Here is a 140,426-nt window from a genome sequence, read left to right as displayed (position 1 = left end):
GTTAGGCACCTGAGAGCTCTCTTAGCTGGTCCCAAAGACCAGCAGCGGCACACAGATGATGCAAAACCCACCTATGCTCTTTGCTGCTTGGGTGCTGAGCCCCACATGGAGTGGGGTCCTGACCAACCCCATCCAGTGCCCTGCAGGTACAACCCAGGGCCTCCAGCAGCTGGAGATCAGGCACAGGGGGGCTGTGTTTAATATTTGAGGCTTCAATCAGAGATTGAGCCCCGAATTTCCTAGTGACAATCCAAAAGCTTTCCAGGGAAAAAACACTGCTCAGCTGATTTCTTCACCTGCTGGGACTGGGAGCCAGACTCCTTTGCTATTGCCTCAGTTCTCTGTTGGCTGGGTTCTCTTTCTTATCAGGAGTCATCCTAGTTTCTCTCTTTGAATGTTTCTCACCTGGTATTACCAGGTCAGTTTTACTTCATAGAGTCAGTCTTAGTATATCCAGACATCTGGACTATTTGGTCCTACACAATAATCTTTGCCAAAGAGTGTGCAGTCAGGACTTTTCACAGTTCAGGAACTGCCTTATAATTTCTGGTGACAGGGCAGAATGCTGGAGAACAACTGAGTGTCCTGTGAGTCAGATGAGTAATAGAAAATGTGTTCCCGTACAGGGGTGAGGGAAGAATGCTGAAGGCCTTTAGAAATGCCCTCCTCCAGAACAGAGGTGGCACCTCCATTTTCCCCCTCCATAGCCGACTATGTCCACCCCTAAGAAAGGCAACAAATCCATGACTCGTTTAGGGGTCCAGTGATCTAGAAAGGAGACAGTAGAGAAAAAAAGGCATTTTAATCACACTCAAGGCTCAGAGGTTTCAAGCCATTATAAGCATGAGGAAAGGCATGAACCTCTCATGCAGTGGGTACAAAGCTCATGTTATTGGAAAGGTGGAGGGAATTTCCACACTACAGCTTGTGTGCCTGCTGCTGTCCACCTTTTTTTCACGAAGGGGGACCAGTGGGGAAAGGGGAGGAAAGAGTGTGAGTGCAGTTCCAAAGTGGAGCTGCTTCTGACTTTCCCTGCAGTGGTGCAGGAGGCAATTCTGTTTGGGGCTTGGTTTGTTTGCAGCTTGGGGCAGGATTGCTGCTTGCTGGGTCCTGTTTTTTAGCAGAGACTGTAACGTGAGTGTAAGGGACAGTAAGGCTGCCTGAGGCAGCTGGGCTAGGGGAGAATATTTTGCACCTTTCCCATGCATAACAGCCTAAGACAGGCATGTGGAGGAGAAGAAGGGAGAAGAGAAATAGAAATGAAATCTCTCTCAGGATATACATGGCCAACGCAACTCTATCGCTTCATTTTCTGATACTGTATAGTGCTGTCACTCAGGGACCTTTAGGAACTAGGACCTTGGGACTGTAATCCTACCTGTCCCCCTCCTATCCCCCCTTCACCTTGAGTATTAAGAACTGAAGAGAGAATGAGAGAAAGAGCAAAAGAGGAAAATAAGAGCCCTGGTAGCAAACCCCTGCTATTCCATGGGTGAAAGTAAAGCTTTGGTTACTAAGGTAAGAGGAAAATGTATACCTTTATATTCATGTGTTCAAGCATAAACCAGCCCGTAGTGTATATAGGATAAGTTCACGGTGCATGAAACAAACAGGACTGTAGGTCTTAACTGGCATCCAGCTTTCTTGCATGCACATCTGACACCGCGCCAGCAGCTTATGTCTTGCAAATAAGTAGGGAACCTGCCAAGGCTTGGCACTTCCTCTGTCCAATGGACAGCACATCCACTTCCCAGAAACAGAGCCATGCAGAGAACTGATCTGGCCAGTCTGTTTGACCAGATCTGCTCCAGAGGCTCTGGCAGGAGGAGATAAGGGGTGGGGGAGGGAGTTGGTTTTGTTTTCTTTTTTGTGGGGAGGAGGAAGGGGTTTTAAATCTCTGAGCTGTTATCAGGCAGACAAAAAACCTCTGGAGCTGCAGACCAAAGGACAGTGGCTTTAGGGAAGATGATTACTGAAATTCTAATGGAGAGGATGGGATGAGGAAGAGGTTGTTGTTGGGAGAGAGCTGTAACTTCAGAAGCAGAGCAAATAAGAGAGTGGTAGTGCAAATATATGTGCAATAGATTTGAAGGGACTAGAGCACTGAAAACCGGGGACCTCCACTGAGTCAGACAGGCTGGGTGCAGCTGCAGGCAGCACTCAAGGAAACCCAGCTATGGCAGCAGTCCCCGGCAGGCAGAGACTGCAGTCTCTGGGAGATGGTGAGGTCAGGAACAGGGAAAATAGAGGGAGACTCATGGTGCTCTGCCATCAGTATGAGCTCAGTCCCCTTAGGCAGGGACAATCATTTGTATCTGGACAATGTTGCAGGAACTGGGCTGGGATGCGCAGGTGAGTGACCGCCGTGCCAAGCTGGGGCAACGGCTGAGCTCTACCCTGGTGTCAGACATCAGAGCCAACTGGGCAAGAAATGCCATGCGGGTTACCAAATGCTTTCTTGGAGATGAGACTGGGCTTACCAAGCAGGGTGGGATGTCTTTACAGTAGACATAGAAATTGGGTCAGGGGCATGGGTCGGGTGAGTGATGTGAAACCTATGTGTTGGAAGCAGGACCTAACGCAGATGCTGGGAGGGAGGGAGGAGGGGGTGGAGGGAGGGAGGGGAGCGGAGACTGGGGAGGAGAAGATGTATATAGTGTTGGGGCTTGGGTTTTATTTTTCATTTGGTTTTTGTTTGGTTTTGTTCTTTTTTTTTGGGAAAAAAAAAAAAGATGTTTGATTTCTAATGTCTTGATGTAAACCAAATAAAAATGGTTCTGTACATTCAGAAGTAAAGAACAGCTGAAAGGTGACAAGTGTAATAAAGAAGCACGGTCCTCCAGGCTGATACTATAATGCATTTCCCCAGACTTTTCCCACAGGGGTTGGAGGGCAGACCTGTGCCTGTGCCTGTACCTGCACAGAGGTGCAGCCTGCCGGGATGGTGACCTTAGGGCTGGCTCCCTGATCCACCTCCAAGTGTAGTAAAGAAGAGGTGGGCAGTAGAGGTGGAAGTGATGGTATGTAAGTAACTTTTCAGTGTTTGATCCCACCATCCCTGAGGCCAATGGGAGGAGGCTGTGTATTAGACCCTAATATCTTGCACATGTGGTCTCTTCCTGGAGAGCTAACCTGCACTATGCCTTACTGTATCTTGGGATGTACTGAAGGGGATGAAGATGGTATCAGGTATCACTTGCATAAATGAAATACTGCAGATGGAGTAAAGGCAGTATGAGCCTGAACTTTCTTTGAGAAGCTGTTGTTGCTGCTGCTGCTTTCCACCCTGTGACTTAGTCTAGGATGGCAACTGCTAGGAAATGTCCAGCTGCTCAGAAGAGGTACAAAGAAAGCCCTCCATGTGAAAAGATTTATCTTAAGACCCTTTGAAATTCAATAGAACCTTGCCTGTGGGTTTCTGGCTGTTTGTGAAGGATGGGTTTGGAAGAGAGTGCAAAGCAGGGACCTTGTGTTAAGCTTAGTTATCTGGTTTAGTGGCCATTGGCCTTGCAGAGACAAATTCTTCAGCAGAAGTACAGAAGGGCAGAGGTACGAATGAGTGGGCTCAAGTGTAGGACATTGAATTTGGACTGAGGGACAGCTGGTTCCTGTGCAGCTTCCAGTTAGCAGAAATGAGTAATGGGGAATGCCAAGGATAATGATGGTAGTAGGTCAGAGACATATGGGTAACTCTCTGTGTTACAATCCATCTTTGGACTGGTAGGAGTGTCAAGGGTAAAAAGCAATATGAGAAATTGCCTGCCTGTCTTATCTTATGTTTAGTGCTTTGGAAAAGCAGAGGACAGTCTTGCCTCCATGGGGCAGAAGTGTGGCTTCTTTCTGCAACTGGGTCAATGAATATTGTATTGTTTGTGTTACTGCAGTGAGGCTAAAAGAAAAAAAACTTTACATGGAAGGCAGACCAGAGGGAAGTCTCAATCCTGTTAGGAAAGGCCATTCTTCAGCAGTAAGGCTTCTCTCCACTGCAGCTGCCACTCCAGCTAGAGTGCATCAGTATGGTGCAGCCACACAGTCCTGACTCAGCCATTTCTGCTGATGAGCAGGACAAGCAGGACTGGTGGGTAAGCAAGGACAGGTGTTTTGCAGAGACAAAACAAGGACGAGTTGTGTGAACATGAGCGCCTGCACCCCATTGTGCCCTAGACTAGAAAACCCTGGAACAAAATGCGGTCCCTTGCTCCAAGAAGCTTATGCTGTCATCATCCCACTCTGGAGACAATGGACCCAAACCATCCCAAACCTCCTGTTCTCAGCTCCATGCTGTGGGGCTGCCTGCTCCCATCTAAGATAGCCAGAACTTGCCTGTGCCACAGGCAAAAAGCACTTACAGAGTAATGTTGAATATGTGTATGACATATTACAAGTGGGGAGATGAGAGGTGGTAGACCCATTTATGATACAGGGATGCACGTTTTATCATTTGCACAGGCTGAGCTTGGCATTTATACCAGCAGACTTTTCCCCCAGAAAGGATGAGATAGCACAGTGGTGAGTAACATTATTTTTTTGAAGAGGGTGGTAATTTCTCCTCCAGTATGTGTTTTAAACAGTAGATCAATATTGGTTTGCCTTCTGTAAAGACTAATGCCTTCCAGGTCCCAGTGCTATGCCAGCTGAATGTTGTGGGGCAGTTCCAGGGTTAATCGCCATATTCAGTTAGATGCTGGGTCCAGGTCTTATTTGGGGACCTTGCTGGGCATCCAGTAGACAGAGTGTCTGGGCAGGATGGTCAAAGATCTTGTCCCTGACTTTCCCACCCATCTGGGCATGTCTTTGACCACAGTGTGCTTCACTGAGTATGCCATTATGTGGCTCACGCTGCCCAGCTACACAGATAGCCTTGGTGCTGCTGAGCCTGGTGGGGAGGGCTTGGGGGCCAACAGGCTGGGAGAAGCCAGGCCAGCAAGGAAAGAAACCGTGATTGCCTTTGTTGTGATGCCGATGCTTGGGGACTGATACAAGGGTCAATGGCCTGTTTTTCAGCATCAGGAACGTCCTGTCTCAGGTTAGCAGACGCATTACTCTGTGTGGCTGATCTCAACTTTCCTCTGCAGAGAAAGGAACTGGCACTGCATCTTCGCTGACAAATGCTCTGCCCCACACTGGGACAGACTTGCTTGACCCCACTCAGTCCTTGAGCAGGTCCTCTTTATTTTTACCTGTAGGGGATGGTGCATTTTGTTGGTCTCTTCTTTCTCATCACCATCCCCTGACTGAGGCCAGGGCCATGGAGCCTGTGCTGCTGCAGCACCAAGCCTTGCCGAGGCAATGGCCATTCCTGACAAGACCAGAGGGTCTCAGTGGCGAGTGCAGGAGGCGAGCAGATAACTCCTCACTGCAACAGTGGCTGTTGCACAATATCATGACATGTCAGGTGGGAGGCCAAAGAGGAGGCACACCTCCTGAGAGAGCTGGTGCTGCCATAGCTGGCAATGCTTAACCTTGTTTCTCCAGAGACAGTGGCCCACAGGACCTGAAGTTCTGGGGACCGCTGTGCCACCTGCCTCAGGGACATCTGGGGACCCATCAGGGATGTTTTGAATGGGAATATGTCTTTTGCTAGTGCAGCTTCCAGGCTGTTGTTAGAGATCTCACCAGCCTCGTGCTCCATGAGTTTGGAGGCAGAGAGAAGGGAGATGCATCCCAGAGCCTCTCACAGACACGAACTGGCAGAAATCCCTGAGTTTCAGCCCCTGCCAAGGCTAGGTGATGATGAAGGAAGAGGTTAGCAAGGGAGGTGAGGTTGCCCCAACTTTCTCCTCTCCCACTTCAATCGCACTGAAGCAAGAAGGGAATGGGCAAAGCAGAGAAACGCAGTGGGATTAAACCAACACAATGCCCCAGTCCAGCAAAACCTCATCCCTTGCTGAACTCTGAGCACTGGAGCAGTCCTGATGACTGTGCATCTGCTTAAAATGATGCCTGAATCTGACAGCTTTACTGGGTTGGGGCCAATATGCTTGGCAGACCAAAAGGGAAGATTCTTAGTGAGTAACCCCCTAGAAAGGCTCAGCAGTTGTCACGGAGAAGAGTTTCTAACATCTGATAAGATGAATAGCTAGGTGCTGGAGAAGAAAGCGGAAAAACTGAGAATAAAGGAGAGCCTCAAGAGTTACCTAGAAAAATCCCATCCATTGGCACATGACCCTGGTGGCAGGGCCATTGTCCAGTCTGCGGTATTTTTCTTTCTGTTGCCTGGCATGTCATAATATTGTGTCTTTGTGTGAAATCACGTCCCCTTTCAGAAGGGAAACTGGTTTCTGAAGGACAAATGCCCACTCATGATGTGCTTACCACAGGGATGTTATGCCAAGAGGTACGAAAGCAAACAAGATTAGACCTCTAAGGGTGGGGCATCCTTCCCAGGAAAATCTAGACCATTTATGCCAATATGTATCATCTTCTCAAACTGCACTCATCCATCTTCCTCTCAAAGACGAAGAAGCGGCAATGTCTTTGCTAACGGAGGACATCTTATGTGGCCTGAAATTCAGACAAACACTAACTGAACAACAATGACAACAGGACAGGGAGATCAATGGCAATGTCAATGTATACTATCAAAGGGACTGCTGTGAACCATCTTAACATACTCTGAGTGGCTGCGTTGCATCCTGTACAGCGTTACAAAAAAAAAAGAAACAAAAAACAACAAAAAACCAGAACAAAATACCCATTTTTATGATCTTTAATTTGCATTTTCTGCATGAAATAAGACCTTGATCCTTGTCTTTTTTCACGAAAGCAGATTCTGCTTTAACTAATGTAAAAAAAAAGGAAAGAAAAATAATGTTTCTAGCAAAGTGATTTAGATGTAGAAATTTTTGTAAAAAAAAAAGGGAAAAAGAAAAAAAAAGGGAAAAACAACAAAGAATAAAATAAAATTACCTAAGGAGCCATCTTTGTCTACTCTAGAAGTGGGAAGGTGTGATTGGTGGGTGGCACTTTCTGCTCTCAGAGCCATCCTGTGTCAGTTGGAGAGGTGCTGGAGCACATGCCATGCCACGGGAGGGCTCCCAGGAAGGGTGTGCTCACCAATTACTGCTGGGTGCTTTCAAAAACTGTCTCATTCATCTTTTACGGAGAGTGGGCAGGAGGGCAGGGGGAAGGGTGGGAAGGGGCAAGTGGAGTTGCCTTGATTTTATTTTGGGGTTTTGTTTGGGGTATTTTTTTTCCTGCAGTGACAGTTTTTGAAAGGTGATGATGAACAAAAGTAAAAACAAACTTGAAAATAGTTTACAATTTTGTACAAACCGTTATAAATACTAACAACAAATGTTTTTAAAAATGGTCCATACCAGTGCCAAAATAATGTAATGTGAACATTAACTTCTCTTTTTTTTTTTTGAAAAAAGGTGTTAAAACACAAAAAATATTTCTTTTTTAAGAAATGCTGTATGTGAACATAAATGTACTTGAACACTGTTAATTATTAATTGGTTAGGAATCTTTCCTGGGCTTTTTGGGTTTGCTTTTTTTTTCCTACCCAGAACAAAAGTAACACTTATAAAATACAGCCTTTAAAGGAGAAACAGTCAACTTTTTCTCTGCTGGTATATGTTTCCATTTTCAAGGCACTGTCTTTAGGCCAAATTTGTATTACTGGCCTCTGAAAAGCAAATCAACCTTACCATCCAGAGGACTGACACTTGTCCTTAACTTTAAACATAACTGTAGTGATGCCATTTGAAATGTGTGTCCAGAGGACTTTGCTAAGGCTTAAGCAAAGTTTTCTGCATGTCCAAGTGTTCTGCTGGGTTGAACCAAGAGCTGGGATACACACAAGCTCTATGACACTGCCGAGAGCAGAGGGGAAAATTAGAATAAATCCCCAGTCTTATTTTTCCACCATAAGGTGAGTGACTTACCCTAACTTTCAGGAACAAAGATCAGAAATTACATTTTCAAAGGCTTTTGAGTACTATTTCCACAAGCAAATAAAGTACTCAAGCACTTCTAGACTTTGCCATGCTAACCAAAAGTGGATTAGACAGGACCATTTTCAGAAATTACTGATGCACTTAGAGTAAGGCATTGAGGTATTTCATGTTAATAGGCTGAGTCTTAAGCTCCCACATTTCTTCTTAGAAGTTTAAAAGGCTTAGCCTTTTGAGGTCATTTAGAAGTTTTTTGGATGTGCAATTAAGGCTGTCTGGACAGTCATTGAAGAGTGGGCGAGCGTGTTGAGTGGCTGGGGTGCTGCAACATGTCAGCATCACTAAGCGCAGGGCTGCTGGGGACAGAGTGGGATGCTGTTAGGGAGGTGGGACACATGGTCAGCTGTGACTGCAGGTAAAAGGAGGGAGCTGGCTTTGAACCCCCACTTCCCTGTGGTGCAAAGAGATGCTACCACCCCAAAGTCTCTCACCACAGCTTCACTGGGTGCCTATGCTCCATCCAGGCTGCGTTCTTCACAGCTTGGTCTGCTCCACACCTCTGTGGTTTTGTGCTGTAAGCATACATCTGAGGATTAAAAACACAGGTGATGGGGAGGAAGGTTTCTTTTTTGCCTTTGGATTTTTTTTCACTGAAGTCTATATATAAAATGAAACCAATACCTTGCTTTCTTCAAATATGACAATTGAACTTTTAGTTCTCCTTACCAGCCATTAGGACAGTTCTTGTCTTTAAGAACTCCAAAGCCCTGCTGAACTGAGAGGCTGCCCTTTCCTGGCACAGCCGCAGCAGTGGGAAGGCCCTGGGAGCATTGCTGCCCTCTCCTCTTGGATTTCCTTCCCACTGACCCCATATTTGCTTAAAGCTGAAGCTTTTCGAAACCTAATGGGTGAGCCAGACGTTGGTCCTCAGTCTTGGATGTCCAAACTCTTGAGGGTCTCAGCCTCACCAAAATCATAGATGAAAGCTAAAGAGGCTTTGCCTCCCCAACAGAAACAGTAGAAGCCAATTATCTGGTAGCTTTAAAAGAGAAATAGCAAGTGGATAGTGTCTTCTGTGTTTATGCTTAAATAATGGGAGAATAGGGCAGAGGACAGCAGCACAACGGAAATATTTTCAAGCTGTGATGGTGAGTTATAGTTCTTGCTAACCTGCCACTTCGGAGAGCTTCTGTGATGCTCTTTTTCCTCATGCCTTCATTTTATTAAAGACATAACTGTGTGTATGTTTAGCTGCTGGAAGAATGCCTCATCTTGCTGTCTCATTTAATTTAAAATGAGATTTTAGCCCTGTTAATCTCACCTTACCTTCCTGTTCTCTTCTGTTTAATGTATTGCCCCCTGGGTTTCCATGGCAAGATCTCATACTGCAACAGGGAAAAAGCTTTAACGATTTCTTCTTAGTTCTAGTTCAGGACAAGGTGCTAATAACCGCTTCACATGCATAGGCAGTCTTCAGGGTTCACACCTGCCCAAGATAACTACCCTCTGTCCTTTTATGAAGAATATTTTGTCTAGATTAGAATTTCAGCTATTTTGCTATATTAATCCCTATCCTTAGTATGCGGCACCAGTAGATACCCAAATATCCTGGAAGCCCAGGTAGGATAGGTCTACACTGTTTGCAGCAACAAACACCCCATTAAATTCAATACCTGCCCACCTCTGTTATGGGGTACTGAAAGGATTTTTTGTTAATAACAGCAGGGATAATGTTATCATTAATGGTGCTAGTAAACATTGATTTCAAAGGCCCTTAATTGAGTAAAGCATCCAAGTTCCTCTGACTTTTCAATGGCTTGGGCATTTAAGTTGCATAATAGTAATATCCAAAGTGCAAAGTTTGTAAAAACATTAATAGCATGTTCAGGTTGATTTATTCTGGAAATTCTCTTGCTGTTGGAAAGAAGAAATTCTCAAAATGAGTTTGTATAACAGCATACAAGAATATCAATACGCTCCCTCTTAACTCTATTTGCAGGAAATACCACTGCAGATCAACCTCCAAAAGTTTGGAAGGCAGAGTTTAGTGCATTGCTCTGCCAACTATCATGCATTAAAGTGAATATATAGCATCTTAAATTTGAGAAAGAACAGAGATTCTAAAAAAAGAGTTGTTTTAGAAATTTCAAACTAATGTCTTTAATGCATGTGAAATCTTCAGTGTCAAAAAGGTTTCATTTTTTGTTGATATATCTTTGGAGCATTTCGTGTCCAAGAATAAATTATGTTTTGACCTGTATCAACACAAATTTCATTGACTAATTTCAGGCAGGCAGAGGCAGAAGGAGGGAAATTCAGAAAAAGAAAAATTGAGAGCAAAACGGATACTAAAACTTAAATGAAATAAAGTATTTTATTTCAAAGCAGCTGAAAAGCATTTCATTCGAATCACCATGATTTCACTTTTTTTTTTACAGTTTTTTGAAAAAATGCAGATTTTTGAAGGAAAAAATATGAACAACAAACATTTTCCAGCCAGTTGTCTTGTGAAGTCTCATCTAATAGACCCTGTGCTGAAAAGCCCTCTGCCTGGAGAGTAGAAGGAGCCAAGCCGACTCAGCTGCAACCCGAACACGTGGTTTGAGGGAGCCTAGACATTTTGTGCTTGCTGTTTAGATCATGTGGCTTTCCCCCAGACAATACACTTCTCCAAATGAGGGTGACGCTGAAGCAGCTGTCTAAATCGGGCACTGTGTCAACAGTTTAAATATTAACTGTTCCATGTGTTCTCACCAGCCCGTGGGAAATGCAATATCAGCCAGAGGATTCAACCTTGAATCCCGCTCATGGACTTTTCCCCCCAGATAGATCTGTTCAGTCACGAAAAGCCTGGAGATAGCCCACGTTCCCTTCCAACAGCCAGCTCTGTCACTCTGTTTCTTACACCAAAAGGACTATGTAGGAAGACAGGGCTTTTCCATGACTGCAGGGTCTGTTTGGGTAGGCTGCTGCAAACACAAGGCAAAAGTAACTCAACATCCCAGGACATGTCTGCTGAAGGGATGAAGGCTCCTTTTCCATGAAACTGAGGACCTATTACCTCCAAAACAGGTAGGTTTGAGGCCTTTGGCAACTTGGCCAAAGAAAAACAAACCGTAAAACCTGCTTCCTACAAACCATCAGGAAGGTAGTGTGCTTGGGGTCAAACAACCCAGCAACAGATATTTCTGACCAGCATCATGTCAGGGTCTGCACTAGCTTTGGTTGATGGGTTCACTTAAGTTTTGACATCATACTAAGCACAGTGCAGGAGGCTGGCCTTGCAATAATGCAGGCACAAAATATGACAGCAAGGTCTGTAGCTGGAAAAATAGTCTCCAGAGGAGTTCCTGGTTAAAAATGTCATTTATATAAGCTGTTACGGACAGTCATTTTGTATGATCATCTCAGTTTTAGGACTGAAAATTCACCTCTGATTGATAGCATGTATGTTAAACATCACTCTCATTTGTGTTGTGTATTTACAGGTCAGGTCCTAAATCAGGATTTAGAAGAACTCACTAAAGCCCATTACACTGTGTCAAGCAAGGGTCTGACTGCAGCGTGTATCCACTATATGAAAAAAAATCTACCCATCTCTTTCCCCTGTAATTGCACTTATGTGACAACAGAAGAGTTCAGCTTTAGCACTCACACCGCTCTCTTAGGAGATGTTGTCAGGTAAACATGCAAGACCAATTAGAAAGTATAAGTCATTGAAATAAGAAGCAGTATCACCAGATATGGCAGATACAAAGCTGTGCTCTTCATGTTCCATGTCTAAAAATCTCTGCTGTACAAGGCCTCAGGAAAGAACTCTCCCCGTGCAGAAAAAGCCAGCATTTTGGTGGCATGATACAGAACTCACAGCGGTACTGTTTTGAGATGGCCCATCTACCATGTACCCGATCCCACAGGGTAGATCCATCCTCACCCACCCACATCCTCACACTGTATATTCTTTCACTCTGTGGGTTTATTGGTGAATGATGAGTACATTTTCAACTGGATTCATGTTTCATTTGCTATGTGGAGATGCACCCTCCTCAGGGAGCTGTGAAGATCACAACAGGAGCTGCTGCCCAGTTTGTTAAAATATTGATGGGTGCTGCAGGTACAGATGGAGCCTCTTTTTAGGAGAGGGGCGGAAAGTCAGCACTCTGCTGAGCACCACCGGTCGCACTCCTGCTGGAGCAGAAACTGCTGCAGCATCTCAGTTCTGCACCTGGACATCATCGTCATCTGACAAAGACATCCCTCCCCTGCCGTGCACCTGCAGGCAGAGCTTCTGGCAAGCTGGTTCTTCTGCTTAACATTGGATGACTGAGGATACACAAATACTATTACTATTTCATATTTCTATTTCTAGCCTCTGTTCCTTTTCCCAAAGGCAAGCTCTTTTTTTTTTTCCTAAAGTTTGAGCAAAATCCATTCTGCCATTTTGAAGTCAGATGGGTGAAAATGAGCCAACTTTAAATCAGAGTTGCCAACTGGTTTAATTTAATTTGGTGAATTAATCATGAGCCTAGCTCTAAGTCCTTCTTCAAAAAAGCAACAACATGTTCTTCGATTCATGGGAATACATCCAGGGCTGTATTTGCATTTAAAAACAAAAAGTAAGTTTCTGTCATGGAGACAAGCTCTCATAAATGTGACTACTGGAGCCTATTATCAGAAGATAAATTAAAGGAATCTGCCATCAAATGTTTATTAATCAGGTAATAGGTTTCAAGTCAAAATCAAGATTTTGGAGAAGTGAAAAAGTAAATAATGATTATTGAATATTTGTGTCTAATGGTATTTCTGTACCTGGTCCAAAATCTCCTGAGCTCCCTTCCCCTGCAACATACATATACATATACACCACCCACACCTCCACAGAAGAATTTAACTTTCTCATCTGGGACTCTCTTGCAACAGTGCTTCTGATCAGCTTTGCTGGACAAAGAAATAACCATAAATTATTCAGTGGAAGCAAGGGTGGCATAGAAGTACATGACTGCTCATTTTTACATTTTTGTTGAATAAAGTTTCCACCTGGCTTCATATTATGAAACAGCAATGATGATTCACACTAAAGGAACATGTGAATGCCCCAGGAGGTAAGAGCAGAGCAAGAGGGAGCACCCAAGAATGGTATAAACAAGAAAAACAGAAACGTAGAGTTCAGGTCTCCAGATCCCCTGGTGTGGTACCCTATCCACTGGAGCATGGCAGAATCAGAGAACATTTGTGGTCTTGATGGGGAATTTACAAGGATTCCTGCTGCAGAGAAGAGCTTGCTCCCCCCCTCCAGTGATGGTTCAGAAAGAGGAGACAGGACTGTCATGCCAATCAGCTGATGTTATTTACTGGTAGACCTGTCCAACTGAAGTGGGGGCAAGCATTGCACTGTCGTTGGAGGCAAGATAAGGTATCTGCTGTGCAATTTAGGGAGAAGTTCCTACAACCTATTCTGACAATGTGAGTGCTGCATTGGTGGAAGCTGTTGTGCACCCTGGGTCACCCTAATTGCATGAAAAGGTTGTCCACAGAAGGGTGTCAAGAAGGATAAAACAAAAGAGGATGTTCCACCCATCTTCTCACCACCCTACATATTCGCACACATATTGACCTACTTGCCACTATGCATAGTTCCTAGACAAAGTCATATTGAGGTATCGGGATAGTGAAAAGCATCTTCTTCACAGACCTTAGAGGTGAGCGGACAGTGTTTTACAGAAGAGAATCCCTTCCCTGAAAGTGTCTTCAGATCACCACTTTGTCATCATTCCTTATGGCAGGGAGGGGGTTGATGTGTAGACAGGCAAAAGGAAGATGAAACTGCTCACCACCGCGGGAGTCTTTTGCAATTTACCCTCAAATATGTGCTTAGTAACTTTTCTTAAAGAAGGTCATTCACAGGAAAATCCTCTTCCATATGCAGCGCTCTGGAGCTTGCTAGATGCTCCTATATGGCTTGTAAATCATAGAGGCAGCTGTTACCATCAGCATTTTCCTTCTCCGTTGAAGTACTAGCAGCTGCAGCAGCTGCTGAGTCTGAAGTTAATTTCACAAATTAACCTGAGAGTACCTCACAGTCCCAGGACAGCAACCCTACCTGCTCCATGCATCTTCCTGGGAGGGACAAAGCTTGCAGCCTCAGCACTTCTGTAAGCTTTCCAGGGGAAGGGGAAGATCTTAGGATGGGGGGAATATCTGCTGGTTAAGTGTTTCAGCCAGAAGGCAAATGGAGAAGACAGGATGCATTATACGAAGGCAAAACACAAAGCAGAAATAAAAATGAGAGAGGAGAAATGCTCCTAAGAGTATGAATGAAACAAAGAAGGAGATGCGTAGTTGTCAGTTATACTTAGAAAAGAAAGAAATAAGAAGTAAGATTGGGGCTGGAAGAACTTGGTACCAGTGACAGCTAACCAGGTCACAAGGGCCAGAGTACCTTGGCAGGTTGAATATTTTTATTTAACATGCTGTGAATTTTTCAATACCATGGTGGACTCACACACACCCACACCAAGTTTGCCGATGGAGATTTGTCTTTGTTCTCTTCTGTGTCTCTGGGGTGTGGAAGCCTCTTGTGAACCCAGTCCTACATCTCCCCATTTCAACTGTAGGGACTAAGCCACACAGCTCACTGTTGTGCTTTACCTTTTCTCCACTCCTTTTACCAACACACCTTCATTCCCACCAGACCTTGGCATATGGAACATTAAAGACAAAGAGAGAAAGGAAGAAGGGTGGCTTTTCTGTCTTTCCTTGGCAGGTATTTGAAGCTGCTGTGCTACCCCAGTGAGCTGCAGAAAGCACAGGGCCTCCCTCCTGCAGAAGGCTGTGTGCTGGGGGCCAGCAGGCAAACCCACTAAAGCAAACCTGAGTCATGCCATTTACTATCCCATATCAGGGCCCTGCCTGCACTAACAGGCTTTAATTAGCCTGAACAACCTCACCTGGGACCTAGTCCTGGTATAAGCTGTGCTGCTTGCAGGTCTGTGCTCAGTTTTGTCCTGGCTTGTTGGTGAGATTGGCATTAGATTTGCCTCTTTACCTCATGTTTGTCTCACAGTTATTCAGCTGTTAATTGATCTCATAGCCATCCCTGTTCTCTTTGGGTACTGTGGGACTGTGATTGCTATTGTCACAACTCATAGACCAGCTCCGCTTTTGCTGCTTCCCATCATCACAGAAGATCTAGTGGCATTTGGCAGCAGAACTGCTGGGACAACTCCTCACTTTAAAAAGGTAAAATCTGAGACAGCCAAAATGCATCTGATGAAAGCCCTGCCCTTTAAGGCTGGGATACAACAGGCCCTGAGCTCTAGGAGAAGGAGTAGGGTGGCAGAAGTTCTCTAAGGAAGTCTTGAAGTGTTCAAGGGACTTCCTGGGATGTGTTAAATGTCCTCCATGGTGTCCAGTACTTCAGAGTTCTGATTTGCACAGGGTGTTTGTTGATATTGAAACTGTTAAAATCCATTGTCTTCTTGCTCTTGAAGTGGTAGAAAATGTGAAGGCAGTGGACATTGTTAAATGCCATGCATAACTTCTGCAGGCACTGCACCTGCGTGGTCAGGGCCTTGAATGGCAGGCAAATGCACTTGCTAATGTACACAAATGCATGGTGAGCTCCAGTAATTGATTTGGGTTTCTGTCCCTAGAAACACAGCTAGTGTTAAAATCCATTACCTACATGGGGTTTGTATTTCTCCTTTAAGGCTGATTAATTAAATGATTTATTTTTGTAAGTATGTAGCAAGAGGGAAGGAAGGTGGCTGAGAGAGACTGGAGCAAACAGAGCAGGCTCCCTTTGATCACTGAAGGATGCCCGATTTCCTCACCCCAGCCCTGCTCTCAGGGGAGTCCTGTCCTCCTGTCTAACTGGGACGTGAGGGACCAATATTGTCAAGTGTCTGGGTAGCTCCTCAGTTCTTTGTAGACCAAATAGCTCTTTTTGGGGACCTTGGCAGGAAGGCTTGAGGAGTTGTCTCCTGGATGTGGTTACTTTGTAGGGTGTGTCATGGAAGCCCGCATGACTTGCTGGTCTGGGTCCAGCTGGTCTGTTGAGTGACAAGTCTGGGTAGTAAATGTGGCCTTTTCCTGAGCATCTTGGGATTTACCCTGCTAAGTCTCTCACTCCATGTAGGGGGGAGGGGGTGTGTGTGCAGGTGCTTTTCTTCTTGGTCAGCAAGCTCTTTTGGCGAGGATGTTTTCTATATCGTGCATGGGGCGATCTCATGATATTCCCTCAGGTGAGGAATTTCCCTGAACACACAGCAAAAAAGGCCTTAAAGGCAGCCAATGGAATAGCAGAGGGGGCATTGAGCCTGCCTACTTCCTACCATTTTCTGATCTTTTCCTAGGTGCAAGGTCAAACCTACTCTCTACCTGCTGTTGGAGAACATGCTCTGGGGATGCAGTCCATGGCCTCTACCTCCTGTGACGGTGAACATTTTGTTACTCATGTAAACTGGAAAGCTATCAAAATAGGAAGGGTGGAGCAGCCTGGTATGCCCTCCCCACCCCAGAGATGTGGGACCTGCTGCTTCAGACTCCTTTGGGCAGAGGAGGGAGCTGAGTCTGCCCACATCCTGACTGTAACAACTGAGCGTATGTTGGGATCAGGATTTTTCCTCCTGCCCCAGTTCTGTGAGACTACTTAGTTTCTTTATTATTTCTTTTCTTCCTATGGGGCTAAGAAAAAGAATTAAGCCTTTTGTATGAAATGTCTGATTCAGTGTAAAGCCATACACTCTTCATCTCCCACCCTTCTGTGAGAATTGCTTCTTTGACTAACAAAAAATTGTTTATTTGTGTGAGCACAGCCCTACTTACAGGAGGAAATGAAAGTTCAGCATTGTCCACAGTTTTGGGCTTTGATATTCTTGAACACAATGTACTAAAGAGTCCAAGCCATCCCTTCTGCAGAAAGGGGACATGTTTGAAGTGCGTTTGACTATGCAAGGCCTAATCCTGGGTGCGGTTGAGCACCTGCAGAATTGAAAGTTGCAGAGCTGATGCGACACTGCATCCCTTGTCCTGTGGAGTGGTGATGACCAGGAACCTGCTTTTCCCTTGCTCATTGGTGTGAGCCGTGCTGCACCAGCCCTTCTGTACCCAGCTGCAGGACCTGAGAGGGATGTGTGCTAGAGAGCTGAGCCCTCACATCTACTTACGCTTTTGCTTCCAAGAATTGCTCTTAGGTAAAGAACACTTTGATTAAAAGAACTAATTTACAAAGCAACAATAAGTGAAGAAAACCCTCCTGTGAGCTCTGTACAACAGTCGCAGCACCTCATTGCTTCTAAGCTCAAAAGACCAACTTGACATTTCATGCTGGCTCCTGTGCTGAAGCAATAGGAATAAAATGGGGACCAGAGAGGTCATGCAAACTTTCGGTCCTCTAGGTTCTTCAACAACCGGCTCCGCCTGAGCAGAGCCATGGTTACCCTAGAACAACATTTTGTCATGAAGCAGCAGGGTCCCAGTCATTCTGCCCTTCAGATTCCGCTTCAGAGGGAGTTTCCTACGTAATGTCACATTAGACTTGCACCTCCTATCTGTTCCTCTACTGTCTTCTTTAATAAATGTGTTACAGGGCTCTGTACTAGTCTCACACAGTTTTTGTAGTTCTTTTTCTTCTCGATGTCTGTCCCAGCTTCCTCAGTCAGGACCTTCAAAAAGAATTGCCAATACCACAATTGAAGGTCCACATCTTGATCCTGCTCTGATATGTGACGCCCCCTGGCATCTTTAGGATCTTATGCAAGGACAGTAATGCAAAGAGTCTGACCCAGTGTGTGCAGCTCTAGTCTTGGGTTCCTCTTCACATGTCCCCTTTTGCACTGTTCTGGTATATATGCAATCCCCTGCTGCATGTCCTTCCACACACACTGTTGTTTTGGTGATATTGATTCAACTGGTGACAAACATCGTTTTTGGTCTCCGTCCTGATTTTACCTTAGGTGTCTGTGGCTGGAAGGAGAGCACATCAGGTTCAAATAGAGTCCCTGTGGTTAAAGGGGTAACTGGTGGCACTGTGTTGTGTAGGGGGTGGGAAGAGTGGACTGACCCTCTCAGAAGACCCAACACTGTATCTAGGCTGAATACTGGAAAGAGGAGATCCTCTTGGGGAAGACTGTGGAAAGGCTGCTTCTTAAGAGTCATATCTATTGGTGTACGTAGCTACACACATCCTGATCTGGAGCTAATTTCCCAGGAAGTCTGAATCATAGAATCACAGAATACCAGGTTGGAAGGGACTTCAAGGATCATCTGGTCCAATGTTTCTTGGCAAAAACATGGTCTAGACAAGATGGCCAAGCACCCTATCCAGCTGAATCTTAAAAGTGTCCAATGTTGGGGAGTCCACCACTTCCCTAGGGAGATTATTCCAATGGCTGATTGTTCTCATTGTGAAAAATGTTCCTCTTGTATTCAATCAGAATGTTCCCAGGAGTAACTTGTACCCATTACCCCTCATCTTTTCCATGTGACTCCTTGTAAAAAGGGAGTCTCCATCTTCTTTGTAGCCACCCTTTAAATACTGGAACATGGTGGTACTGGAACACAGTGGTAAGGTCTCCCCTAAGCCTTCTTTTCTCAAGGCTAAACAAACCCAGTTCTCTCAGCATTTCCTCATATGGCAGGCTTCCTGGTCCTTTAATCATCTTTGTGGCCCTTCTCTGGACCCTCTCCAGCCTGTCCACATCTTTTTTGTACAGTGGGGACCAAAACTGAACACAGTATTCCAGGTGTGGCCTGACAAGTAAAGTGGATAATGACTCCTCTATCTCCGCTGATGATGCCCTTGTTGATGCAACCCAGCATCCTGTTGGCTTGCTTTGCCACAGCAGCAACTGTTCACTCATATTGAGCTTCCTGTCCACCCGGACTCCCAGGCCCCTTTCCATAGATCTGCTTTCTAGCTAGGTGGATCCCAGTCTGAGGTGCATGCCTGGGTTATGTTTTCCCAGGTGCAAGACCTTACATTTGTCTTTGTTGAACTACATAAGGTTCTTGTTAGCCCATTCTTCCAGCTTATCCAGGTCTTCCTGCAGGATGGCTCTCCTTTCCGAAGTGTCTACTTCCCCACTCAGTTTGGTATCATTGGCAAACTTCATCAGGGTACACTTGATTCCATTACGTAGATCACTTACGAAGATATTAAACAGCGTTGGGCCCAATATCAATCCCTGGGGGACCCCACTTGTGACAGGTTGCCAGTTTGAAAAGGAACTATTTATCACCACCCTCTGGGTGTGGCCTGTCAGCCAGTTCCCCACGCACCGCACAGACCATTTGTCTAGACTGTAAGACATCAGTTTCTCTAGGATGAGGCTGTGGGAAACTGTATCGAAAGCCTTGGAGAAATGTCCACTGCTTGCCCCACATCAAATGAGCATGTTACTTTGTCACAGAAGGCGATCAGGTTTGTCAAGAACGATTTGCCCTTGGTGAATCCATGCTGGCTTTTCCCAATGACATGCTTCGTTTGACTTGTGATAGCCCCCAGAAGCATTTGTTCCATGACTTTCCCAGGGACTGAAGTAAGATTGATGGTCCTATAATTTCCTGGATCCTCCCTTAAGCCCTTCTTGTAGATAGGGGTGACATTAGCCTTCTTCCAGTCTTCTGGCACGTCCCCTAATCTCCACAAATTCTCAAAGATTATGGAGAGCGACCTTGCAATGTCAGCCAGCTCTCTTAACACCTTTGGGTGGATATTGTCAGGGCCCATCAATTTGTAGGGGTCAAGCTCCTGTAATAGTTCACATACCAACTCTTCCTTCACTGACAGTGGGTCTGTGTTTGCATCAACCTGGATTTTTGTTCCCAAGGCCTGGAGCCCAACCTGGAGCCTGGTGAAGAAAGTGTTGAGAACCTCTGCCTTTTCAGCGTTGCTGGTTACTAATTCACATCTCCTGTTTAACAGCAGGCCAATATTTTCCTTCTGTTTCTGCTTGTTGTTTACATACCTGAAGAACCCTTTCTCGTACTTTTTGACGTCTCTGGCCAATTTCAATTTGAGCTCAGCTTTTGCTTTCCTAACTGCATCTCTGCATGCCCTGGCAATGCCCTTGCGGTTCTCACCAGGTATTCATCTGCTTTTCCATCTCTAGTATGCTTCTCTTTTGGTTTTGAGCAGACTCAGAAGCTCGTGGTTAAGCCAAGGAGGTCTCTTGCTCCACCTACTTCCCTTACCTATAAAGGGGAAGAACTGGTTTTTTTGCTTCCAGGAGAGTGTTCTTGAAAAATTCCCAGCACTCACTGGCTCCTTTATCCTCCATAGAAACTTCCCACAGAATCTCTTCCAATTGAGCTCTGAGCAAGCTGAAGTTTGCTCTTCTAAAATCTAAAACTGTTGTCTTAATACTAACCTTCAGCATGTTCAGCAGCACCCCAAACTCCACAATATTGTGATCACTGCAGCCAAGGCTATCACTAACCAAAGTATTACAAAGCAGGTTTTCTTGGTTTGTGAGTAACAAGCCCAGCAGTGCCTCATTCCTGGTTGGTACATCTAACATTTGTATGAGGAAGCAGTCCTCTATGCATTCCAGGAACTTGATGGATGATGTGCGAGCTGCTATATTGTTCTTCCAACAAATGTCTGGGTAGTTGAAGTCACCCATAAGAACCAGGTTCTGTTGACCCAAAGCTTGCTTAAGTGACACAAATATTGCTTTGTTGGCCTTATTGTCTTGGTTTGGAGGTTGGTAGCAGGTGCCTACTGAATCTGCGGCTTGGTTTGAGTCTGCTGTGCTCAAAGCTGAGGCTGTGCTGTGCACCCTGTTTTTCACAGAGGACTGAGAGCTCTTCTTGGGTCTGTGTACTCCCTTTCTGATTTAATTTGATCCTAATTAATTTTCACAGTAATAGGATCAGAGCCAGAATTGCAACAGGGGAAATTCTATTAGATAAAAGGAAAAAATTTCCATGGGGAAGGCAGTTAGTCATAAAAACACAGGCCCAGGTAGGCTGTGGGATCTTTGTACTTAGAGATACTCATTATTTGACTGGACAGACGTGAGGACCTAAGTTAACTTCGAAGGTGGCCCTGCTTTGGTTGGGGGTTAGACCAGAGACCTGCAGATCTCCCTTCCCACCTGAATGATTCTGGGATGTTGTGAACCCTGTGTTAGCTCTTGCCTTGCTTTCACCTGCTCCTCACCCCACATCACCAGCCTTCAGTGCTGGGGATGTCCCTGGCACCACAAGACCCAAGGGCATGGTCCAGACCAGGGGAAAGAGCTCGGGTGTGCAGATATGACTCTGGAATAACATTCAGTGAAGCAAACTGATTTGCGTGGAGAAGAGTAAAAATAAAGCACTGCCTTTATCAGCGTGCTGTGTCCAGAGGCCAAGGAATTAAACCAGAAATGTACACAAGCGTTGGGATGGGGGGGTGACTTAATCAGCCGGAATTAGCTGTGGGGTTTGTCGCTTCAGCTTATTGTGTTTGGAGTGATTACAATTAAAATGCAAATATCTGACTGCTGAAGTGCTCCGTGCTAATTGGGGGATCAGTGTGCTTCCTTTTCCCTTTCTTCTCTAATTTATTTTAAGGCTTTGTTTCTGGTGAAGAAGCTGTGGCTGGCCCAAGAATTTGAAATGAGGGAGAGAGGTGGGAGATACCAAATCAAAACTATGCAGGCAATTCCTCCACAGCTGAGGAGGGAGGGAAGCATGGGGCTTTCCCTGCATAGGGAACAAATCTTTCCAAAGGGATGGAATAATTCTGCTTTCCTCTCCCCTGATTACTTCTTAAGCTCTGCTCCAACAGATCTGGGATTTAATTGAATGAAATGGGTTGGTCAAGAGTTTGCATGTTTTTGCAGCTAGTGTGTGGGCTGGGGCAAAGTACTGTTCCTCAGAGCAGCCAGGGGCCTTTTCTTCACCAATGGGTGCTTCTCAAGGGTGAGGTCCCTGGTTTTTGGAGAGGGCAGCTGAAGAGCTATCACACTGGTCTTTTCATATACTCTCATACAAGCAACTAGTAGCCCATGGCTTGCGTTCATGGGGTAGATGTGGGCAGCAATTAGCACACCAACATAGCTGCCCCAAATCAGCATGGTTCTTCTTGTGCCTGGAAGGGAGAAATCCCACTTGGGTTACCTGAGCAAACAGTGAAAGGGAATAATCTAAGGTCTCCAACATGCAAGAGAGCACAGAGTGGAGCTTCTTCGTGCACAAGTCTGGGGAAGAGTCTTGAACATAGTGTCACTGCAGTTAATGATAGGGCCATTCCACAAGTCCAGCCAGTGCACTTCTGCTCCTCGTGCCATCTCTACTTTGGGCCACACTTAAGCACCCAGTGGGGACCAGCTCTGTAGTGGGGTTAAGATTCAGGGGCACTGAGACGCTGGCGTCACAAAAAGAAGAGCATCAAGTGCCATTATGGGCAAATGCAGCCAATCCCACCCAAAATTTGCATTGTCGGCTCTGCTTCGTAGTGATGGGGAGCTGGGCAGAATCACTGCCATCTACTGAATTCATCTTTTAGGCAGCTGAATGCTCCTTGGTAGCCTTTCGCTTGTACCCGTCACAGCCTGTTGACATGGTGATATGTTACTCCCTCCTTTTTGATGGAGAGCTGAGGCCCAGAGCACACCTGAAATCCAACAAGGTAACTCCAGCACATCAGAGAGCAGAGCTAGCAAGAGCCTTGATAACCATCATGTCAGAGGTAAGGGGTTTATTTGCAGAGTGCAGCGAGGACCAGCAGAGCAAGAGCCAGAGATGCAGCGAGTAGCAGGCTGTTCCATCAGCCGCTTGGGAGGGCAAACAGTCCTGGAGAGTCCCTCCTCAGAGGAGGGTTATACCGATCCTCTACAAACTTCATGACAGGCTCTAGAGGAGGGCAGGCATTTCACATGCTCAGTATCTCCTTACTGGGAAGTAGCTGCAGCACTTAACAAATTAAATAAAAATCCAGGTTCCCCATCCCTTTCCCTGGACAGGCTACCTGCATGCTGCAGGGCTGGGGTGGATGACGAGGAAGTGTCTGTCTCCAGCTGGAGACCAGGGGTGGCTCTGAGAGGGCTGAGAGGAAGTGGATCCTCCTCAGAGATGTGCAGAGGAGAGCACGCAAGGGGTGCACTGGGGCTGCACTGCCTGCACCATGGCCAGGGCCTGCGGGAGTCCTCTGTCCCTAGCGAGCCCTTCTCATGCCCAGCCAAGCACGTCAGCAGAGCAGCCCCATCCCCAGGGAAGGGGAGGATGGGTCCCGGGGGCTCTGCCGCAGAGTACCCAGCAATGCAGCTCCTGCTCTCGCTCCAGTGGTCTCTGGAGATGGGCAGCTGTGTGTGAAACATGTTCATCTTTTTTTCATTAATTCAGCAAGAATTACCACCGGCAAGGGAGGAAGGAGAAAGGAAAATATCTTTTGATCCAGAGGTTGGGCAGGGGAGAAGCAGAGTTGTGAAGAGGAGAGGGAGGGGGTAATTGAGGAAGCCTGTAGCTGCTAGAGCAGGGGCACTGTGAACACACTGTCTGTGGTCTATGATGGTTTTTCCTCCTCCATTGCCCATGCTTCTCCCTGTTTCCCCACAGGCAGAGCTTGCCTCACACATGGGATACAGGAGCTTACCACCCCGAATCCTGAGCTGAGTGTCAGCTGCGGCAGGGGATGGCTGTGTGCGTGAAGCTCCCCTGGGTGGGCTGTGGTGTGTGTGCGTGGCCTGGCTGAGCCACACATACACCCAGTTCAGAACCAAATCCAGCTGTGTCTCTACCCATTAATCCTTCTTCGCTGGGTTTCTGCCTGTCAGCACATCCGTGTCCTGCCCACATGCTGTGAGCTGGAGGCAGCCACCACTGAACACAGAGTGTTAATGTACCTCATGCTGAAAGGAGGAGCCTCTGAGTCACATCATCATATTCCTGTTATTTTCCTTGCTTGGGGATGGTGGGGAACAAGTACTTTCATGTTCAGGAAGCAAGATGGTGGATGCTGGCATCAGCCTTCCTGTATTTTTTTATTGGTTAGTAGCTGGCACCCTGGCATCTGAGGTACTCAAGGAAGGGGCCATGCCACTCCAGCAGGGAGGGCAGGACCAGCGTTGAGTCTCTTCCTGTTGGTGGGGAGGACGGCCAAAACCCAGCTGTAGAAACTGGCTCTGGCACGTGCACACGGAGGACTGGTAGTTGGTTTCAGATCTGGAGGTGTTCTCCATCCCTCATGGTACCTGAGCACTCAGGGAGCAGTGCAACAGTGAATCAGGTCCTAGCTTCTTCCTTACTGCTGCTACTCAGCAGATCCTGTCCTACTTCAAACTTGGAGGCAGGCTGTGTGAGGCCAGGAAGAGGTTTTCTTCTCTCCCTACGTAAGCTTCCCAAAGAGCTGAGAATTTGGCTTGAAACAAGAGGCAAAGTTTGAAATCCAAGTCCTGGGAGCAGGCTGCTGTCATTGAGAAGTCCACAAGGTACCTCCTGTGCTTTCTCTTGCACTGAAGGTGTGACCCAAGCTGCAGGGTTGGCTGGTGGACCTCAGATGCTTCTGGGAACAGCTGCCCTGCAATACCGTCACTGCTTTCGTCCCAGGATCTGCCAGGCCCCTGCTGGCAGGCCCATAGTCAAACAGGCATGCAGCAACTGCAAGTAGCATCCATATTTCCACTTGGGTGGGTGTCTCAGCTGGCTGTGCCCAGGACTGGCTCCCTTTGGGGTGCAGGTGTATTTGGGGTGGCGTTGCCAAACAGCCAGGTAGAGCAAGCGGGCAGGACTGGAGCAAGAACCACATGCAACATGGTAGTGGGGGGAGAGATGACTTTACACACAGCTGTCATTTTCCTATGGCCTTCAAAGCAGGAGGGAGATATTTAATGGAAATGTGCTGGACTGGCAGGGAAGGATTTTTTTTTTTTTTAAACATTTCAAGTCAAACTGCTGCAAAACCAGGTGTTACTGAAGCAAGCTCTAAAGGGCATCAGGATTTTCCACCTGTCCTCCTGAAGGGAAACTAGAGGCAAAGAGAAGCAAACCCTTCTTGCCTAGAAGCCCCGTATTTTTCTTTTTCCCCCTGTATTGGGTCTGGCTGAGATGGAGTTTTCCCCATAGCAGTCCTCATAGCGCTGTGCTTTTTATTGGTAGCTCAAAAGGTGTTGATAACACACCAGTGTGTTGGCTACTGCTGAGCAGTGCTCACACAGCATCAAGGCTGTCTTGCCAACAATCCCTCCCCTCCCCCCCCACCAGTAGTCTGGGGGTTGGCAAGATCTTGGGAGGCGACAGCTGACCAGCCAGGACAACTGACTGAAACTAACCATAGGGAGATTCCATACCATATGATGTCCCCTCAGCAATACAAGCTAAGAGAGAGGAGAAGGAAGTGGGGGCATTCATTATTTACTACGTTCATCTTCTGGAGCAACTGCTATACATAATAAAGCCCTGCTTGCCTGGAAGTGGCTGGACATTGCCTGCTGATGGGAAGTAGAGAATAAATATTTTGTTTGCCTTTTGTTTCTGTGCATGGCCTTTGCTTTTGTTTTTATTAAACTGCCTTTACCTTGACCCATAAGGTTGTTTTTTTCCATGTCATTTTCTCCTTCCACTGTCCTGCTGAGGAGAGGAGTGATAGAGTGGCTTGGTGGCACCTGGCTTCCAGCCAAGATCAACCCACCACACCCCCTTCAAACACCGAAGTGGAAGCACAAAAGGACCTGTCAGCAGCATTACCAAGTCATCTGCTTGGGAACAGCCTTGGGTGATGAAGGGACTTTCCAGAAACCACAGGGAGACTAGGCAACCAACCCAGTGCTAGGATCACACTGGGCTCTGTAGAGATGTGTTCCTTTCAGAAGGAGCAAGAAAAATTGAACCACTTCCTCAGAGGCTTATTTGTATTGAGGCTCCTCGTACTGATGCTAGTCCCATTTTTTTGAGCAGCAAGGGAAGGGAGGGAAATAGTCTCCTTGCAGTAATATAATGTGGGAAGGCAGGAGGGCAGAGCTGGGATGAGGAGGAGACACTGGGGCCACTCTCATGGGCTAGACCAATGTACAACTGGGATGTTCTACTGGATGTCCCCAGGCTCTGGAGCACCAAGTACCTAAATGTTCTTGTAAGGGAAAGCTAATGTGCTAGCTCCTAAAGACCAATCTGAGAACATCCCAGCCTGCAGAAATGCAGAGAGAACTGCATTCAGAGATTATACTTTTTGCAAAGTGGAAAGTGCCATTAATGGCTGTTTTCCTAATTGCAACCGAGTGGAAGAGAGAGGGAGCCGTCTTGCCCCAAAATGAAGGTGAAACTGGAACTCCAGTTCCTGGCTCAGAGAATATCTTCTGACCACAGCAGGCCCATGGGACTTCTCCTTGTGTGGGCTTGTTCCTTACCTCAAAAGTAATTGGATCAGTAGGATGGGGTTGGCCTCTTTTCTCACTTGTGTCCAGTGGGACATGCAACTTGAGCCACCAGCACTTAGTTGTGTTTGGAAAGAATTTGGGAGCATCCTCCGGAGCCAAATGGTGCCTCCATTGTGAGACCTTGGACACTGCTGTTCCTGGCACTGAGATGCTTCTGGAGCCAGGAGGGAGAACAGGCGCTCAAAGAAAAAGTCAGTTTTCTTGCTCTCCTGACAAATGAATTTAAATTGAACCAGAATTTTGAGTGAAGCTGATAATAGCTGTGCTATTTTAATCCATCCGTGTCTCCCTTGCCTCAGCATCAGAGCCGACGTCAAAGGCTCCTCAGCCAGGAAAGACCCTGGTCGGATCTCCTAGAAGCTGGCGCTCTCAGCAGCAGCATAGGAGGTTTGCAATGCGCAGATGGCTGCAGCCCTGTCTCTGCTAATTGGCTCTGTTCCTCTGGATGTAGCACTGAATCCTCTGCAACTGAGGATAAAAAATGTGAGGAAGTTTCCTCCTGCAACAACAAATCTCAAACCCATATAGCCTTAATAAATAAATAAGGTTCCATGTTCTGCTCCCAGATGCCACTGTGGAAATCTGGAATAAATTCAATGGATATATTCCAAAGGAACCAGTGTAAGGGAGAGCTGAATTTAGCCTGAATGGTAGAGGAGGGAAATGGGATGCTTTTGCTCACTGCATTGAAGCGTAAACATAATTTCCCTTGTGAAGTTTTATAGTGATTCTCTGAAATAAAACAAAAGGAAGCTGCAGCTCCTCAGCATCGTTTCTTTCTTTAGCTGCCCTTTGCTGATTGTACAAGAAGCAATATGTTACCTGCATTTCTGAGATGCAGTGCCACAGAGGAGTATGTCTTTGGGATTGTTAAGCCAAGTGTGTCCCAGATGGGCTCCCTGACGTCAGTGGTGCTTGTCATGGCACAGGGAACAGAAGCTGAAAGGCCTACCATGACCCTGGTTGCAGTCCCTTCTGCCTAAATTTGAACCCCATCTCTGATGATACTCGAGAAAATCTCTTCTTTGCCATGAATTAGGGCAAAGCCCTCCTTGGTCTTTGCACGAGGCAGATAGCTGAGCACATGAAAATTGTAGGAAAGGCAGAGGTAATGTGGTTTTACTTATTAAGTCTTTTTTTTTCTTGTAACTTGCCTTGTTCCAGCTCCAAGTCGATTTTTTTGAGCTCGATTATATTTTCCCTTGTCCACCCCAAAATTTAGCAGGCAGTTGTGTAAAAGAAAATAAATAAAATTAAGTGAAAGCCTGAAAACAACATAAAATAAAATAAAATAAAATAAAATAAAATAAAATAAAATAAAATAAAATAAAATAAAAAAACAATGCAAAAGAGTTTCTTTGTAACCTACTTGATGTCAGCATCTGTGGAAATGAAATATTTAGCCCAGGATTCAGTGTTTATCCTTCTGGTGTCAGCTCTAATCTGAGCTGCCACTTAAGAAAATGAACAAACAAACAAAAAATAGTCTAACCTTTTCCCTTATGATGATAGTTTCAAAGATGTAAATTCGGGACTTGGAATTCATCATAATGAGTTTCTCTGCATATAGCAGATTGTTCGGGGGAACTTGTGATGTCCCACCATGGCTTCTGTGGCTCATCTGCACTGTTGCATCTTTTCCCTTCCTACCCCCAGCTCCCTCTCCATCATCTTGTTCCCAAATGCCAGTGCTGACATGCACGCCGGGGGAGCAGCAGCTTCAGGCCCTGTGGGGCACCAAGATTTTTGACTTAGTTATTTTGTTTTTGCTGTCACTGCTGCTCTAGCCCAGTGATGGACGGCTCTTGGCTCTGGTGGGCAGCAGGGCAAGGGAGCATGCCTGTAGAGAGGAGGGGGACTTGCACCTCTCAAGACCCATGCCAAGCTTCTGGCCAGGTTGCACTAACACAAACTTAATAATCCATCTTGTAGAGACTCTTTAAATTGACCTTTAAACAACCACTAATGAGATTCTATTTGGGGATTTGGTTTTGATTTATTTTTGGCAGCAGTAACAACCAAAAGCCAAATAATATTTTTAGCTTTGGACACCCCAGGAGCCTTAATAAATCCAAAAATATTCCTGAAAAGCAAGACAGTGGTGGTCTGCTTTTCCCATAAATACCACAAAAATACTAACCCCAAGAGAAACTTTTTTTAATGCTAAAAGCAAATACATTTTCAGCCAAAATATAAGTTGATGTAATAGATTTGACCTTTCTTGCTTGATCTTGCATGGTGCTGGTGCTTTTTTGCTAACACACTGCTAATCTGGGGACTTTACCACACCACGGTTTAACCTTGCTGTATCTCTGACATAACATATCCTCTGCCATGAACATGCGAGCTAAGCTGGGGATGCAGAAGAGCCCACCAGCTCCAGGATTTGCCCAGCTTGAGGGAACCTTCTGTGTCTCTGCTGTTAGCAACGCTGAGGACGCCTGGCCAGTCTTGCTGGGATCTGGCTAGGGGTCCCCTTCAGGTGGTCCCCAGGTTTCCATGCCTTAGGCACTGGATGTGGGGGCCATCCAGGCCAACCTCAACATAGGGCTCCCATCATCACCAGACCAGGTCAGTGTGGCTTTGTCTTGTGAAAAACTGATGAAACAGCAGCGGTGATGGGAAGCCAAGGGAATAACGTGCGTTTATTCCAGCTGAGGATCTTGCACTGATTATTTGTGTCTTGGGGATAGATGGTTTGGTCTTTCCCCCATTCTCCAGGGGATGGCTGGTTTCCTTATCTGTAGGCTGGTCTGGAGAGTGTCTTCATCTTGGTCAAAAAGGCCAGTTGACCCCACCTCAGAAAAGTCATGGGCTGCCTGGAGGGCCTGCCAGCTCTCACCTTGTCCCTCTGCGGTGGTTTTGATGCTGGGAGTCAGAGTGCTGTTTGCTTTTAATGACTGCAGCAATGTTCTCATTGCAGATGAGCCTGCATGTGTTTAAAGCAGCAAAATGAAATTCCCCCTGACCCCGCTCCCCAGCCAAAAAAAAAAAAAGTATAGCAAGGTTGGAGGGGAAACGGCACAGCTGGGTGTCCTGCGTGCTTGTCCTCACTGGAGGCATGAGCTGTCCGTCTCTCATGGAGTTTCTCTGAAAAGTGTTCCTCCCCAATCAGCAGAGCCCCGTCCCCCAGAGCTGGGGAGGGAAGGGGTGCTGGCAGGTTGGGGGGGGGGGGGGACTGGCAGCAGGGCAGTAGCAAGGACACAGAGGAAGGAGTACAAGAAGAGGGCTGAGAGGCTGCATGAGAGCGATAGCGAGGAAAGGCACAAGAGCAATAGCCATAAAGCATCTCCATAAATACATAGCAAAAAGCTCTCAGTCCCCCAGCTTGCAAGAGGCACCTAGTGCTAAGGCTGGGCACCGCTCTGCAAAGCAGAAAAGGCTTTTTCTCCCCAAACACCAGTGTGGCACAGCTCATGGTGCCTGCCCTGCTCCTGCTGTCCCCACCAGGAGTGAGAGATGACTGCCACCATGTTGAGGTTGGACCAGGGTGTCCCCAGGAGGGCAGCCCAGCACAGCAGTGGCTGCTGCAGTGGGTGATGGGCAGCTGAAAGGCTTTTGGAGCAAAGCAGTCTCTCTCCTTCATATTTGAGCAACACCAACCATATTATGGATTTGTTTCATGGTTTCTTGGTGCTGCCCTAATGCTTGTCTTGGAGCTTCAGGTGGGCAATACTGGAAAAGTAGATTGGTTCCCTGTAGCAAATGTGCTGTCTGGTCTTCCAGCACCTTTCTCCTCTGCTATTAGAAGCGAAATCCAGGATTTGGGAGCTTTGCTTTTAACCCACTTATGGCTTTCTTTTTACCCACAAAGCAAATGATATCTGCCCTCCATCATTTTTTGTTATGAAGCTGAAATTTAGCCTTAGTTCACCAAGTACTTTTGAGCTAATCAAGGATGAGCCTCAGGTTGCAGGCCTCCAACTTTTTCATTTCCTCCGGAAGTCTAGATATCGGGTCCCTTGGGTATACGAATGTAGTTATGTCCTTGCCTTACATAGTCCTTGCAGGAAGCCAGAGAGTGGTTGTGAGTGTCTTGGTGAATTCTTTTCTTTTTTAGTAATCAAAGAATAATTCTGTAAAGCCAAAAGTAGATGTGGGACAGGAAAGGTCTCAATAAATTATACATTTTCAAAAAAATTCCAAAGAAACCTACATAAACACGCTCTAAACAAAAAGGTCAGTCTTTTTTCCATAAATTTATATCCACTCATAGCTCAAAATACATGGCATTTAAAAGATCAACAGGGAAATGAAACACAAAAATTACCTGGACAATGTTTCAGCAGCTCAAATGTGCTTATTTGGGTCATTTTGGAACTTACTTTTCCATTTGAAATTTTCATCTTCATTTAGGCTGAAAAGATGCATATGAAACATCAAAACCACACCTGAACTGGAAAAATTATTTCCCTCTGCTTTTGAATGGCTCCTTTCCCAGGCTGTCAGCCACCCACCCAGCTCTTTACAAAGTCCCTTTGGGCACAAGCAGTTTGCCAGCAGCCCATTTCTGCAGTCCCAGGCCTGCAAAATGCTGCTGCTGTTCCCACAAAGGCCTGATCTCTCAGTGGGATGCCCCAGGAAGCATCTTGCTGATAAGCCACTGTTGGCTGCTCCATGCACATTGCTCCCCTCCCCTGGTCTGCCTGCACCTGCCCGTGGTGCTGAGCTCCAGCCAGCCAAAGGCATGTGGTGCCGGCAGTTGGCTTTGTGCCTTGCTCTCTGCATCCTTCTCTAGCTATTAACGTACTGTCACAGCTGTGGCCATGATAGGAGCTTGCACAGCCCCTTGCAAGGCCAGCAGCACTGCTTTAGCCACCCAGCAGAGGCCACTGGGAGATGCTCCTGACACCCTTCTCCTGAGCCTGAAAGGAAATGGGGCCAGTCGATACCAGAGTCTTGCTGACCAAGGGAGGTAGGAGTGCAAAAGAGAGGTATAGAGTGGCTGTTCCCTTTCTTGGGGCTGGCTATGAAGCCCTGAGACTAGCAATGCTGTCACTGAGGAGCAGGAGGAGATGTTTTTGGCACTGAAAGCTTGCACAAGGGGTGCCAAGAAGAAGGTTTGTGCAGGTGTCTTTCTTGGCTTCAACTCCATGTTACGTAAAACTGATGTAACTTTTCTGTGCAGATGAAGCGTCTCCTGGGTAGAAAGGGTATATGAGAGATGCAGGTTTGGGAGAGCACAACAGAAGGCAGAGGGTGGGGATCTCTGATTCAGCCCTCATCACTCTGGGAATCTGAGCAGCTGCAAAAAAGCTCTTGCATCTTGGGGAAAAGTGACTTGTAACTCCCCATAGGACCTGACTATGACAAAAATCCAGCTGTAGTTGCAGCAGACAAATGTGCAATTCTGAGCCTTGGACCTCTCTCTCTCCCTTGGGATGTGTTACTCTTAATGCAAACCTCAGCTGCTCCTTCCCAGCCTCCTTGAGGAAAGCAAACCATTTTCTCACCCCCAGCTTTACTTACAGAGCAGAAGGGAAAGCCCACATTAGATAGACTGAGTGCTGTTTAAACTGGACACCAGGAAAACAGTCCAGGATAAGCCCCGTCCCTGTATTTCTGCTTCCTGTAAACAGCTGACAATCTCTGTTGCAAGAACATGGGCCAGATGAAATACCTAAATGGGTCATTGCTCTCTGTGTGGAGAGAAAACCATCACCACATAGCTCAGGTTCTGCCTGCACCGGTTATCTGAACTGGTAGCCGCTTCAGGTGAACAAGGTCAGTTTGGGTGCTCTCAGTTTGGGTTAAAAAGTGTTTATTTTGGAGGCAGGGGAGTTAATTGTAATGTTTTCCTGATAGGCCCAGGCTAAATTGCAATACGAAATTAGGGCATCCTCATAGCATTTGCATAGGTCTAATGAAATGCACTTAAAAGCCTAGGTTTAAAGCTCACCTAGGCAGTTGTTGATTTTCTTTTTGGAGCTGGTTTAATTATATTGGTTTAAAAAAAATGGTCTTCAGCATGTTGAATGCTCCTGTGAAGAAGTTACTCTTTGTCTAGTTATTTCACTAAAATTATGCTGGTGCAAACACTTCACTGAGAATATAGAAAAAAAAGAACTGGAAAAGACCAAGAGAAGTAATCTAGAATCAACCAAGCAGTCGTCTACCAAAATCCCTCCAGAAGGTTTACATGAATGTACTTGTCCTGCTGGGCTCAGCCTATTGCAGTCAGCTCAAAACAGCACAGAGACAAGATGTCTTCAAGCTGCATTGGGTAGGTGACTCCAGTGTGTTACTCATCTGAGTTTGTTGGTCACTCCCCAGCTTGGGTGCAGCCTACAGGGAACACCACGGAGAAGTCCCACTGGTCTTTGCCTCTGCTGAGATTTTTGGACTCTGGTTTCAGCACTGACCAAAGCTCAGAAGCAGACAGCCATGAACATATTAAGTAGTGGGCATGTGAAGAAAGCAAGTTAATTCAATTATATTACAGCTGAGGTAAATTTAGATCTCTACAAAGTCTGGCACTGATTCCTATTTTTCACCCAAAGTGTTCTCTTCAATCTTAGAAATGGCTTTGATATGTGCTAAGTACCAGAGGGGCTGTGATCAATTTGTTAGAATGAGTTTATTAAAGAAGAGAATTCCCGGAAGAAGAAATTGGGAATGTGGCACTTGTAATTATCTCCATCAATGGAGATGGATTCTGAAAACCTGAGCTTCCCCTTTCCGGCTTTGCTGCAGCTCTGGTGTTTCGCACAAACTGCATCTCTGAGCCATGCTGGTTGATCTGCTTTTCTCCTCTGAGCACTGGGTGATTCCTTCCTCTTCTCTCCCCACCATGCCATGAATAATCAAAACAAATATGCCAAACTGGTGATAAATTTCCTTTTTGAAGTAGACCCAACCTACATGCAAATTTGGGTCAAATTCCACAGTTTCAGCCAAAAGCATGCAGGACGTCTTGAAACATTTTTGTTTTGACATCAAACGGAAATGTTTTGAAATGGCTTTTTTTTTAAATTTCAAAACTGATGCAAATTTTGTTTAGCCTAACATTAAAAACCAGACTAGACAATAAAGGAAATCTTTCTCTTCCTGTTGAAGGAACTACCTAGGCTTGACTTTAATGATCTCTAGGGTCTTACGTTGTTTTGCCAAAACAGTTGACCCAAATTTCCTCTCATTGCTTTAGGTTCAGCCACTTGCATGAAAAATAGTCAGTTCAACCAGCTGTATTTCATACGTCTCTTCCAGTTTCTTGCCTTCTGCCCTAGCTTTCCTCCTGCATGGTCTGTTTGCCTCCTTCCCCCATCCATTTTGATGCCAGCCCTCACTAAACCCCCTCTGTTTGTGATACAGTCCCTCTTCTCAAGGCTGTTTCTCAGTGGAGGGCCATTTAGTTGTTTAGCATAATTCCCTTATTATGCAGTGCCACACATGTATGTACACGTAATAGGAATGAATAATGGATGCTAATAATGCATAATTAATTCATGATAACTGTCTGTTACAAAGTCAGCACCAGAAGTGGGATCACTGCAGGGAAATTTCCCATCCCCCTCTCAGGCTCCCAATGAGGGGTTTGAGAAGACCTAAGCTCAGTGTGCACCACGGTGCCTCTCTGAATTACGGAGCAGGGGTCTGGAGGGAGGAGGAGACATTGTCCCCATGCACTCAGAGCAGAGGGAAGGGCTGAAAACTGCAGTGACAGGAGCTGAGTTACTCCCACATAGCACTGTGTGAAACTGGGCTGGGGACCAGTTCCTCCCCTACCTGCTGCTCATCCTTCCCAACCCAGGACAGGACATCAGATCAACACCAGCTGCTCTCCAAACTCCCACCACTGTCAGGGAAGACCTAGGAAGAGCCTTATCCCTCCTGCTTAATCGTATTTGTTCCCCCATGTCACCATCAGCCATGTTGGCACTCATGCATGACAGCTTTGATCTTCCCAACTGTGCTGCAGGAAGCCTGGCAGGGCCAAGGTTGCCTGCTGGGGACCATTAAAGCCTACTTGTTAATGTACCTGATGTCTGAGGCTTGTTGCACTGAGTCCAAGAGCCAGGGCTAGGATTGGAAATGAGCACGAATGAGTTCCTACAGCCCCCAACGCCTGTGCTGCTGTCCAGGGAGCACCCATGCCTCCTCCACCTCTTCTGCTTTCAACTGAGCATTAGCAAAGCCACAGACGGTCTCTGGCTGGAACCAACAAGAAGGATGTGTATGTGATGGGGAAGGAGTCTCCAGCACAAAGGTATTCCATCTTCCTGAGTGCCACTGCCTGTCCCCAGTTAACAATTCCTGTCCATGTGAATACAGCCAATATCTCTCTGTAGTTCACAGGGTCTGCTTGTGTGGTAAGTATGGATCCCATGTGTGTTCAGAAGAGTCCTCGACTAGGACAAGGACAAGTTCCCGGACAAGAAGGCAGAGCACTGTTTTGTCCAAGCAGACTGTAGGCATGGCTGAGATCGTAATTTCATGTCCCATCAGCCTATACCTCCTTGTCACACCTGTGAGGACAAGAGATACAATGCAACATAGATGGTCTTAGTTAAGGCCCGTAAAGGAGTTCAGTCAGACCCTAACCTCAGTCACAGGCATGGGGGACCCCAGCACCAGCCACCACCAACTTCTGAAGGCAGCAGTCAGAGGCTCTGACTCATGTCTTGGAGAAAACCCTGCTTCCACCCCGTTTCCACTACTGCAGTCAGGCTTGGAGGATCACGGACTAATAACATCTTGAAATATCCTCACAACAGCACCAGTGGTGCTAGGGCTGAGCAACCATACAAAGTCTTGGCTGAGATGTTCAGCAACCTCTCTGCTGTTCACTTTCCCCTGACCCTGCTTCCCACATGTCCCTGTTTCCAGTTTGGCTGATGCCAAAACTAACAAGCCACTGCAATGCCACTGCTCTCCATTACTGTTCCTTCTGCTCCTCCTTCATGTTCGACTCCACACTCCTCTCCACTTGTCATCACCAATAGTGGAGCAGCTGCTGTCAGCCAAAGCCTTACTTGAGGGAAAAAAAGTTTAAATTGCTCCAAGAGGGACTCTTCTGAAGACTGGCTGAAAGAAAGTGAGTTTCTTCAACCAAGTCAGCAAATACAGCAGTAACCAGGGAGCCCTTGCATGCTGCAAAAGGAGAGGCAGAAAGCGCAAGAAATCCTCTGCAAGAGGGATCTGACCCTGAGTTATGCTGAGGACCTGCTCTGTGCAGGGTCACCTTCACCAGCAGGGATGGGGAGGGCTAGGGACAGAGCTGGGCTGTGAAGAGCCCTAACTAATGGACCCAGGGGACCACCATCTCACCCATGGAACTGCAAATGCATCTCCTCCCGACCCAGCATGCATCCAACTTTGCAGGAGCATTTGTATCTTGCAGAGCATGGCTGCTCTCCTTTCCCTCACCCACAGGACAATTAGTAAGATCTGATGCTTCCCTTCCCATATCTTCTGGGACACTTACCCTCTCTTCAGACTCTGAGACCACCTGTTAGAGCAAGACACATTTATCCTTACTGTGTGCAGGCAGCCATCTCCTTGCCATGGTCTGCCCCTGCTGCCCTTTGCATGGGCCCCAAGCCAACTGCCAAGGGATGGGAACACTCTTCCTGTGGATCCTGCAAACCCAGTGCAAGGGAGCTCTGCTGATCCCAGGGACACGCTCCCATCCTCCCAAAGCCAGCAATACTGCCATACAGCTCACATCCCACTTTTCCAAGTCAAGACTCATACACATATTACAGTCCCATCATGGCAAACTGCTCTCTTGCTAACCTTGGCACTGGCTGCCTCCAAACTCCCTGCCTCAACGTGATGTGGTACGGCACCAGCACGCAAAAGGTCAGCTTTCCATTATAAGCAATTCAAGGCATTTAAGCTGTATCAAATGCAGAAAAAGCTCATGATTCTGCACCACATATAAACCTGGTAAAATTGCAAAAATGTGTTTGACAAATCCATCAAGTTACATCAACAGAGCTCCTGGTGTTTCTGGATTTCTCCATGCATGCTATTCAAAGCAGTAGGAGTTTGCCAGAGGCTTTCGCCAGAGCTGAGCTGCACCCTGGAAATGCAGTTTTCCACAACATAATTGTATGCTCACAGTCAAGCATATGAGCTGTGGGGTCTTATCCCCCCCACCTTTCTGAGGTCAGTAAAAGGGCTCTGCGTGGAACACTAGAAAGTGTAGTTCGTTGTATTCCCCACCCACCAGGTCACTTATTTCTTTAATTTCTAGATTTGCCTGCTGCAAACAACCATCACATCCTGGCTCAGCCTTTGCTGTTTATCCAGTGACAGTCTGAGCATGGGGGCAGGTTTTTCTCCTTCCATCCTCCCTTTCCCATCTTGTCTACCCATGAAATCTAGTAGGAAAGGAAAGCCAAGGAAAGGAAAACCAAGCTGGGGGCAGAGGGTGACCACAGTGCCAGCAGTACCCTCACCAGCCAGGTCGCAACCTCACCACATTGAACAAGGCAGACTGGTGACAGTGAGAGTCTCTGGTGAGCCTGTGGTCACCATCAGGCAAGGGAAGATATTGCCCATGCAGCAGTTCACTCAGGAGTAGTTGAAGACAAAGCTAGAAACTGTGCCAGAGCTTAAATATAGCTCTTAGACCCATGGGTGATGGGTGGGGGTCCCAGATGAGACTGGTCCAGTCAACTAAAGCCTATCAATGCACACAGAGGCCTGAAAAAAAGCTTTCATTTCCCTTTCTGGTGTAATATGTGTAATTTTTCCTTTATCAGACTGTCTGATCATCATGTACACTTTTCCCAAGCGAGATAAGTGCTACAATAAAGACACAGTACCAAGGGAAAAGCAAGGATGCTGACAGTGCCCCAGGTGGGGAAAGCCATGCAGGCATTTGGGTGAAGCAAGTCCTACCCTTCCCCACAAAACACTCCAGGAACCACTCACTAAGGGGAAGGCTTGGTGAAATGGCTGGGAAGGAGGTAAAATGAGGTGCCAGTGTCAGCCCTCAGCCAGAACATGACCCTTATGCCAGGAAGAAACAGACCAAAGTTGTCAGTGGTCACTTGGCTGCCACCATGCCATCGTTCCCCTTTGCATGGAGGTTATACCTCCCCCGGCCCTAGCAACTGTGCAGTTTCTGCAGCGGCTCTTCTTGCTCTGACAGTGAAATGAAACTAAGTATGAAGGGTGAAAGGCTAGCATCCAAGAACAAGGCACATGAGCTGGATGTTAGACATCATGGTATGACAGCTCTTCAAAAGCCTGCCTGGGGAGAGAGATGCTGCCTTCAGATAGAGCTGGGCTCGGGTAGCACAGTCAGCTTTGCTGGATACAGAAACCTCAGAGTTTCTCTTTCCAGCTCCCAGGATAAACTCAGGAACCGTTTTCAAATAAATATTTAGGAAAAGGTAGCCTATTATACGGAGCTGAGTGAGAAGGAGATGTGAAGGCCTGACTGAACATAAAAATAAGACTCGATGCTTGTTGCTTCTCCTCCCTGCCTGGTGTCCAAATCTCTCCTTGGACAAAGCTGGTTGTGCCATCAGTCCTTCACTGGCCTCACTGGAAACACTCCACTAGAGTCTCCCCTGGAGTCGCTGTAATCCAGGATGTGTGGGAACAAAATTTGCCCTATGATGCTCACTTAGAGAAACATTGAGAGGCTTGTGGCCATCTGGCCATGGATGATAGCAGGGCACATTTATATGGGAAGTGTATGCAGGGAGAGGGCTAGTATCAGAACCTTACTGTTGATGCTTTTGACAAGAAAACACATTATTTTTCTTTAAGCAGTGGATTGCATATGATTCCCTTGATTGAATCACTTGAGTATCGTGTTGGATCATATTGTGCCCAAACTAATCTATTGCATCTATCAATCCATCTGTTTGTGTTGAAGAATTCCCAGAATGGGAACGTCTCTTCAAATGTTTATTTAAAGTCTTTGGCCTGGTTAAAGACTTCATATAATCTTCTAGGAAATTAAGAATGTTGCCCTTGGTGCAGCTGTGCCGCAGATTGCAACAGTAAGTGAAGGGATGTGTGCTGTTCTGAGCCATAAAATGGCCAAATTGGCTGGAGTGAAATGGAGGGTGGATTGCTTCTTAAGGATAGGAGATGGCAGATAGATAGCTTTGACATGTCACGAATTAGGAACTGTAAGGAGAAGGATCTTCTTTGCTAGGAGAACTATGTCCCAGTCCCCAAATGATTTTAATCCTGGGAGCAAGCAGCAGTAGGAACTTTTTTTTTATGATACCTGCAGATACTTTGTAGAGGAGTATCAAGGCCTGTCATGCTGCTACATGAACAATGCTTTCTAAACAGGAGGTATACTTCTCCCTGACTTCCTGAAATCTTAAATTTGGAGAGGAAAAAGAGGTGTTATTTGATTGTCCACCCTCCATGCTTATGGAGTGCCTCATTTCAGAAGAACTGATGTTCATGTACAACAGGTCTGCCTATCACCCGGCTGTTCACCAGCCCTGTTCAGTCAGCCCTGCCTGCCACAGCTGTACTGAGGTAGAGCCAAAAGAGGCAAAGCCCAGCAGGAGAGGGCTGCTTTAGGAGGGTTGGGCTGGTGATGGAGTTTGGAGAGTACTTTTTTGATGTAAACTTTTAGGTAAGCACTGGGGTGTGCTGTGTTGCATTATTGGCTAGGGACTGGGGTAAAGCAGGAGGGTTCAGTGTGAAGATGAGGGTTAGCTCAGAGTATGAATAAGGATGTCTGGTAATGATGTGGAGGGGCTGTTTTCTCATAGTAAAAGGCTGTGTGGGGCAGTGGGGAACCTACAGAAATACTAGAACAAAAGCATCATCTTTTAGGAATGAAAGCAAAAGAAAAGTGAGAAAAGAAATCAGAGTTGTTGATTTTTTAATTTTTTTTTTTTTTTGCTGGCTGTGTCACTTGCAAGACCACATTTTAGCTGTGATACAGTCAGGGTGCTAGATAGCATGCTCTTGAATTTTTCTGCCTTTAATGAGGTATTCCTGGAACACTGTTTTATGGTGTTAAAGACTAAGCTGAGATTCAACAGGAGGAAAGACTGAGGCCTGCAGTGTGGTGGGCAGTGGATTAGTAGGAGAGAGGCTTCTAATCATAGAAAAATGTTCCCATTTCTTTGGAGAGTGGCATATCTGGAATAGCTACAGTATTGGACTGTCACCTCTGAAGGGAGGCTCCTAGAAAGGAAGCAGCACAGGTTAAGAGAAGGGAGGAGAGAGACAGTGCAAGCTCTTCTGAGGAGAGAGTTGCAGACTCTTGCAGAGCAAGAAACAACGGTGCAGTCCTAAGGGGATGCATTTGTGCCAGTGCTGAACTTGGGGAGATGAGTTTTGTAGATGTGAACAGACAAAAGTTTGGGAGCACAGACTGTACTTTCTTAACCAAAATGCAACAGCAATCAGCATTTTAACTCTGATTTGCTCACGTATTTTTTTGCTTTACCCTCACACACACTTGAATGACTTACTGGTGAGGTTAGACCTCCACTGGTTTGTGTGCTCCGTGTGGCCTTAAAGCCAGGTCCCTGTTCCTAGCAAATGCTGGTCACCTGCCTCTGCGGTACAGCAGCAGCCAGCCTGGGTGCAGCTTTGCAAGATGTGCAACTACAGTCTCTTGTTTCAATGGCCTGCCCGTGCATTGATCGCCTTTGCATGTCTTGTGATGCAGCTGGCTGAAAGTTCACCCAAGGCTGGGGGATACTTGGATTTTGTGAGCAGCTGGAGGCCCCCTGTTACCCTTAAACCAGCCATTGGGGTCCTTCAAGATGGCAAAGCATCTGGGAGGGAAGCTGGGAATAGCTGCTAGTCCCATTCCACATCTGGGATCATTGGAGGAGTGAATTATAAGGGCCTTGACACCACAACTGCTTATGGTAAGAGTAGGAGATTGAAGTTGGCCTTTAAGGAAAAACTACAGGGAAAGCTGCACAAGCTGAAATATGGAGTCTTTATTTGCCCACCAACAATTACTCCTAGACTTCTACACCTTTTCTCCTCCAGTAAAAACTAAGATATGTCTCTCCTCTCACTGTGGCTCTGTCTAATTCTAATGTGGTCCCACCTATGTTTAATTTGGCTTTCTATTACCCAGGCCCTCTTTTTAAAAGAAAGAAATGTTTTCCTAGATTTAGTAACATCAGTGATTTCTTTTTCTAAAGACACAGCTTGAGGAATTGAGGCAAATTTTCTGATTAACTTCAGCTGAGAAAAGGAAACAAAAAGTTGAAACACTTCCCTTGGAAAGCAACGGATCTAAACACCTGGACACTTCAGTGTGAAGTGGCATTTTTAATTTTACAATTGGCTTTTTTTTTTTTTAAGTGGTTAAGTAACTCAAAGAAAAATTGAGTTATCAGGTGGGAATACTACCTTGACTGAGCACCATTACTGCACACTGCCTGTCCTGATACTGGGAAGATGCCCAGCTTTCTCCCTTTGTGATGAATGCAGGTGGCTCCTGGCTTTTAATTTTTATAGCCTTCACAGTGGACAGGCTTTTGGAAAGCCTCTGCCACTTTCCTTTGACAACTGAGCTCCTGTAGTTGCGGCTGCTTTTAACATTATTCTGTGTAATGAAGCAGAGCAAGAGAGGGGCTTCTGCAGCCACAGAGATGTTCCCTTGAATGTGGAGTACACTCAAAACAGGATTAGCCAGCAAGCTGATTTAGGGGATGGAGTCAGACAATGCAATCCTCCCAAATCTGGCTTTGCATATGAAAAAGGAGCTTGAGGAAGAAGGGGCTGAAGGCAGAGCTGCTGCCTGGCTGGTAACATGAGGCCAGCCCTCCCCTGCTATCCTGGGCTCACCTGAAGGAAAAACACGCAGGTTGAATGGGGAGGCACAAGCCTAGAAATCTGGGAGGTTCCTTTTGCAAGGAGCAAAAAGAGAGAAGGACTTGGTGAGGCCCATGGGATGAGTGAGCAAATGCAGGTGGGGCTGTGGATTGCGGGTGGGGAATCTTAGTGGAGGAGGACTTTGAACAGACATTGTAATGCAGCACACCAATGCCTGGTCACCCTGCTGCTGCAACTTGGAGTCACTTGCTGTCTTGCCAAGGGAGATTTGTGTGTGCAGCATTTTAAAGAGGTGTATCCCATCTCTCTGGATGTGCTGTGGCATTCCCCAATAGGGGAAAATCATGTTCCCTTGTCCCTGAGACAGCAGACCTCATGCTCCTGAGACCTCATGCTTGTCACCTACCCAACATAACATGGAGATGAAACGAGGCCTTTCCTGGAAAGAAGAGCTTTCAGACAGGTGGGATAAAAGGAAACTGTGTTTATCCACAAATCAGATTATAATTCCAGGAGGCTAGAGGGAGGTGGGAGGGAGGAGGGAGGCAGTACTTGGAATTTGAAATGAGATTTAAAAGGATAATTAAGGGTTCTGCCACTGAACAATGCCAATGAACTGGCTGGGAATAAATCAGATTGCACTTGAAGGAAGTGACCTGGAAATATATTACTGACTGTTCCTTAGCCAAACCTCATCACCATAGGGTGTCATTGAATGGAGGGTGAGGTAACCCTGGTCGGAGCTGGGGAGGGCTCAGTCGGGGAGTGAAACCTGACAGGCAGGGGCTTGGGAGCCTGTAAGGTGGCCTTTGTTCCAGACTATGGAAATCTATGCTCTGAGTCGACCAGCCCTTGTTGGTACGATTTTGCTTCTTGAAAATGCACACAAAATCTTTTATTAAAAACCTTGCAGATGAGTTAACAGCTGGGAGAAGCTGGAATATGATTAATGTCTCGTGAATTAGCCCTGGAGGTACTTTATGGAAATAAGATTTACAACACTATTACATGCAGTCCTGAATGCGTTTTACATTTTTAAATGAGGAGAATGAATGTTTCTCTCTGCTCTGCTCCCTTCCCCCTTGGGCCCTTGCAGAGGTACAGAAAGACAATCCTGGCTGTTTTGGGATGAGAGGTTTTGGTGCTGGGGGAGGTATTGGACTGTGCAGTTAATTGAATGATCTTACTGGCCCTAGTGCTTTATCAAGCAAGGAATCAAAATGTGTCCTGACATGTAGGACACAATTACAACTCATTAACAGAGAAATTATAGATGCTAGGATGGAAAGAAGGGATCTATCAGGCTGCTTTGTCCATCCTCTCTCTGCCAACGCAGGATTGCTCCTGACAGCATATGGTTCAATGCTTCTGGAATAATTTAACTCCTGACACCTTCCAAGCAGTGCAGTGCTTCGAGCAGTCCAATTTATTTCAGTGTTTTAAATGTTCTACTTAAGATTTTCCTTCCAGACTACTCAAGTTTTGCTAGAGGGAGACTAATCTCTGTGGAAGCAGCAGTAGATGGAGCCCCTACCTGGGTAGTGTGCGGTACTGAGGGGGGATGCTCTGTGGAGACCTTCTATAAGAGGAAAGGCAAGTGTCCCCTCCTGGGAGCCCTCTGCAGCCTGGACCATGGTACCCTGGGTTTGCCTCACTACAAGAAATGTAATGAATGACCCTATTTGGCAATAGCAAAACTCTCCCATTCCTTATGCATGTCATCTTGCATCTGAAGAGAAGCTGGGCTCCTGAAGCTGTGTGACCACTTTGTACAATACAGATCAAGTGTGCTCTCTCCTAGTGTATGCAGGGAAGATTAGAAATGGGCAGCTGAAACTCTGTCTGGTGGTTCTGCCAAAGTCAGGCCAAAAGGTATGTCAAGGAAGGAAAAATCCCAGGAATGGGCTACAGGGGATAGCTGAAGAGCAAAGAACCCCACACTTCTATCACCGGAACTGACCACAGGAGATGAGACCAAACTAGTTCAGGTAACCACAGGGTAATAAACCTGATGAAAATATAAGACATGGTCTTGGGGGGAAGGTGACAAAGCAGGTGCATCCACCTGGGTGTCTCCATTAAAGCATTGGTTTTATTGGTGACTAGATGATGAAAGAAGAGCTCTGAACTGGCTTTGAGCTCATACTGGTTTTGAGGCTGGTTTTGTACCCAAAATCCAGTAATTTTCCATGAGTACTTAGTGATTCAAAAAGTTGTGTTTAGGTGGGGACTGTTTTGCTAGAACACCCTGCCATCCATAGGCATCCTCAAGCTTGGCAGTGAGCCCTTCTGCTGAAAGCTTGGCTCTGTCCCAGACTATCTTAGATGATCTTGGACCCCAAAATGATGCCACCCTATTAAAGGGTCCAATCAGACGTGCTTCGATGGCTGGTATGATATCTGCTCCAGGCAAGCTGAAGGCTACAATTATTCACTGGTTTGCTGAATACTTTTCAGTTGATTAAGCAATCTGAGAGAAATTGGGATCTTTGTGAGCAGAAAGTGGAGGTGGCATATCTCCCCTTTACCCTAAATGCAGTGGAGGAGTGGGATATCTGAGCCACAACCAGGCTAGAAGGGACTAATGTGACACAAAGCCTAGCAGTCCCTCCCAGTCACTTCTGTGACATGTCCAGGAAAAACTTGTTTTCCTCTCTGAACTGCAGGTTGGGAAGCCCAGCTCAGTTGTGAATAGTGCGTAGAGCATAGGTAGCTTCTGGGAAAGTGGGTGTCTGCATGAATGTGGAGCAAAGACTTGCCTAAAGTTCCTGCGTGGCGTGTAGCCGGGGCCCTACAGGGAACTATAACATGGGTTGGCTCTACCTTGTGCCCACATCATCTGGCCCCACTGACAGATGCCACTGTGCCATGTGCTTTTCTAGCACAGCTGAAGAGCCCAACTGCTGCAAGTTGTTGTGGTTAGGAGGTGATATCAATCTGCTGGACTTTGAAGGGACAAGTGTCTTTCTTCTGGGCTCACAGGCATAGAGGGGCTGTGGTGTAGTGTTGGGAAACTCCTGCGACTGCAGCTGGCAGAGATGTTAATGCCAAGTCAGTTTTATTATTTTAGTTTTTATTACCATCTAGTGGCAGGCCTTGGGAACTGAAGTCTTAAATTAGACTTAAAACTATCCCAGAAGATTGCATGATATAATCTCATAGCCCCTTGTTCTCGCTTTATTTTTTGCCCTCACTAATTTTATCTTTCAGTTGGAATTATGTTTCCATGAATTGCTGGCTTCCCACAAATTCAGCCCTGAATCTCCATGCAAAAAGGATTACATACAATTGTTTGACGACCCATGGCTCCCTTGGTGTTTCAAGTCTCTTGCAGAGCATAGCTTGAAGGCAGCAAACAAATCCTAGAAGGTGAATACCCTGTAAATGAACTGGAAACTAATCTAGGATAGATTGATGAGAGGGAGATGATCAGGGGCTCTGAATATGCTAAACCATCAAGGTCTTGACATCAGGTTTTAGGGTCAACTTGCTCAGCACTGGAGGGCTGCTGAGACAAATCAGGAGGACTTGTAATGGTGTTGTCATGTCTGGACTACCAGGTGTTTTGAGTGAACAGGCCTCATCCTTGAAGGGATTCCCTGGTAGAGAGATGAAAACCTGCCAGGGATGAGCAGGAGTTTCACAGGGCACAGGAATGCTCCATCTTTGACCTTACTGCAGGCTCTGTACTGCTTTAAGTTAAAGAACACTGAATCTGCAGTTAGCAAAACTAATATTAAAGTGTAACAGATAAGTAAATGTACTGAACTTTGATTTTTAACCTGGCTGCCAATCTAGGTATGTATCTAAGCATTTCTAAGGTGTGAGTCTCCTCTATTTTCTTTTTTTTTAAAAACCAAACCAAATCAAACCAAACCAAACCCTACCCTCTGGATTAAAATAGTTCTGCCCTCAAATACTGTATGCCCTTGGACAGATCACCTGCAAACTTGCTAAACTGTCACTAACATGAAGTTCATAAATCTTTAATCTGAAATTGAAATCTTCCAAGAATCCCTATCTGAAACAACATGAATGTCACCAGGTGGAGATCTGCACTTCTACCACAGAGACAAATAATCCTAGAGATGTACTTTTATAAACTCTGCACTATCTTCTGTAGCTCACTGCAGTTCTCTTGAAAAAATTATTCTGGGCAGAAGGACTGTGTCCTTGCTACTTGTCCTACAGTAATGGAAAGGAGTGGTTATGAATGTGTTTTCAAAATAATTATAATCCCATTCTTTAATTGTTTGGGATCAAAGACTGTCAGCTTCAGAAATGTTCACTGGAGACCATTTGTTCCCCTTGTTCTGGAGATCTTTTTCTCATGGCTATGTGGATCCCATTTGGGGATTTCCTGGTTTACAAGCAAGGGGGCCTTCTGGGCCTGAACACTCTTCTCATCAGCACAGGACCCCATACAGCTAACCATGCCATAGCTGACTCAGTTGTCCACCAAAAAAAAAAAGTGGTGATTGGTGCAATGTAGTTTGATTTATCTGTCAGGCTATTTTGTTTATGGCTAATTGCATCATAGCAACTAGAAGCAAGTAAGTGTGCAATAGGTGGCTGGTCTATGACTTTGTGCTCTTACAAAAGGTTCCCAGGGAAACAAGGCTGGAAAAGGAGTCAGAGATACCTTGGTAACCTTTACCATTTAAAAAAAAATTTTAAAAAAAGGGGGTGGAATATGACGATATGATGATCAGACAGTGAAAGACATACATAGTCTTGTTGCTAAAGACACTGGTAGAATAGTAAATCTGTCCTTAACCATAGACATGAAAGGGTGAAAATTCCAACTCAAAAGCAAAAAGAAGTGGAAATGACTGATACCAGCTGTTGACAAACCGGTTTTACAAGAAAAAAAAAAAAATCCTATCTTAGATACCAGCCCCCATCTGACTCTCACCTTTGCTGTTTCTTGTGATGCAGCACAGCTCTCTGACTCTCTGCTGAGGAAATATGCTTGCTGTGTGCAGGAGTTTTCCCATGAGATGCGTCAAGGTTTGCTCCTTAGCTCCATTTTTTTCACATTTCTGTAATGCTTTGGTTGGCTCAGGGTTATCAGGTGTAATGGATGATCTGGAATTGCATAACTTGAATTTCAGAAAAAGTAAGGAAGTGAATGAAGGGGGGCTGAGGCAGGCAGGGGGAAGTCCTTGCACATCTCTTTAAGGAGAAGCATTTAGTAAAGAAATCGGAGGAAGCCTTCTGTCCTGCATAATTTGGGATTTATAAGGCTTTATGTGCAGTCACACATGAAGAAGCAGTCTTTCTGTTTTCCAAAATTCACCATTTAATGGTTTCTTTCTGAGTATTTAAGCAAAGCTGCCATTTCTGAACTGGGGAAACAGGAGGAAGTGAATGGGGATAGAAAAGATAAGGTGCTTCAATGTTAGTTGAGGGGGGCTGGAAGTTTCTGTCATGTTTCTCTGCCCCCCTTAAGTTTTGGCCTTTCTCCTCCACAGGATTTGACACTGCAAAGCAAGCTTTTATCATCTGCCAGAACAATAGGTGATCCCTGGGTGTGCTCACAAGCTCCTTAAGAAGTGGATGCACGTGAGTGTATCTGGAGGCGTTGTGTCATTGCATGTTCTTGCTTTGTGGTAAACTAGGAAGAAAGAACAGCAAATGCTTCCGGCTTAAAAGTACAACATCTCTACCAATGTGTTAGCCAGATTCCTGTTGCTGTTTGGACTCCGTGATGTTTTTGATTCACTGGTTGTGGCAGAGATGTTCAATGCTTTGACTGAATAGATGTTTAGAAGTAAGGTGGGTTTTAACCTGTCTGGGAAGATTCATGGTCAGTGCCCTGCCAATTGGCACAACTTCAGAAGGTCCCAGAGGGTTTTAGGAGTGAGGGAGATGCACTCTGGATTCACCCTGCTGGGCCCCCAGCTGCTTGCAGCTCATGCTGAGGACCCCAGCTGCTGGGGAGTTTCACTGGTGGAGCTGTGGGCACTCACAGGTAGGCAGACTCTAATTCCTTGTTTCACTTCTGATATGTATGGTTCAGATGTCCTGACAAGAAGCTTTCACCCAAAGCTGCATTTATAGTCCACTTCTTGGACATGATTCCTTCCAGTCACTGCCGGGAGAGACGAATCGTGCTCTGGAAGTGGAGTACAAGTCCGTCTGTCCGTCTGTCTGTCCCTTCTTCGCAGCCTTTGATTTTGTTAGGCCAAGCAAAAACATTTATCTACTAGGTGCCTTAAGTCTTTCATGAAAATAGATATAAAATATGTTGGAAGAGCTTCCCTGCATTATGATGAATTATTGTGTACTTCCATCACATTTTCATGCCTTTCATCATGCCATGAGGTTAAGGCAATAAAAGCCATGTGAGAGATTCTGGCTCCTTCTTAATGATCTTTAACTTCTTCAAATGATTTTGTGAATCTTAGCCTACATTAACTGCTAGCCTCTATTTATGGCTCAGCAACCACGAGCAAGTTATAGATGATAGATGAGGCAAAAGCTAAAAAGGGAAGTTTTCTGACATCACAACAGATTTAAAAAAAATCATGTGCATCTATTCTGGGAACTCAGCTGCCAGGTTGGCACTACATGGGGTGTCACTGTGGCTTGAAGAGCAGTCATAACAGTATGTGGAGGATTCAGACAAGCAGGTTCCAGTTGTGTCTCTAATGTCCCATTTCCTGCAATAGAGCATGCCTGAAAATTGGAAAGCAGCAAAGTCCAGCCAGATGTCTGTGATGAGGGAAGTCCTTCCAGCAGGCTTTGCAGTTTCACACTGGCATATCCACAGCTTAAGGCTACTTCTCCATTGCAATGCCCACCTCTGATCGACATCCTCACCTCACAGGGCAGCCCAGCTCTGCCAAACAGCAATGCTGGTTGATGGTGCTGATGTGCAAAGAAGTGTAAGAAAACTGTGGCCACCTCCTTTTCAGTTCCTCTGGCAGCAGGATTGGACAGATGGGTCACTTGGAGTGTGCCCCGTGTCTCTGGGCTGATTCTGGAGATATGGGTTTAACACAGAGGGTCACCATCTCACCTCATGCACACACAAGTGGAAGGTGTCATTCTGGCACCATCAGTGGCCAGTGGTGCTCACAGCCAGCACTGGAAAATCATAACATGATGAGCAATGAAAAAATACAAAATTGGCTTTTAAAACTGAGACATGAAAAATAATAATCAAGGGTGCTTCATGCTTCTCTTTCAATAGCTTTCTTGCTACAGACATGATGAGAAAAACATCTTCCTCCCACCCGGTGCTGTACAGAAACGTAGCATGCAGGCATTTCAGGCCCTGCAGAAGCTTCAGATGCTTACAGTTTGCTGGTTATACTAATGTTTTGCCTTGCCTGACCTATCTCCTCAGGGCAGCATAAAAATAACCAGCTTTAGTCCACTACTTGGCTGCTAATTGTCCACTTGTAGCTCTTAGTCCCAGCTGGGCCTGCTTCTGCCCAAAGGCAGTTGTGTTCAGTAAAGTGGCTGTTTGCATTTGCAAGCAGCCTCACAATAGAAGCAGGTGGCTGCCATTTTCCATGCAAGAAAGCTCTCTGGAGAAAAGGAAAAGGGGCAAATGAGGAGAGGAAAAAAAAGAAAACCAAAACCAAAACCAAACAATGCAAAGCATCTATGAGAGGAAAGCCTTTGCACTGCTTTGGTTAAAATGGATAGAGACCAAAAGTGTGCATAGATTAAAAGAGAAGAGAAGCAATACTTCAAGACATAGGAGGGAGAAGAAGAAATGCTGTTTCTATCATTTGTCTGCTAACCACTGCATCCAGGGCTGCCCGCTCTGTTTTCAATTTCAATCAGTATGCAACATCGAAGTATTTTCCAGTGAAGATACAGCCCCCCATACAGCCAGTTTAAGCCTCCTGATTATGACTTCCGTCAGTGAGTTACCTTGTCTCGACAGCTTACAAGTAGTATGTATCTTCCTTGGGGTGCTGTAGACCAGAGGTGGAAACCTGCAGCTAAACACAAAGAGAGAAAATGGCAAGAAATCACTTCACCACTGCAAGCTTCAGAGCTCTCCTTTCTTGAGTAGGTGAAAAAGGAAACTTCTAAACTGCCTGTCACATCCTCTCACTGATAACAGATGTCACCTGCAAAGGGGACAGCATGGAGCTTGCCTCTGGAAAGAAACAATAGAGGAAAAGCACCTCAGAATGTGCTTGTTCAACAGCACTGCTTAGCAGAAGCAAGATTTTTTTAATCAAAGGAAATTCTGCTATTTTAAAATTGTTTTTCAGGCAGAAATGTTGAAAATGAAGCCTTTGAAATTTCTTGCCTTGTCACAACTTGGGGGGGGGGGACTTACCAGTCTATCAAAAGACTTTATATTATTATATTATTATACTGAATTCCAATATCTATTCTGTTATACTACCCAAGATCTACTTCAATATCTCATCTATATGTCCACAGCATGTAATAAGCAGAATAGAGAGAGTGGTTGGGCACTGACTGTTGACCTCTCTTTCACTACAAACATCTGGAGGTACCAAATAAAACTGATAGGACCAGTTTGGAAGCAAGCAAAAGGCTGTGATTCTTCACTTGTCCAGTAGCTGAACTGTAGATCTTCCTGCAAAGAGACATCACGGATGGCAAAGGTTTACATGGGATCAAGGGGAAAATGGTCAATTAATGAAAGACATTCCTACTAGGGCTGCTAAAGACAGAGGAATCACATCTACCTCAGAGTCAGAGGAGCTGAAAGGGTTTTAAGGTATTAGAGAGTATTAGTATCTCATGGTCTTGCCTTGCTCTCTACCTTCCTTTCTTTTGCTTTCAGCTCCTGTTAGAACTGACATACTAGGACTCGTGGACAGTTGTGTGACTCATTATGATGCTCTCTCAAACTTAGGATTTTATGTCCTCTTATGATTTTTATTCTATATAAACTTTTTTTAACTCTAAAAAGTGTTTATATTTGGAAAATAAAAGATTAATTCTTACAAAATGCTTAAACTGATATTTTAGAGTATTGCTAACAGTTTTTCATTCATTTTTTGGAATAAAATGTCAGTTTTGCATGTTAATATTGTTCCATATTTTCATAAGATGTTTCACTTTCAGGCACACATTATTGTTGAACCGCAACCAGTATTAGGTCAGGAATTTCCCAGAACAATGTTTGACAATGTTAAAAATGTGAAAAACTATCCTGGATGCAGATAAAGTATGAATGAGTTGTAGGAGCTATTTGTTCTGATGTGCAGGTCATCTCATTCCAAAATAACTCCAAGAAGTGCACGTTTCAGAGGCTGGGGGGCTCAGTACTTGAGCTGCCGTAGTAGGAATTTTTCTTTTTAGTTATGAATATCTTGTGACTGGTAGCCTGAAGATATAGAGGCTTCACCTGTCTTCAAAGGGCTGAAGCTATGGCTGACTCTTGGATATTCTTGCTGTGGATTTCATAGCTGCACAGTGTATTTCAGCTTGTTCATCGTTTCTGGACAGATGTGTTTAACACCACTGGTTATGGTGCTCACACAACAGATAGCTGCGGTCTGGTCCTTGTTTCTTAGCAAGAACTGGCTGGGTTGAACATTGAGGGCTACAATTTACAAACTTGGATGTGTACTGAGCAAATGAAGGTCTCTGTGCAAACTCTCCAGTGATTCTGTCTTCATGGACAGGTTCACCTTACAAGGAGTCCAAAAATCTATGGAGAAGTCAGAAACTGGCTGGAGAACACATGAAGCAGTGGAAAAGAGGTTGAAAACCTCTGGGATCTGATAACTTTCTAAATCATGGATGATAATTTCATAATTATTCATGCAGAATCATCTGTAGATATCCAAGCAGTAGGTTTCTTCTTTACTCTTCTAATTGGGATAAAGAAAAAGCAGATTTTTCTTTGCTTGGATTCAATGAGGTTTACAGAGATGAGACGGTGGTTCACCTGTTACTCTAGGTTATACCCTAATATGCAGCCTGTTCACTTCTAGGGAGCCATGAGCAACCTCCTGCCTGGCCTGGGCTGAGCTATAGTTGGGGCATATGCAGTTCTTCAGGAGCACAATTTTACTGTGCAGGCACCCAGAGCATGAGCACAGGGCAATGACAGGCCCTTCAGACCTTCCCTTCTCAGTAAATCTAGACCAGCTTGGTATAGGACAGATTGAGAAAGCACAGCAAGCAGTCATGAGCGATCCCACTTTTTGAGAGCTGGGAGAACAGTGTTTCTGGAACAGCCTCATGAAAGCAACACTAAGCATCATCTCTGCCATTCTGGCCATACCCAGTTGCTGCTTGCTTACACAGAGAGAAAAGAAATTGTTCCTTGATTCATTAGATTTTTCTCAGCTTTTTTTCTCCCAGCTCAGATCTGCTGAAGGCAGTGACAAGTTTCTGTCCTTCAAAAAATTCAGTATAACTTGAAAACGATGAGACTCGGGGATCAGCACTAATTGTATTAACATTTGCTCAGCAGATTAGCTCTGAGGAGCTGTTAATTCATGAGCTCTTTGTTCACTGTGGTTTAGTGCCCATGGATTCCCTCTCTGGAAGTGTCTTGCTGCAGCATTTCTGTCTTTTGAGGTCAGTGTGATGAGCTGCGTGGGTGTTTTTAGACATGAATCACATGCAAAAGGCTGATTCTCTTTTTCTTTTCTTCTTTTTTCCCCTGACATACTAGGCAGCTTTTAAAAAACCAGCCTTCCAAATGCCTCAACTTCTTTTTCAACTGAAAAACAACACAAAGTTTTATACTCATTAATTGTTCTCTCTCATCCACAGTGGGTTTATGCATCACAATGGTAACATGGTTTATGCAGACATGTCCCATATGGCAGGGTTAAGGCCAAATGACTGTAGCAATGGGGGACCTACCACGTTAGGTACTTTAGCAAATGCACTTTGAAATCCAAGCTGCTGCAATTTCTTGAAATCAACTGAGTTTAGGAACAGCCAGACAAGCTGAAGTCAGACCGCTGCCACTCCAGCAGTAACCTCTATGTATGTGAATTGTTCCCTGACGACCAGTTTTTGTGGCATTGGTGTTGCTTGGTTTCCCAGGTCTGCGTTCTGGCAGAGCGTGAGGTTTTCCTGATGCCTGCTATGTGGCTGTCCCAGATATGGGCAGGAGTGGCATGCCATCATCCTGGCAGTTATGGCATCATTGCTCTGGCTCTAAACATGCCTGCTGAAATTCAGGTGGCTAGCTCTAGTATCAGCATCTTTAAGTCAAAATCTGTGTAAATTTTTCTTCATTACATAGAGAGGGTTTGTGCTGTGTGGTTCAGAAAAGAGTTATCATCCAATTCTTCTAGGAAAGGGAACCTTTTTGGGTTTTGGATTATCTCCCACCTGCCAGCAGTGGTGACTTGGTTGAGAAGTGGACCAGCCTCCCCAAGCATCTGGGCCCTTCCTGTTAAATTGCACCAGTGTAGACTGTTGTCTTAGTATTGTTATGACTTTATTCTGGGTCCAAACTAGCAATTTTTTTTCACTTTTTCTGTGCTGTTTGTGCTTTGATTATTTAAACTGGAGTCCTCTGACTTAAATTTAGGTCTGTGTGCTGAAGTATAGTGACCCTGGGGCCATGAAAGCTAGTCCTGAAAGCTACCTGTATTTGTGGGTAAAAGAAATGTGATGATTTCTGAAGTGAAGATAGTGCTAGCTGAACATAAACCCCATCCTAAATTTTATTGCTGTCCTTCCATGGGCATAAGCTTCTTCAGACCTACACTTCTGATCTAGCAAGACTTTTGATTGTGCCAGAGAATGTGTGTTAGGAGCTGGAAGGAAAGCCAGTAAATCCTGTATCATGAAGAACATGTCTCCAGACAGAGAAGGTGAGAGTTGAGGTGCCACGTGAATGTCATTTCTGCTAATTTGTGTCACACCTTTTAAAATATATAACAACTGCATGGTCCATTTTTAGAGTAGTAAAGTATCCTATGCATGGTCTGTGACCATACTTTATTAAAAATGCAAAAAATAATCTCAATTGGAAACAATCTGATCTGAACCTACCTGTCCTTGACTTGAACCTACCTGAGCCATTAACTGAAATCGGGGCCAATACCCTGGGAATGAACTGCTGGGAAAAGCAAAAAAGGGAATGAAGAGCCACCTGCCAGCCAAGCACAGTCCCACTGTGGCACATAAACCCTCTTGGACTTCTGAGGGGCCAGGTCCATGCTCATCAGACAAAGCAGTCATTCACTGTGCAAATTCAAGATACCAAGCAAAATTCCTTTTTGTCAATCACTCCAGCCTGGTGCATTTTCTTTGCAGTGGCAGGAAGCTTTCTGTATGTGGCGAGTAATTATGCCTCAGCCGACAAGTGCCAACTCAGTCACTTGATAGTGTGAACCTGTGCTCCTAGACTAGTGCTGCAATGTAAAAGGAATAGCTGCTAGAAATCAGGTGAGTTCCCACAAAAAAGATAGAACTGCAAAGTCCTCAGATATCTGCACTTCTCTGTTTCAGCTTCCTGTGTTACTAAGCAGCTCTCCATAGGGAGCCCTGGAAAAGGGGACAAGAAAAAAACTTTGGAAGAAGAGAAGATCAGCAGCAAAGAACACGTGGAAAAGGTTTGTTGAGTTTTTCAGACGTACTTGATTTGTACTTTTGGCACTGAGCTGAGTAAGTCTAGATCAAACCTGAGCTTTGGTTCTTCATTCCACTTGCATTTACATCCTCTGGTAAAGAGGGAATTGCTGGCAATGTCCTAAGAAACACCCCTCCTCCTTTTTGGTGCTCTCAACTCCCCTGCCTGGGTGACTTACTAATGCTGCTGAAGCTTAGTAGCATTTGCATTTGGAGCACAAGTCCCCATTAGGCCCCCAGAAGGAGCTTAGGAGTCTCTGGAAGGGTTTTTTTGGTCCAGGCCACTTTCTTTTTCAAGAACTTCAAATCACTCTGCTGAGTGACTGTTAAGAAAGCAAGTGAGAGACACACACACACACCCTTTCATATTTGACTTCAGTGCAGATACCCATCTGTTATGCTGGCTTTGGGAACAGGACATGTTCAGTAGCACTAAGGGAGCTGTGCACTTTGGAAAGAGCAGGTTTGCTTTTCTATTTTTAGCATGCTCTTTAAGGATGTGTTGTTTGATCTGAAGCATTTCAGTGCCTAGTGTCTCTTCCCTATTGATGAGCTGCCAGTCTCATGGCTTGGAGCAATGCTGGGATAAACCTCCGCTGTCTCATTATCTGCTTTTATAGCTGATAACCTTGGGGCGCTTGCAAAATTCATGTCATAAAGTATAACTCATCAGCACAAGGCATCAAATGTGCTGTTGCAAGACAAGGGGTTCTCTTGGCCATAAGGCTAGAGGCAGGTATTCAGAAGCAACGCAGTTACTGATTGCAGCTGAGCTTGCATAAGAGATGGGGAACTTCCATTTGTGTGTGTCTGCTTGGTTTCCCATTAGAGACAGTGGGCATTTTGGGGACACAGGGCCATACAGCAGAGAGGAAAGGTGAAATTGAAGACTTGCAGGATGCAAATGTCATCTTGAATGATGGCCCTGATGGTTGTACCTTCTGCCCTCCCACATGGAATAGGGCTTAGCCCACCAGAAGCAGAGAGTAAAGCCATTGAAGGCAATTATCACAGAGAGGTGGAAAAGCTCTACTTTCCTTTAGCCAAGCCTATGACATTGACCCCTCTTGCTTTGAGCAGCTGAATTACAACATGCTTTGTGGTGTGTTGTGAGTTGGCTGCTGGGAAACTCAGAGTGAACCCTTAGCTCTGCTCTGTGTCCTTCAGCATGTCACAGGAGTGGATTATTATGTCTCATTTTGAGTAGCTGAATTACTGAGCACTGCTGACTTCACAAGGATGCTGGGGGGGGGGGGGGGGCAGGCAACATCGCTGGCTTTTGTACCTCGAGTACCTGAACTTAAGCATGGATATTCAAAGGTTCTCAGTTAATTCAAGTTGATACAGTCTTTGGGATTTTATAGTGGGTAAAATGACAATTGCAGGAATGGAAAACATAGGTACTTGAAAAAGAGACATCATAAGGTATCAAATTCTCATTTGAAAGGTATAAATCTTTGGGCAAATAACATAACTTTTATTAAAGGAACGATATCAAGCATCATCCTGATACTATATTTAGCTTTTAAATTAAGTGCATTCTGAGATCTTCATTTACTGCGTGATCTGAGCCTCTTGTCTGCGGCACAGTGGCAGCAAGTGCTCTGTGAAGAGCTCCAGGATCTGTGGACTGATGTCTGTATAATGCTGGGGAGGGGCTCTGGAGCTGCAGTGCCCTTGGGGTGAAATGTTTCGCTGCTTTTCAGCTAAGTCATGGTCTGCAACCTCTCTTCCATCCTTCACCTTCTGGAGTGGAGAAGTTATGAAGAAACTTTCAGTGCTTGTATGTGTGAATACTTAAATGATCGGGCATAGAGACTTATGGTTCTTTGTGTGGTTTGGAGCACTGAGTATCTTCCTTTCTGTTTCAGGAAAAAGAGGCTGTCAGGAAAATGGACATATTCAGTCTACTGAGTCTACTGGGAATAGGTGTATGGAGGACATGCATCTTCTTTATACCTTGCAATTGTGGCTGTCAGGCAGGGGAATGAGCTTTTTCATAGTTCTGCAGTGACTGTTGTGTACTCAGAGCAGGTCTGCATATATACAGACCATGCACTGAGTGGTGGCAGAGGGGTGGGAATAAGGTGAAAGCCTCTTGGCACAAGGGTACCCGTAGCCAGTTGTGAATCACTGCACAGCTGTTGAGATGTACTGCTCCATGCCCTGCATGGCACTGTCAGCAGGACAGCTTTTTCAGAAAAAAGGAGGCACCTGTTAAACAGGCACATTTCTGAAACTGTAGGGGATAATCTCATAATCTCCCTGTATATTTTACCTTGTGAGTCGAGGGTATAACCTGGGCTCACAGGTGCACCCCACTGGGTATGAGAGGCGTACCGTCACACTGGACATGGTGCATCACTGACTGAAGTAAAGGAAACGGGTCTGAGGTATTTCAGCTGGAGCATAGTCACAGTTTTCCTTTTCTGACAAGAAAGTATCAGGGCAGAGAATAGTGTGAAGAGGAAACTTTTGGACCCCTTCTAACATGCAGAGAACTTCTTAAGCTGCCATCAAGCCACTAGGTATAAAAGCTTGTATTTCTTAGGCTACATCTCAGTTCTGACCAGGGCAAAGGAAGCATGAGCTGTCCTTGTATTTTGCCGTGAACCCCGTTGCTTCTGTCCAGCTTGGCTGTTGCAGGCTGTAGCACTAGTGGCTGGCTGAGTACTGCCAGAGCAAGACTGTGAAGCTTTATGTAGGATTGTCCTGTACCCTGGGTGTAAACAGAAGTTGCATGGTGCAGAAAGGACCAACACATGGCACCAAGTCAGCCTCTGTCCTTAGGGGATCATGGATGCCATCTGTTTAAAGACTTATCATGATGCTGTCCTGGATGAAACAGCCTTGTGTTGTAAGCAAAAAATTGATATGTATAGGCAAGGGAGCAGTTTTGCTCTTTTTTCCTTACAAGAGTCTTGTACCAACACAGATGATGATGTGTCGTTACAATAAAGACAGAAAGAGCTTTAAGCCTCATTGAGGAGCACAAGCCCACTCCAGACAAGGAGTATAAGAACATACAGAAGTGCCGTGAACCAGTGAGTGAATAAATCTAAACCCTAGTCTACCTTTGGGCACCCAACCACTGACTTCCCAGAGGCTGAAATGAGGGGTCCCAGCAGTCTCTGAGGTGGCGCCCCTAAGGCCCAGTGACTAGGGCTGGTAGGTGGGTGGCTGTGACATGCAGTGGAGTGAGTTAGAGCAGCTTGGCAAATACAAAGTTCTTCTTGGGAAGGTCTGTAACTAACATTTAAGGACTGGTTGCTCTGGTTAGTTAGTGCTTTGGGAAAAGTCTCATGGGCAGGAGACAAGCTGACATGGACTCGTCAGCAGCTGACCCAGTCTTGACTCAATCAGTGTTGGTGTTGTGCTAGGCAAAGCACAGGGAGGCTACCTCACCCCTTACTCCTAGCACTGCTCCTTGTTGTCGTGCACTTCTCGGCATCCACTTTACTCAATAGCCTACTAAAAATAATTTGTTTACTCTAGCTTCTGCATCCAGTAGTGTAGCTCTTCTTCTTGTAAATCTTGCTTTCCTGGCTTGTTACCCTGTTATGGTGCTTATGTTAGGGCAAGGTAATAGAAAACTGCGTTGAGTTCTCCTCTCTGCATTTGTTTGTGTAGAGCAGGGAAAATAAAACCTTTTCGGGGAGGTGAGGCAGGACTTGTACAAGGCATCTAAAAATCTCTGTAGGGAAGAGTTGTCAACAGGCAGGGCAGGGAGGAGATGCATACACGGCAGAAGAAATGTTTCTTTTTCCCTGTGCAGAGGCAGAAGAGTCTTAGGAAAGCTAAGGATCACCTGTTCTATTGGGAACGGCCGGTACAGACCCTGTGGCACCACTTCTGGGCCAGATACCAGCATGTCAACTTGTACACAGTGCTGGGCAAAGCATGCTCAAGCAGCAGGTGGGTGCTGTGTCCTAGCTATTCTCCCCAGATGAATTAACTCTCCTCCCCAGGACTAGCAGACAGGTTTTTCGCCTTACTTCAAAAAGCAGTTGGTGCTTAGCTGCTGTGAGCAATTGGAGCCTTTCCTCCCAACCAAGGAAAGGCTGTGGCATAGCTTTGCTCACCAAATCACCAATGACTAGCATAGTCAAGCTGGGATGTAGATTCCCTTTGCTCCAAAATGCCCAAGTGCATTTTTGGACTCACAGGTACTTGCTGTTGAAGAACCCATAATTCATCTTTGCCCGTGTTCTGACCTGCTGTTTGGGACTATCTGTAGCTACTGCAGCTGGAGCACCAAAAAGTGAGCTTGTTTTCCAGATAACCCTTCAGAAGAAGCTGTCACTGGAGTCTGCATTCATTACCCATCAATAAAAGGCTTCAGAAGGAAAGAAGCAGGCCTAAAGCACTTAATTCTCACAGCACATTTGGACGCACCCTCGTGCTCTGCCTCCAGCAGCCTGTGCTCCCCTCACTGTGGAGCTGTTCCCCAAGGAACAGCTGAGCATGAATTCCACATTAGACTCATAGAATCGTTAAGGTTGGAGGAGACCCTTAAGATCATTGAGTCCAACCGTTAACCTATCACTGCTAAGTCCATCACTATACCATGTCCTCGAGCACCACGTCTATCCGTCCTTTAAATACCTCCAGGGAGGGAGACTCAACCACTTCCCTGGGTAGCCTGTTCCAATGCTTGACTACCCTTTCAGTGAAGAAGATTTTACTAATATCTAACCTAAACTTCCCCTGGCGCAGCTTGAGGCCATTTCCTCTTGTCCTATCACTTGTTACTAGGGAGAAGAGACTGACCCCCACCTCACTACACCCTCCTTTCAGGTAGTTGTAGAGAGCAATAAGGTCTCCCCTCAGCCTCCTCTTCTCCAGGCTAAACAACCCCAGCTCCTTCAGCCGCTCCTCATAAGACTTGTGCTCTAGACCCTTCACCAGCTTTGTTGCCCTTCTTTGAACACGCTCCAGCACCTCCATGTCCTTCTTGTAGTGAGGGGCCCAAAACTGAACACAGTACTCGAGGTGCGGCCTCACCAATGCTGAGTACAGGGGCACTATCACCTCCCTGGTCCTGCTTGCCACACTATTCTTGATACAGGCCAAGATGCCATTGGCCTTCTTGGCCACCTGAGCACACTGCTGGCTCATGTTCAGGCGACTGTCAACGAACACCCCCAGGTCCTTTTCTGCCAGGCAGCTCTCCAGCCACTCCTCCCCCAGCCTGTAGCATTGCCTGGGGTTGTTGTGACCCAAGTGCAGGACCCGGCACTTAGCCTTGTTGAATCTCATGCAGTTGGCCTTGGCCCATCGATCCAGCCTGTCCAGGTCCCTCTGTAGGGCCTTCCTACCCTCCAGCAGATTGACACTTCTAACCAACTTGGTGTCATCTGCAAACTTACTGAGGGTGCACTCAATCCCCTCATCCAGATCATCAATGAAGATGTTGAACAGGACCAGCCCCAACACTGAGCCCTGAGGAACACCACTCTTGACCGGCCACCAACTGGATTTGACTCCGTTAACCACCACTCTCTGGGCTCGGCCGTCCAGCCAGTTTTTAACCCAGCACAGAGCACACCCATCCAAGCCGTGTGCAGCCAGCTTCTCCAGGAGAATGCTGTGGGAGACAGTGTCAAAGGCCTTACTAAAGTCCAAGTAGACAACATCCACAGCCTTCCCCTCGACAACATCCACAGCCTTCCCCTCATCCACTAAGCAGGTCACCTTGTCATAGAAGGAGACCAGGTTAGTGAAACAGGATCTCCCTTTCATAAACCCATGCTGGCTGAGTCTGATCCCCCGGTTGTCCCGCACGTGACACATGATGGCACTCAAGATGATCTGTTCCATGACCTTACCCAGCACCAAGGTCAGGCTGACAGGCCTGTAGTTCCCGGGATCCTCCTTCCGACCCTTCTTGTAGAGGGGCGTCACCTTTGCCAACTTCCAGTCATCTGGGACCTCCCCGGTTGACCAGGACTGCTGATAAATGATGGAGAGTGGCTTGGCCAGCTCCTCTGCCAGCTCCCTCAGTATCCTTGGGTGGATCCCATCTGGCCCCGTGGACTTGTGTGCATCCAGGTAGAGAAGCAGGTCAGTGACTGCCACCTCTTCAACAACTGGGACTTCACTCTGCATCCTATCTCCATCTCCCAGCTCAGGGGCCTGAAAAACCCGAGGATGACTAGCTTGACTATTAAAAACTGAGGCAAAGAAGGCATTAAGTACCTCTGCCTTCTCCTCATCCTTCGTGGCAAGGTTACCTTCTGTATCCAACAACGGAGGGAGATTCTCCCTGGCCCTCCTTTTGTCACTGATATATTTGTAAAAACTTTTTTTGTTGTCTTTAACGGTGGTGGCCAGTTTAAGTTCCAGCTGGGCCTTTGCCTTTCTGATCTTCTCCCTGCATATCTTCACAACATCCTTGTCATCCTCCTGAGTCGCCTGCCCCTTCTTCCAAAGGCGGTAAGCTCTCCATTTTTTCCTGAGTTCCAGCCAAAGCTCTCTGTTCAGCCAGGCCGGTCTTCTCCCCCGCCTGCTCGACTTGCGGCACATGGGGACGGCCTGCTCCTGCGCCTTTGAGACTTGCTCCTTGAATAACGTCCAGCCTTCCTGGACTCCTTTGCCCTTTCAGGACTGCCTCCCAAGGGACTCTGCTAACCAGACTCCTAAACAATCCCAAGTCTGCCCTTCTAAAGTTCAGGGTAGCGGTTTTGCTGACCTCCTTCTTACTTCTCCAAGAATTGAAAACTCTATCATGTCGCGGTCGCTGAGCCCAAGACAGCCTCCGACCACCACATTGCCCACCAGGCCCTTCCTGTTCGTAAACAGCAGGTCCAGCGGGGCACCTCCCCTGGTTGGCTTGCTTACCAGCTGTGTCAGGAAGTTATCTCCCACACACTCCAGGAACCTCTGAGACTGCTTTCTCTCTGCTGTGTTGTATTTCCAGCAGATATCTGGTAAATTGAAGTCTCCCACGAGAACAAGGGCTAGGGATTGTGACACTTCAGCCAACCCCTTGTAGAAAACTTCATCTGTTTCCTCGTCCTGGTTGGGTGGTCTGTAACAGGCTCCCACCAGGATGTCTGCCTTGTTAGCCTTCCCCCTGATCTTAACCCATAAGCACTCAACCTTATCATTACTGTCATTGAGCTCTAGACAGTCAAAACACTCCCTAACATACAGGGCTACCCCTCCACCTCTCCTTCCTAGCCTGTCCCTTCTAAAGAGCTTGTAGCCATCCATTGCAGCACTCCAGTTGTGTGAGTCATCCCACCATGTTTCCGTGATGGCGACCACAACATAGCAACATGCTGCATCGTTTCTGCTCTTGGGAATGAGATTTGGAGAAAGCCACAGCTAAGACAATGCAACACTTGGTTAAATTAAGATACAACAGAAGAATCCCAGCTCTCAGCATACAAAAGGACAGCTCACATGGCTCCTCATCCCGTGGTTTTCACCCAGGTCCTTGTTGGGAAGATCACACTGCTGTGCTGCCAGTGCTGAGAGGCAGCAGCTGACAGTCACATTCATCTCCCAGCTGCATCACTCCTCTCCTTTCAGTGCATCACAGCTGGGGAAGGAAGTGTCCTCCCACTATTTCTTTCCCTCCCTCCCACACCCTTTACAAATGATGTTCTTGTACCACCTTGCGCTCTCCTTCTTTTTACAGAAGTGATGAAAGTGTAACTCCAACTACTTACACTAATATGTTCTATTTGCAAGGCCATAAAGCACTGTCATAAATCAGTATGAGTAGCACTGTTTTAATATGACTAAATATTGGAAATTGAAGGCTCCATCTGCTTTTTGTTCCTTTGTAGGAGTGGGGGGACTGGTAGCGTTTGTAGGAGTGCTATTTATTTACAGTATCTCCAAATAACATCATTTAACCCACTCTTGTACATTCTTACACAGATTTCATCCATTTGCACACACACAAGCACCAACACCAGTGCCTATGTGGTTTAACCAGGATCACTTGTGTATGACACAGATTGGGATGCCAGCGATGAGATCCCATCACACCCCTAAGGGCTTGTTCCCTGTGCTTTCACACATGCTCCTGTTCGCGCTGCAGTCTTTGCCACCTTAATATTGCTGGCAAGAACCTTGACATTGGGAATGGCTTCTGCCTTTCTCTGCTCGGCATCTTCCATGGGCTGTGCTAGCAGGCATTCACTTGACTTGGCTTGGCTTTCTAACACCCTGCTCGGTAGCAGTCCCAGTGGGGACTCAGCTCCCCTCTGCAGCAGCCATGCAGGGCACAGCTGAAGCACTGATGCATCTTCAGGGTGGCTGAAGACAGCATGTGCTCTTCCCCACCAGCCCCCCACAGCAACACCCTGCATAGCTCAGCTGCTGGAGGCTCTCAGTGCCCTGCAGCCCAGAATCTGCTGGGACAGGGATTCCAAGCTCCTCCACCCCAAGCTGAGGAGCCCTTCCCGGTACTCCCCTGCTCTGGCAGGGAGTGGAGAGCTGCCTGAGTGTCGTCAATCCCCTTTTCCCTCATAGACCTTCTCAAGGGAGAAAGCTCACAGCCAATCCTTATTAGAAGACATTTTATTCATTAAGCTGTCACTACTAAGGGTATCGAGCACAGCGGATAACCAGCCCTGCATCCTTCTGTCAGCCACACGATGGCAGAAGAAACAAAGATCATCACAAAGCGCTTTAAAATATCCGCTGTGCCTGCCTCTGGATCTGCTGGTGAAGAAGGTATCACCTCTTACATGGCTAACCCAGACCCCACCAGGAATCCAGCCGGGTCAAGAGAAAGTAGGCAGGGGGCCTGTGCTGCCTGTGACTTCTCCACAGGGAGGTCACAGCTTTATTTCGCCATTCAGGAGGTCTCACATCATGCCATCGCATAGCCCAAACATCACACAAGACCCCTATTAGTGTCCACACAGTCCAGTGACCACAAGGGCACGAAGAAAGAACTCCAACATTTCAAAACATGAGGCAGCAGCTGTAAATTCAACAGCACACAGCCCTGAGGCACCTGCCAGAACTAGACCTGCTTTGTGCAGGCAGTCGGATAGGTGACATCCAGAGGTCCCTTCCAACCTGAATTACTCCATGGACCAATCTGTTCCAGGTCAGCCTCTGCAGGCAGTTCTGCTCCAGCACCTCTGCACACTCTTTCTTTTGGCAATGGGGCCTCAAACAAGCTGCTTTTGAACTGGAGCGGTAGTAAGGGTCTCAGGCTAATCTTCTCACTACACAAGAACTGCTTTAAACACCCAAGAGCTATGCTCACAGCCTGCGATGAAAGTGTTTTTTCCCTCAATCAGCTTACCTCCTATGTAAGACTTCTTACCTCACAGGTAAGAGATTCTATAAGCACTAAACCAGCTTCAGGTGATGTCTTTACAAGAGAAGTTCGACATCAGAGCCCTACATGCTCAGAGTAACAAGCCCTACTTCCAGCTGTCATGACAAGAAAAATAAATCCATACTGCCCAATATCAGGTGGGAGAAATCCTAAGGAGTGTGAATGAATACAAGTCCACTGACTTCCTGCACCAAGAACCATCACGAAACCCAAAAAATAGCACCTTACCATGTTTTGGTTCATTCTGATTCCAAAGACAAGATATTCTTTGGGCAGCCTGTCACCAGCCACATGGCACAGAAGAAGCATAAGCATGTGTCTCTAGGACTGGGGGTGGAGCTGCTCCTCTCTTTCCTGCTATGCCACAGCCATTTCTCTTGAGGAACAGGAGCACTGTCTGTGTGAGGGACTGTTGCTAGTTGCAAAAGCCTGCGTCACTACTAGCAGTCCGAAAACAGTTGCAGGACACATACACGGTTTTGGAAAACAATCTGATGGACTCTCCTTAGTTCAGAAAAGTGCCTATCAGTGAAGGTACCCCCTGTCATAATTCTCATTTACACTCCTCTTAGCACTCTGAGTGCAATCATAGGGGAATCATGCAAGTGGACATGCAGTTTTTTGCTGCATGTGCCACATGGGTTACCTGATCAGGGGAAACTCTCTTTTTTAGGGCGAGGTGCTTTAAGACAGATGATTGCCTCCTAAAAGATGCATGAGCTAATTCAGCTACTACCAAATCCAAACTCAAAGCCTACAAGCTCTTTCACAATCTAGGAAATTCCAGATTAGTTTATTTTCCTTCCACATTTACAGCTGGATCCTGGGTGAGGCAGGAGTTTGGCTGCCTTGCCATGCATTGTGCCAGCTCTAGAAGTAAGGAAGGGTGTCAACTACCTCTGTTTCTTAGCTGAAAATAGTGGGTTTGGCTAGCACAGAAAGAAAGAAAGCAGATGCACCAATGTAAACACTTCCTCACATGGTGGTACACTGACAGTTTTACTGTGATTAAACGTGTGGAGCCTCATACTCTTCTAGCCTCATTCTGTGCAGCCTCCCTGGTTTTCTTAATTCTCTTCATAAGCCCGTCAGTGCAGCCTTTGAAAGATGATCGCGCCATGAAACATGGCAAAGCACAGTAGAAAAATACCTACTGGTAACATGGAGAGAAGCTCTGTTAAGTGTGAGCTAGAGTGAGCTAGCAGGTCATGCCCACATCCAGGTGCCCATGATGAGGCGTTCATGACCACCTCAAAGGCATTTACATGCACCAGTGATGTCACCGCACCGTGAGGCTGATGTGAGTCCTGTGGGTGCTGGATCATTTGTGCATGCAGGCTTTGGCAGTGCAGGGAAGCATGGCTGCCTGCTCAGGCTTGATGTTTCTTTTGCTTAGTGCTGCTGTGCACGGTTCCACCCCACCTGAGGCAAGAGAAGGTACATACTCTAGCTTAAAAAATCCTCACCCATTCTAACATTTTCTAATTATGACTTCCCAAGAAGACACTACGCTTCCATGAGTGCATGGAAGTGGCACCTTGCAGCAAAATGAGACTATATGAGTCCTTTAAAGCAAAGAATACTTTAGAAGGAGAGCTTCAGGAGAAACGTGGGTCTGGAAAGCGGTGTGCTCAGTCACCAATACTACTGTCACTGCAGACGGGAAATCACCTGCCAAGCGTAGCCCCAGCAATTTTGGGTTTTCCTGCTGAGAAGCAGCTCCTGTTCCACTTCTTCCTGGTGCAGGAAAGCATGGGGATGAGAAGAGACGGAACCCTTCTCAAAGCAATGGAGCACAGAATACACCAATGCAGACATTTTTTTTTTCAGTGCATTGCACTGGATGTATATGCCAGATGGCATCCCAGAGAGGCTGCAATGCCATTTCCCCATGTCAGTAATGCACACAGCGCTATGCTTGGGTTCACCATAATCCCATCCTGCTGCTCTTACATTTTTACGATCTGAGGCACTTTTTAGATAAACTAACACCTATTCATTATTTTGAAGGAGTGTCCTTGAAGAACCATGACAGGAGAATCCTGGAGTTCAGAACGCCTCTATACTCATCACAGTGATGGTCATTTTGCTTCTTGTCACTTTGCCATCTTGGTGTACCTTTACATACACAAGTGGCTCAACATGAAGGAGGGAGGAAAAAAAGTAATTTCCAGAATTCATGTGCCTTGTAAAGCAATACGTAGCAAAGCAGCACCAAGTGTTGGCATCTTCTTGTTTTTAGGCACACACAGACTGATTCATCGTCCAGCCACAGCAACTCCCTTGGCTGACCCACAATTATACAACTACATTCTGCTCAATAGTTGGGATACAAAAGATGGGCAGAGAGTGAGAGCAAAGGGCTGAGCTAAGTGTAGTGCTCTGCCCTCATTTGAGGCAGAGCTGAGCACAGCTAACCAGCACTGGTTTCTGGTTTCCTCTGCTGCAGCTGGGTTTTCATGCTGAAGACTGGTACTAGCACAACTGCAAAGAGAGTAGTTACAAAGCTGCTCAGCATATTTAGATTACTGTTACCTGCACTTCTAAAGCTTCACGGAAAGCTCACATTCTAAGGAGGGAAATGTTGACCTTTTCTAAACACAGCATTAAACCAAAGACTCAAAGGCTTGTTGTTCTCTGAGGGGACTTTGTTGGCCAATGGAACAAGTGACAGCTGCTTACCATGATATGCAAATGGGACTGCTTTCAGCCTGAGTAAAACTAGCATAGTAAAGGCCATGTAAAACATCTCTGCACAATTTTTAGGTCTCCACAGAAAGTCATTGATGCATCTGTTCCCCAGACTCTTTCCCACTTCAGTGAGGTGAGTTTTAGTTTTTCTCCAGAACAAAAAGCTCCAGCTGAGTTGAGTCCCTTCAAATGAAGTCCCCCCTGCAAAATCTGAGCAACACAGAACTTATCATCTGGTGACGCATTATCCCCAGCCTCCAGCAAATCTGCAGTGGCCCTGCTTCAGGCATTTCTCTAGGATCAACAAGCATGTGCACCTGCAGCATTTGGTGAGACCAAGAAAAAAAATCCAACACAGGAGTGCTTTTCACTTACCCCTGGGTGCTACACAGGGCATAGCTCTGCACATCAGAAGCTTTTCTGTTGCCACATAATGACAACGGCAAAAGCAGAAGAGCCGAGAGTTCTATTCGGTTATATTTAACCTCTTTCAAGGTTAAATATACGGTACTCAAATGTTCTCCTGCTCTGTCTCCTTTGGAGCTGGGCAATATTTCCTTCAGAAAGCCACTTCAGGCAACCACTGCTTCTATTTCAGTGCCACAGATTAAAGAGAACTCAAAGGACATGGAGGCATGCCAGATGCAAAGGGACTCAAACCATCAAACAGCAACAAGGCCGGAGATGTTGAGATACAGGACTTGGCATGGGTTGACATGGGACTTCCGGCTGTGCAGTAGGAGGTGGACATCAGGGCCACTGAGGTGCGAGTAGAGGGAGACTAACTCTGAAAATCACTTCTGATAGGGCCTGGCAGAGCCCCAGGGAGGCACTGGCACATTTTCCCAGCAAACCACTTACTTCCATGTCCAGGACTCCACAGGCCAACACAGATAAGAGCCCTCTGCCACTGCTCAACTCCCCCACCTCCTCTGGAGCACTGCAACAAAGCAGCACAACATCCTTCCTTCTACCCTAGTCATACTGAACTCCTCCATCTCTCTCAGGTCTGGAAGATGATCCCACACAGATACATCTGATTGAGGAGGTAGAAGGAGGAGAATTAGGGTAATAAAACTAAAGAGAAGATCTCATGCAAGGGGAAAGTGCCATTTATTTGAAATAGCTCTAAATACAGTGGTGCAACTCACTGAAATGCTTTCTTCAAGTTTAATCCCTTCATACACTCAGTACAATCCAGCCATGCTTCTGGACTACTTTTTGGCACCTTGGTAGGAAAGTCTTCTAACCTGAAATCCAAGTAGACTTCTGTAACACTAGCTACGGCCAAGAGGTGCAGCAGTTGTAAACATGCAGATTACTTGTTTTCACATGCTCTTGTCCACAAACAAAGTGTTAAAAATCTTCAGTGTCTGAGTACTTAGAGGTGTCCTTGTGACCTCCTTGCTTGGACTGAGCTTTGTAATTCGTCATTTTCTTTCCACATCACTTTTGCTCTGCAACAATGTGATTGCCCCAGCAAGTCTCCTTTTCTCCTCACACAGCCATGTTATTTCTGAAATACATCCTAACCTGCAGGCTTTGCTGGGCAGGGAAAACAACCCAGGACTGGCAGCACAACTGCTGGCTTCTTACCACAGCAGTGGTTAAATTATACCTCAGAAATACAGTTTCTTCTCCTTCTTCACCGAGATGAGTGCTACAAAAGAATGGAGAGGTATCAGCATTTATATTAAAACTGCATCATGTCAACCTGGTCTCTACTAAGATTTGGTAGCACATAGCAGCTATAAGCTAGTATCTTTTAGCTCATCTGTCCGATCATTTTCAAGCTGCAGAAAAGGCTGGCTGCTCTCCAAGGGATGGGGAGCCAGGACCCGAGGGGATAACCCAGCCATCAGGGCAGGACCTCACCAGCCAGGACCCATCCCGCCACCCCCAGTGAGGGAGCAGGGCAGGCCAGGGGGGCAGCCAGGTTCAACCGAGATTCTGGATCACGAGACAAGTCCATAGTGGCAAGGCAAGTTTAGGAAGTCAATCCACAGCTCACAGTCAAGTCCAGCAAAAATATCCAGCATCAGACACAGCCCTGGGATAGCCAGGCAGGGCCACGGTGATGAGACAGATCTAATATCTGCCTAGGACATGAGTCCACAAATCAGGGTCCAAGGACAGCCAAGGCATGGCTGTGGCTGAGCCAGAAACCAGTTTTCATGCAGAGCAGCTCAAGCAGATACTGAAAGTCCAGGGCTCAGATTAAAGCAGCTCCTGAGCCCATGGGCAGGGTGTGGAGGGGAGGCCCCAGGTGAGGCTGCTCAGGGCCATTAAGGCCTATTAGTGCCCTCAGGGCTCTGACAGTCATTGATCAAATTGGTCTTCAAGATCATATGCTTCAGAAAGAGTCCTGAGTCACAGACAAATTGTTTTTAACAGATCATTTTTTTGCCATTCACCATTTAAAACAGAAAATTCATACCCTCAGTTGGTGTAAATTAAGATTTTCTTCTGATTTACAGTGGTGATTAGCTGCTGAAATGATCCACTAAAGGCTTAGGTTACAAAATATCAGAACTGCATCTTTGGTACTCATTTTAGAGCATGCAGTTTTGAATGATGTCAGTATTATAAACATCTGAAAGTGTTCTGCTTCTCAAAAGATAAAAGATAAAGCATAACATTTTCTTTCTATTTGAAAAATCAAAACAGAAGAAGACCCATGCAACAAATTCCTTTTCCTAGACAAGCTGTAGTAACTCCATCAGCGCTTCTCCTGTAGCACCCTGGAGCATCAGTGACAGCTAGGGAGGGCATTATCTGAGCTCTAGCCTCGAGTTAAGCAGCTGACAAAAATCTGGAGGTGAGCTTAAATTAAAGTATTACCGGTAGCTCGTACCTGCCGCAGGCTCCTCTTGCTCCGTGCGGCTCCTGCGGCAGGCGGCGCTCCCTGCCTGCGCACAGGAGCGAGCCGCTCCCCGGGTGCGCGCCGGGAGCCCGGCCCCGGGCAAAAGCGTCTCCCCCTCCCCGCTGCCGCCAGGAGCCCCTCGCTGTTAAAGTCCCGCGGCAGCCACAGACCGGATCCGGCTCTCAGCTGGGAGAAATAAAGGCAGGATTAGCGGCAGGCATTGGACACCTAGCGCCTTTTGGAGAGCGAAGTGAGAAGGGTAACTTCAGGCGTTTTGTGTTCTGGAAAGTCCGGGGCTTTGGCAAACGCAGCCACACGGATCAGCTGTGCTGCCTCCTGTAAACTGAAATGCCCTCTTAATTCCCCTGAAAAGAGAAAGAAATGAATGCACTGGAGAATAAATAAGAAACGAGGCTAAACATGAGGTCATTGTGCTGACATTAGCAATTATCACCCTAAATGCTGCTGCAGACATTCAGCATCAGGAATAGGGGATCTCTGATAACAGAAACCCTTATGCTGACTTCCTCAGGTGTGGGCTGGAGTAATTTCTTTAGATGAACCACATTACAGGTAGCAACCAAAAATGTAGAGGAAATTGGGGTTCCTTTGGTGAGGGACAGGCAATTCATATGTGAAACTTGTCAAGAGAAATCACATGCAATTTTGTACAAATACATGCAGCTGATTTTCTAGCACTTTTCCAACTTTCATAGCAGTTTGAGTTCTAGGGCTATGATGGGCAGCATTAGGGTCATCTAGTCTGACCTCCTGCATATACAGGTTACAAAATTTTTCCCAGAGGTTGAATAAAATATATCTTGGAGATGTATTCCAAACAATGACGCTCTATGAGCACACCCAAGCAAGACCTTTCAGTGTACAATCCCCTTATTGGCAAGAAATGGCACCTTCGCTGAAGGTAGCAAATTTCTGCTCCTAGCTGTTAAATCTTGCTAGGCCTTTTATAAACACACATAGAAAGGCCTTCTTTCCAGATGTCCTGTTTTATAAGTAAATCAATAGTCAAAATACCTCTGCTATTTTTTAAAATAAACTAAAAAGAGGCAGTTTCTCAAATTTAACCTTAAAGACTTTAAGTTCCTTTTTTCAAGTTCTGTTGAACTCTCTCAAGATGTTCCAGATCCTCCTACAAACTTCTACACCAGAACTGGGCTCCCATTCAAATATCCAGGACCCCATTCCCGCCCTTTACTTGATATACTCCCTCCCTTTACTTCATCCCTTTACTTGGGAGAACAAACACCAGATGGACAGATGTGACTTACCGCTCCAGACCTGGGAACAGGGGCCGAAGTGCCCCCACTGCAGGGCTGAAGCTGCTGCTTGTGTCTTTGTGTCACCCGCACCATGTTTGTTCCTCAGATCACACAGGCTGCCAGCAATGGGGGTCTTCTACATCCTAAGGAAAAAGACATTCAAAGCAAAGTTATAAACAGAAATGGACATTTGTTGGCACTCAGGAAGACAGGGGAGAAGAAATGCTGTATGGGGAGGGAGCAGGCAAACTTACTCTACAACTGCTTCTGAGTGTGAACAAGACTATTTGTGCTGCTGGCACATTTCATGTTCATATCTCTGGTGCTGAGCCATTTGTGGGATCCCCCTACTATGAATTAAGAACAAGGCGTAACAAATTGTGTTCTCAGTCAGTCACGTCTGGAGAAATCCCAGCGTAGTGTCACTTACAAAAAAGCAAGTAACCTGCTTGGAGCCAGAAAATGGACCTGAGGCTGAGAACTCTCTACATTTGAAAATATTTAAGTTGGCAACACTGGGCCAAATTACCACTGTGACAAGCAGCACAGTCCTCCTAAAGTGGACATGCTTCTATCAGATCCAAAATTGCCCTTATCCACTCCTCATAATTTAAACTGTTGAGGAGACCAATAGGACAGTACTTAGTATGTGTCCTTTTCAAGCATGCACTTTTCATTAAGCAACTTTTTTTAGACAAAGAATTTTTCACAGGAAGATGAGAGGATCTGCCTGATGAAATATTGACTCTCCCAATTCCTATTAGATTCTCAAGCATCATTCGACAGCTTTGAATTGACTAATGGCCATCACAGCAAATGGATTTCCACCTTAATCTTTAGTTCTTGTCTGAATGATATTAATACACATTGTTTATCACTAATGAGCTCTAGAATACAATGTTAACAGAAGCAATTAAGGCCCAGCATAACTGTCTGCAACACTGTGCTGGAGCTGAATATATGGCTAATGAATCACTTCCATAGTTTAGTTCCAGTTTCCTTACTGCAAATTGTACTTCAGATGAGTTAAGCTCATCTTACTGTCCAGGCTGTTGCCTTTATTTTTAACTTGTGTGTGTGCAAGAGGTTGCTTATATAAGAAAGAAGCAGATAGGTCTTTTGAAGAGCTAGCCTAGGTTCGTTTTTTTTTTTTTTAATTTATTGCTCAGTGATAGCAGCTGCCTTCAAAGAGAGATGTCATATTTAGACTACTTTTTCCCTTACTGAGCATAGATTTAAACTTCCCCGAAGTAGTTTAAGTTCAGGAGAACAAAGCTTGATTCAGAGCACTGTTCAGCCAGGACTGCCAGACCCTGACTTCTTGTGCAGATAGATAACCATGACAGAGAGGTCAGGCACGTCCTTTTTTTTTTGCCTGGTTGAACCCCTGCTCAAGGCAAAAGGGTGTCTTTCTCAAATCTTTGGTGAAGTGCTGGCTTCAGGGAAACATTTGCATGTCATTTGTGGCCACAAGAATTTAAAAGCTAAGATTAAGGTCAAGAAGGAAAGCAAACTATGATGCTACCCAGATAATTTTTGTTTTGTGCTGTTGCCATGTCCCAGCAAAGGCTGGGCATCCCTGTCTAATGAACTATATTAAACACTGAATCTTCAAGGCACTTTGGAGATGACTCAGCCCTGAAAAGGAAACAAAAGCTGCTACTTGACAGCAACATTCCCAGAAGTGAATATGAGAATTTCTGTAAGCCTCCAATTTAATGACTTGGTCCTACACTTGAAGGTAGAGAATTTTTACTATTGACAGCAGTAGAAACCTGTTGTAGATAAAGCTTGGCTTGAAACAGCTGAGCTTTTCCATGTTCTGATATACTGAATAATCCACTCGTGTTCTTGAAGGCAAGTGAAGAAAACCGTAAGTATCAAACAACATGATCATTTGATCTCAGACTGTAAGAAATTGCTGAGACATGCCAATACTAGTTTGAATTTGCTTTTGTCATATGTTTTGGCAGGAGGCTCAAAATCTGCCTGAAGGTGCTCTGTCAGTCCAAACTGAGAAAAAGTTAACAGCCATGAAACTGTTTCTGTTCATATGCTCAGCTTCTTGCTTCACTGCAACAGAGCTGGCATCCTATATCTGTGATTTTTTTTCCTCAAAATAAACAGTTTTGCCACTAGGCTCACCTGGCTGGCTTGGACTGTGCTGCACTGCTGTTTCTTTCAGCCCCAGCTCTGGCTGGTGTTTTTAAAACAACCCTCTGAAATGAAAGTTGAAACATAGCTCTTTAGCTAGCAAAGTGGAACACACTTAACTGCTGCAGGAGAATCAGAAAAATTTTGCCTGTCTTCACCTACAGATGTTATCATCACACCTACAAGCAGGCTCTGCACTTTGACATTTTTGATCTCTGACTGACGCTTAGTACCAAATTAGTTGGCAGTTCCTTTTTTATTTTTAAGGAGTTATCTATCTAAGGACCAAGATCAAAGCAGCGAGAGCATCATTTCATTGTGCTGACTTGAATTGCATTGTCACTTTAATTTGCAATCACTGAAGCAAAACCTCACCAAAAGCAAAGGAAATACTTCAGCAATTAGCCTGCACTCAACTCAGTGCTGCAGGAGTCACACTGCTGTAGCAGCCATGCTACTGAGCTCTGGGATGTCCCCACCGCCCAGCAAAGCCTGCAGGTGTGTGTGCAGCTCTGAAATAATGGAGCTGTGTCACTGGTGATGAGAAAGGCAGATTTGCTGGGATGTTTTAGAACAAAATGATCTGGAAAGGAACTTAAAGAAGGCAAGCTTGTGCTGTTATTTTTTGTTTGCTTGCTTGTTTGGTTTTTTTTATATATATAAAGGGGAATTGGAAGAAGCTTATTTCACGCAGATTTTAACTTCAGTAAAGGCAAGGTTATTGAGTAACTTCTGGGCTTACAAGGCTTCTTGGTTTACTCAGGAGCAGACTATGTACTTCCACTGAAAGAAATCAGAATAGGAGATCTGTGCTGTAAGCGTTGGGAAATAACCAACCGTAATAGCCAGTTATGCACCACTTGTAACAGCATGTGCATGGATGAGCTTCCCCTTCTCCACATCCAGTTTCCTTTTGCAGTTTCCTGAGACATTAAGCTCCATGGCTATTCTCTGGATTCTCTAAACCTGACTCAATAACACAGATCTAAAGTGTGTGGGGGGAACATTCACAGTTCAGACACGGAAAGCAGCAGCAGATGAACCAGTGCCACTTTTATCACTGTGCATTAGCAGGATGTAGCACAGGATGCAAGTCTTCTTCATCGTCTACATTACCACTGCCACTAATTTGTTTTATGGCAGAAATGTCCTCCTCAGTCACACAGACACATCCTCATCTCCCCAAATTTAAAGTTTCTATCAACAAGGGAAGGAGTGGATAGAAGAGAAAAACCTTCAGTCCATTTTACATAGAGGCAACTGAGACATCAAGTGACAAAGCAGTTTACTCACAGTCTACAAAAAACCTGCGACACTATTACAGGCCAGACCTTCACTGGCCAAAGCCCAGTACCAAATGGGCAGTCAGTTCCTTTTAGAGCCACGAGCAGCACAGACTTCCAGGACCGTCCTTCAGTGCCTGGACAGCTGGGTGCCTACACTGTCCTTGTGCCGAATGGATGCAGGTCATTCAGAACAGAGACATCTCCAGGGCTTGTTTGCCTATTAAGATGATGGGAAGAGAGTCTGAGACCCTTTACAGATCACTGCGCCAGGCAGGAGCAGCCACCACCTCTGTATTTACTGATATCTTCGAAAGTACTGGCATCCATTTGCAACAGATTTTTTCAAGATGCCAGAAACTGAGCACCAAAGACCACACGCCAGCCCTTGCCACTGGTGGGTGACTAAGTTTGCCAAAGGGGGGGAAGACACTGGTCTGAAGCAGAGCTGCCCCCCCCCCCCCAAAAAAAAAGTTAAAACCCCAAGCGGCTGTGTGGCAGCCACCTCCCAGCAGTGCCCTGCCCATCTGCCCACGGCCGCGCACCCGCCTCCACCCTGCCCGGGCCCCTTTGTGCAGGGCCGGTTCTCAGGGGGGGCCGGGGGGGCAGCCATGGGTGCTATATTAGGCACCTGCGGCTCGCACAATGGGCTGTGGGTGCTCGGGGGAGAGACAGATTGATGTATTGTGTGCGGGGGAGGAGGGCTGTCACTTGAATCCATGTGAACCCAGGCTTTCGGGGCAAGGGAGATTGACAGCTTTTGTAGGTCGCAGCTCTCTTTCAAAGCTCTGCTTTATAGACAGTAGGTTAGGGGGCCCGGGCTTTCACTCCCATAATTCGAACAGGGCAATCATCAGCATTGAGAATTTCTTCTCTCTCTCTCTCTCTCTCTCTCTCTCTTTTTTTTAACCCCCCTTGTTATGCATTAAATGATTTCAGTGGAGGAATGTGCAGCATTAATTAGAATTGGTTAGCAGATACCAAGGGGAAAAGTTTCTTCACAACATCTATAGGAGGTGTCACTGCTACAAAGACGGTTTTGTTTTCGCTCTCCCCTGCATTATCAGTGCAATATGTAAGGTAGCGATTCTTTTCATTTAAATTAAGTGGAAAGCTACTAAATCTTGTTTTATTCTCCAAAAAGAAAAAGGTCCTTAACACTTATCTTTTAACTTCTTTTATTTTGTAAGGTTAGTGTTTACTTTTGCTTTCAGTCCTCCCCATTAATCGGCCTGCAAAGATGTGTATCCAGTTTTGTGTATCATTTAGCTCTTACAATTATAGGCCAGTACAACTAATATATAAGGATTGTCTCCTGATTAAAGCAACAACGTTACCATTTAAAATCAAAGGCGCTCGTCTAGAAGGACACATTGAAATTCAGAAGTGTGGCTGGCTGTTCTCTGCAGGGATTTCCTAGTTTCTTTCAACTTTTTAAATAGAAGTTAAGCTAAAAGATGGGCTTGAGCATATAAAGTAAGAGCTTAGAAGAAACGCTCATTAGTATATTTATGTACTTTTTAAATTTCATTCCTTAAAAACTTTTCCCATCGACAACATGCAAACAAATATTAGCCCAGATAGTGTTTAAATATTTTCTCCCATTGAATGTACTCAACAAGTTTATAAAAAATAATTAGAAAAATAATTTAAAAAAACCCCTGAAATTAGTTTTGACATTTAACAATAGACACAATCCTATGTACTACACCATAATATCACATCCTTTTTTTCTGTTAAGGGTTTGAAAATTGCCAAATTATTACCACCATAAAGCATCATCCCTTAAGACATATAAAGCCAACTGCTGTCTCCAGAAGTAAATTACTAAGGCTCCATGCACCGCAGATTCTCTTGCAAGAAATTCACCTGAAACGTGAATATATTTATACTTTGCCCACAGTGTCATCAAATGCCTCTAGTGTTCCTTGTACCAGGAAAAGAATAATTCTTGCTTTTTCCCCCTAAGGGAGTGCTGGAAAGCACAGCCGCAGGCAGAGCTGCCTAGGCAGGACAGAGCAGGTATTCCTAGAGAGACAGCAGTTGTTCTCCTGCAGGGCAGGTACCAGTGTGTAATTTTTTGTCTGACCCACACACAGACAGTCTGGCCTATGCATTACATAGTCAAAACCACAGCTTAAAAAATAAGCTTTGTTATTCAGTATCTATATCATAATGGGCTTCATTATATTTTCATCTTACTGATAAATCCGGAGTTACTAGTGGGAGATATGACGTTAGAGCTTTTTTTAACATAGCTCAGCATTGGCACAACAACCTTAAAAGCTGCATAAAGATGAGCTGAACAGACCTGGTGCAAAGGAAGAGTTTCTACTAAGCATGGGATGCAGTTTTCTAAGTAGAAGTTTAGCTGAGTAAAAAGCCAACTGAAATATTTCACCTCCTGGCTGGAGAATTTTCCCCACCATGAACAGGAGGAAAAATGCTACTAAACATCTGACATTGTCTTGCAAGGAAAAATCCATTGGATACGAAGAGTTATTTTCCATAGTGCAGGGGAAGGGAGAAGCAGAGTCTCTTCCTTCCACCTCCCTAAAACTATCAGTTCAGCTTCAGTGGCTGGGATTTAAGCCCTGGAGGCTGCACAGTAGCACCGAATGCTCTATCAGCAATAATTAATTAATTAATCAGGTGCCAATGTGCAGAGGATCCCTGTCAGCCGAGCTGTTTGCTGCCTGACACAGAGCAGCACTTCTCTGGGAAGCTGAGGTCACTGCAAAGATTGGTTTTGAAGTAAGCCCCGGCCCAGGGGTCAGTCGAGGCAGCCCAAAGCTTTCTCAGCAGCAGTTCATTTCCCCGCACAGTGCCGACACTGCGCAGTGGGACCAGCTCGCTCACTCAAGAGATGCAATACCACTACACGGGTTGCTCTTACCAAGTTTTCCTGTGTCTTCTGCACCCTGGCCCAAGGACTGTCTCCCCCCTTTTTTTTTTTTTTTGGACCACAGTACCTCTCTCAAAATTATGCATCCCTCATGCATGTAAATGAGAGGGGTCCAATTGCACGCGAGGGAGAAAGGGTTTAATGAATCGTGAAAAAGCAAGGGTTGCATAGAAAAAGCTCAATCCCAGTGCCCCCTCATCCCCCCACTTGGAAACGTGCGTTTCTCATTTTTGAGAGTGACGAGAGAATGCAGAGGAGTGAACGGGAGAAACCCACAGCTGAATGAATACAACACTTGTTTGCGTTTATTACAGCCTGCTCTTGAAATCTGTGATAGGCACTTTTAAAGAAAAACAGTTAAGCACAGAAGTTATGTTCTTCCACACGGCATAAACAAATGCAATACATGATTGTAGATAACTTTATGTTCAAGTTCTTCCATCTGGAATACATTCCTCTTCTTACTCTCCTTTCCTTTGTGTGTATACGTAAGGTCTTATATGAATTTAAAGGACAAAGAACAGGCAGAAGCTGGTTGTTATTTATGAGGTCCTGTAAAATACAGCCACAGGTTACACAGTCTAAGTTGTAGGACTAACTTCCACACCTGTCTGACTCTGAAATCTGTTGTTTATATCACTGGCTATTCCAGGTGAATGTGAACTAGACAGCATGGAATATGATAAGAATTTTAAGGCAAACCACATTAAAGCATTATTATTAACGTCAAGTATGATTTCATATGATTACATTTAAAACAGACATTATAGTAAATTGATTTGTAAATATTCTGGGACTCTTCAGAGGTCTTTTCCTTCCAATGTTTTTTTGTTTGTTTGTTTTCTTTAGCAGGATTAATTATTAGTCACTGAACTAATGACTTTAATATCTCAAATTACAGTGTAGGGGAAACTCCCAGTGTCCTCAATGGGGATTACGCAGCATTGTGGTCCCAAAACAGACATAAACACTTGAGCATGAAGATGGTCTCCCTTTTCCATGTCAATGAAGGAATCACAAGTACTGAGCAATTACATCTCCAACTGAAATGTAGCACAGGTATTATCTCTTCAAAATCTTTAAAATTTGGCCTCAAAGTTTTCTTCTTTATTTAGGCATGGAAATACCCGTGAAATTGCACATAGAAGTGATTTCTCCTTAAGGTAGGATGTAGCTAGAAAGAATGATCATTTCCAGAGCGACATCAATAGGATAACTCCACATGTGCACAAATTTACACAGGAGTATGAATAACTTGTGGAGTTACACCAAGCCTGGTCCAATTTTCTACTAACATGATCTAGAAGCCTGCAGGCAAAATGCATAAGAAAGCCAGTGCATAACTTCTAGCAGTTTTGAGTGAATATTTCTCATTAGAAGCATGTGGAATAAAAAGAAAAACCTACTACTTTAGTGTTGCACATTCTGCACAGGTAAAAGAGCCCTGGACCACTGCTGGTGATCCAGGATGCTGCTCTGGTTAGTTAAGCTACTGCTATGAGTAGTGGAGCTAAACTCTCTGATCTTAAAAAGAAGTTGCCACTATCCCAATTACTCCTTCAACTTTGAGGCATTGAAGTGGTTCAAGCCAACAGAACCCCCTTGATGGTGAAGAGAAAATGGAAGTGGTGCACGAGATGCCTGCCTTTGTGTCATCTACTATTTTTTCTAATCTTCTAGTGATGCCTTTATTGGAATTTCCATCTGACAGAGCTCTTCGATATGTTGTCAGCAGGGACAACATGCTGGACAGTAACCTCCATGTCCTTGACGCAAGTGCTTCATCTACGCTACTGGAGTTGGGAGAGAAGGGATGATGCCAGTACAGAGAGTAGCTGGAGCAGTCCAGCTCACTTAGGAAAGGAAATAAAAGGAACAACGTGGAAATACCATAGGATAGTAAGGGTTTGCCTGTCCCCATATCCACATAATCCATAAGCCTACACTCTGGGCTTTCCCAAAGAGATGTCATTGCTGAATCTTGTAACATTCACCTCCTGTCATTGTCTCAGGCTAGTTATCCTGGCCTCTTCACAGCAAGTATTCCAAAATCCTGCATTATTGGCCGGATTCACACAGAAGAGTATTATTCCCTGATCCAACTGAAAATGTATGAAAATCTATAAGAAGTCAGATAGAAAAACCAAATTGCTACTTCTGGACTTAAGAAAGCAAAATTTTTCAGTCTATTCAATGAATTTCATCCAAAGATGGTACAGAAAATATTCCAAAAAGCACACATGTCGCAGACCAAATTTTCACATATGTCACTTGTCCTTTAACTTTGTCTGGCCCACAGAATGACTCTGTCAGCCAGATAATAAAACCTTGCTTGGAAACTAACATTTATAGAAGCACAGAGGGAAGAAATACCATCTGAGATTCACAACTTTCAGAGATACCTGAGGGCCTGTGCAAATCCTGTGCTGTCTCGGGTTGCTGTCTGCTTTGGTCGCCTTTGCTGTGCCACCTTTGCTCAGTGTCATGAATATAGTGCTCCAATACATCTTGTTCTGTAGTGTTTCTGAGCATCATTCCATAATTTTTTGACTGGCTAGGAGTTTTGCTAGTTTCAGATGAGTCTCAGTGGCAGTGCAAGGCAACCAGCAAGACTACGATCCTTCTGGCAACAGACAGCTCTTAGTTTGGCTCATTTGCCTTGTCAAACCACAAACGCACTGCTCCTGTTTTGATCCACGCAGGTACCCTCCAAAGCTGTTACCTACTTCATATGATTCTGGTTGTGGCACAGGAACCTGGTGACAATGCAAAGTTTAAGCTGGGATTTCAGAATCCCTTGTTATGAATAATTCCCATGCACATCAGACTCCTTTCCCTTCGGACTAGTAACCTTTACATCCATTATTATAAAACTACATAGTATACAACTGTGCTAAGGAAAGATGCATTCTGGAGCTCATAATTGGGATACATTTCATCATGGAAGGTGGCTAAACAAAATGTTTTCAGTAACCAATTTCACCAATAGGCAGCTAACACGTTATTATCGTGTTTTCATGAAGGACCAAACATCACTTGGGGTTGAAAGACATTTTTTTACATTTGTTTTCCAACAGGCATTTTGGTTTAAGTTATTTAAGGTCAATGCTTTCTTACTGCATTTTGGGTTTATCTTCTTTTTTGCAAAGCAGTACAGAAGAACAGTTCTTTAATACAATATAAAAGTAAAAAAGAAATATCAATACAAAATACCAAGTCACTGATGAGATATCTTTTTTGTGTATTAACTTACTAAATCAAGAATAGTAAAAAGCAAAAAACCACATAAATGCTCTATTCCCATATCAATGGGACACACCACTACCAGAAGGACCATTTTCTGTATCAAATCATACACCTGCAGCCTTTCTTTCCCATCAGTTTTCTCCACATGCCGGCTTCTCTTGTGCTTTTACCGCATTACTATTTCTCCTCTGCCCATGCATGGCAGATGCTTGCAGTGTGGTCAGTTGAGTTGGGACAGCTTTCATGGATCATCAGTTTGACCTCCACCTCCTGGAAAGGTGGTGGTACCTTTCTAAGGTCTCTCCTCAGCAATGGGGTGGGAGGAGACCCAGGGGGCTAAGTTCTTGCCACTGAAGTGCACACAGCATTTTGCATGCTCCCAGATTGTCTAACCCGGCCCTTTTTGCCCCATTTACTTGCTAACTCAGTGGTAAGAGCATATACACCTTGCCTTGTTCATCAAACCTCCTGTTTGTTTCTATGCATGACTGCTACGAAGAAGAGCACAGGCAGGTGAGCCACAGGGGAATGGCACAAGGTATGGATGCCAACAAGGGAAATAGCAAAGCTCTGTCTCAGTTTTGCTCCACCAGCTCTGGCACATCTGACTTTAAGATTTAACTGCACATGAATTATGTTTTCAGTAATCAGCTCTGATTTTTACAACCCAGGATTTGACTGTCTGCACAAAAGCATTTGCTTTTCTTTCAGCAGAAAATGTATTAAAATACACATTAAAGTTGTTGTAGGTTTTTTTTTTTTTTAATGGGAAAACATTAGGTAATTAAGGAAATCATGCACCATGCCATGTGGAGGCCTCCTGACAAATACAACTTTGGTGGCCATGACCCTGGCCAGAGGAAGAAGGCTGTGATGTCACCTCATCCCCAAGTCCCAGTTTCACGGATAGTATCTCTGAAAGGAATTGTCTAAAGGAGATTGTTCCTTATGAAAAGTTCACATGATGGAGTCTGAAGGGCTTGTTTCACTTGAAGCCCAGCAGGACAGAGCTGTTTGGAAAGAAGCATTCAGTGTGTTCTGTTTTGCTGAAAGCTGTCACAGTGAACAAGTACTTAGCAAACAGCATGAACAAGGATTTGAACTAGAAAACTAGCAGGGCCCTGACAACATTGTAATAGTGGGCTTGTCTGTTCAGAGCCTGTACAATGATGCATGGGGGCATGAGAAGGAAAACAGGAGAACTAGATTTTTGTATTTTTATTTTTTTTAAAGGTGACAGTTTATCATCACTCTGAACTCGTTTGTACTATTGTGGTCACCTTTGGCATCAGTGGGAGGTGAAAGCATCCTGGCAAGAAGGGGCACAGGGCAGAGGCACAGTGCACAGCCCAAAAGGTGAACTGAGTGATTAACTAAAAAGCAGTCAGTTCTTTTCCTATTGTCCTGTTTTGTAATGTTTTTACTTCTGTTATGATGGGCTGACTGTTTAAGCTGTTGCTCTTTACATCTCTAATCCATATTTAGCAGTGAACAAAAGCTGACTGAATCCCGGTCCAGAACTGAAAGAGAACCTGACATTCCACACCGTTGAAAACAAGCCGCTTTCACCCAAGCACCTATCCGCTGACACCATGCAGGTATAGGAGACTACAACCCATTAAAGACTCCCCTCCCTCTCCCCTGTCTTACAAGAGACTATTGAAGGCAGCAGCACAACATTAAGAAACATCTAATGAGTAGAAAATTAGAATAGGATAAACAAAAATTCTCCTTTTAGTTTTACATACTGCAACCACATCCTTATTTCCAAAGCAAACCTCAAAAACACACTAACCACACCTTTTCACCATGATTATGACTATAGTTGTCTAGTTTATGACAAGAAGAATTTCAAAAACTGTAATAAATAACTTTTTATTTATCACTTCTAACATGTTTCTAACATCATAGCATTTTCCTAGATATGGAAAGTCCCTAACTGGTGTCCTTTGTTACAGAGGACTAACAGTCCCTTCTTCATTTGTCTTCTACTAAGCAATTTATACAAAACCCCTGTTTCCCTCCTTCCCTTTACAAGGACAGAAAACTTGCAATGTTTAAGTGCATCGCCCAGCAGAGCACCACCTCTTTCCTTGTAGACCTCAACAGGCTTAGGATGAAAAGCACTTTTCTAGCCTACAGGAAAACCTGTCAATTTTATCAGGTCCTGGGATATGTTGAAATGGATCAGAGACACTACTTCAATCCTGACTCTCTTACTGCATGCACTTCTTTTCTCCATTCGTGCTCAGTAATAGTATTATTGCTTCTGTCTGTAAACCAGGATCTTAATTTATAAGGCCAATATACATTGCTTTAAAACGATTATAAAGATCATTTTGTCTGGCCTCCTGTGTCAGGCCCATATGCCGTATATAGTAAATCTTGGCATCTGAGAAATATCTGCCTTTAATCTGAAGTTTCCAAACTCTTTAGCATTAAGGACTATTCAGAGCTCCAAAGACAGGAATGTTTTTTAGTAATTCTCATGGTTTCTGGGTAAGTTCTCCACTAAGCCTTTTCACAACACTGTTAAATGGCTAGGTTTAGGATAAACTGTGTTCCAGGGAATCGAGAATTGTCACCACCAAAGTGACAAGTCTGTACTGGCTTTGTCCAGATCTGAGGAACATGTTTTACCATTTTTATGATATTGCAAATGTATTATTCTCTAATAAACATGTAAACCGAGTATCAGATGTTTCCTCAGGCTCAAAAACATCTTGTGGGATTGAACTTAGTCCAATGATACTTAAAGCTAGTATCTCCCTCTGATACCCACATCCCTCAGTTCTTGGTAATTGTATTACAAGTTTCTTATCACTATGAGTATTACAGAGTTTTTTCAGAAAATCAACTCTCTTTTGCAAGGAGAGTATTCTTCTTTTTATGAGAAGACTGTTCTCCCACTAATTTTTTTCAGCTACTCCCTGGACCAGACTGCATGTTTTCATTATGAAAAAAAGAAGTGATCTTCCCCTCTTTTTCTTTGCTTTTCCAGCCCAAATCTCCTCTCATTTCAAGAATACTGCAGTGCAGAAGTTTGAAAGAGAAAGGACTAGGCTTTTTCAAAAATGCCAGCATTATTTAGGGACTTGTAAAACTTATAGCCCAAATGCCTACTCAGAATAGTTTTGTACAGAAGCAGAACAGCTACCATTTATCCAGCAGTGCCGTACTCACCAGCTCTGAGGCATAGCTCTCTCTGGTGGCATTTCTACCACAGACACACTTCAGTCTGTGAAAGATGATAGTCCTTTCTGAGCTCATTCTCTATGAAAGGGCCATGCTGATTTGGCTAGAAAGGTGAAATCCTAGTCATTAGTAACATCCCCTGGAAATTTTACCCATACTTATGCTGCACAGAAGCAGCTACCACGCCCTGTCCTTTTTGTAGCCCTTGAAGATACAGGCAGATGTCCACTCCACAGGCAGCTGTTGCCACAGTCCAGAGGTCACCACTGTCCAGCTGCCTGCTTCATTTGTGGGATGGCTTCTCTGAGTGCCCTCAGACTGCTCCAGGCAAAACCCGGATGGCTTAGTGTAAATATTTTTAACAAGATAGCTTGGGTTAGCCTGGAAAACGTAACTTTTTGTCTGAAGCAAGAAAACACTCACATTATGCCCTCACCACAGGACTGAGAGTGGACTCCCATGCAGAGATGACCTCCAGGTAGAAACGGAGACATCTCCAGCTGGCAGAGCTAGCTACGGACGATGCACACTGCACACTGATTCTGGACAGCTGCATAGCTGCAGATGGGCGGGATGCAATCATATCTCCCACTTCTGTCCCTCCACCTCTGTAAAATATCCACTGTCATTTTTATGACTAGTGACTCTGGCTTTTGTCTCTAAATTTGAAAAACTACTTTGCCCCACCTGCACTGTTTCTTGCAGCATTTGTAGCACCACAAATGGGATGGCAGCTACAGATCTGCTGCTAAAACTGTTACTGCTCCGTCTGCCTGCCTAGAAAATAACACCCGGCAGCAGGATTTTATGTCCTTGCATATTATGGGAAAAATACATTGTTTTTCCCATTCCCCACCCACATAGATAAACCATATTACTTGTCTTTAAGTTGTTCTCTTCCTTACTGTTTGAAACTCTAAAATACAGAGCCCCTTTCATGCCCGGAGGGATGTGTTCCTGCCAGGTCCCAGTGTTCTAGGGAATTTGCCAGACCCCTCAATAATCTGATCCTCTGCCTTTTGGCTCCAGTGTTCCTAGTTGGCTCTTTGGTCTGAGTTCTCCCAAAACAGGATCTCCTTCCCCTCTTGTATCATGCTTTCCCTACTGCCTGGTAACCGTCTGTAAGGTCCTTCCCCTTTAGCGTTTCCTTCCTCAGCAGAGCAGCCTGAGGAAACAGCAGGAGCAGAGTCAGTCCCTCCACCATTCAGGCATATGCAAGAATGAAGGATTTCTATATGGAGAGTCTTATTTAAGTTTTCTGGTGCTTAGAACACCGCAGTAAATGCACTAGGTTTTATTCCCACAGCACAAAATACCCTTCATAGGGCAGCAGGAAGCCAGCAGGAGTGCCAGGAACAAGTTAAGGGAAAGTCATGTAAAAGATGGCCCAAACAGGGACTGGGAGGGGACCAGGTGCAGCTGAGCTGCACTATACTGGGTCACCAGTTACTGTCAGGCACACCTTAGCTGGGGAAGTCAACTGTACATACTGGGCTTAGTGGCCAAGGATAAGAGACATCCCCTACCCTCCAGGGCTGCTGCTTGGATGAGAATTAGAATTTAGGCCAATTAATCATTGTGGACAATGCTAAGTAAAAAGTCCATGCCAGCAAGACTGCAATAGTGCCATCCTGAGAGATAATGGAGGTGTCACCCTGTTTAGCTGTTATATCATTACACAGACACAGGGGCTGGAGGATATTGCTCCTCCAGACAGTTATCGGCCATCTGACAGACTTCCCTCGCAAGCTCTTGTTCCCTCTTCTAACCAAAATGAACAGATTTTGCAGAAAAGGAATGTAATTTTAAAAGTCCCGAGTTAATCAAATGCTTTAAAAACACAGTGCCTGTGATACAATGGATCAACTTTGTCCTGGGTGTCAGCCCATTCACTCCAACAAGCTTACACCAGAGATGAATTTGCTCTGGTGCCTTTGTCAATAAAATTCTAGATTAAAAGAGACCCTATGTAGAGCTGGTCCCAGAGGTAATTGCTAGTTAATCAGCCAATTAACTGACCCAACGAGTAGGAAAAGGGGAAGGGGGAGTAAGGGGGGAAACAAATCAGTCAAGGTATGGTAGAATGTAATTCTTTAGGAGTTAATGTTAGAAACCTTTTCAAAGGGATTACAGCCTACCTTGACTCATTCCCTCTTCTTCTTTCCTTTTTCTCTTCTTCCTAATTTGTAATTGTTGGTTCCCCTAATTGGCTGATTAACTACTTATTACAGACAGACCTGGAGGTATGTGGGATCCCGTTAGCCACGGAACTTGATTTCATCTAGCGAAGCAAGGCTGAATGCAGCAGAGCATCTGTATGGGCTGTTTTTCTCCTACCCAGGCTGATAGCTTAGAGTCAAGTAGCATTTCATTTGAGAAGATTCTTTTTTAAACTAGCTTCTATTTTATTTATTTAATACTACAAAGAAAGGGAAGGATTTTTTTTAACAGTTTGTTACACAAACAGAATGATTTTTACCAATGGAGTTTGTACCCCTTAAACTAACCTATTTACTATTCACTGATGATACATTATCAACACTATCAGGATGTTTTAATGAAAGAGCTGTTACAGCTGCTTGACATTACGATAATAAGTAATGACAACAGAATTAACCTCTATTTTCCTTTCATAGTGTTACCAGGCTGCTTTCTACCAGCAGCAGTCCTGGGAGATGAGTCCTAATGGTGAAAAGGGCAAGCTGAGAAAGTTAGTTACCCTAATTTCCTCTCCTTGGGGTTCTGTGGGAGAAAAGAGCAGAGCTCACCCTTGCAGTTGTTGGCTTCATATGAGATTTATGGTAGGTCAAAAGGGAGGTACCAGTCTGTTCTGGTACATCCTGAAACCACACAACCAAGGAGGAACTCAAAGTTGCTCTCTGAAGCTCCAAAGAGGAGTTTTGCTGCTTGTTCAACATAAAGCAAATCTTACAGCATCTCATTAATGCACCTTTTCCAGCACTGGGTAGACAGAGATGGAGCTGCTACCCTGAAAACAATGACATCATAGTTAGACAGGGCACTAAGTTTGACCTCTCTAAAACAATACCTCTCCGTTCACATGGCTGCACATACACAGGTTATTTTCTAAAGCTGGTGGATTGTTTTGGTCACTCACCCTCCTGTGTAGATAGTAAATAATATTCTGTTTCTCTCCTCATTGCTTGGGCAGCAGGGCCCTGTACAAAGCAGCAACTCCTCCGAGTGCGATTGTCCAGGGAGATAGGCACAGAATGGGGTTCTCCTAATGTAGTCTCTGTTGCATAAACCTCTTCTTCTAATTACACTTCTCTCACTCAGCTTTGGAAGAGAGTTTGGGATTTTAGTTCTATTTAATATTTGTAATGATTTATTCCTCCTATCCCTCTTTCCTCCCTTAGCAAAAAAGCAGGCTGAGCCTGGGCAGCCCATCCTCAACTGCATGTAAATCACAATCTGATTAGGAAGTGATATATTCATCTCTAACTCCTGCATAAAAGTTATTCAAGTATTTTGACAAAATAAGTGCTGTTTACTTTATACGTTTTCTGCTAATTCTAAAGATTTCTGCAAACCTAAAGGATCTCATGGAATTTACAGGCTTGTGGCTTTGCTATTGAAAGTATAAAAGCATGCTAAATTAAGTTGATTTGCCTGTGAAAGAAACACGTCCATTATTCATGTCAGGGCCCTGTCACATCAAATTGAAGTAGTGAAGAAAACCCTTTTTTATCAACGTTTAGAAGCAAGGAAAAAACCAACCATTCAGGGACTGAATTTCAATTGGGAGAAAGTCAGTCTGAAAGCAAGGTTAAAAAAAAAAAAAGTTTGGGATATGTCTAATGTTGGAAATCAGCAAAGGGTGGGTTGATTTAACTTTGGCTGGAATCTTTCAAACAGAAAGCCAGGAGGAAACCTAAAGTAGCAAGTAGTACACACAGTCTCGATGTCTCTCATGTGTAAACTTGTCACAAGTAGTTAAGCTAATTCAGATTTAAGTCTTTTCAGACCCCGTTTTTCTTGGTTGCTTCAAATTAATGGTAAAAATTATTAAACAGATAGAACATTGCATTTGTGTACTACTAATATTTTTATCCACTGGTTAGTACATGATTTAATTATTAGCAGACAACATGTAGGGTTTTTTAAGTTTGATCAGCTGACAGAAAAATTGAAAAAATATTGGTTTAGATATGGCTGTTCTATGTCTGGGCATATCTGTAATAGGGAGGGCTGGCAGGATCAAAAATACTCAGGGTTGTTTCCTGCCCACTGTAAGACCCATGTTACTGCATGTAATGTAGCCAGAAAACCTTGGCTGATTTTTTTACAACATAGTGTGATGGGTACAGCCAAAATCAATGGCACATGTATACATGCCATTTTTTAAATAAAAAATTAACTTGCAGTCTAATAAACTATTCCAATATACATAGAGTTCAATGAGAAAGTGTAAGGGGAATTGTTTTTATACACTGAAATTCTTCTCATTGCCTGATTATAATTTCTCTTCTGGCTTGCTTATTTAGCAAAACAAAAAGCTTACAGTTCCTTCTCATTACAGTTGTTTTTTATAAGCTTAAAACCAGCATGTTAAGTGGCATTTCACAGTCTTCTGCTTAAAGCCTAATTGGTTTATACGGGACACCTTAGAGAGATTCTTTAAAAGAAGTCCAGTTTTTATGTCGCTGACATTATTATACTGTACGAAGGGTAATTCAGCAATTTGTTTGCCTTAAATCATGTTTCTGGGTAGCAGGCCTATACATCATTTCTGCATGAGATTTGTTTTCCTACCTTTTGTTTTTCCCTAACCTCAGAGCCTTTGGGTTAACATGTTTTCTGCTTTAAAGCTCTTATCTGAAAGACACTTTACCACCTCATCCAGGCACTCTCTCATGCTTCCCAACTTCAAAGTCTCAAGCTGGGAAAGCAAATCTAAGTCCCAAATGCTGGACTCTGAGGCTTCTATAGGACCCTCCACTAAAGTTAAGTTCTTGTCTTTAATTGAAAATTGCAGCCAGTATAAATAGGAGTTAGTCTGCAGCAAGCTTGCCACAAAAGGAATTACCTCGTGGAGTGGCCACATTGGGGTAAACAGAGGGGATAAAAAAAAGAAAGAAAAAAAGAAAGAAAAAAAGCCAGGAGTAAAAGAGAGAGGCATTGTACTGTGGAGGTAGCATCAAGACAAGGATTAATGGCTAGAGGAATTGTATTTTGTGTGCTTTCAGCAACATTACAATCTCCCAAAAGTAAGTGTTACTAATAAGTGGGCCAGTAAAGAAAGGCTAGTGTATGAAGGGAAATGGAAAAATCAGGCTCTGTAAATAACAGAAGATTTTCATTCTGTGAAGACCAAGCAAAGTGCTGATGTATTTACTTTTAGTACTTACATTTGGGTCAGCTAGTGAAGTTTGTTATTTTATAGAGTTGTCAAGTGATGGGAAGTGATACATATATACCACACAAATGACATTTTCTGCCAACTTCAGTTACTTCCATGTACCCACAATTTACTTATTTTACAGTACCTAGCTGGTAAGGAGAAACCCAGTCTGCGTTTCACTGTTGATATGTTATACTGATCTAATGGTGAAATCCAAGCAACCACACTGGAAGAGTGCCATGCCCTAACAGACCAGAACAAGGAGAGTAGTGGTGGTGGAAAGGAGGGCAGGATCCCTTTTCAATGCTCAAACCTCTGCTGCCCTGGGATTACAGTGTTGATACAGGCTCACACAACATTATCAGATCTTTGCAGTAACTCAAAAAGACACAGCAAGAGAAAGTGAGGAAAATCCAGTGGTGTTCCTCTTCTCCTTTCTCCCACTCCCAGGAGTGGGGGAAAGTTAGGTTTTTTGGTTGTTGGACTTCCTGAACTGGCTCAATGAATGGTCAGACAAGCACCAGCATTGGCAGAAGGCAGTGGGTGAGAGGAAATAAGATCCCCCTTTACAGTAGGAGCTACAGTTTTAGTAGCTCAGTTGCATTATGGAACTGCACCTTGAGACCTACTAAATTTGGGCGCAGTTCATAGTTCCTTTACCAGCTCCCTGAGTCAACCCAGATATGTCACTTGAAATCTTAATGATAGGATTCTCCACCCACAAAATGGGAAGAATAACTCCTTCTTTTCTTCCAAGTTTCTGACCTTTTCTATATAACCCCAAGCACAGTATGGACACTGTCCTCATGGGAATCCATTCAGCAACTGTGACACATTTTTGTATTAAAATTATTACTATTAAAATGATTGTTTAAGCAAACATACTGATCTCTATTCTGTCTTGAGTAAATCACTTACCCCGTGTATCACATCACTCCATAACAATGGAAATAGTTCAGCTATGGAAACTCTGGATATTCTGAAAAGTAACGGTATGGATATTCTCAGGCAATAGGACTGTTTCATTGCTATCAGTGCACCTACTGTTGGCTTTGTTGTTTGTTTGTTTTTTAATAATTCATAGTTCATCATATTCAAAATGCAGTTTTGAATGGAAGCCAATGGAACCAGAGTCTAAAAATCTACTGGAAGTATAATTGAGTCTGTTAATACATAATGCAGAATTACAGGAAAGCGTAACAGGAGTCAGTAAAATATACTCCACAATGGTTTTTTCATGTTACATAATCTATTTTTAATAAAATATAGAATCTGAGGATTTAAGAGCACTGCTGATACAAAACAGAATCACACTTAAAACAGGAAATTGCATGTGTTTCTACTCACTTTTTAGTGGCTTACAAATGGCATTGATTCAAAACTCTTTCAAAAGTTTCTGCAAGATGAATCCATTGTATGCATCTGCGAGAAACAGAACTGATTAAAAATCCAAAATATATCCTAACTATCTAAATAAACTAACTTAAAAATGGCATTATTTTTGAGAGTTCTAAAAATTACTCACTTAGCCAAGAATTCATGAAGCCCTCTTTCAGTTTTTCCTCTTGGACTTTAATACTTGCATACTTTTTAACTTTTTTTTTTTAAATAGTATTTTCCTTTTTAATTTACTGTTATGGGAAATAATTAAATTGTGCATGGTATGAGGCTCTCTCCATGTGTACACAAACACAAATGCCATGCCTTTTAAACTTGGATCAAAATGAAGTCAGAGAAAGAAAACACTTAGTTTAAGACATTGCCCATTATTATTCCGCTTACAGTACACACTTGGGAAGTTTTCATGTTCATAACTCAATGTCTCCAGTGCACCATACCTCTTAAAAATATGCAAGTTCATTTCAGCATTTATCTGCTCTTTTCTCCTCAGGAGTTCGACTGTTTTTCCGCCTGATGGTTAGAATGAATTGAATATTTTGAACTCATCCATCAGATTTGGAAATGATCCCTGAATTGATGAGAGTGTTTAACAGTTAATTGAACATTTCTGTTGTGAACTTTCATTGTTTCAAAGTGCAAAAATACTGCACCCAGGCACATGGACAAAGAGGATTCATGAAATGATCTTGCACCACAAATATTTTTATCCTCTAGAGAGCAGCAGGCATTTAAATAACGGGGGCCTCACTCTGATCTCACTCTTGGATATCACAAAGAACGGTGATCTGAAAAGGACTTTCACAGGAACTGAGGGCTCCTGTGTTCTGTAGCAGAAAATAATTTCACATTTTTCAAATCCATGTTTTATTCGTACTCATCCTACACAGACTGACTTCCCTAAACATACAATTCAGCTGCTTAACTGCTACCCATGCCCATGTGGAATAGATGTTCATAACAGCAGCCTCAAATATTGGTATGCCTAGGTGACACACACATTGGTAAATAGCTCATTATAGGCAAGTAGAGATACAACACACAAATTCTGCAGGCGGAGAAGCTTTCCAAAGGGACCTGATGATGCCAGGGAGTATTTAGTTGTTTATTAATCTTAATGTAATCTGTATACCCCACTGTCTTAGGTGACTTTGAAAATTCACACCTGCAACCAAGGAAAAAATAAAGGAATCTGGACTTTTCTCCCTCCTTGAGAGTCATGAAAAACTTCATCTTTCAAACTTTCTGCTCCATTACAGCACTTCAACTAAAGAAAAATTATTTTTCTCCATTCTGAAACTCCACCAGATTGCTTTAGTATACTTCACCTTTTTCCTTTTCACCAACTTTTGTACAATTCTTTAATAATATGACTTGAATTTCTTCATTAATATATGGCAAGCCCTTAACTCATTGTCACTGCTTCCTATCATCTCTGGCACCCAGCAGGACATTGGCAGTGTGTCCCACCTCCTAGAGCACCTTCGCCAAACTCCACTGCCTCTTAACAAGGACCTCGAGAAAGCCCTTTCCTCCTTGCGCCTCTCTCAGACTGCAATGCTTTTCCACTGCAAAGCTGCCGGCTCTGCTTCACTGACAAGGCTAATTCCCTAATTCCTCTTGACCAGCTCCCTTTATTTAGTAGCTTTGTTTTTTCAGCACCAAGATCATTCCTCTGTGCTAGATGGTTAATTAACTCTCCTCCCAGGTTTTCCAGGCTCCCGTGGTGCAAGAGGTCTGGCCTCGGTCCTGCAGCTCTGGCTAAGCAGTCACATCCCCCATCCCTGTGAGGTGGAGGTCTGGGCTCAATTTTCTTTGGAAGATTTCGAAACAAAAATATTTCTTTCTAAATTATATTTCTCTCCCACTGTGGGAAACTGCTGAACGTGGACTTTGTATTTCCAGGGAGGATAACATTTTTTTAGCATAAATTCTAAGTCAGAACAAGGTCTCCTCAGCACCAACTGTGTAAAAGGCACGTAGCACTAGTTTAAATGCACAGCAAGCCCTGGGCCAACAGCCACATCCGCCTCTCCCTTCATGTATGTGCCTATGCCATGACAGCAGAGGCATCGGTGCAGTTCTGTGATGAACCAAGCTGTGAAATTTATCCAGCTGAAAGAGGATCATTTTTTTATTTTTGCTGGGCTCCTTTTCAGCCAGCCTCAGTTGATGATGTGGCTTACAAGCACCGAAGCCAGAGAAGAAGTGGAAAACAGCAGCAGGGACACGGGGTTGCTTTTCTGCAAGTCTGCACTGAATCTCTGCTCAGCACTCACCTCCTGAAGGATCAGTGGAAAGCCAGGCATCCTTGGAGGTAATCATGCTCATTATGGCCTTCATCTGCTTTCAGATGTTGCAAACACCAGTTACAACAGATACATCACAGGAATACCACTAGCAATTTGAAATTCATACACATGCAAATCAAAACATTCCCAGCCTCTGGAGTCCCTGCTATTACATGCAGAGATCTAGCAATGTTAGTTAATATCCTGGTGCAATGCACACACATAAGTGCACAACAGCTCACCAGAAGAAATACAGCCCTAGAGAAATTAAAGTCCGTTCACTGCAGCATATTCCTACTTATGCTCAAAACACCATTTGGACAGTGTCAGAATAATTTCTAATGCATTACTAATGAGAACAGACCCATGCAGATAGGTAGGGATAGTTTGGAGGGGATTAGATTCTGTAGTACAGCAATTTTCTGTAAGTTTGAAACACAACGATTCTCTTTATTGTACTGCAGTCAGCTCTATCTGGATAACCTGTATTTCTCTCCAGGTGTTCGGCGTGTTTTAAAAGCACATAAAAAGTGTATTATTTTCTGATTTTTAGCTATTGTCCATCCCCTTTCCTCTTCCTAATCTTCGTCACAAGCAGCACTGCCCCGAAGTTACCCCTACAGTGCTGGGCTCAGACAACTTGCCAGTTACCTTGTGCTCCCTCTGCTGTACATGCAGCAGGAAAGCAAGCACGGAGGCTACCTTGTCTTGCATGAACTGTTTTCTTATCCTTCAGTACACGGGTTTGCTGGTGCCATCCTTCTAGCTATCTCATGTTTCGGTACGTATGGTTCTGCAGAGAAATATTTGGGGTATATTCAACCAGGATTTGACAAAATCACTAGAGATTTTATATCAAACATATACATGCAAGTGTCTGGTTTGAATACATATACAAGCAGCATAGAGACCTAACTGAGATTGTTGGCTAAATGTAAGTTATCAACAGGGAAAGAAGCTTTTTAACTATGTTATCATGGAAATCTACGGGAATCACATCTCCAGCTTGAGCAGGGTGAAGAGGAGGAGCACTTTGGAAAGACTTTGCCCAGTGAAGTCTGACTAACCAACTTACCCAGACTTATGTTTGCTGCTTTTTGCCCGCTCTGACTTATGCCTGAGACTGGAAACTCCTCAGACCTGTGAATGCCCTCCATCCCTCTCCACACTGGGCCTTTAAAGCTGAGCTGTGTCTTTCACAGCACTAACAGCAAATATAATGAGCCTTAAGTAAGGAGCAAAAGCAGAGATGGCAAGTTCATCAGTTGGAAGTGACAGAGAAAGGGAAAGACAGGGTGGGAGGGAGTTTCAAATCAATCACGGGCCAACAAAGATCGACTGAAGTGATGCAGCTGCAAAAAGAGACGAAGGTGAGCCCAGGAGCCAGCTGGGAAGGGTTGTTTGCTGGCTGTAGGGCAGGACACCACTGTGACCTCAGCAGATATAACCATGCCCAGTTCTCTTTAAGAAAGTGGGATCCAACCTAAATCCAGTGCAAAGAAATAATAATAATAATTAAAAAATAGCTTTATGCAAAGAGATTAAAAGAACTTCCTGAAGATTACAACTGAATTGGGGTACAAATTTTTTTTTTAAAGAGACACCGTGGGTAAAGATAAGGGAGAGCAAAGGCTACTTCAGCTGAAAGACAATCTGACACAAACCCAAATGAACTGCTTGTGAAGAGTCATGGGGCATAGGGACCCAAAGAAGCATCCCCATTACTGTGATAATTCGTTCTTTCTCTTTTTCTGGTCCTGGGAGTTTTCATTCCTTGCTGCCCCATGGCACAGATTCAGTTGAAGCACTGAAGATGACCCTTATCCAGAACACTCTCTGGGCACAATTATGTTTGAAATCTGTCAGGATGAGGACCAGTTAAACCCAGGTATTGCATTTGTGTTAAAGGTTGTGGCCATAAGACATTGCCTGTGATCATATGCAGTGACACCAATGTTTTCCAGCAGGCTTAAAACTGCGGACTGCACCGGGGAACCTAAAAACAGGGCATGGTGCCACTCAGCATTGGTGACCATCGGGGAGTCAGGAGTGCACAACATCACAAGGGAAGAGCTTCTCACACAGCGTTGCTGGGTACAGACACAGGTATCATCAGCTTCAAGTTCAATCTCAACTCATAATGAAAGAAAAGCAAAAAGCAACAATTCCTCTCCTTTTATGGTTTCACAAATAATAACTAATGAACGAATAGGTAAAGTCCAAGATGATGATTCACTTATGGCATTGTCAGTACTGACATTCAAAAATAATGAATCCCACCATAAGGCTGGCTTAAAATCAACTCTTTCAAGGACTGCTTATAGAATTTATAAAGTTTGTATTCTTTTTTGCATCCTATTATTTAAAATACCAGTGTGTATTTTGGTCACAGGACCCAGCTTCTCTCTGCAATTTTGAATTGTTTTTAAAAAAATCTCCACATTGTAGAAACACAAGGTTCATGGAAAATGCCCTGATTTCATAAGCCACTTAACTCCTATAAGTTAACAGTAATTCTTCCCCAAATTAAAACACAGTGCTTTATACTGTATTGAATTTGGATACAATTTGTGAGCTAGTGATGCTAAAAAACACATAAGAAATTCAATGCAATAATTAAAATTATGAGATTTTCATATGCAGAGAGAATTAAGTTAGATGCTTTTAATGCCAACAGCTTTTCTGCTAGCAGGTCTAGAGCAGTGTGTAGGAAGAGGGCAGGAGGTGTTTGCAAGGCTGCCTGGTAAATGCATTCCTGACACTGCTCTTCCTACCACCTAACACAGGATACTGATGGATGGTTATGACACAGTGGATGTAGGAATAAATGACTTCTGCAGGTATCCAGCAGCTCCCATAATGACATAGCTTCAAGTGCTGTAAATATTGGTCCAACCCCCAGTGTTTTAACAGGCTGTTAGCGGTACTGATTACACAACAGATTACTTCAGATACCCTTGAGATTCATATCATCTAACAAGATATGAGACGCTGAGGGGAGGAAGAGCAGGGTTTACACAGTGATGCACTGCTCTATAGGGGCTATTGAGAGATTTGATGATATAAAGACTGTGAGTGGCTTTACAGATAGTTGATAGTTCAATGAGAGCCTCAAAAGGTATTCTGTATCTTTATGCATATACAAATATTTACAGATCTTTTAAAGATCAAGACTGTCGTTATCAGTTTATGTGCTATATATTGGCATTATCCAGTGTGACCTCAGGAAAGCTGATGCTCTGCAGTGGTAATGCGATGGTATGTTCAGCTCTGCTGGATCTCCATAGAGTGGGCCTGGAATGCATTGGTGAACAATACCCAGGACTGCACAGAGCAAAGAATGAAGGGCAGCAGAGTTTGATAACCACATTAAAGCACTACCAACATCTGTTCAAGCCAAAGACAACACTATCTCCAGGAATTAACCTTCTGAACCACTTAATCATTAACCTCAGCAGAGAGAAAGTTAGACAACAAGAGCCTATTTGTCAGTAGCCCCTCAGAGAGATGCGGCAAGCAATATTTTACTGAGAACAGCGTGAGAAGGGCTTGCACAGCTTTATAAATTTTAAACACAGAATATATTTGTGTGGGAAACAAGGAGACAAATAAACAGCTGATCCTACCTTGAAGACTTCGTTCATTTATCCTGTTTAAAGTGGCTTGACTGGTTTGTCCTGCATTGTGTAACAAGATTTCCTCTAAACAAGTAGAGATGCTTCAGTTCTTACTCAGAAATACTCCTGGTTGTGGAAAGATTTACAAATGGATAGGATGTTACCATTTTCAACTTGCAACTGTATCCTCAAGTTTTCTACTGAAAAACAAATTGGGAACTATTGCTTTGCAAGAAGCAGTAAAGCTAGAGAAGCAAAGTGGTTTTGTTTAATAATTATTTGCCTATATATACTGTTTGACATGTGAGGTCATCCATTTAGTTATTCTGCTATAACCTGGCCAAATGCCCTCCCTTCACACAATTACATTTGTTGCAGATTTTGTTTCTTTTGGTTTTAATTTTGTTTTTCAAGGGAGGAAAGGCTTTGGTTTCTTCGAACTACAGTGCCCCAAATTTATAGCAAAACTGCACTATGGGGTATTGGGGCTGACAGTTTATTCCTCTGGACCTCATGTAATCATTTACCAAGGAGGTGTAAAACACTGCCACATAAGAATGATGCTGCTTAACACCCACTTTTCACCAAGCTCAGTGGCCACACAAGGTGTAGGACAATGCATAATGAGGGCCCATATGTCTGCTTAGATATTGCCACAGTTGGAGGGGAAAAAAAGAAGAAAAAAACCAAACCGTTGGGAAGATGACTGACTGAAGAGCTGCAAACAGCAATCTGCTACAAGCCAGGAGTTATATAATTACAAAATTGGGTTATCCCTGGAATGGCTCAAAGTCTCAACCCATCAGTGCAGGGAACAGGAAGCAAGTTGCAAGGGAAAAACCACTTGATTAAAGTATATTGTCCAGGGGACAGACTGGTCCCTACTGTCTACATAGGGAGCTCCTGTCTATTACTACTTGAACTGCCCTACTTAAAAGAGAATTATGATGTCTCTGGTAGGGGAAAAAGGGATGGTCTAACACCAAGGGATGAGGAAGGAAGACCTCAGCCGTCTGCTGTTTTTTCTGGGCTAGCTTTCTGTTGGTCAGCAAGCTGAACTGACTCAGTACAGAGACTCACGTATGTCAGAGCCAGCACAAGGACAGCATCACACAACCAGGGACAGAGTCCCACTCTTTCACACAGCTGCAAGACCTTAAATCAGCCCAAACCACAATGTATTACTTTACCTTTGTGTATCTGCTTACAAAGCAGACCAGTAACTTCATCAAAAAAGGTCAATAATGCTTCATTTTTCAATAAATAATAAAATATTAACACCCTTGGTAGAAAAGCCATGATTGAATGGGCATAGAAACTAAATTAGCCACTCAGATTAGGGGTCAGACTGAAGAAAGTGTGGGCTGCCCCTGGTGTGGAGGCACCATTCCCATCTGTCTTCCCTTACCTGTGCCTGTCCAGACACAAGACAGAGACACTACAGTCCAACAGTAATCTACATGTTACATTAGGCATGAATTATGTCCCCCAGCTCACCTGACCTTAATGGTTTCAGTGTGATTAGTGGTGTGTTGAAAAAAAAAAAAAAAAAAGCCTAATAATTACTTATTTTTAAATCAGTAAAAGGTAAAGAGTGCTGTCTCCCCAAAGACAGTCATATTTACAAACACACTAGGAAGATGCTCCTCTGGTCAAGACATCTTAAAGAAACGTTCCTCAGACAATTAATTTCTCCAACATGATTATTCATCATAGTCTATACTCCCAAAATTGATTTCTCAGGGTTTATCATGGTAATTTAATCCTTACTGCTGACTGTTGGTGCTCTTCAGAAGCTGAGCTGCATAACTGGTTTTGAAACCACTGTCTGCTGAGACGACTAAAGTGGAGCAGCAAACAAGGCACTCTCCTTTCACTTGCATCACTGAGCTCATTAATGTGGATAATTAATTGGAGCTTTGTAACCCTCTCTTTGTACACCAACAACAAGCAAGTCACAGTAGCTGTACTACCCCCCCCTCACCTGAGCACTCTTGCACAGACACCTGCTGCTCGTAATTAAGATCCATTGCCCAAATTTACATATCCTGATTTCTATCACTCAGCTCCTAGAGATAAAGGAAAGCATTTACTGCAGGGAAATGACAGCTCAAATTATGCTGCTCATGTATGGCTTGCCTGGGCAGCTGCTTATGCTAAAGGACCCTGACACGAAACACCAAAGTGTTTCTATTTAAAAAGTATATGTTTGGATTGAATTTAAAGAAAAGCACATGGTGATTTTCCCCTTAGGAGGATAATAGTCTTTTCATTAGATAACAAGTGTCAAAAGATGCCATAAACTTCATGGCAGGCTTTGTTAGGCACAGTGCTGCACAGAGCTCAGCAGTGAACTTGTGGAGTCCCCACTTCCCTCCCTGAACTGGCTGTTCAAGTGTGTGCCCCTGGTTTAGGAAAAGCAGATGTCTCACAAACCATGCAGTGAAGACCTTACCCTCAGCTAGCCTGTGAAGAGGAGGCTGACCCTTGCATCCACAATTCAACAAGGCTGATACGGCACAGGAGAGAGAGCTACTGTGAACTCAATTGACAGTCTTTGAAAATACAGTCAAAAATGCCAGATATTCCTATGCAGAGCAAGTGGAGTGTGCAGCTCCCACTGATACTTCAGAGGGAGGCAACTTTCCATGTGCACACCTTTACTGCACTGGTAACATCAGATATCACCTGTTCCTCAGCTTTTTGAGTGATGCTAATAGCCAGAATGAATCTCCTGGTAATCGCTCATGTTGCTCCTCACTATGTTTTTCCTCCAGGTTTATTAGGCTGCTGCAATGCCCCAGGGCAAGATTCAGCTTTCATTGGAAGCCTTTTAGAGTCTTCACTGGGTTTAAATCAGTCATCCAGATGATTAAAATTATTCTAAATCTGATTTACTCACATACCAAATGGGGGCTAACCGAGAACAGCTACCAGGGCAGAACTTCAATGTCAGCGGGATTTGGATTTATAACTTGCTTCAGTTCACTTCCAAATGTGGAATTCACATTCCAGCATGTTTTCAGCTCATATTCAAGAGAAGGAATGAACTTAAAACTATGAATGGGAAACACAGTAGAGTGAATACAGAAGGCCATAGGGTGATCTCAGTACAAATATCAATGTATAACGTTAATCCAGAGTGATCTGCAGGAAGTCCAAGTGGTAGTGGTGCAAAACCAGATCAATAGAGAGCATAATCTGGATGAGTGTCATGAAGCTCTGCCCTGATTTGCTCCTTAGCGGAGGATCAAGAAGAAAAATTGACTTTCATTCCCACTTTATTGTTTGCTCTGTGCTTTTTTTACATTTTTATATGAGCTAATCTAAAAAGTGATGGCTACACTTTTTAAAGCACTGTCTCCAAATTCTCCTAGTTCTGCTCACAAAAATGAGATGGCATTCAAGGTGGAGGACTCTTGAGAGTCTCATAAGGTATCTCTGAGGTTCTTTCCACATCTCCCTTTTGGAAGTATTTTTCCTTTCACTTTTTTCTTAATTAAAAAAAAAAATGCTAGACATAAGATGCATTTTTCTGCTTCTTGAACTTTGAAAGAGATAGTGCTTACTATTATTGGAGTTAGGATGATAAGCTAGATACACCTGAGGTCTGATACAGCTTGGCAGTTGCTGTTTTCAAGAACAAAAGCAAACATCCAGTTCATGGCATCTGAAGAGCAAAGTTCCACACTGAGTTTCTTTCTTTAAGGGAATGTAAAAAAGATCTGACATTAAAGTTACCTAAAATCATGACTGTTTCTGAAAATAATAGTGTGATGGATATTTGATTGCTTACATTTAAGAAAAACAGAAAAGAAACTAATTTCTAATGGAATTAACAGCTACCAAACTTCATTAAAAAATTAAGACACTTCAGAACTAGACATGAAAATGGTACATTATTCCTTATCTGTGACATAGCTTGAGAATACATCCATAGGAGTACCTGTTCAGCAGCCTGCGGCAAATGAAAAAGACAAAGAAAAACATTGCACTGGGAGTCATTAATTGAATTAATTAACCTAGTGACATTGTCATAAGAAGAATTTATCTGGTAACCAGCAGGAGCAGATCCCCAATCATTTCACCATGGCTTCTTCCACAGATTAACAGTCACACAAGCCTCTGCCAGCTGGCTGTTAACATTGCAAATTATCAGAAATTAATTAGCCAAATGCTGTGCACCCATGTGGATATTTTTGTTTTTAAGTAAAGATTATGAAGCAAATAGCTCATCTGATGATTTATTGAGAGAAAATGTCATTGTTTAAACAAATAGGTTGCAGCATGGCTTTCTAATGGGAGAAAGAAAAAAAGGGAGGGGGGAACTTAGAGCAAACCATAGTAACAAAAGCCAAACACTTGTAAATAGGAATTAAACAATCCACTCTGAAAATAGGGGCATACACAAATTAATTCAGAACGGTCTATTTTTTTTTTTTTTGAGAATAAAAATAATTCCATTTGCATACTTTTCAGAATAATTAAGTTTGCTGCTTCAATCTATTAAGATGGGATTCAACTATTCAGAAGTACTTCTGCAAGATAGCTTTGTTCATCCAGATAGTAATCACTATATCACACATGAAAAGCAGAATTTTAAGGAAACTGAAAGAGCAACGTGAAGCTTAGCCTTATTATTTTCTGCAACCTCTTGTCAGAGTAACAGGCAATGTAACCATAGCACTTTGGAAAGACTCCTTTTGATACTACAGTGCTTCTTAGGAGTTAGTCAAGGACTTGTCTAAAATAAAGTCTTAATCTCCATGTGATTTAAACAAAAGGAAAGCAGATTCAGTCTCACTAATGGGTTTCAACTGTCCTCTTCAAAATCTCTTTCACTTCCACCTGACAGTGCTTTATTTGTATGTTTTCTATTTAAATGGACTTGGAAAACTCCACGAAGGAGTTTTTAAACATGCAAAACTGACACTTCACAATCAATTGGGAAGTGTAACGCATTTATATTTAACAACCGACAATAATCCATGTTTTTGGAGGAGTGGGTTTTATAGAATGCAAGTAATAACAAATTTAGCCCAAGAATGCACAGATTAATCTGGACACAGAGCTGCTGTGAGGGTAAAAGAGGGACAGAGGGAAACAGAAAAGGAGAAAAAGATTAGTGGTGACTAACTTTCTTTGAGGATTTATGGAAACACAGAGGGTCAGACGGGATGTTGCTGATGCTCAATATTGAGGCTCTGAGAAGGCGATCGCAGGTTTGAAATAATATCTTGTAAGAGACCCCAAGGGAAACATGACTGGCCAGGTTATCATTCCAGGCTAATGTGATATTCTTCCCGTTGGGATCTGCAGGCTCACAGTCTCAGGTTTCCAGTCCCTGGGGGAAGATGAGGCTGTGAGGGTCTTCCTGAGGACAAGGCAACCCTGTGAGCTGGGAAGGGGCCTCCCGCAGTGGGTATGGATGCGGAGGTGTCCAAACACAGCCAGGGCAGTGCAAGGAGAAAGAATAGGTGATGCTCTCCCCTCTCTCAGTGAAAGGAAAAATATCCCAAAACTAAGGACCACTGGCCCTGCCTGGGCCAAGCTATCCCTACCAGGCGTCCTAATCACAGGTAGGGCGTGTCACAGACTCACATCAATTATTTATGCCTGGCTGAAAATAAAACTTCCATTTATGGGAAACTGGAGGTTTCCAGTGTTTCATTCTATATGGGCACAAAGTCCACGTCACAGAAAGTCCTCTAAACCAGAATGCGCTGTGCCAAGGCCTGTCCAAAAAATAGGGATGTTCAGAACCAACCCATTGGCAAAGCAGGCAGCTGCTAACTTCGCTTAGTCCCTATTTGCCCAGCTAGCTGACGGGTTACTTCCACACCAGGTACGGAGCTAGAAGATGTGCCTATGTGCAGGCAGCCAAAAAGTCTTGCCTGGAAAACACGTAATGTCTAGAAACCTGAAGTTCTCAGACATCAACAACTTCCAGTGCTACTAAAGCAGTCTTTAAAAGACTTATTTTAAAATAAAAAAAAGACTTATTTTAAAATAAAAATAAAAGCCAGCTTCTTGAAAGCTGATATCTCAGCTAGGCTCAGTTTCTCGCTTCTTAAGAAGCTGCTTTATCACAGCATGAATCTTACTGTTGCATGGCACAAAGCATCAACTCAGGGACTTACAATTAAGCTCCTAAATCCACATTTATGCAACAAAAAACCAAATAACTTGATTTTTTGAATGTTGATTTCTCATTACCTGGCGGTAGAAACCTGAACTTTATACCTTTATATCTATACATTATACCTTTATGTTTTCCTACTTATAAGCTGTTGCCTGCTTAACTCCACTGCGAAAGAATGAGGTGTTGGGAAAAGGCTACAAGGAATAAGATGGCTAAATAGCAGAACAGACAATAGAACCCAAGCACTTAATTATGAAATAATTTTCTTAGGACCTGAAAATTTCTACTCTAAGACACTTTAATTTTTTATTATTGACTACCATAAGCATTAAAATAATCAAGAGCCAACCTGCCTGAACTCTTCAGATAATTTTTACTATTATATCTTATGGTGTTTGAATTCTTATAGACCCCTTTCAAGCATTTATCTTACAGGACTGTCGCAATGTCAAAACTATGTAACTTTTATAAATCAGTTTTTAAATAAAGCTATCAAATATCATTAAAAAAAGAGAACACCATTTCAAAAAACCAAGCTGTAGCTGAAACCTTCTTAGCATAAACTTGTTGGACATTTCCAATTACTCAGCACTTCAAGAGAACTGAAAAGTGCACTTAGGATAAGCACGTGTACCAGGATTTACAGTACTTTTTGTGCAACAGTCTGTGTGCATAGATGCTTAGGCAAAGAAGCAGTGGAAGAAGGCTGCATTTAATCCTGAGAATAACTTTAGAAACCCTGTGAAAATTTTGTGTATCATATCCTGAGCATGATACTGAGCCAGAAATAAAGAGAACAACTCTACTGTAAGAGGAGCCTTTTTCCTTAGGTCTATGAAACTCCTGGTTTTATATTAGGTCAGTATTCTTGTGCCAGAACTGTCTTGGGTTAGCACTTTCAAGTAGAAGAAATATTCAGCATATATGATGTACTGCCATATAAAGTTACATAGGTGCCTAATTTCGTTTATGGATCTTGTCAAAAGCCTTTGTGCACACGTGTACACGTGTGTTTGCCCCACGTTACAAAAGCACTTGTGCTTTCTGTGAAGAGTCCACTATGAAAAGACTGCAGGAACACTTTTCGTACAAGTTTTATTGTGCCCAGATGACAATAGGTTGTATATTTTCTACATCAGAAAATCTTTTCATGTATTTTCCCTCCCCGTACCCATTATAAAACATATGTTCTTCAGTGCAACATAAAACAAAACATGGGAAAAGACAGCAGAATTTTCAGAAAAACACGGGTTTTGTTTTCTTGCACTTTCCTGAGTGACTTGTCATGTCAAATAGTGTCAGTCACATCTGATTAGGTGATTTTATGACTCCAAGACATAAAGCTACATGACTGATGCACCTCGATGCAATGCACTGCAAGATGACTCACCCTCTGGGAAACTTAAAACAATGCACTTTTCAGAAAGCTTAACCCTTAATGCTCGGAGTCAAATTCCACTAGCATGCTTCCATCACAGTCATAAGATAGAGGGTGACCATTGACTTAAAGGTGTAAAGCAGCAGCATGGCTTTTCAGAAAGTGAACTGGTAAAAGATCTGAAGAATATGCTGGTAAGTTTTTGACTTGGTATTAACATACCAGACAGTGGCTCACTACTCCTTATAAAAATTGTTTTCAGGAAAATACTTAACTTTTGATAAATCTAGAGTATTTTCACACAGAATAAATAGGACAGATCATTTCTTTGAATCATTTATCCAGTGTTCCGTTTTGCAAAATCATGTATACAGGTCATACATCACATCTCTACGTTGAAGAATTATTAGCAATGGTCTTAGGTACCTGCAAATATTAAGGCACTATAATTGAAACAACAGTAGACAATTCACAGAGTAACAATTTATAAGTCATCGTTGTTTTACCATAGCATTTTTTGTGCCTAAATGAGATGTTTTATTAAAATATTAATTGGATGATGAAAAATTTGGGGGGACTTCACATTGATTGCCACCTATGGTTATTTCCCCCTTTTATTTAAACTCAGTGATAAGACGGAGATGTTCTGAAATATGTTTTTTGAGGAGAAACATTTTTCGTGACATTTTGAAAGTAATTTGCTATTTATTTTATGCAGGAAAAAAGACACACAAAGCAATATACACATGGTATTATTCATCACAGATTTCTGCTTTTTTTAACAAAAGCTAGTCCAGCTATCTACTTAGATATAATCTAACAACACAGAAATAATTGTGCTGCATTAAAGTAATACAGGTGTTTTACCTGTAGAAAGTAACACATTTCAACATTAGCTATTACCATATCATAAAGTAATATTATTTTCTTGCATTACATGATGATTAGCTGTCAAAAAAATCACACTGTTTATCTGCAAAATCTTCATTTTAGCTATTTTACCTATTTAAAAATAATCCACCAGTAATGAAAATGGAACAGGTTGTAATGATATTATTTTGAGAATTTCACTAGCTATGTGTGGAAATATTAAACCATGTGGTATCCAAACAAACAAGTAAGAAATACTGCAGCAGCAACAAAGGAGCTGCACTTTGCCTCAGAGCTCATGGTGAGCCATGGACACCACCCATCTCCCACTTTGGACCTTTCTGTGAACTTCGGGAGGTTGAACATCTCACTTGCTAAGAGCCATCTCCCCAGGAGAGTCAAACAACACAACACCTACTAAAGACAGACAGCAGTAACAAGGAAGGCATCAGCTCAAAGTTAATCAGCATTGGTTTATCTACAACTTATGCTGTCAGATTAACTCAAAATGAAAAGTTTGTGTGCCAGCAGTTGATGCAAAGTGTTTGTATGTCTGTGTTGTTTTATGGGTGACATCTTGATTAATAAACCAGACCAATAAAACCCTAAAATTGCATATATTAAATGGATTAAAGGCTGCTTAAATAATAGGTTTCCACATGTAATTACAAATAGGAATTGTGTTTAACAGCTGTTTCGAGTACAGTCCCTAAGCATCTGTTCTCTGCTGCTTAACATTTCTGTCAATGACTTGGGGAAAAAAACAAATACAAAAACATTACTGATAAAGAATACAGACTGGGGGAATGTTAACTAAAAAGACTAGACCAATAATACAAAGTATTATTGTATTATTATATATTATTATATATTATTATATATTACAATAATAATATATATTATTATTATATATATTATTGGTCTAGTATTATTACTGGACCAATAATACAAAGTAAGCTGGATGGCTCGGTAAATTATGCACAATGAGCAAATACACAGTGGGACCACTGACTTTGAAAAAAAACTGTGGGGTTGTGGATGAAAATTCATCATCTCCTGCGCAATAAAGTAACCAAAGGGGCCAGTGTATTCTTGGGGTATACAAGCAGCAGAATAGCAAGGAGCAGCAGGCTATATTACCTTTTTACCTGGTATTGGTACTACTGTTCCTGAAATCTGTGCACAGTTCTGGCATTTACAATTCAAAAATTATACTGGAGAAACCAAGAGTCCAGAGAAGAGGCACATGAATGAGTAAAAGCCAGGAAAACATGCTTTCTGGTGAAAGACTCTAAGAGATCAATCTATTTAGCTCCTTTCAAAAAAGACCATCTGACTTGATCATAGCCCTTACCCAGTACAAAAGGAAGAGAAATCTGACAGCTGATGCTGCTGTATTTTAGACAGAAGATGCAGTGGCTGAATTTTGAAACTTGATAAATTTATATTAACTGCAAAGTTCAGATTTCACTCCAAAACTGAGCTGGTAGAAGAACAGAGTAAGTGCAAAGAATCTGTAATTTTTTTTTTTCTTTACTGTGCATGGATAGGTCTGTAAAGATGATATTCTAGTTGAAGTACAAGTACTGACCTTGCAGAAACAATTCATAGGGGAGTGCCACTGCTTAGGTCACTCAGGAAGTTAAGTAAGTTAGATGACCACACTCATCCCTGTTGACCTTCAAATCCATGACACTAGCTGAAGATTAGACTCTAAGTCTGGAAGAAAAAATAATGCTCACATTCAAGATAGCTAGCCACTAGAAACCACTCTAAGAGCCATCTTTAGTGTGCATGGTATTGACCATGAACTCCAGTTTGTCCCTTACAGTCATGAGCTGGCTAAAAAACCCTAAGAAAAAGACTGACAGAACATTTTCACTTCTACATGAGCTGCACAAAAGGCTCAAGAACATTTGTTGCCAGTGGGAAGGGGGAAACTGGAAGAAGGGAATCTTACGAATCTTGCACTATTGATTAGCTGCACTCAGCTAGGACAGGAGTAAATACTGATGGACTACTGCCTATCACTGCTAGTCAAGGTTGCTGTGTGCACTGGCGTAGAAGAGACCAGAAGCATATGACACTTCACTGAAGGGAGGAGAAGATTTATAAATCTATTTGCTGGAAAGGAGTTACATTCAGTTATTAAGATTCATTCCAATTTTTTTACAACTGCAGAATTTATTTGCCTCTGCTAGGAGGACAGGATTGAAAACCAGCCACTAGTAGCTTCTACTTGCTGTTCTAACATGAGAGGTGGCTGGGAGTTACCCCAGCATCATGCCATCTTTATTAGTAAAACCTGCTATAGCCTTATGATATTTGAAAGGAGACATTGACTGATTCAACTGTTCATTACTCCACTATATCACTGTTATTTGCTTGCATTCTTAAACTAGGAATAGGAAGACTGAGATGCTGTAAGCAGGCAGAGTCCTATGCAATTGCAGCCTGAGTGCAAAAAGACACTGCATGATAAATTCCCACCTGCATCAAACACTCTTATCTTCTTCCCATTTCTTGTGCCCTCTCCCACTCACCTGGAACTGAACACTTCCCCTTTGTTTCATCTTATCTTGAAAACAAGGAAATACCACGAGTTACATGTCAATATGACCTCTGTGAACTAGGAAAAAGCTGTCTAATGTAATGCCTTGTGGCTCCATTAAACCAATTAAAGATGCATCTTGAATTCTAGCAGTGTTGGGAAAAGAAAATATGCTTTAGGCTGTGAGTTTAAAAAAACGCAAAGAGACTAGAGATAAAGACTTGCTCTTCTGCTCACAGATCCTTTGTAAGATGGGCTTACATAGGATTTTCCCACAATTAACTTTAAACTGTGTTTTTTCAGTTTATTGAATATTTTCACTTTGTATTTCGTGGATTAAACTGAAAATGTTAGCATTTTAGGCAAGCTAAAGGTTAACTGGGGAAATAGGAAGTAATCTCTAACAAAATTATTACGAATTTTCTTTCCATAGTTTAGGAATCAATGAAACAATAAGCAAGATTAAATATTTGTATTTATGGGATTTCCTTTATCATGTATCAATGTACAAATTCCTTGTCCCATAGAAGACTGGGGACTGAGTTTTGCCTTTAGCCTTCCTCTTATACTTCCACATTAGACTATACTTTTTGAACAGAAGAAGTTAAGATACATTAAGATACATACCTACTTCTAGGTCAGCCGATCCCTATAGGTTCAATTAATGACTGGCCTTCCCACATTGACCTTACTGCAGTGTATAGCAGAGCAGATCCAATCTGGAGAAGCAAAGGCAGGATGCTGGCTCTCTCTGAGGACATCTGAAATGGTTGTACAGTCCTTGGACTGTGCAGAAAAAATTATGAAAGAGCTGTCTTGAATGTCCTGCTCTTCTGCAGTTGGTACTTACCTTCGAGTGGAATCAGCACCAGATTAATGCTGTCTGAAGCCAGCGATAGCCAAGTCTAAGGAGCACTAAGCATCCAGATGAAATCTCTAATTTAGATCCATATTTGCCAGAAAGGGCCCAAGTTTCCTAATGCTGTGGAGGTAAAAAATTACTTTTCATTATAACATTAAACTAAGCAAAGTCAAACAGAACTTAAAAACTTCTCAAGGTCTTTGGAAAATGAAGGAAGACAATGTTCCTGCATGAGTTTTGCCCTACTGATGTCCAGACTTGATCTGAAGACAGATGACGTTAGATATATGTCAACTACGTTAATACATTTTCATTGGACAAATTAATACAGAGACCTTTTCCACACACAACTGTGGCAGCAGTATACACTATTTTGGTTGGGGACGTCATCTAATTAAATAGATAAGCTGGTATGATCTTTATAGGCACCTATATAAAGATCTCTCATACATCAGACCAGTTTTTTCTCCTTCCTATAAGGGAAAGCTGTAGTGAATGCTTACAGTGATGTGTTTGGCCCCTGACTATACCAGTGTAACAATACTGGGTTTTAGGAAAGCAGTGTAATTTCTAGGTGCACTTAGTGCATCAGTGTCAGAGCAAGATTTGACAGAAAGTTACCTTTGATTACCTTCAGCTCAAGTTGCCTTTGGTTTCAGACTGACTCATATAGGAAATTCATTAGCAAAAAATGTATAATGCAACAGAGGTATTTACAGTTTACCTGAAAACATTCTGTATTTTTTTAATTTCCCCACCACTGGTGAGGTCAAGAAGCCGCTTCCCTGTGGGCCTGTCTGACTGCAGAGAGGATCTGTAGCCACTTCTCAGCTGCATCTGGAGATACCTGATCTTGGATGAAAAGAACTGGTGAACTTTTGATAAATGCTTTGCTGAGATGAAGTCTGAAGACCTGCCCTCAGGTGTGACAACAAGATGCTTCTGCAGATATCCCACAGAAATACAGATACTGCTCCATTAGATTACATTAGAATTACATTTCACTAGCTTCGGTGTCAATCCAGGGGAAAAGTAAAACATTTACTACCCTGAATCCAGAGGGACAGCACTAGCAAATTCACCACCTCATCCTGTCTGTGCGGCATAACTCTCTTCTGAGAGTGGAAGACCGTTCTGTTTCTACAGCCAGCGTGCTGCAACTGCTAGTAAGGGAAAGAAATAATTTCTCCATGAAAGACAGCAGGGCTGGAGTTCATCTGCTTGTAAATGAACTCAGATCAACATGTCACAAGTTATGATCACTGCTTCTGGACCTGGACTTCACTCCCAAACGTTGCCACATTAGAATGGGAGGGCCAGGGTCTCACATACAACCAGCTACAAAGTGTCTACCATCATAGCTTAGCTACTTTCTGAGTGTTAGCAGGAGCCATCACTGTGCCCTTCTGGCCCAGCTGGTTTGCATCCCATCTTAATTCTGTTTACTCACGGTCCTGCTGTGAGTTTTATCAGATGTGCATGGCCTAGTGGGCAACCACTGTGTATTCCTCTGTTCAGCTCTTCAGGTTTGACAAGGACAGATGTGAAAAGAAGTGGAATAGTAAGAAAATGCAGTGTACTAACAACAACAAAAACAACAGAAACTTTGGTAGCAAATGACTGCTTTTTGGCATTGCACCTAGCTTGGACATTTTCTCTGAACAATAACAAGTCAATAAATCACAATAAGCTGGTTGGAAGAGAAGTGTTTAACTAACTAAACCACTGAGCCTTATCTGTTAGCAGATAAGTGGGAACCAGATTAAGGAGATCACTAACTTTAAAGACAGGTAGCATGGATAGGAGGAGCAAAAATAGATGTCATGTTTTCTCTTTCTCTAGATTAACACAGCAGCAAGGACATAGAAACAACAAATTTGAGACAAACTTTTTACTAAAAGAAAAGGATACTCAACTCAGATTCTCAATCAAATGCTCCATTCCTTACACTTTCACCAACACTTTCAAAGACCACCTAGTTTGCACCAGAGGTGTACAAAAAAATTGACATGAAAGACTCCAGCCAGTGCAAAACACTGTGGGCAAGAAAGAATGAGTACATTACAGGATTTTCTGTATTCCCTCACTGTTTGAAGTTAAAATTTAACTATTTTTCATGCTACAGAGGTAGCTCTGAGTAATCACTATTTCTGTCCTCTAAAACAAAACACAGATTGCCTTTCATAAAACTGTATTCAATGAAGGATCATTGGTCTGGGGAAATATCTAAATGTTTCTATAAAATCAGTAGAAACAAAGCAAGACTGTAACTACCCTGTATTACAACTTTTCCTATATTCCAAAAATCTTTTGAAATGGAAGAATACATATCAGCATATATTTTAATAGGAAATTTCAGGGGAACATGAAATGCATTTAGCTGCTCTGCAGAATGAGTAATTTAAACAACATTTACTCTGAAAGAAAATGCAGGTATTACTTCCTGCTTCTCCCCCATACCACACAGGCACAAAAGGAAATGTCTTGAGAAAATTACTTTAATATTGATATTCTTCTTGTAATAGAGTCCTTGTTACTAAGGCAGGACTCAGAGCACAGTAGCACATTACTGGGGCTGGAAGGTAAAGGCAGATTGATGTTTAACTTTGCAGTACGCTTTGTAAACTGGGAGAATGGAAAAGTAAACCAAAATCAGGAAACGCTATTACTGGTCATAGAGAAAGGCACTGGAGTGCCAAGCCTCTTGCGCCGGAAGAGTTCTGAGCGAGTGATGCTGCAGGAGTTTAGCAATCCAGGCCCAGCCCCAGGGGGAGCATGAGGCGTGCAGTTCTCTGACTTGCTTCTCCCTTACAGTGGGCAGAGGGGAAAGGAGATGTCGGATATTCTTCTGTGGCAGCAGTGAAGCAGGACACCCAAACAGCAAGTTTTTTTCACTGGTCAGTGAGGAAGGCCAGGAGGGGAATAGAAGCACTTGTTCAGCTAGGAGAAGAGTAAGGTGGCAGCTACAAATCATTCTGCAACTATTATCTGAGAGTGTTTAACTAATCATCTCCACTGTTTTTCCCAGGCATGTCTGGGATTGCATTAAGTCAAAGAACTTTTCATTTGCCACATAGAGGAGCCAGTGGCAAAAAGCTGCTAATGCCTTGCCTGACCCAAGTGAGCCTATAGAGCAGTCCTTCTCTGTCAGTGCAGCAGAGCATTCAGCGGACTCTACTTATAGTGCATGTAATAATACTGAGTAACAGTTTCATGCTCTGGGGAAAACAGCCTTCTTCACATTCCCCTCACTCATTGCACACCATCTGCAATCAGGCCCCAGTTTTGCTCATTGACTCCTGCACACTGTGTTTTCAGTGGACTTTTGCAGAGGCAAAGAGAAAGAGGAGTTTAAGGATCAGAGCTTTACATTGTGAACTGTGTTTGCCTTCTGTTGTCCTAAAATACCTTTAGTGCACTTCAAGGTGTCAAGAAATGACAGTTTCTCCTGCAAGAGGTGAATCACCAGAGGTGACAACAGAGGGGAAGTTCCACAGCTCAGCAAGACTTCATATTAATCTGTTTGATGATCTCTCATCACAACCCACAGTGCCCAGACATACTAGGGAACACTGATAACTCACTCTCAGTGTGAAAACTGAATTTATCCTCAAGAAACAGGCAACACATTCCTGTGTTTTTCAGATTTCATCTTAATGTAATCAGATACAGAACCCAACAACTGTTGGATGAGGCACTCCCATAGGATTATACAAAAAGAGCATCATATTCAGGGGACTGCTTCAAACTACAGCCTCCAGTGGTCTCTGCTTCTCCCTTTATCCTCTTCTGCTTCTGAACCATGGTACTTATGTGCTCTGTGTGATGTTCAATATTACCTACACTGAAGTCTTTATTTCTGGCAACAATTAACACACGCTTCTAGCTCTTACTGCTCTGTGATAGGCCATATAAGAGAGGTAGAAGCCAATCTGACAAGTATGATGTTATTTAAAAGACCTTATTTGCAATTATAAAACAAAGATAGAAAAAAATCAATTTATATCAAGCTCAATTAATATTGGATTTTCATAATCCTATATTTTTAGAATTAGGTTTACAGCAGACTACTGTTGACTTTGTGTCTGGAAGGGTTTGGGGATGACTACTTAATGACATTGGTCTTCTAAAGCAGTGTTTTGATGTCTGCTGCCAAGGGCTATTTTTATCATCATGGCTCTGTAAATACAGAGATGTAAAACATCTAAACCATCAGAAATATTTTGTTTAGAAATACTGCATTTATGTGATCCACCATCTCATCCAGAAATCACTTCCTAGTACTTTCTTTGTAATGCAATTATTTATTTCAGTATTTCCTACACATTGGAACAATCTTGCCTGTACTGCAAGTCACAAACATCCTCTAACTTATGGTAACAGGCTCCCTAGATATTCCTGTTTCTCAGGACTCTAACAACTTGTCTGTTCAAAGACAGCCCAATAATTTATACATTTCGTTCAGTTACTTAGTAGATCTACAACTCTTGTTGTATCAGTAGATAGAGCATCCTTGCCTAGATTTGGGTGTATTCCCTCATTATATTCTCTTCTGGGGTAGCTGTTGCTTTGAATTTAAGGAAAGGGGAGAAACATATAACCTGGGACATGTTGCTTAGAAGGTTATCCCATTGGCAAGTGGCATGACAGTATGTGCCTCCAGAATGAAAACTGAGTATAGCTGACAGCCATATCATTCTATAGGTCATGAATTTTAAGACTAGCCAGAAACTCTAGACTCATTAAAAGTGTTCAGTACAACTTCGCCAATGCTTCCTTTGCTTATAAATTCTTAGCATTCATTTCACCAGGTAAAAAAATACTTAAACAGTATCTTTTTGGTCAAGACTTCATCTTGTCTCATTACTACTTGCTGCCCATACAATTAATTCAACTAAATCTTTCAGGAATATTTTAATGTATAGCTATGAGAAGAAACAAATACCCTTCCTGTATTTCATTACACAGTTTAAAAGGATCCTTTCTGGCTCATCCCATGCAAAACTCCTACTGAAATCACAGGGACAGGAATGCAAGATAGGGCACTTTGAGCTTTTTATTGTTCAAAAAAAGATCTCTGAAGCAAATACGATGTGAAGTTCCAGTAAGTGATAAACTTCCTCTTTGGCTGATGTCATTCAGTCTTTTTCTTCTTGTTGCTTAGTCAGGATTCTCTAACCACAGATTTTAAGCATCTCACCTAACATTTTCACAGATGTGGTTATTCATAAGGACACTATTCATAATGACCAGTTTAAACCAGCGTACAGAGATGTCAGGAAGTCACACAACACAATTACCATGTTTTGAGAAGCCTCTGATTTTCTGTGTGAAACCTGAAAATTCCTAAGAGGGCACCTATTTGGTAAAGTTAACTTTTATCACATTTTGAGAGCAAAATCTGCCTTGATCCATTATTCTGAAATAATTAAGGCAATAGTTGCCTATACCTAGAATCTTAAGTCGAAATATGAATGAATGAAACAACTTTTAAAATCACTGAATTCTTGTTATGATCAACAGGAGAATTCTGGCTTCTTTGAACATTAGAAAACCTGAGCATTTATTCATTTTCCCAGATCCAAACTTAGAAACCTGATTTTAAGTGATTATATTTTGTAATACCTTGTGATACAGCTCACTGATTTGGGACTCAAACCACACTTAAGTTGTTATACTTCCCCTGACTTTAAGCAGATACAGCAAAATCTTTTTATTCTGTTTAATTCTTCTATTGCTCTCATCACAATATCAGACTGGAAAGCAATAAGGAGCCTAATTTCCTACATCTATCCAGATGGAAAACACTAATATTCTGAAAATACCCCAGGCAAATTAATGCCTTAATTTTGTCCCGGTTTTAGAGGGGCTTTTGACTACTGCTGATTATATTCAGTATTAAAATATAAAGTTGTTTATTTTACAAAATGTACCCCTTGCAAGATGTACATACTGTATGCTAAGGTGCAGCGGTTACACCTGCTAGTAAGTGTTGAGGTACCTGGTTTTTGACAGACAAAACCAAGAAAGCAGCTCATGAAGCCAAGTGTCTTCATGTTTGTAATTGTCATCCAAGCTGCACAGATAAGGACAACAAACCAACTCATTACACCTATGGGGAATCTGGATCTGCAATTAGACCTACATAGATAAAAGTATTTCCTTTCTGACAAGGCACGTTACTTTAATTGGAACTTCTCAACATGTTGTGATTCACGTTGAGAAGGTGGTCTTGTATGGACCCAGCAGAGATCCTGAGTCATAAATAGGATTTCTGAGACCTAAAATAATAGTTATAAATTCTGATCACAACCACATAGCAAGATCCTAATAACCTGGCCTAGAACAAGACATCAGCATCTCAGAGAAGTAGTAATCACTATAACCTGGAAGTGTGTGCTCATTTCTGCTTTAAATCTTTCATAATTTAAAATAATTAATCATCTCACGTTGTTCATGTCAAGTATTGTTTCACTTTCTTATTTTTATCACTTCTGAAACCTATGGAGAAAACCTCCTGCCTGAAGAGGTAAAATAAACCAAAACTGGCATTCAGAAGTGAATTCTACTTCTACTAGAAAGGGCAGAGCCTGTGATATCAGGGATATCACACAAATGTATCTTCAAGATCCATTTGGCGCACAGAAAGGGAATATGTAACTTTAAAAATATTTTTACCTTAAAAAAAAAATCTACTAATCTAGGGAAAATATTTTTGTTAACGTTTACAAATCCAGCTTGCTTGCATTTACATTTTATTTGTAATGAATCACTAAAAGGATTAGGAAGGCAGTCAATCAACTAAGAGGAAAAGCAAAGTTTATGCAGACTATTTTTAGGTTTACAAGCCCCATCACGAGGAGGCTCCCAGCTCTTGGAACAGCCAGAAAGCACCATGGTTTTGCAAATAAGCCATGGTCCAGATATATTTTCAAGATGACTATTTCTCTCCAGCTTTGTAGAGAAAATCAATATCTTGTTTTCAGATGTGTAAATGTAGTCGTCTCTCTAAAGTGCCCCGGTCAGTTTACCACACGTTCAGCAGCTGCTTCTTTCCAGGCTATCCCACGATTCCCAGCCTATGAGGATTGACAAGGCAATGATAAACTAATGTGCCCCCTCAGCTCTGTGCGCAGCCCATTGTTCCGGCAGCTGAGACCCTCTGCTTCTATTTGCTTTCTCCCACATACATTATTCAACAGCCCAGGAAAAGGCCAAGAACCTCTTTCATTCAGGAATTCTGTATTAAAATAATCAATTTCAAACTGAAGCGGGGAAAGGAGGCTTGCTACAGGCGAGGCCTATTAATAAGCCACCAGTCTCTGCCATTTGCATTGGAATCATGCTATCATGAGGTAATATATTATTATATTTCTTACCCATAAAAGGAAGAAGAAACCTAAGAATACTTTCCCCTCTTTCTCAACAAAAACATTAATTATAACAACACGTTCTTGATGTCATATTTTGGCACTATTTCCAATGTAAGCACGTCATTTGTGAGGGTCTATATAATAGACTACATAGGCTTGTAGTCTATTTGATTTAGAAAGTCTTAGGGAGGGAGGGAGATTTATAGTTCTACAACAGACAGAGAACCTGGATGTTAAAAATAACTTAAAACACTTTTTCTGAATGTTTCAGAGGATCCAAAATCCATTATTCTATGCAAATGTTTTCCTAGCATTAGAACATATTTGGCTGTGCCAAAAAGATGCATCAACACTGTTAAGTCATAAACCGCATGACATTCAAGTGCGGTGTTTCTCCTTACAGTGCTACCAGAAAGGGAACACAGGAATAAAGACAGGACAAGTCATTACAGTTGCACATCATGATTTTTTTTTCTATGGCACATTTAAGGAAAATAAGACCACCACCTTCAGAAAAAGTAAAAAGTGTCACTTCTACAGCCAAAGCACAGCAATCTCTTGCAAAAAATCCTGCACAGAGGTATTGCTTTTTATGGTATTAATTGGGTCTATTTATCAGGGCCAGTTCTGCTCACTCACCAGTTAAACTATCCTACTGTGCTGTTGAGTTTTCAGCCTAACTTTTCCTCTCGCTTTTCTGGCATCAAACACATTCATGTCAGCAGCATTTTTAATTTGTCCACTCTTGACATCTTGCAGGTCAATAACATAAAAGAAACACTGAAGTCAATAGCAAGAAAGGATGGAAAACCTCAGACCCATGGCCATGGGAGTTAATGGGAGGCATCTTACCGACTTCAAATGGTATTGACCATTGTCCCCTTCTATATTTATTTTTCCCTTCTTTTCTACATGAGATATCGTGATAGCTCCTTGTTATGAATGTTCCACCCACTATTTGACATTTCTGCTAACCAAGTATTGTCAGTATTGTTTAAAAGTGATTGAAACCTGGTAAGACTTTGGTGAGGTAAACATTATATCTATTTTACCAAGCAGCATCATCAGCCTAGCAAGCACAGGGGTGCTGAGTGACTAACTAAAGCTGGTCACAGACAAGCTCTGCTCAACTTCATTAAAAGGGAAAAGCTGCACTAACAGCCCCATAGTTTCTGCTCAATATCTTGGCTGCGAAGCCAAACAAAGTGTAAAACTTCAGACACTGCTTTCAAAAAAGTCTGAACTTGCAACTCAGTAGGGAATAGCAAAATAAAGGAATTTGACCCATTCTGATAGCAGAGAGAGGATTTTTTTACCAGTCTGTTCTGATGTTGGCACAGAATCTACACATTTAGAGATTGCTATTCTGACATGAAAATCCAACAAGTGTTTGATGTTAGACAATCTAAAGTGAAAAAGGCTAAAAGTACTGGGATTTGTGCTCATGAGTCACTTCCAAAGCTCAAAACGCTCAGTGAGTGAATAAAACATTCCAGAAAGTGCTGCGTACAGCATGAAGCATCCAGCTTCAATAAGCAGATTATTTTTTTGCCAGCCGATGAGGAGTGCCATGTAACTATTCAAACTTCTGTTTTGCACTCAGGAGAGTTTCATTTCATAACTGTGCAAGAGATGTGCATGAGACTCACCTAGAGATGAGGCAGTAAAACACTTCATTGTGTCCAGATTTTCCATGGTCTGAACATACCAAATCCTCTATTTTCACTGTGCGAAACAAACCAATCCTTCTGCTTAGCATTCATAGTTTTGAGGATAAGACATTAATATGCCAGTGGTCAGCTGGTACCTGCTTGGTGGGGAATAAGAGAGCAGAACTTTGGATCTTACACCTTTGCACAAACTATTCATTTTGCAGAGATGAGACCAATTGATAAGGAGGGAGAAGAACCAAGTCAGAGCAAGATAAAGGATATTCCAGTCCCTTCCCCTAACGAGACATGACTTCAGAGAAAAGGAAACTTGGGGAGCACAAGCAAGAGGACTTGTGGCAGACTGACTGAGTCTGTGCAGCTGAAGCCTGCACCTGCTCCTGCGAGACTGCTATGCTGCCAGGTGTAGTAACGCAGATGTAGTCTACAACACTTGTACAATGTGCTTTTACCTGTATCACTCAAGACATGCTCATTTTCTCAAAGTCTGCCTTTAAAAGAAGGCTAGTATTAAATTTTACCATGGGTTTTCTCTGTCAATACACCTTTAAGAATTACAAATATATCATGATTACTCTAAAAGAGCCTCAAATCCTGGAAATGTCATACTTCTTTACAAAGCTCTATTTCTGAACCTAGTTACTCACCACCATTAAATCTCTAAAATTAATACAGATTATCTAAAATATAGAAGCAACCCCAAAATATTTCTAGCATTGAATGAACTAATTACACTTCCACAGCAAAGCTGGTCCACAGACCTGTACATAGTTTCTAAAAATAGCTGGTATACAGTTCTTCCATACAGAATTTGCTCTCTAGAACACCTCCAAATTAAACCTACTGCAGTAATAATATAACTGGGGATAGGAAAAATATTAGGAAGTGAGACTGTCTTCCTTGCACAACTAACTCAGGGTTTAAAGGAGTGAGAGATCTCTTAACATGTGCCAAAATCTTGTGGCCACTGTAAAACAAACTCTACTTTTCATTTTATTCTAATGGAGTCATTCAAAATGCATAGTGATACAAAAAAGAATAGAGTTCAAGACTCCATGCAGGCAAACTATACAGTTCTTTTTCATAGATATGTTTACCTTTTATATGTGTCTCACTAAGTTAAATGCTTTAGTAACTGTGGGCAGCTTCAGTTACTTGTTATTAGATCTTTGATGTAATTCTTCTCCAGTGTTCAGCATGTGAATTTATTCTGCAATTTGCACTCAATGGTTGCAGTAAGCCCAACATGTACAAAGACAAAATGCTGTCAACATTTATCTGCTGCTTTATACATGCCTGGAGCAGAGCAAAGGGAAAGTGGCAAGCTTTTATATTCCTGAACTCAAAACACGCTACATTCATTTGAGACAGTGCAGGATAAAAGACAGAGTAGCAGAGATGAAAAAGTAAACAGGAAGTGAAAAAAGTAAGGAAAGGATAAGAATAAGAGACAAAAAAGAAAAAAATCCCAAATCAATTCAAAAGAGAAAGAAGAATAAAATAGAATGCATGGTCAAAGAGAGAAAGAAATCAAAATCTTAAAAATAAACTCAGACCTGTAACATACTGAGTTCTCCCAGGAACAAGCAGAGCTCCCCACTGCTACGAAGAGGAGCCCAGTGGTAGCAAAAAGGCAGGTCTGACCACTGCCAACTTGGGTGACTGCAAACACCAACAGTAACAGCACGCAAAGGCAGTAATTCACACCGAGTCCGGTGCGAGTCTTGGCTCCGTTCTGAACATATAAGCAGCGAGTAAGAAAGGAACGATTGTCTGCCAAATGGGCATGCACGAACTTACACAGAGAAAGAAATTTGATTCTCAAACCTCTGACAACTCAACAAATTGCACAGAAAATGTCCATGTATCTCTGCAGTATAACGAAAAGCATTCTGGTAGAGTTAGGAGGGAGAACATCACAGAATGAGTAATTCGAAGGATAAGCCATATGGGTCCTGTATAACTATGGCTAGTTCAAAGCATAATTTTTCCTTGGAAATCGATACATCTATACTAAAAATCCTAATGGGGACGTACAGGTTGCTTTTGTTTTTCTGGAAAATCGTTGAAACATGTTATTTCTGTAAGGTAAAAGCAAATACGTATTATTAGAAAATCTCACCAATTCCAAATTCCAAGATTTTTACTTTTTGTTATATGTGGTGACAAAGGTTTTGGACTCTCAGAATTTTTCCACTAGCAGAAATTTCATTTTTATTCCTATTCTATTTCCTCCTTCCTTCCTTAACAAACAGATTTTTAAGAAAGGAAGAAATAAAGATATAAAACCTATGCACTGCACTTGCAGATGAGTTGAATTGCTAATTACATCTTGCAGACCAATCCCATAAGGTGCCAAATCCCACTAAAGTCATCCAGCAGCACTGGAACTGGACGGTGCCCAGCACTTTGTTAGGAAGATCCTTGCCAGTATTGAAATGAGCTGCATTGTAATATTACATACTTGCTACTAGAACTGATCCAGAGAAGGGCTAACTGTTCTCAGCTCTGATTACCTCTCATTGGGAATTGAGAGCACTTGGCAAGATCCAGCCTTAAAGCTGTCTGGCACATTATCCTATTTCATAGAGTGATTTATTTTAAATGAAAGCATATGGATAGCAAGTGTCAATGGTGCCACAATGCTAATGTTAGGTGATGCACCCATCATACATGAGAAGAAATGTGGTCTCTCCAAGCAGAAGATAGCAATGCATACGCTTCTGTCAATAAGATCCCACACACATTCCCGATGAGCACATTTATGAGCTCCTATTATCATTAGTGGGAGGGGGATGGGGGACAGCCATGTCTCTACGTGTTTTCTGTGCTAATCTGAGAGCTGGACCAAATCCCAGTACTTGGGTCACTTGTACACAGAGTTCTCATTGTGAATCAGGGGTAAAATGGCAGCCTCTCAGTCGTGCTTTGAAACTATGCATTTTTTAAAACTTGTGTATGCATAAGCCTCTTATTTAATGAATGACTCCCTTTGTATTTACATGTTCCACCATCCACAGAACAAATAGGGTTTAGTTGTTTGAGAATGAAAACTTCTAGTCCTCAAGGGAGAGAAGGGAAAGGGAAAAAATAGTTGCAGCTATTTTATGGAAGTGGTAAAAAAAAAAAAAAAAAATCAGTTAGCCTCTTAGTTTTAGATCTTACCTGATCTTCAAGGCATTCTGTGGACACAAATGTATTCTTTCTTAAGTTACATATTCCACAGCTTCGATCAGAAAAAAAATTCTGATATAAATGTAACTGAAACACATTGGTTTCAATGCAGCTGAATTCAGATCAAAAGTGGCCAGAAAAGTTATTTTAGGCTGCTCTGGATCATTATCCTAAATTAGAAGGGTCTTACCAGACCTGAAGGCTTCTTAATCTTATGCCTTTTTTATTCTTCCCTTTAAATTCGGCTAATAAATAAATTAAAAATATGTGGCAGAAATAATTTCAAAGGATTTAGCAGCCAAGATAGGAATGTACTGAAAGCATCATTTTAAGTTGTCTTGATTTCCAAAAGGAAATAGTTATAAATTAGTTCTAGGGCACTCTGACTCATTTGTAAGAGTGGTTCAAGAAACTCTTCAATATTAATTAGTAACCTGTGAATTCAGCCTATGCAATTATGATGAGACAGTTCTTTGGGTATGAAAGAGCTAACTTATCATATTTTTGAATTCACCATCTATAAGCTTGAATATTTTTGTATTTCCATATTTCTCAAGTAGCACTTAATTTAATCTTATCCCCATTTCTTTCAATAAACCATTGTTGCGTCTCTTAAGCAGCACAGCTTCCTCCTCTAACTCATCTCCCCGTGAAATTGGTTTAATGAAGCAGAAAGGTATGAAGCATTAACAACACTGGAATTCATGTGGTAGCACTTCATTTTTCAGAGGCACTCACATTTCCTACCTAATTTATAAAATCAGCACACAAATGATTTTTATCACAGCCATTACATCAGTATAAATTACTGCCTTTTCTATAACACGGCAGTTAGTCAAACTGTTGAAATTATATCTATTAGTCATAGAGAGGAGGAGGGAAAAAGAAAAACCTGTAGGAAAGATTTAGTGTAAAATAAGGACTGATAGCAGCCTTATTGAAACACTAATATTAATTTACCAAATGAGCCCAAAGTGCGGATATTTTGCAAAGGAAAATTAAAAACACACAAAGTAAAGCAAATAGGTCAATTTGTAAGGAACGAAAAAGGAAACTCAGCAAACAAACTATGCTGTATCAGAGGCAGTCAGAAATGCAATTAGGAAGAAGTTCCTCACAACCCAGAAGGCAAGACATGCCTCACTTCCAGTCATAGCCCCACTTTCTCCCAAGCTTTCCCATTCACCTTGTTGCTCTAGCACTGATGTTCTGCTTTTGTGCATGGTAGCGCCTCCAAAATCATCGTTATCCTCCTAACTTCTTCCACGTGCACCGTTACCTACTTACATCCTGGCTGTTCCTTTCCAGGCTAGTGGGAATCAGCCCCTACCACCCATGTTGCCACAGAGCAAAAATACCATGATGCTTGCTGGGAAAATCTTTTCATGTTCTCTACTTTCCCAGTGAGTATAAACCAGGGCCTACGTCCCTATTTGCAAAGTTGAGACTGTAAGAAAATAACTGCTCACTCTGCAGATGCATCACATACTTGAAAATACTTCGGTCTTGTACTGCTCTGTAAACAACACCTGTCTCTGCTAGATCTGCTGCTGGTCTTACAAGTGTGTCCTGGGCCTCCTTTCCTGTTTGCTGTTCTTCAAGCATGACTCCTTCTAGAACTGTTCTGTAAATTCACTGTTATGGCTTTGTCAGATCTCTCCTCCAGATCTGCCTATGTGAAATAGCCATCTGATAGGGGACAGATAAAAGGTCATCAGGAAATAGTCTCAGCATCATGAAGATGCTCCAGAAAAATCTACTCTTCCTACAACTTTTATTCGCACTCTCCTTTTTCCAATTATTTCCCCTTGATGTACTTCCTCCCTCAGACCGGACGGGAAATGCTCGGAGGCAGGGACCACGCCTTCTGATTTGTCCTCTCACAGCAGCAAACATAATAGGACACAAGGCTTCATGGACACTGCTTGATGTCATTGTCATTAGGGGCACTAAGTATTAAAATCAGGTTAAAAAAAATCTGAGCTGATTACGTTGTCAGTGCAACAGCATGAAACATGCAAGGTGCACACAGTTCAAGCTGCCTTTCCTAGGTGTGTTTTGCCTTATATTTTCATCTCCTTCTGCTTATAGTTTTCATTAATTAGCCTTTCCCTCTACATAACATCAGGGACTTTTTGCCTGGCTTTCTCTAGTTCCAGTGGATGTGATACTGATGTAGTAGTGTCTACTGATGGCACCTTGTGGCTAAACGAGAGAAATGCTTGGGAATAGGAATAAGCATGAAGCAAGACAGGAAAATATCAAGAAAAGGCTATAATATGAAGAGCATATCCCTCCTCCCATAGTGACTGTTGCAAAAAATGGTGCAACACTGTAAAGCTTGGCAGACCTCTCCTTGGCAAGGCACTGCACAAACACTTCCTGCCTGCTGAGGGCACCAAGAGCTGCTCCCCCCGCACCCCGCAGTCCCTCGTGGAGTCCAGGGGTGCAAGCAGGGGACTTGGCCTAAAACCTCAGCACAGCAGGAGGCAGGAGAAGGGGGAAGGGGCCTGAGGCTTGCACTAGGCAAGACGAACTGGCAAATCCAACTAATCCAGTGTGCAAGGGGGAGAAAGGACCCAGGCTTTATCTGCCACCCAGAGCCCCTGTGAGTCTAACACCAGCTTTGCTGGGTGCCCTTCAATTCCGCAGAAGAGAAAGTCAGCCTGAACCCAGGGACTGGTTTCTGGTCTGCACTGGTCAGCAAAAACACTGATCTCCATTACAGCCCTTTCTGCATCCGTTTTTAGAGGCACTGCGTACCTGCTGCCCTGGGATGGGAGGTAATCGCTCTGAAAAGTTGATGGTATTGGAGAGATTCTGAATGCCTGATGATCACTGTTTCTGGAGGCACACAGTGATGCATTTGGTCCCCATCTCTCTAGATTGTCCCCTAAAATCGCAAGTGTGGGTGGCAGGTCCTAAATGGGCCCAGACCTGCAAGTCAGCTGCTAGTTTGCAGTTGTGGCCAGGACTCAGCATGGTGTAACCACAGCCAGTAAGGTCGCTGGGTCCTTGATGACTGGTTCAGGCACAAGCCCTGATCAGGACAGCCATCAGTGAGGCACAGCCAAAGCTGACCATATGCCAGCACTAGCTCTGTTGGTATCAATGCAATCATGTTCCCACACACAGAAGTAGCTGACAGGATTCCCACAACGTGATAAGTAACAATGGTGGGATTAAGAGACAACAAGGGTCACAGATGTACCCTACAGATAAAGGGTATTTGGCATCAAGCAGTATCATGTGAGATACATCCTAGGCAGAGAGCAGCAAACAAGGAGGGTGAGTTAAGGTACAGACAGATGGGATACCTAAGCCAGCCGAAGGCCTCCTGAGAAATGCTGCAACCACATGAAGAAAGCATGACATTGTCCAAACCAGTAAGCAATAACAAAGCTGGTTTAGAACAAGGTTGCCTCTCATTTACTTCATATTCTCAACTTTGGTTGAGTCCAATCATTTCTTTCCAACCAGTCCAGGTATTTATCCTGCATGTTTCTCTAGATCCCACTCTGGTTTATATTACCTTTAATATGTCATTAGCATAATCCCCAGATGTTTTGAAGCCCTTTTAAGAGCTGGCTCCAAGTTTCTGCCCCCAGCTTTCAGTATAAGTAAGCAGCATACATGTCACTTGGGAAGAGCAACAGGAGTCCTGCGGTTTGCGCAAGATCACCCAATAGATCAGACCTCCTGCATTCCAGAGATGGGAACACATAATTACAGGATCTAAACACAAGTCCTCACTCCAGGAGAAAACCTCCATGATGGAAAACCAGGGAGGTTCATTTCAAGTGTGAAGGCCTGGAAACAAACCATGCTACAGCTGGGTATATGAAATCCTGAAAAAGTATAAAAAAGGTAAAATTTATCTTTGCCAGGTAGACTTACACATTCTCAGCAGACTAAGGTCTTCAGACCCAATCAACTGTCATGCAAGATGTTAAACAAACAGCTCTACATGTCTCATATAAACAACCAACACAGAAGAAATTACCCTCATTGTCCATCCAGGGGTTGGTGCATCCATATTAAAAGGTAAATGAGACTTAACAACCAGAACAGTTTATAAGCAACAATACAAAATAAACAGAAAACATTTTTGTGCCAGACCCCACCTGCAGCTATATCAAGACACTGTGTTTTTCATGGCCTACCACAGTACTATACACAGTAATTCTCAACAGCTTTAATACACACAGATTTTGCATACAACTATACAAAGGTGTCTTGTCAGGCAAATTCTGGGCTTTCCAATCCAGGGCTTTCCAATCCAGCAGAGAGAATAATTCCCTTTTATGATTAAAAAAAAAAAAAGAACTCAATGAAAAAGCACGCTGTGATATGAAAAGCAAAATGACAGACTAAGAGAAGAGATTCAGCAGTAGCTGGTGTAAATTTTTTTTTTTTTAGAAAACCTTTTTTTCCTTTCCTATAAAAACACTTTCTGTCATAAAATGACGCTTGCGACTCCAGTACTACTTTTTGTCCTGGCTCTACTTAATACTAAAAGGAAACTAACACCAACAGATAAAGAATAAAAGCCTCACATCAAGGAGAACTTTTACCTGGAAAAGAAAAAAGAGTGAGAGAGTCAATGAAGACTTCACTATTCCATATTACTTGGAAGATGCTCAGACACCACTGTGATAAGCAGCCTCACAGAAACTTGGGAAAGGTTGATAGCTGAAATTGAAATAACTTTTATTTTTTCCAAAGTAGATGTTTCACAGCTTTTTTGAAATAGTAAAGCTAAAGGCTCGTCTTTACCTTTTTGTGTAAATAACTTCCTTTGCCTGGGGTGTTCATCATCGGTTTGACCTTAAAATGCATGGCAGTGTTCTTAGCAATATTCAATCAATGGTAGGATTAAAGGTGAAATCAGTTACACAGAGGAAGCCTACTGCTGTTTCACCAGTGTGGTGGCTCTAATCTCCCTCCGAGAGACTAAAGATCATAACTGATTTACTTCTCTTCCCTGGGGAACAATTTTCTGTAGCCTGAAGCAATCAGGAAACAGACTGAATTGGCTTTAATACCCATCTGCCCTAGGGGGGAGAGACTGTGAAAAGCTACTAGGTTGTTTCTTCTTCATACTTGTAATTAAATAAACTATGACAAATTTGACAGGCAGAATTTCTAGTAGTACCGGTTGTCTTAAAACTTCCTACTCAGTGTGTAATTGATATATAGCAGCTATTCCCAAGCAGTACTGGAGAATATTTAAACATTAGTGATCTTCCCTCCATGACATGATTTAACCTATTGGCAACATACCTCTAATTTTCACACCTCCAAGAGACAAAAATAACTTTTTCAAGACTGTGAGACATGTTTACGCACAAGTAGGTGGAGCTTACTTTGATTCCCCCCCCCCGCCCCTTGACTGGGATCTTTCTATTATTCCAAAAATGCCAGGCATGTAAATGAGATGGTATTGACATAATGGAGAAACAAACCTTAGAAGTGGTACCTAAAAAGTTTTTATATCAAAGAAGGGCAACCTGGGACGATGAAAGAATTTTCATATAGATTAATATCAAAGTACATATTACTAACAGCTTAGTCAATAAACTTTTGTTACTACTATTTTTCAAAACAGTGCCAGAGACAAAGAAGATAAGTTTTTCTCTGGCAAACTTTCTGCAATTCAACACATTTCCCATAGTTGTCATAACATAAGAATAATGACATTTTATAAATAAAACCAAGGTTTGTATTTTATAGTGTATAGAAAGCACAGGAGAGATAAAGTTGCTGTGAGTACAGTCATTTCAAATATGCTGCTGCCTACCTCAGCATGAGACATTTTTAAATACTCCATGGAGAAGGCAAGTGAACTCATGATTTTTCAGTTTACTGCATTAGAACCAGAGACATCTTTTTTTCACATGAGCTTAGCTGAGACAGTTTACAGTTACAGACAATTCTGGGTTTTTTCATAATCATTTCACTAGCTTTATGCTTATTCCTACATTACTGGAGGAAAGAAAAGAATTTACAAAATACTTCAGTTTCTCTGGCCAGACCTGTTGCCAAATGATACTGAGGTCTGATATTCTGGCATTCAGAGGTGAAAGAATTGCTACTACGCCTGCTAAATGTTTTCAAAGCACAGTACCAACCCTCTGGTGGTGCAGAGGATGGCATTGCTTACCCCTGTTTCACAGATGGAAACATAGACATGGAAATACAACAGAGGCTTTGTCAAAAACATGCACTGATATTTTTGCCCAGCTTGAGGTAACTCAGCGATAACCTCCCAATAAGTGTCTACAAATCTGCTTATGACAGCTTTGAAAAATAACCCACATCAGATGAGCCATGCTTCCAAAAATCAGCATTACTGAAGAGTTCGCATATGAAAACATTTTAATCCTTTGTAGGACCAATGATGAGAAGCTGAATTATGTTTATCAATGTCAGAGGACAATACAGCAGAATTATCACCACCTCTTTTGGTCCACACTGCCTGCTGCATCCAATTAATAACAAAACGTAAAGGAGATGACCCTGGTAATCAACTATCTAAAGCAGATTTACAGGCTTTAGTTTTCAACAGTCACCTATTACAACAAAACTATCCAAGTCTACTCAAAGCTCTAAATTAGGATTGCTCTCTCTGAAGATCCATGGGCTGCTACTCCTAAATACATTTTCCAAAAACTGTCAGTCAATATGCAGTTACAGACTTTTAACAACAACTTACACAACTATCTGAAAAACAGAAATTCTGTGCTGTAACATGCACCAATGTGGTAGCACGGGACAGATTCTGCAAAAGAATCTTTTGTACTTCTCTGGTGCCTGAAAAACTGCGGAGAAATTGAGGGGCACCAGTCCTGAACCTGTAATTAAATTCCCAGTGCTATTATGATGAATTCTTCCCATCAAAAAAACAAAGGAGCTTAAATAAAACAAACAGCAAACAAGAACTGAATGAGAATCTAAACACATAAAGCCACTCGCCTGAAGATTTTTATTTTGCCAAATTGATAGTAAGGAGAATTGGTGGATATATTTCTTTGTTCAACTCTGTACTTATTTTTTATACCATTCTTCAAAAACAAATTATGTTTTAAAACATCGCAAGTGTTTAAACTGAGTATTTTATATTTTTTATTCGGCTAAAAGAACACATATTTAGCTACAAACACCTAAGACAGGTGAGTAATTTTCCTAAGAGCTAAACATTTACCTGTGTGTGATTAAGTGATACAAAGAGCCAGTGACAGCTAAAAATCTACTTCATGCTGAGATTGCTGACAGAGAAAATTACGCTGCAAACAAAAATCTGTTCTGTCAGTTCTCTACTAAGATTTGAAGAATTCAAATATACTCCAAGACTTACAGCTAGCTTAAAAAAAAAAGTGTTAACATATAAAAACCAGCCATTTTAAAAAAAAAAAGTCCCATTTCCCCTATTTCTCTTCTGCACCTGCTTTTTATTGCAATAGCCACAGGCTGTAATAAGACAGCAGTGTGGCTTCGAGCCTTGATACAAAGGAAGCTCTGTCTGAGCCAGTTACTCATCCACATGACATGATAGCTCCCATTTCCTCCTCAGTCTTGCTTTCCCAGAGCAGTGACAGAAACCACATTGCAGAACTGTCAAGATCCTAAAACCTGATTGTTAAATGCCAATTACCTTGATTAGGTTTCCTAAAAAAAGGAAAAAAAAAAAAAAAAAAAGAGTGAGAGATGCAGACTAAAGATTTACCTGCTATGCTCTAACTTGATAAACCGGAACTCAAGCATATCTTGTCTGCTCACAGATCCCACCTGTAGATCTGCTCAAAAAACATAGTTGTTTCACTTCAGCTAAGAAAAATTGCACCCAGAATCAATCACTCACAGTAAACTTTCCTGTAATTTTTAAACAGTGGTTTGAAAGTCTCATTTCTCTTCAAAGAAGAAGAATTATCTGTAAAAATGGATGTAAAGATACCTGGATTTATTCAAAATTTTCCAAGGGAAACAACAATACCATCTGGCTGAGAAATTTAAAATCAGACTGAAACCAATAAAAAACAGGAGGCAGCCAAGAATAAGGCTGTTGGGCCTCTGAAATTCACTGGAATGGAGGACACTCAGCATTTAGAAAGATGAAACACAAGTCTTTATCCTGAACTTGAAAGGACTTGCCAATTCCTCTGAAGACCAACTCCACCACAACCTGCACACAGAGGCTGGTGTTCAGCCCCCAAATCTATTTATTCAGCGGCTAATGCCAGCATGACAGCAACAAGAAGGTAAGGGCATGAGGTCAGAGAAGTGCAACTACTACCCTGGGGCATGACTCATCACCCACCACGGGTGCACAACCCCTCTTGCCTCCCTGAGTGTAAGCAGAGAATGACATTGTGTAGGGCATAACATAACACCACGGATGGACAGATGTGGCCTCACTATTTCAGCACTCAGTCCTGCTAAGTGCTTGGCCTGTCACCTTCCTCCTTGGTTACTGGGCAGGAGGTGAGAAAGAGCACCAATTTGCTTCAGCTGCATAAGCAGAGCAACAGCGCACACATCCTTGGGCCTGGCTGGGAGGCAGAGCATCATGGCAGAAATAATTTTTCAGTTGCTTGGCTCTGTTACCTGCTGGCCTGGGGATAGCCCTGGCCGGGGGAGAAGGGGAAGGAGAGCCCAAGGAAGGACTCTGGTTCTGGCTCTGTGGGGTACAGTGGGAGCAGCAAGGAAGGGAGGGTGGCATTGAAGATCTGTCCCTGCATAGCAGGCCACATTCTTCTTCTACATGCACAAGAATTAAATATTTCTGAAAAGCCTTGAGCTGGCTGCGTTTTAACCCTCAGCTCAAAAAAATCCATGCTCAACTACAACCACCCTAGATCTTGGTCTGCAATGCACAGCTATCTTGAGTGACAGGGCACCAGGTAGTGTGACATCACCATCATTACAGCAAAATCATACTTGCCCTGCTGTGACCCCACTCTGTGGGATGTATGGGTCTGCAGACACACCCCATGTGCAGTTCTAGGTTTCTCCCACAATCAAATGCAAGTAACTTGCCAATTCTTCAGTGAGGTTGTGGGAAGTCATTGACTATCTGCACTCAATGGCTTTGTATCTTAATGAAGATACAAAGTACATCTTCATTACAGCTTCAAGCTCTGACGTCTTACTACAAATATTAAAAGTTCCAGCCTAAGTTAAACTGGGGCCTGGATTGTAACCCTGAACACGCAAAGCAGCAGGAGCCAAACCCCTTTTCTATTCCAAGAGGATGTTTTCCTGTAGCAGCTATAGCTGAAATTCAGGTAAAGGGCCCAAGTTAGCTGTGCAGTCTGGTAAACAATTGTGACATGTATTTTCAAACAACAAATTTAACTGTAACTCTTATTACAATGATGCACCACAGAGAGTACAAATTATCCCATCCTTCACATCAGTATGCCTTTCCTGACCCTCTATTTCTTTTTCTTCTTTTAATTAATTACCTTTACTTTTATGTCCCCCTGGTCCATCTGTGCAGCAGTGCTATGAATGAGCCAGAACTGCAGTTGTAAAAAGAAAGGGAACATTTATAATTTTTATTTAATTCTGTTATGTGGCTCATTGTTGAACACAGAAAATAATTTTCTATAAAGAAGGTTCTGGCTCATCAGCTGAGAATAATCTAATTATTTCCCCTTCAATTACATTTAAAATAAATTATTTTTAAGACTCCTTGCAACCACTTTATCACCCACACAACTCCTGTTGCATATCAGGAGGTGGCAGACCAAACAGCTGGGGATTTCTGTACCCACTGTCAACCTGTTTCAGAGACAGTCTCCAGACACCTGACTAGATGCAATTGTCCCCTGGGAAGAAGCATGCACTTTGTCACCAGTGGTAAAATTTCAGCAAATTCTTCAACACAGAAAGTTTAACACCACCAACTGTTCCCAGCCTGCAGGGTCAAAACTTCTCTCTTGTTCTCATAGATCGCCAAGGAATGACATCTGGATATTACCACCAAAGATAGCTCAGTATGATTCATTCAAACTGGGAAAATCTACAGTTGATCTGATCTGATTCAGGGGTCTTGCTAATGGGTTGCTTTAATGCTCCAAGCCTCAACCTTTCCAAGCAGGCGCATCAGAAATCTGGATCCGAATCCTAACCTTGGCATCCAGTAACACTGCTGAGTAACTCAACATTGATGGTTGTATTGATCAATCATTATTTCACCAGAACTACTGGTGTTACTGAGTAAAACAAACAGTATTGCAGGACTTGAGCAGGGGAAAATTATACAGAAGATGAGCATCAACAAAAGTTATAGTTCAAAAACCCTTTTCCTTCTGCAAAATATGATGTCAAAAATACTGACACAATAACTTTTTAATAGATATTGTCATGAAGTTTTGGAGAATAAGCTTCTAAACTGCATCTCTGTCCTATGCAGAAAAAAAAGAAAAAGGTTAACTTTGCATATCTCTGTTTTTATAATGGGTTAATGCTACAGAGACTCAGATATTTTCCTCAGTTCCCTCCACCTTTGATAGATAAAACAGGAAGATAAGAAAGTTGTGATGTTCTTTTGACCTTCTGCCAAAGGTAAGGACCACCTGTCGATCTGAATTTCCCTTGCAAATCTGCTGGAGCTGCAATACTGAAACTGCACTGCTGGTGCCTGCTTTATCTCTGATTAGCCATCATTTGGGACAACTGTTCAACTGATGGAGCAAATGACTGCACTGAGCTGGCATTTCCTACCTCCCCATCACACAACTGTTTAGAATAATATCTCAATGCAACTGAAATGCAGTTTTATTTCTCCTCTCTCATCCAATCCTAGAAGAATGAGAAAAAGCTTTATACAAAGGTTTATTTTTATCTTATTGGAGAATGATATTGCATACTCTGATGAACAATACTAGGATTAAGGTGGTCTCAAAGAGGTGTTGGTGGCTCAGGATATACCCACAATGCTTAAGAAGAATGTTTCTCTCCAAAGGGCACAATATTGCTCAAGAATATAGTTTTAGTTTGGTGGCAGGATTTCTCAGGATTTTCCTGAATAGCTGCCAAAACCAGACCTAATTGTCTGCTGTCTGTCTTAAATGTCAATGGACATTCCCCAGTTTTCCCTAGGGATGGTTACATTTTCTGTGGTAGACAGAGCAATCCATGAGTACTGTCTGCCAGTCTTTGCTCCCTGAGAGTATGACACTGGAGTCAAGTTACTAGAGTGATTACAGGTATTACTTGTCATCTCCTCTCTCCTTCTCTTTATTTCCTTCTTTCACTAGAATATACTGGTTTAAAAATGGACCTGATCCTTTGTTTACTGTAGTGTCCAACCCTCAACATGTGAGTGGGCTCAGACAAGTCTCTCTATGCTGCTCATCTCGCTAAGGTCACCTTTACCTTTCTACCACGAACTCCTTCACTTCTCTGTCCATCCTCTTTGCATGTGCACCAGATAACAGACACTCGGAAAGCAGGGTGAAAGTTTGGGATGCCTCAGATTAATTAACTGGTCCTATTTTGTTGGTATAGGCAAGTTATTCCAGTCCGGGAAGATATACAAAGAAGCTGTAGTGATGTTCTGTTCAAAAATGAACAATTAAGCCCTATCTTGAACTCAGTGGAGCTGATTCACAGCAGAACTTCCAATAGTTGTAACAGAACTAAAATACAATCTTAAACAGAAAGGTATCAGAAGCATTGGAAGCGAGATCTGGAAAAAAAACCCTGCACCTGCCTGACTCATTTAAGTAGTACACCAGTAAATATCAGGAATGCATCCCTTCTATTTCCCCCCCCCCCAGAGGAAGAAATGACAAGACTTGAAATGCAGAGAGCTGGGTTCCACACTAACTTAATTGAGTTAACTCAGATCTACAGCAGGATGATTCTTTTGATCTGCATATCTGTCCCAATCATTTCTTCGTTGTATGAACACAGCACCCATCAGCCCAGAGAAGTAAACAGGTCCCTGTTGGGCTACTCACTGAAAAAAAACAGAAACTAAAACAGTGTTTCTTTCCTCAATGATATAAAAGTCAGTAATATTCAATATTCATGTAAGAATGAAATACATGGGCCAAAAAAGAGATCAAAATATGCAAAAGCAACTATTCCTTCTCCCACACACACTGTAGCCCCCTTTCCCAGGTAGTTCAAGGCATTTGTATCAGTATTTCGTACCAACAACTTCACTCTGGTACACAGACAGATTCAACATCCTTCCAATTTTTACTTTCCATCACTTATCTTTTTATTCTTATTTTACCACATTGACATCATTCACTGACATAGATAGCACCATCTCCAATGGACACAGGTAGCAGCTTCATGCATGCCTGGGGCAGGGAACAGCTGGCAAGGGGTGATCCAAGGGGTAAAAGGACCCGGGTACCACATTGCTACATGCTTCAGTTTTCTCCCTGTACAGATCAGGTAATCACCCACCATTGTGTATATCTATGGACAAGAGTCTTACAAAATGGTCAAATATTATTTAATAAATTGGCTTCTGCCTGTGCAGACGTTTAATAGATACATTAATTCAGCAAACATTTCTCCTGTTGGTTCTCAACATTACTAAGTGTTTTTTCTTAAAAAACAAAAAAAGTCACTTGGGAACATTAGAAATATACAGAAGATTATTTTGCTTGCCATATTCACAGTATTAAAATCTTTCGCTCAAGACTTCCATTCGTTCAGACAAAAATGATATATTTTATTTTCAAGACATGATATATCATACAAATTAACTATGGAAAAAGTTTAGGGAAAAAAGCACTTCTGGTGCTCTGAAATCACATTAACTCTATTTTGGCTAGTATAGTCTTGTCAGTCACCTTTTCTCCCAACTCTTTTATGAACAAAGTAAATCTGTTCAAATCATGAGTCCCTGCTCTGTCAGACTTAAACCCCAATGTTTGCAAATACACATTTGACTGACAAGCCAATGAACGACACCCTCTTTCAAAAAATGTCCTTGTACACTTAAAAAGAGAAAGGTGTGGTTTATAGATTTCTGATTTATGAATTAAATAGGACCCAGGAGCTATTTAAATAAAATCTCCATGGAAACTTGTATTTCACAAGATAAGCCTGTGAAAGAAAAGAGCAATGAAAGCTTAAGAGGAGAAAATAATCTTAACAGATATAACCTCCTGTAAAAAGTCTGCAAGACAAAATGAATGAAAAAATCCACTTAGAAAGCTGAAGCAAGCAGGTATTCACTACAAATGTTTTGCCAGGACTGATATATTTTAAAAATAATTAGACTGAACCAGCAGCAGGTTGTACACACAGTGGAGGAGCAAACCCCAAACCAAGCTGCAATAACCATTTGAAAGCTGGTTTTCTGAGATGGTAAGTGGTCTTTGGTATGCCACTTTGATTTCAGAAAGTCACTTGTCAGAGCTACAGTAGCCGTACATGAACACATCTAACGTACCCAAAGATAAAAGCTGGATTTTGGGGACTGAATTACAAGAGCTGCACTGGAGCCCTGGCCATCAGGTACCCACGCTCAACTCACAAAAAGGAGCACATGCACGTAAACCTTGCAGATAATACTCAAACTATCCACACACCTTGTCCTACTGCAAAAGTGAATTTCGTCTCCACGGTGCCTGGCTCTGGCAAGGTACAGTCTTCACCTTGATGGATAACCAGGACACTGCCCTTTCCGTGCAGAAAGCCCCTCTGCACTCTTATTTTGAGAACAGCACCTAAGTGGCAAAAAACATTATCAGTCTACTAACATAAAAATAACATACGCTGAAATGCACTCTAAGCTTATCATTACAAATTCACCATTTCTAATGTTTACAACAACAATAATAATAATGATAATGGTGGCTGCCACTTACTCTTCCTTTGGGAAAATTCACTCCGTCCCCAAAATTGTACTCCTTGTTGTATTCCCACCAGCAGTACCCAGTATTCTGGAAGCTGCCCTTGGCTAGCTACCCACAGGCTGCAGTGGCGTTTTCTGAGGTCACGTGTTGCACAAAAAACAAGGCTCCTTATACAGAGTAGAAAGTTAACACTGAAAAAGCTCTACCCCACTGCTGGTTTTCAACACAAGACAGACAAGTGTGAATGAAGAGGTAGAAGGGTGAGAATTCACAGGCATTGCAACTCAAATAGGGAGCTCAGCCCTTCAGGATATCCCCACTGCAAAATGGGTTAATTAATTAATTACAAGCCTTACTTAACCCATAGCCCCAATTATGTAAGCAAATCAAGTCTGCAGCACACACATGACATAAATGGCCTGTTGGGAGACAGCTGGCAGTAAGTAGACTAAATGCCAGGGGTAATCCATGGTATGATACACACTTATTCAGGAAGAAAAGGTTTGCTTGTGTGAAAATGAAAGTCTGAGAACAGTACTACAACCTAAGAAATAAGATAACAAAAGTAATTACATTTATGTTAAAAAAAATGAAGTCTGGCTTTCCTGTTCAGGCAATTTTCCTTAATTGCTTAAAATACCAGATAAGAATATTGCTCATGCATATGTGAATCTGGGGTCCTAATAATCACTGGTGTCAGGTGTTTGAGGAAGCTGTTGACAGTTATTTAAAAATAAGTTATCAGAAGTAGTATAGAGCAGCACTTCACAATTGCCAAAATTGTTACAACTCCACAGGAAGATGATAACATCACTTTCAAACATTTTCTTGTAAAGGAGAAAGTACAGTTCTTTGATCCATGTCTGCATTATTTTTGTCAATAACTCTAATGACCTTTATAAGCTTCTGTTTCATTTCTAGATTTTACTGTACATAAGGTGGTCATTCTGAAATGTACTATTAAGGCTATAACAGGAAGAAATTAAAAGCGTGAATAAGTGCCAAAGAATTCTTCCAAACTTGGGTAACTGTTCCACATCAGACACATGTCCATATATTGTGAAGTATTCTGAAATTATGAAAAGTAAATTGATTCCCTCTGAGGCTGCAGACATATACCATATTTTCCGTCTATTGAAGCACAACCAGACACAGTCTCATCTTAGTAACTGGCCATAAATCTGAAGTGACTCTAGCAAAAATAAAAGGAACTACTTCAGATGTCTGTAAAGAAAGAGCAGAGTTTTATCCTGTACCACATTTTCCCTTGATTTTAATAGTTAGAACTTACTTGCCTCTGATCTCACAGCTCATCACAAATGGTGAACTTTTCTAATCTTTTTCTTTACTAAAGACTAAAAAGCCACTGCACTAGGGGCTACAGCTAACAGTTGCCACTAGGATGAGACTGAAGGACTTCAAACATAGTATCTGTGAATGAAAGATGAGATCTTAATTGTTATAGCCTTTACTATAAACTAGGAATTACGAGTGCAATTCTCTGATAGTTATCTGATATTCTTCAGTAATTTTAGATCATTAGGAAACATCCTCTACCATTCCAGCCAACAACATTGAAACAAGTAATGCTAGGCATGTTTTTTTTCTAAAATCTGACACCAAGCAGCTAAACTCACTATTGTGATTATGTTGCTTTTCCTTCTGTAAGAACTCCTAGAGCTTCCTTCTACATTTTGGTTTTACCTTTTTTCCCCCTAGAATTAGTCTACCATAATTCTTGAACTAGGAATTAGTTCCCAATTAAAAACTGGATTCAGACCAGTTGAAAGTCAACCTTTGATCTGGGAAGATCACCTGCTTAGACATGTAGGATTTTTGGTAGCTTTAGAAAGGCTAGCGGTATATCCATTTTCAAGAACTTCAAATCTAACAAAGTAAAAAACCTGAAACTAAGTTAATACAATTAATAAAATATATGTATTTAAGGCTTGTGCTTTAAATAGTAAGACCGTTTCAGAATAATTCCTGTTACTGACAGTTTGCACTACCTTCTGTGACTTATGATTATTTTTGTTTGACTTGCTGGACTCAAAATCCTCGCCTTTCATCAGCACTTTCCAGAATGATATTCACCATGACTCTTATTTTCCAATAACCCTCTCAAGTTGAGCATTTGGCAGAACCATGTCCCACACTGACGGGGTGTATGTCGCAGGGTATCCTTCTATCACAGAGCAATACCTCACTGCTTCACCCATGGTATAATGATGAGAGATTTGGAGGTGATGTGGGTAAGATCAGTGAATCCACACCTCATCGCACACTGGCCCCAAGACGCAGGTCTGGTATGCAATGTAACACACTCCTCCCCTGACAGCCAGGCTCCTGAGGAGGAGGCAGGTGCTCCTGCTTAACTGCAGGACTTCTGTACAAATGGATTTTTAGCAGATGGAGGACTTACTTACAAAAAAGAGAAAAAACAGGGTGGGGCGTTCTTTTAATTTACAAGGGACAAGTTCCACTCCTCAAACACTGAATCTATGTGGAATGAGTTTTATGATGTGCCTGTTAATTAGCAGATAATTATTGAAGAAATATTTATCTTGCAGGAGTATTAAATGATGCCATTGCCCAGCATGAATGATGGTGCAGGTCAGGCCTCAGCGCTAATTGATTTAGAAAGGAATCCTTTGAAGAACTGAGGAGTCGCAGTAGCAGATACATTTGTAAATGCAGAGAGTGAGCAGGGCATCAGCTTTGGGCCACTGTGCTTCCCGCATGACGATGTTGGCTGACTTCTGCTTCAGACAGTGGTAAGCCACAGCATGAACTGTTTCAGGCCACGTGGCCTCTTCCAACTGCCCTTGGGCCGCTTCAATGAAAACAGCATCAGTTAGCAAAAAACCCTGTTATTTTCATTATTTAAGCTAACACAGCTTATTTAGACTGAAAGAAGAAATACACAAGCATTGACCAAAAAGGGCTACCAAACACTAAGCAGGAAAGGACAAATGCAAGTTGAGAAAAGAAGGAAGGGTAACATCCTACATCTGGAATAGCTGTAAATGGAAGATTTACACAACACCACTTCCATTGATTCTCTAAGTACAAGGATTGAGGATTTTTTCCCCTAATTCTGTTACAGAAATCTGTTGTATTCGAATGAAATAGATGATTCTTCTTGAAAGGCACAGTTATCTGTTAATACATGGAATGTAAAGGGGATTGCAGTTACCCTCCACATGTTCAGAATATCTCCAGCTCATGCTTTCTGCGTGAACACAGAAGTCTTGTCAAATTATACCATATTAAAAGCGAGAGTCTTTTCTTACCTGGTTATTTCTAAGAGTCTTAGAGACTTACTCATTAGCAAGACAGTAGGTACTATAGGGCTTCTGAAAGCAAATTCTTGAGGATTGAATTTATTGCTTTGTCACAGTCTGCAGGTTTGAATGTTGCTTTACAGGATGATTTCCTTCCAAAGGGGCTAGTTGGAGCATTTTGATTTATGGATGCAACATCATTCACGGACTCAGAGGCTAGCAGATTCAGTACTTTAAACTTGGGCTTCTCTTGAGATCTCCTTAGGTACTTTTATTGCCCCATCACAGTTGCATTCAAATGCTTTAGAACACCTATAAACCAAAACAATGGCATCAGTTACCTTTTTTTCTTTCACACAAGGAATATCTGGGGCAGACTTTAAGTTTCGTGGTTGTGTGTATATGTATATGAGCAAAAGAGAGAGCCCAAGACAAAATGCTCAGGAAAAGCCATTTACATATGACAGGAGCCCAACCTGTCTTGCTTGTACAGCCCTGAAATCCCCACAGAGGTTTTCCTACCATCTCACATTTTACTACTGCATCTTTGCAACTGGGCTGTCATAGGGGAATGATCAAGCCAGTGCTGCAAAGGACTTTGAGAGTTAAGGCAGAGACCTTGAACTGCACTTTGCATTAAAGAGTCAGTCCTCAGTGCAGAACATCAGGCTGATGTGCTCACGGTAATGATTGTTGCTAAGCAAAGGGAGCTGATAGCTGTCTTTTGTACTGAAGTTTTCAGGATGTGTGGCCTCGCTGAATGGTCAGGAGGTCAGGAATGCATAGGTCATCCTGGTCAGACCCAGGCCCAATTGAATGGGACACCTCTTACAGCAGATGGAAAGGGAAAATTTGCTGCCATGGTTGTAGGCATCTGTAGCAGCAAGGCGTTCAAAAGGAGCACAAGGCTGCTGGGGTCCTACCCCAGTCCCACGCTTCCCCACCTTAACCTCTGAACACTTACCCTCTCCTTAAAGTATGCAGCAGAGGGATATCTTGACTTAATACAACCTCAGTGATGCCAAATTAGATTTAACATAAGGTCAGCCAAGAAATCATGCTGCAAATGGGTGACATAGAGGAGGCAGCAAACTGATCTAGTTCACGACTTGCTGGCTTTGTCTTTATTTGTTTCACCAATTCTCCCACTCTCTTCACACTTCAAAGAAGTGTGATTATGCAGAAGACAGTCACAGAAGATGGCTGAGCCAATCTATGGACCTACTGGTACCGTAGTCCCATCATCTCTGTTCCTATTCTCTGTCACACAGTCACCCCCCATCATCTGTGCTTGTTATAATACTCATATTTAGAAACCAGTTCAGTTCACTAAACTGAGAGAAAACTACTGTCTTTTGGTACATTACTTTTCTGCCAAAAGCAGCCCCCACTGGGTCAGTAAATGACAGGACTGCAAAGCTGTAAGCAGGAAAGAAGGGTATAAGGATTTGGACCTCCCCTTACCACAGGGCTGGGAGTTTAAACTGTACCTGAGCCCTCTGACAATGCCCAGGGCAGGAACTCTGATCACCAAGGAGCCATCTGAGCTCAGAGGGGCTTCCCTCAGTCTAAGAAATAAGGACTGACCCACTTCAGAATATTTCCTTTACGCTCGTACAGCTCTGGGAAATAGGACAGACAAACATGCACAGGGATCAATAATAGTCAAGTGCTACAGTGAGTCCATTAGGATCAGCCCATCCATCAGAGCTACAAGAGCTCTTTCAGTGCCTGGCTGTAGCCTGAGGCTTGGCTGAGACAGATCTGTGGCACCCCAGCTCTTGACTGGCGTGTTCAGAAAAGGTGGCTCTTGGCAAAAGTTTCCAAGGCCATCCCTTCAGAGCACTAGTTTTTAGTCCTTGCTACCAGGATGTTGCAATACTTCAGGCTCAGTGTCCTTCAGCAAAACATAATCCAAGAATATTAAAAAAGCAGCACAGAGCTGTAGTTCTTCTGCCCTTTGTAGTAAAGGAAGTACATAGAGGGGGTCTGGAGTAGGGGAGGCAACTTTTTTTCTGGGAACTGGAAAAGGAGTTGTTTGAGTTCAGCATATGAGGACTCCAGCTGTGTTATGCTCAATCACATTAAGATTTTGAAGACTCACCTATGGGAAACCTATGAATACTTCAGAAAGGAGCCTCATAGGAAGTCATCATCTGCACAAATGCCAAAGTCTCCCAAGGTGATGGATTACTCTACCATTTCATCTAACATGACTTTCATGAGCATCTCTGGTGACTTTTGGTGTGACATGGCAAGACAGCACCAGAAAATGCCTTTCCCTTAGGGCTACACTTCCTTGGCATTTTGGGGAGCCATTCAATTTATGGATTTTTAAGTTGTGTGAACACACTGGTTTGGGGGAGAGGGTGTGAACACCATTGCCTATACTGTTATTTCCAGTTTAACACGAATAACTACAAATTTATTCTCCTGTGGACTCAGACCCTTTGCATGGGCAATGGTTTTAAAAAATTTAGATAATGAAGAATCTATTGTATTGCTGGGTGAGTCATTTCATTGATCTTCAGTATTAAAGATGCACAATACTTAATGAGCATTTCTAACTTCAAGACTTAGGTGTGGTCTACCCCAAAGCAGTGTGCAGAGGGGGATATATCACAGAGAGTGGGGTTGTTTTGTTTGTTTTAGAGGGAGATGATACCAGAAATAAATAGAGGGTCTATAACACTGTAGTTGTAATAAGCTTTACAGACGAAATCAAAATTTAAACCTAAACACACACATTTTTAATGCCAACTATTAGGGCAAGCAAAATAATTGCACCAGTGTTACCAAAACTTCTACAAATTACATGTGGCCAGTTTTCTTCTTGCTCAGCATGCTGAAACACAGCAGGACAACAGCAGTAAAGAAAGGCAGGCACACATGTGCTGTCTTCTAGAAGACTGTTCCCAGGGAAATCCACGGAGTTAGCGATTCCTGCAAAGTCAGAATTCAGACTAAGTAGGAAGACTACGCTGATCAGAACAGCAATCTGTATTTGTGCAAATTATAAGACTGGGGGGAAAAAAAAGAGATAAATACGTTAATCTGTTGTAAACTGATTTTGACCCTGAAGGTGATCACAGGTACACAGCATTACGGCACTTTAAACTGTTTTATGCAAAGCTTAAAAAAGACCCAGCAACAAACAAAGCTTTTTTTGTATTTGCTAAACAAAGCATGAAAGAATAGTGACAAAAGTAGGAGGAGCCGAGTTTGTCCGGACAAAGCCAGGAGGAGGAGCCCTCATGCAATGGAAATGCAGTTCAGTAGTCCTGGATTGATATGCTCATCCTTTAAACCCCCAGGGCTGGGAGATCACAGGGCCTGAAAGTCCATCAAAGAGCACTTCTCTGCATTGATCCAGTCTGGAGCGGAAGGCTGGTGGGGGTCTGCTGTTCTGTATAAGACTGCCTCCGAAGATAATCAGCTTTTCTTCCTTGAAAATTGGGGAATCCCAAACATCAATGAAGTGTTATTTCAAGTAAAACATCAGTCTAAACCTACAGAAGTCTGAACATGTGTGTATGTCTGTTTTGTTGTGTTGGGTTTTTTTTAAAAAAAAAAAAGAAGGAAAAAACCCGAGTATGTAACATCGGAGGAGGGTAAACATTTTACCTTGAAAGTATACTCTTAATGCTTCAGCTGTTCTTTCCAACTTGTCAAGAGCAGAACCCACAAAAGAGGTCTTTAAAGCAGTCTTACAAACTTTCCTATTTATGCTCAAGCAGCACAGTAGCACCTGACCTGAAAAGAAAAAAAAAATAAAAATCACTATGTCTTTTACTCTCTCAATGACTTGTTAGGTTACCATGTACTACAGGCAGGCAATTACATGTCAGTTCAGCTTCTTAGTTTAAAACACTTCAGGTCTGACAAAAGGGAAAGCGGAAGCCTGGGGAATATTTAACACCGACAGCTAGCACTGTGACAGACTCACATTCACAATTTAGCTTCCAGGTGATCAGCAGTTTGGCCGGGGAACCCCTGATCTACCTCTCACAGCTCTGTGTTTGGTTTGTTCCAAATTATATATCCAATATACATATTTTAAAGGGCTGAACATGCATAAAGCAGAAGTGGGAGTGAAATCAGACAATCTAGCACTCTTCAGTGTAACTAGAGCCTGAAAGTCATT

General features: G+C 43.1%; 3 long non-coding RNA genes across 4 annotated transcripts; 1 reads left to right on the top strand and 2 right to left on the bottom strand.

Moving 5' to 3' along the window:
- The first annotated feature begins 45,900 nt into the window (after positions 1 to 45,900).
- Positions 45,901 to 94,228, top strand: LOC148056697 (uncharacterized). 2 transcript variants are annotated; one of them, XR_015702450.1, is made up of 4 exons: positions 45,901 to 46,006; positions 46,471 to 46,561; positions 53,429 to 53,532; positions 93,497 to 94,228. It is a non-coding gene; the product is annotated as an uncharacterized LOC148056697 (long non-coding RNA). The 2 variants fall into 2 exon arrangements; XR_015702449.1 differs by having other exon boundaries at positions 46,471 to 46,970.
- LOC148056698 (uncharacterized) lies at positions 66,644 to 69,047 on the bottom strand. Its single transcript, XR_015702447.1, has 2 exons — positions 68,404 to 69,047; positions 66,644 to 67,209 (listed from the first exon to the last, which is right to left on the bottom strand). It is a non-coding gene; the product is annotated as an uncharacterized LOC148056698 (long non-coding RNA).
- LOC148056696 (uncharacterized) lies at positions 92,078 to 133,063 on the bottom strand. The gene is made up of 5 exons (XR_015702448.1): positions 133,011 to 133,063; positions 132,732 to 132,869; positions 106,938 to 107,069; positions 95,156 to 95,272; positions 92,078 to 92,322 (listed from the first exon to the last, which is right to left on the bottom strand). It is a non-coding gene; the product is annotated as an uncharacterized LOC148056696 (long non-coding RNA).
- Between the last annotated feature and the right edge of the window lie 7,363 nt (positions 133,064 to 140,426).

This window comes from Nipponia nippon, unplaced genomic scaffold, assembly GCF_047370975.1.
Source record: "Nipponia nippon isolate SJK-2023a ecotype South Korea unplaced genomic scaffold, ASM4737097v1 scaffold_12, whole genome shotgun sequence".
Lineage (NCBI taxonomy): Eukaryota > Metazoa > Chordata > Aves > Pelecaniformes > Threskiornithidae > Nipponia > Nipponia nippon.
The sequence above is the reverse complement of the archived record's forward strand: the minus strand, read 5'-3'. Positions and strand labels throughout refer to the sequence as shown.